The sequence below is a fragment of the Rhinoderma darwinii genome, chromosome 5 (assembly GCF_050947455.1).
Source record: "Rhinoderma darwinii isolate aRhiDar2 chromosome 5, aRhiDar2.hap1, whole genome shotgun sequence".
In the NCBI taxonomy this organism is placed as follows: Eukaryota; Metazoa; Chordata; class Amphibia; order Anura; family Rhinodermatidae; genus Rhinoderma; species Rhinoderma darwinii.
In genome coordinates this window covers 253,412,200-253,556,378 of record NC_134691.1, presented here as the reverse complement: position 1 = coordinate 253,556,378, position 144,179 = coordinate 253,412,200, and the positions used below count along the sequence as shown (strand labels likewise).

Genomic DNA, 144,179 nt, shown 5'->3' with positions numbered 1-144,179 from the left:
ACGAGAGAAGCCTTCTGGATCTTTAGCCTCCAAACAAGGGTCCCAAAAGGCTTAAATTTGAGAAAGGATCTTATGTTCCACTATTAACCACAAAATGGTGACATCCTCGATTTCACTTATAATTGGCAATCCAACTCTAAAAATATAGTGAACTTGTATACCAACTAAATATTTTCAAATATATTCTAGGAATATAGTGACAGAACTATTAAAAAAATTTTTTTTTTTTTTCCAAAGAGACATAACTGATTCAAATCAATGGCAAGTAATTAAACAAGAATACTTCCATAACATTTCCAAACTATACATAAAAAATACCATGGTATCAAATAAATAAACAACGAAAAATACAAAAATAAATAAAACAAATAATAATAAAAAATCTTTTTATGTTATACTCAAATAATATATTACATTAATTCATAAATCGTTATGAATTATAAGTGTATAAAGAAACAATATAGACTGGGAACCACTTCAAGAATTACCCTTACAACATTTAATAAAACATCTATCCGTTTATTTGGGGGGAAAGGGGGAAAAAATTGAAAAAATTAAAAATTATCTATATTTCTCCAAAAACAAAATTGTCAATTGTGTATAAACACACCAGGATACTTGTAATTAATATCCGAATTTATACATAATCAATAAGAAATTCCCTACTTCTATAGGAAATGTTCGAATGTTTCCAGAATTTTGGCTTCAGCAGTAATCTCGAGATATACCCGTCAATTCACACACAAAAACCCATACAAAAAACGCAAAGGTGAGAAATAAAAACTAACAAACCGGAAAAAAGGTAAAAAAGTAAACCAACCTTAAAGAACACCCGATAATAGATAACTAAAAACCAACGCATTTCAAGAAGTCTAATACCAGTGTATTTTTTGTTATTTTAAATGTACGTCTTTTTCACATCTACACATAATCCATTGTTTTTCATTAAAAACAACAATAGGCGTTTCTTCACTTTTCAAGCCAGCTTTTTAAACATATTGGTGTATCTAAGGTCACTAGAATAGGACATTTCTATTATAAACATACATTGTAACCGAATATTTAATATTATGTATACCAAACATAGTTACCAAAGAGGAACAGCGATCTAATGAAAATTGTCGAGCTTCTTTTCATTTCTGTTGAAATTTTAAAAAGAGGAAAATAAGAAATATCAGATATTACCTAGTACACAGATCGTTTTTTCTGACATAGTATTTTTACGCATAGAAAATAACACCTTATCCATACCTTATCCAACGGAACTTGGACACTTTTTCTGGATGTTAGAATGGAAGATTGCGTTCCACGGGGCTCCTCCCTGTTCTTTTGGCCTTGAACCGCAATCAACTAATTACATACAAGACAGACTGGTTATATAAAGTGAAGACTGCATAGTCAGACTTACCATAAGCCATGACTAAGGACCTGGAGAAGGTCAGAAACGCGTAGGCTACCGCCTATACTTCTTTTTCCCTCTGGATTTGGACAATACCCACTTGTCACTTCAACCACTATACGTAGCTTACTTGCTACGATTTTAATCAAGATACAATAAAACTTGGGAACAGACTCCCGTTTTAATAGACATCGTACCTGCAGCGCTGGATCCAACCCCTCTGCTTTTGAAGTATTTCTGACGTGTGCCGACACGGGGATCCGTGTGCTGACTTACTTGTGACAAGGTGAGCTGGAGGATTTTTTTCTACACTTTTTTCTTGTAAAAAAAAACACTTAGTCAAAGGTTTGAGGTTACTCTAAATTCCTGGAAATCTTTCTGTCAACTTTTGGTCCAATGGCACTGAGAAAAACAATGGAAAATTTAGGCACACTGTTAAACATTTTTGCTACCCTTGGACTAGATCATCTTCTAGCCAGTGAAATTTAAAGAGTATGGCTACTATCATCTAGAGAGAAAGGGGTCTTTTGGTAGGGTTGTCATGCTGTTCCCTGGCAACCATGTTTGCATATGCTTTTCCTATGTACTCTGGTTTATTGTCATAATATGTAACATGTTGATAGTTTAAAAGGGTTTTACACCTTTGAAAAACAATTATGCAATACATGTTAACTATGTAATAAAGTATCTTTGCTGTAGATGTCTTCTAAAATGGAGTAGTCACGTGACTCCACCACCATCGGAAAATGTTATCTTCCGCTGACGTCTGGTCTTCTTGATTCTGGATGAGCTCCTCTTCCGGTCTTCTGCACGAACGGTGCATCATCTGTGACGTCTCTGACATGGGCTCTTCTGAACGACAACTTCACTGAACTAGCACCTGCGCGTTCCAACATAATATTAGTATAATCATGCATGCTACTGTGGACAGTAATGTCAGGGGCTTCCCTAGAATCCTGGAGCAGAGCCTGTACTTGCTCTCTGCCCGGGACTGTGGCTCCAGGGTTGCCCCTGACATCTCTATCCATATATAGACAGTGATGTCAGGAGCAAAGCTGGAGTCACAGGAAAAGCACTAATAGTGCTCTGACCAGAACTCCGGCTCTGGGATAGTGATGTCAGGGGCTTCTCCCGAGTCCCAGAGCAGAGCGCTCTGCCTGGGACTCCGGCTCTGGGGAAATATATAGTTTTGGGGTCAAATTAAGTTTTTTTTTTTTTTTACCAATAAAATGGCGACGGAGATTACAAAACGTTTATATCTGGGAGTAGTAGGCATGATGAGTCCCTGCTGCCGGCGCATTGCATGCTGGGACACAAGCGGTGCATGCCAGGGACTGTATGACAGGAAGAGCGATGCAATGAACACACAAAACTTTCAATATAAACACAAGAGCATAATGATAAATGAAAAATTAAAAAATTAGATAACGATATTCAGTGGGCATTAATAGATAAATTGAGAAACGTTGTAGTGATTAAAAAAAATAAAAATAAAAATAAAGTATTGGAAAATTGCCCTTGGCGTGTATGTTTTTATGTTTGTGTTATGGAAATAAAAACTCTAAACTCTGCACAGTCTGTTGGATGTGTCATATGTTGGAGTTATAAAAATAATTGATTATTAAAGTAATAGCATGTAATTCATGTTTAATAGCTTCAAACTGTATTATCAGAGGGGCATGTTATTTTAAGATGTTTGGATCAAACACAACTAATTTGTTCACAGATCACCTGCAAATTCATTCATAGCAGTCATTTTAAGCAATGATATGGTTTTTTGCAAACAGTGATCCTTAAGGATCATCATTCACTATCTGAAGAAGTCTGGTATATAAAGATGATGCCTAGTTATAGCTGTGCCACTAAGATATTTCTATGGAATTATGCTCAACAAATATAGTTCGGAATACGCTCAGTGTCCAATGTTATTATGTCATTTAGGTTTACAGCAAAATGACTACCATTGCATGGGAATATTACATTATAATACCTGGAAAGTTAATATAAAGAAAGTGGCGGAACATTCAGCCTAAAAATTAGTGGTGCAAATAAACAGTGTCATTCAGCTTTCTGGAACAACCGAAACAAACAGTCATGTAGGAATATTGCAGAGAACATTCCTCCTGATCCCATCCATTTTTTATTTATAGGGTGGGCTTGGTTTAGGGGTGGAGCTTAGCATTCCTTGTCTCCTTTTGTAGACAGAGCGGAGGAGAAGGCCTCATTCTGCAGTCAGTTGCCTTTTAGCCAGGCACAGGTTTGTGCGAAGGAGGAGAGGTATGGCTTATCTCTCGGGACGCATATTTTGACAGATTTCATTTCAATATGAGACAAAATAGGATCAAAGGAGGGGATTATATTAAACCCTTCCTGACATTTGACGTATCCATACGTCATAGTCGGGTAGGGGAAGTATGGAAAGGGCTCACGGAGTGAACCCGCTCCATATGATGCAGGTGTTGGCTGTATGTTACAGCCGACACCTCAGAGTAACGAGTGATCCCGCTCGTTTAACTCGTTAAATGCCATGGTCAATAGCGACCACGGCATTTAAATACTTATAAAGTATACTTATACTCATCACGGGGTGGCGATGGTTGCTATGGCTGCTTGGGGGCCTAATGAAGGCCCCCAGGTCCGCCATCTTTTAGCTCCTATTAAGCGCTGCCTCCGGCAGGGTTAATAGAAAGCTGCTAGAATCACGATATACTGCAATACAGTATACAATTAGTATTGCAGTATATAGTGCAAGCAATCTAACGATCGCTGGTTGCAGTCCCCTAGGGGGACTAATAAAAAAAGTAAAAATTAATTTTAAAAGTCTAAATTTGTAAAATAACGTTTTTTTATGTAAAAAATTGTTTTATTTTAAAAGTAAAAAAAAAAAAACCCTTTTCCCATTTTCCCCCTAGAGCATAGTAAAAAATAAAATAAATAAACATAATTGAAATCGCTGCATCCTTAAAAGTCTGAACTATTACAATATATAATTATTTAGCCCGCACGGTGAACGCCTTAAAAAAAAAAAAATGGAAACGCCAGAATCTATATTTTTCGGTCACCTCATCTGCCACAAAAAATTAAATAAAAAGTGATCAAAACATCGGAAGACTGCGGAAAAATCCCAGATGGTGTTTTTTTCTGCGGAACATTACGGACGGCAGAAAAAAACACCCATTTTTGCGGACTGTCCGTAAATTTACGGACGGTTGGCATCCCTGTACGATACAGTAATAATTTCAGTAATGCACTTAACAGTGTTTTTTTCCATAGACAATGCAGGTTTCTTTTTTTTTAGCATTTTTATACACCCATTTTGCTATTGTTTAATTTTTAGGCTTAAAGTTTGAAAACAATAGTAAAAAAATAAGCTTTTTTATATTTTAGCTATTTTTTTTCTGGTAATAACATAGTTTTACCTTAAAATAGACTTTTTTTTGGTGGTCGTCCTTGTCTACCGTAAATTTTAATATACTACATGTCTATATTAGGGTAATTGGGTCAGGGCTACCGTTACGACAGTGTTTGGCAGGGGGAACGTTTTTTTGGGGGTGGGTATTTTATGTGTATTTATTATTACATTTTTTTGCACTTTATTTTACTTTTATTTTTTTATTACTATGGTCTGTCCTTCAAAGGCACAGCAGCCCCAGTTACAGTGGAAATCAGCCCTCTTATAGTGACTATTGTCACTAATAGGGCTGTGGGTCCAGTCACGCTGCTGCTGCCTCTATTCATATACTCATTGAGCACTGTGTAGAAGAGATCAGAGAAGATAGAAGCAGCAAAAGCAGGACCTGCGGGACTGACAGATTCAGGATATTGCGAACAATATAGCTGCTCTGTAAAGAGAATACAGAGCAGCTGTATCTTAAAAAGTAAAACAAATTTTTTATAAAAACTATTTAGAAAGTTGCACTAATCCCACTGATAAACGTTTTTTTTTTTTTTAAAAAAAAGAACAACAATTGGCCTTCAAAGGTTTAGATCTTAGAGTGAACAATCCCAAGACCAGATGAAGATCAACTGTTGAGTAAGACTGGGTTCACACGACCTATTTTCAGACGTAAACGAGGCGTATTATGCCTCGTTTTACGTCTGAAAATAGGGCTACAATACGTCGGCAAACATCTGCCCATTCATTTGAATGAGTTTGCTGACGTACTGTGCAGACGACCTGTAATTTACGCGTCGTCGTTTGACAGCTGTCAAACGACGACGCGTAAATTTACTGCCTCGGCAAAGAAGTTCAGGGCACTTCTTTGCAACGTAATTTGTGCCATTCTTCATTGAAGTCAATGAAGAGCAGCTCAAGATTACAGGCGTCAGAGACGCCTCGCATAATACGAGGAGCAGCATTTACGTCTGAAACGACGCAGCTGTTTTCTCATGAAAACAGTCTGTCTTTTCAGACGTAAAAGCCTCTCATCGTGTGCACATACCCTTAGGGTTGTAGAAAAGATGGAATGTGTTAATTCTTGATACACCTGAGCTTAACCTGGGTAGAACAAGAAATATGTAAGCTTTTGACTGTAAAATAGAAGAAAGTATGGTCCAGCGATCCATTTGGCAGTATAAGGATAAGTATTTCATAAAAAACCCGGCATAGTGAAGTGAGGATACAAGACCGTTTACACAATTTCCAATGCTTTCTGCATTCTTAATCATAGCGCAAGCTTTTTGACTGCGGGGATAATGGGAGGTAACGTCTCTTGAAAACATATTCAAGCAATGAAACGTTAGCCTACACCCTAACCATTCAATAGCAATTATTATGACCAATACAACTTTGGTGTATAACACAATAATATATACTGTGTACCCCACAAAATGGCTTACTTCTCTGTATAGCGTTTCTGACCTGGCTGTGTCCATTTGTAAGTATGGCCTTTTTTCAGTATTTTTGTGTGATATGTCCCCTTGTTTTTATCTGTTTTGTTTGTGTATCAGGAACATTTAGTACCATTTAGGGAGTTAGGGACTCGCAAGACTGGGGATCCTTGTCGTGGATTGCGAGCTTGCGTCCTTTTGGCCAAAATGATTACTAATACCCCAGGTATTTTTCATTCTTACTTATATTTGCTTCTTTTGGACACAGCCGGGTCTTTGATGCTGGGAGAGCATGGTGTGCTGTTGTTTGGCAAAGCAAGCAGGGTAGCCCGCTCTATGGACTATCAAGGCGTCACAAATAGGCTTCTACCTGGATATACACGCTGCGCCTCATGACCTACACACTATCCCTCCATGTTTCACACACTGGCACCCCATTATGCATTTATTTTTATTTATGCACGTTACTCATTACTGCCCCCTATATTTCACCCCTATTATTATCACTTGCACATACACTATTCATTCATTATTTTTTAATACACATCCCATGCACCACACGCCACTCCCCTCAAGACTAGGGGAGTGGCTATTATTATTTAAAGCACCTGCTCACTCTCCTTCATCAGCGTTTCTGACCTGGCTGTGTCCATTTGTAAGTATGGCCTTTTTTCAGTGTTTTTGTGGTATATGTCCCCTTGTTTTTATCTGACAGGCCTACTTTGAAAGGTCATTGAGCTTAAAAAACAACATTAATAGACTGTAGAATAGAATAACCATAATATATAGTTGCTTAGTTACATAGGTTGAAAAAAGACACAGGTCCATCAAGTTGAACCTTTCTCAGTAAACTACCCGTCATTCATTGCTTGATTAACTATAACCCTCAATGCCATTCGTAAATAAATAGGCATCTAGTCTTTTTTTAAATGCTGACATAGTATCTGCAATCACTACCTCTTGGGGAAGGGCATTCCATGGCTTGACCATAATCTTGCAATCTACATTGACAAGATGATAAATTTAACTTTGACATAGTGCCCATACTTTTTGAACTGTATTTTAGGGTACATTGGAAAATGCTCTTTGGCCTAGTTCAGACGGGGTATTTTGCAGACAGAAAATATCTGCCTCAAAATTCCTTCAGAAATTTTGAGGCCGATTTTGACCTGCCTGTGCCTTTTTGCCGCAGCTTTTGCAGCGGTTTTTGTAGAGGCGGAACCGCAGCAAGAAAGGGCATGCCACTTTTTTCCCCGTGAGCAGCTAAATGCTGCCAGGGAAAAAAAATGCATCCGACTCCCATTAAAATCAAGGGTGGTGTTTTTGTCCATCTTTGGGGCACTAATTCCGACACGGTTTTCGCATCAAAATCACTGACAAAAAATTCTGTGTTAACTGGGCCTTTTGGTTCTCTTATAGTTTATTTGAGTAGTCTGTAGATTAAACACAATCAAAGTTTTATAAGTTAAGCGGGGCACATAGCATATTCATGTTAAGGCTCGAAATACAATCTTATATTACAAAACATTTTCTTCAAACTTTCACTATAATGAGAACAGGCTTCATACTGAGAAGCAACGTTTGGTTTTATTAGTATAACAAAGACTTCATAATGGTAGGGTTTTTTTCAAATTTTTCCACTTTGCTTTTTGTATGAACTTTGATAATCCATTTAGCAAAAGCCATATGGTGACCTCAAGTGGTCCATTTCAGCACCTTCATGAGTTGAAAATGAACAGGCAAAATATTGGCCTATAAAGATTTGACCAAGCCAATAAAATATAATGTTAGGCCTCCTTTAATTATCTTTTCAGCTATTTTATCCACACATATAGAACAAATTACAGAATTAAAGCTTCTGGGTAATTTCTGTCAAGAAACCAAACGGACTTCATCTGCATGGAATCTCTATTTAAGTAGAAGATAAATCAATATAGTAAAGCTACTAACATATCGTTTTGTGTTTTCTAAGTGCTTGTGGCATATGGTCTGTAATGCATAAGTGCGTTTGGTAATAATATAAAATAAATCTTTAAAATAATGCAAACCACTCTTTATGTGACAACAGAAAACCCTGATGTGCATGTACTAAATATTCTGTGAACTGAAGGTTAATGCAAACCATGGAAAACAATGTTGCAAAATTGTTATTATTCCAGTTCAATTATGCCACTAATAAACTATATGGACAAAAGTATTGGGACACATACATTACAACAAGGAGCTTTTATGACATGGCATTCTAAATCCATAAGTATTGTCACGATCTAGGGGTATGTGGACCCACTAGGCCGCTCCGCCGTAGCGGAGAGGCAGCTGACCAACTCACAGTCTATGGTAGAAGTGTAGCACACGGGTACCTGGGATAGTCCAGATGGCGGCAAGGGCTCTGGCACAGATGGGACTGGAGGTAGTGGGTTGCACCAGACGTGGCGGATGGTATCAAGAATGACAGGCGACAGCCGATGTGGAGTATTCCAGCAGGCGAGGCAAGGTACTATACAGTTTAAATATAAGGACTTATCAGGTTAGGTAAAGAGTTAGGCGCCATAAGCAAGTGTCCAATGCGCCTCATTATATATAAATAACACAGCAAAACTTCATATAATCATGAAAGACTGAGAGGAGGAGAAGTCATTACGCCACAAATAAAGTAGAAAAATAGCAAAATTTTATTAGGACATACAATACAAAATATTATTACATAAAATTCAAAAACGGATCCGAATAAAAGAAAGGAGAAGCAGTGTGGTGGCTTCAAGAGCATTGAGAATTGGGATATAGCGCCCACCACGGACACACAGTCCCTGGCAAAGAATCACTGTCCAGTATAGATCACAGGTAACATAATCTGACTAATATAATGCCTGCACAAATATGAACTAGTAATGAAAAACAAAATTATTAGGAATTTACCGCAACAAAAAGTCAGCTCAAATAGCCCTATTGCTTATAACATTACTAGAAAGTAACACATTAGTGCCCATAGTTAATTTGCGCTTTGCAGAGGTAGATAAAAAAGACCTGGACCAGAATGTCAAAGTGGGACTACAACTGCCAGAGAAACGGTCAAATGTGTATAACCCATGTTGAGTCACAATGGGTCTCTAACAAATATGGAGAATATGTTGGTGGGCTTACCCATAAAGATGGACGTGGTAAGGCCCCGCACTGCAGCCTGAAAGTGTTGCGCCCCGACGCGCGTTTCGCCAATATGGCTTCCTCAGGGGGTAGTATGTTATGAACTGCGATGTCGAGCTTTATATAGGATTCCATTAATCAAATGGTATGCGATTCCGGTGTCAGTCCTCCCGTTCTGGTCTACGGCGCATGCGCGGGAACCCGACCTGAGCCGCGAGATCCCTGTCCTCTGTTCGTCACGCTCCCAGTGCGCCTGCGTGCCCCCGAGGATGCGTGTTCATGGGAACAGAGCAGGCGCAGTGCGAGCGTACAGACGACAGAGGAACAGGGCGAGGCTCCCAGGTTCAGCTACGGCATTCGCAAACCCCAGGACGTTTGGAGATATTAGAGTAAGTGTAAAGGCATGTACTTCTGCATAGAAATGTAAATGTGACCAACAATAAAAAGGAAAATGAAAAAGTGTTAATAGTGTTTCTCCGAAGGGGTCGAACAGAAGGGTGAGTGGAAAAGGAAACAAGGAAGAAAAAGAAAGAGAAAAGGGGACAAGAAAAAAGAAAGAAAGAATGGAAAGAAAAAGAAGAAAAAAAGGAAAAAAGGGGTCATAGGACATGAAAAGACATGTGAGTCCTAAGATAGCATTAGTAATGTAATGTGACCAATATAATAAAAATAAGACATTGCAACTAATGGTGTATAGAGGTGTAAAGATATATCAAACAATAGGATATAATAATGCTGAAAATTGAATGCTGTTAAAGTAGTGAGATAATAAGAAAACAAAAGGGGGGGGGGGAGAAGGGGGGGAGGTAATACAGGAATAACTGATGCAATACAAGTAAAAAAGGAAGATCATGAATAACATGAATATAAGACGCATATAATTATGTATATTATTGCGAGCAGTGAACCACAAAGTAAATGGCAAAACCAAACAAACAACAAAAAAGGGGGGGGGGGGAGGGGGGCACACACATGATAGAATGTGGAAAAAGTTATATAGTTAGAAAATACAATATATGTATATATACAATAAGAAAATATTAAGGGACATAAAGTCACAAAAAGTAATAAGTTACTATGTGTCACAGGGTAACAGTAGAGTGGAATTACAAAATAAATCTATGACAGATACGTTACTAATAGAACATACAGTGCACTGTAGATCAATAGGATGAACAGAAAATGAATAAATAAACAATTTAAATAAATAAATTCGTCTTGTCCGTAGGAGTTGGTTGGTATATCGTAGATATCAGTGGCGGACACAGACTGCAAAAGGCCCCTGTGCAGATAATGTGCCAGGGCCCCCCCCCCCCCCACCCCGCAAACTTCTCATGGCCGACGGTCCGCTTTCAGCTGCATCGCTGGGTCTCCTAAGTGACCCAACAATGCAGCACTAGCAGCCGGGGCGTCACTAAGGCTGGGTTCACACACACACTATTTACGGACGTAATTTGGGCGTTTTAGCATTGAATTACATCCGAAAATGCGGCTCAAAAGCGTCGGAAAACATCTGCCCATTCATTTGAATGGGTCTTACGATGTTCTGTGCCGATGGTCATTTTTTTTTACGCGCCGCTGTCGAAAGGCGGCGCGTAAAAAACTGCCTGTCACTTCTTCAGATGTAAATGGAGCCGTTTTCCATGGACTCCATGGAAAACCAGCTTCAATTACTTCCGTAGTGGACGCAGCAAAAGACGCCTGCACATGCCATTACGGCTGAAATTACGGTGCTGTTTTCTCCTGAAAACAGCACAGTAATTTCAGCCGTAACAGACGCTGCCGTGTGAACATACCCTCAGGGCTTAAAATGTCCGGGAAATAGCCCCAATACATATGTGTCCGCCCCAAAAAAAAGTGTGTGTATAGGAGACAGCATAGCATATCTATAGCACTACGACCCTATAAACTATGGATAGGATTAGATACAGTGGCTGAGCAGACAGTATCACACATGATAGGATTAGATACAGTGGCTCAGAAGGCAGTATCACACATGATAGGATTAGATACACAGCTCAGCAGACAGTATCACACATGATAGGATTAGATACAGTGGCCCAGCAGACAGTATCACACATGATAGGATTAGATACAGTGGCTCAGCAGACAGTACCACACATGATAGGATTAGATACAGTGGCTCAGCAGACAGTACCACACATGATAGGATTAGATACAGTGGCTCAGCAGACAGTATCACACATGATAGGATTAGATACAGTGGCTCAGCAGACAGTACCACACATTATAGGATTAGATACAGTGGCTCAGCAGACAGTATCACACATGATAGGATTAGATACAGTGGCTCAGCAGACAGTATCACACATGATCGGATTAGATATAGGGCCCAGCACAGTATCATACATGATTGGATTAGATACACAGCTCAGCAGACTGTATCACACATGATAGGATTAGATACAGGGCCCAGCTCGCTGACATTGCGGCTCCAGCGCTGGACCCAGGAAAGGTAAGAATAATAATTTTGCTTCTTTATGTGTTACTGATTATTTTTGTGTGTTTGTGTTTTTTTTACAGGTTCGGTTGTTGGACTTCGGATACGAGGACTTCAATGACGGCGTTTTTTTTATTCTCAATAAAATGGTTAATGAGGGTTGTGTTTTTATTTCAATAAAAAAAATTTCTATGTGCTTGTATCTTTTTAAACTTTATTATCACCGCCTTAGTAATGGCCGCTGGCTGATTGACAACCTCCATTACTAAGGCGAGGCTTAATGTTAGCCGGTGCAGAGTCTACACTAACCCCCATTATTACCCCGGTACCCACCGCCACCAGGGGTACTGGGAAGAGCCGGGTACAAACCAGTACCCGACCAGCTGTAGTGACGGGCAGGCACCGGGGTGGCCGCAGGCTGGTAGTATTAGGCTGGGGAAGGCCAAAAACAGTGGCCCTTCCCACCCTTGTAATGCTGCCTGCTGCTGCTGTGTTGTATCTGGCTGGTTATGAAAATTGGGGGGGACCCGACATCGTTCTTTCCAATTATTTTTTAAATGACGTGGCGTCCCCCCCATTTTCATAACCAGCCAGATACAATAAAGCAGCAGCAGCCTAGCATCACCAGGGTAGGAAGGGCCACTGTATCTGGCCTTTCCCCTCCTGATAATACCAGCCTGCGGCCACCCCAGTGGCCGACCATCACTACAGATGGTCAGGTACTGGATCGTACCCGGCTCTTCCCAGCACCCCTGGTGGCGGTGGGTACCGGGGTAATAAAGGGGGTTAGTGTTAGCCTCTGCACCGGCTAACACTAAGCCCTGCCTTAGCAATGGATGCTGTCAATCAGCCGGCGGCCATTACTAAGGCGGTAGTAATATAGTTTAAAAAAAACCACAAAGACATAGAAAAAATATTTTATTGAAATAAAAAAAAAAAACACAACCCTCATTAACCATTTTATTAATAAAAAAAAAAGCTGTCATCGAAGTAGTCCTGGAATCCGCCGTAGTCCAACGACCGAACCTGTAAGAAAACACACAAAAAATGATTAGTAACACATGTGTTAGGGTATGTGCACACACACTAATTACGTCCGGAATTGACGGACGTATTTCGGCCGCAAGTACCGGACCGAACACACTGCAGGGAGCTGGGCTCCTAGCATCATAGTTATGTACGACGCTAGGAGTCCCTGCCTCTCTGCCGGACAACTGTCCGGTACTGAAAACATGATTACAGTACAGGACAGTTGTCCCACAGCGAGGCAGGGACTCCTAGCGTCGTACATAAGTACGACGCTAGGAGCCCGGCTCCCTGCAGTGTGTTCGGTCCGGTACTTGCGGCCGAAATACATCCGTCACTTACGGACGTAATTAGTGTCTGTGCACATACCCTAAGGCTTAGATACAGGGCCCATGTGTGATACTGTCTGTGGGACCCTGTATCTAAGCCTACCACAAGGTAGGCTTAGATACAGGGTCCAGCAGACAGTAATCTTATACAGTATAAGATTACTGTGTGCTGGGGCCCTGTATCTAAACCTACAGTGTGGTAGGCTTAGATACAGGGCCCAGCAGACAGGATCACGCATGGGCCATGTATCTAAGCCTACCATGTGATTGGCTTAGATACAGGGCCCAGCAGACAGCATCACACAATCTGTGATCCTGTCTCATGGGCCCCCTAAGCCTGCTACATCGTAGGCTTAGGGGTTGTGCAGTCCCTAAACATTGATGGCCTATCCTCAGGATAGGCCATCAATAGCTGATGTGTCGCCCGGGACCCGCAAATCAGCTGTTTTGAAGGGGCCGCAGCACTCGTACGAGAGCTGCTTCCCCTTCATTTCACTACTCGCCCACACTGTGAATCGCCGAAACCGATTCACAGTGTGACCGGAATGAAGTGACAGGAATGAAGGGGAGCAGCTCTCGTACGAGTGCTGCGGCCCCTTCAAAACAGCTGATTGGCGGGTCCCAGGAGTCGGACCCCGCCAGTCAGGGCTATCTTACCTTCCTCTTCGGCCGCGGCGGGAGTTCTGTAGTCTCGATGCTGTGCGCGGCGGCATAGCGCTGTGACGTCATGCGCTGCGCACAGCGCCTGACGTCAGGACCTCCGCTGCGATCCGGAACCAGGAAGGTAAGTAAAGTATGTTACTATAGTAACAGGGGCCCGCGGCCCGAGTTACTATAGTAACTTTTTATTGATGTGGTGCGGGGGGCCGTGGGCCCCCCTGGCTTCGGGGCCCGGTCGCAATTGCGACCGCTGCGACCCCTATAGCTACGCCAGTGGTCCACGGGCCTCTGTCTCAGTCCTCAGCATCGCGCAGCTGAGAACTGAGTCGGCCAGCAGAGGAACGGGCCCCCTTCCCACGCGGGGCCCTTGTGCAGCTGCACCGGCTGCACATGCGGTATGTCCGCCCCTGGTAGATATGGTTCCGTGGTATGTCGGAGGGACAGCGCTTTTGGAATCACTCGATCTAGACATAATACTGCAGAAAGAAACAGGCATTAATAACTATTAAAAACACATAAAAACTGAAAAGGAAAGTTAATGTAAGAGGGATTTGCTGGCTGAGTCATATTGCATACCAAAAGGGCAGCAGATATATTACAAAAAGGCAGAGAAACTTAAATTTTCATTGAGCCCATGTGGAGTCATGGTGCCCAGTGTGATGATCCACCTGCACTCTTTTTGTGCAAGCATTTTTTTGACATCCCCACCTCTGACACCACAATGAATACGGTCGATGCCCCTTACTCGAAAAGTTCTAGGGTCACATCCATGTTTTAATTTAAAATGTCTTGGGATGGTTTTTAAAGTCGTCAAGTCAACTATATCTCTTGCTGCGGATATGTCCCGTACATGCTCCCTCACCCGTAACCTTAGTTGTCTGGAGGTTAGGCCCACATAGACCATAGGGCAGTCGCATGTAGCATAATATATCACGTGAGTAGAACTACACGAGATATATTGCAAAATTTTGAAACGTCTGTCCGTCTTTACAGAGTCAAAATATGTAGTCCGCAAAATATTTGGGCATGCTATGCAGTCACCGCAAGGAAAACAGCCCTGGACGGGGCCTCTAGCCGAGAAGGGATTCTCTCGTTTAGGAACATAATGGCTCTGTATAAGGATATCCCTCAAGTTCCTGCTTCTTCTTGCGGTCATTTGGGGGTGTGGGGGTAGAGCTGCAGTAAGTGTTGTTTCCAACTGTAAAATGGGCCAGTGTTTTTCCAGGATTTCTCTCATTAATTGCCACTGATTATTGTGGGTCGAAATAAATCTAATCACACCAGGTGTCTTTTCCTTCTGTTCTAGGGGTGGTGGATTGAGTAATTGTTTCCGTGCCACCCTCCTTGCCCGATTATAGCCCTGTTTAATACAGCGATGGCTGTACCCCCTCTCTTTAAAGCGTTCTCTTAAATCTTGAGCCTGATTTTCGAAACTAGAGTCCGAGGAGAAGATCCGCCTCATCCTCAGAAACTGACCAACCGGGACAGCTTTGACTGTGGAATAGGTATGTGCCGATGTCGCATTTAGGAGGGAGTTGACCGACGTCTCTTTTCTATAGACGTCGGTCTGTAGTCTCCCATCTGGATCTGATGTGATGGTTATGTCCAGAAAGTTCACCCTTTGTCTGTCATGATCAAATGTCAGTTTAATATTCCAATTATTAATGTTCAATTTCTGCATGAAATTGACAAGTTGTAACTCAGTGCCCTGCCAGATAATGAAGACGTCATCAATGTAACGTAGCCAGCACAGCACATGGTTGTCGGCGTAGGCGCGCACGCCGCCCCCATGGCCGTGCCTTGTTTTTGGACATAAAAAGAATCTTTGAAGACAAATAGATTATGCGTAAGGATAAACTCCAACAAAACGACTATCAGGTCACATAAATGGCTGTCCCGGTTGCTCATTCCGAGGAAGGCACAGCACGGGATACAGGATATAGGAGGCAGGACAAGGGAACATTGGGAGCAGGAAATCACTAAGGGACCATTTGCAATACAGACATGGGAAAATGACAACAACGCTCAGGCAGGGAGTGGAAGGGCGGAGCCCTTCTTATAGTCCAGAATGGGCAGGGGTTGATTAGGGAACTTTAAACATGTGCGCGGGGCAGCGCGCAGGCACCTTACTAGTGAGAGCAGGACCAGCTGGCCGCGAGTGCTGGCATCTCTTAGGAGGGAGATGCCGGCAGGAAGACAACGGACTGTGGTCGCTGGTGTCGCCAGGTGTGGAACTGCGGCGGTCCGCGACCGTGGCCGTGACAAGTATTAATTTTGAGTTGGTCCTCCCTTAGCATCTAAAACAGCTTCCACTCTTCAGGGGAGGCTTTCTACAAGATTTTGGAGTGTGTCTGTGGGAATTTCTCACCATTAATCCAGAATAACATTTCTGAGGTCAGACATTAATGTTAGATGAGAGGCCCTGGCTCGCAATCTCCGTTCTTGCTCATCCCGAAGGCATTAGATAGGGTTGAGGTCATGGTTCTGTGTGGTCCAGTCAAGTTCTTCCACAGCAAACTTCCCCAACCATTTCTTTATGGACCTTTGTTTGTTCACTGGGGCACAGTCAAGCTGGAACAGAAAAGGGCTTTTCCCAAACTGTTCCCACTAGGTTGGAAGCATACAATTTTTCCAAAATGTCTAAGTATGCTGAAGCTTTAAGATTTCCCTTCACTGGAACTAAGTGGCCTAGTCCAGCCCCTGAAATACAAGCCCCATAGCATTATCCCTCCTCCACCAACCTTTACAGTTGACACAATCTAGTCAGGCAGGTAATGTTTTCCTGGCATTTGTGAAATCCAGACTCATCGATCAGATTGCCAGATCGAGAAGCATGATTCGTCACTCCACAGAACAAGTTTTCACTGCTTCCATAGTCCAGTGACGGCGTGCTTTACACTACTCCATCCGACACTTGGCTGTGTGCTTGGTGATGTAAGACATGCATGCAGATGGAAATCCATGCCATGAAGTTCCCGGCACACAGTTTTTGTGCCGATGTTAATGGCAGAAAAGGTTTTGGAACTGAGCAGTAAATATGTCAGCAGAGCGTTATCGGCTTTTATGCCCTATGCGCCTCAGCACGCTGCGACCCTGCTCTGTAACTTTACGTGGTTACCACTTGCTACACACTACCACTTTGCAATAATACCACTCACAGTTGATTGGAGGGAAGAAATTTCAGGAACTGACTCGTTGCAATGGTGGCATCCTATTACAGTACCATGCTCAAATTCATTCCAATTCTTTCACAAATGATTGTACAGATGACTGCATGGCTAGCTGCTTGATTTTTTTTAAAAACCTGTGGCAATAGGACTGAATGAAACACTTGAATTAAATTATTAAGCGGTATGTCCCAATATTTTACTGACATTACAACAATACTGACTGGTATTTCAGAAAATGTATGCCTAAACATTTTGTATTCTTCCCCTATAATCTTACTCCAACTAAAAGTATTCCTAAAAGTAGACATCTATAACCCAAGGGCATCCACTATTCTGCCCCATGAACCACAGTTTAGGGAACTGCATGTTGATTCCGTCTAGTCACTGAATTGGTCAAGTAGAAGATACAGTGTAAAGGAATCCTTGCCTAACTCCTGTATTAAGACCAATAAGACCATTGCACTGGATACACCTAGCCTACTCTATGAGAGATGAGTTCAACAGATCAGAGGCTTCTACAAATGTATAGGCTATAAGAGTACAAAGTTTTGTTGTGTGTCTGTTAAAAAATCGATAGTGTCACTTAGGGTTCGTGGACTCACTGGGCCGTACCGCATTGGTGTTATGGCAGCTGACTAACAGGGCGTAGGTCAGAGTCTATCGTTTATATAGGGTACCTGTGGCAGCTCGGACAGTAGCAAGGCAGGCTTGGCAGGAACTAAGCAGCAGGTAGACGTCAGGCGTGGAGAAGCAGGACAGGCATTGTATACAGCACAGCACGGCTACAGCTAAGTACGGCACTAGATCAGGATACAGGTTACAGGATACAGGAACAGGGAAGACTGGGAGCAGGAAACACTAGGGGACCATTTGCAAGACAGACTTGGAATACAACAACAAAGCTCAGGCATGGGAGGATGGGGCTGGGGCCTTCTTATAGCCAAGGGTGCTCTGGAGCAATTAGCTCAATCACCAACATGAGTGCGCTCTGGCTTCTTAAGTCTGGACTGAGCTCGTGAGCGCACCCTGGTGGTCACTGTGGAGCAAGACAGCCGTATGTGCAGACATCTCTTGTGAGAAGAGCGTCGACTGGATGGAAGGAGTTTGTGGACAGCGACCACGGACGTTACAGTATCCCCCCTCTTACGCCCCTCCTCTTTGACCAGAACGAGAGAGAAACCTGTTAAGAGAGATTTCAATGTATGTTCGTGTTTGTGTGTGTTTACTACTGTATGTAAACCTACTACACTGTGTGTTAGCTCAAAAAATGGCGACACACAGTGTAGGAGGTTACACCGTTCAAACCCCTCGTTTATCCCGGCACTAGCCAGGATAAAGGAGGGGGGGGATGCTGAGAGCTCACTAGAGCGAGAGCTTTTAACCCAATGTTGCAATGCTGCAATTTTGGGAATAGCTCCATCTAGTGACCAAAAATGGGTAGTATTATAAATTAGAATTAATTTATAATATTTCCTGACTATTTCCTGACTCGTGAAAAAAATAAAAAAAATTTGAACAATGTTTAATCACCCACACACTAAATGTTTAATTTTTTAAAAAAAAAACATGTTTTTCTGGCAACACATTCCCTTTAATGAGGGTAGGAGAGTTGAGATTCTCCTCTGGCTCCCAGGACCTTTCTTCTGGACCAAACCCCTTTCAATCTACTAAAGAAAAGGTTTTTGCTCTTACTTTTTTAATGTCTAAGATCTCCTTAACCTAGAAGGTATCTGAAGGGCCGCTGGAGGCAACCGCAGGGCTTGGAGTCTTGGTAAAGCGGTTCAGAACCACTGGCTTCAGGAAAGAAACATGGAAGGAGTTGGGGATCTTGAGGGTAGGAGGCAGCCGAAGTTTGTAGGCGACAGGGTTGATCTGCTGCAGGATCTCGAAGGGAACGAGGAACCTGGGAGCAAATTTGTATGACGGCACCCTAAGTCGAATATTCCTGGAGGACAGCCAGACCTTAGTGCCAGGAAGAAACTGAGGGGGTTCTCTTCTCCTTGTGTTCGCCTTCCGCTTCATGCGGTCGACCACCAGCAGGATGGAGGATCGAATCTGCTGCCAGATCTGCAGAAAGTTCCCAAAAGCCATGTCAGCAGCTGGCACCTCGGACGTAACAGGGACCGGGAGAGGAATTAGTGGGTGCTGGCCACAGACAATAAGGAACGGTGTCTTCTGTGTGGACTGTGTGGACTCGCTGGTTTGATTGTTGTAAGAGAACTCAGCCCACGGAAGCAACTGGACCTAGTCATCATGCAGCTTTGGAGATGAAGTGGCGTAGGTAGTTCTCCAAGATCTGCACATACTGAACAGGAAGAAACAAAGTCATAATGTCCTTGGGCAGTGGAAATGATGAGCAATCAGATCCCGAGTCTTACGGGTCCCCGCGTGACCTGCCAGTCTAGAGGAGTGTCCCCAGCGGAGGATTCTTCCACGATCAGCTAGGCGCACAAAAGTCCTCCCTGGAGGAATGTCCCCAACTTGCAGGGGATTGACAGAGACAATGCAAGACGGATTGATGATGTTCTGTGGAATCTCCATGGTGTCTTCTGTCTCGATAGACCTGGACAAGGCAACGGCCTTCACATTCTTGTCGGCCGGGCGATAATGGAGCTCAAACTGGAACCTGGTAAAGAACAGTGACCAGCTGGCCTGACGAGGGTTCAGCCGTTGGGCAGTCTGAATTTAGTTAAGGGTATGTGCACACACACTAATTACGTCCGTAATTGACGGACGTATTTTGGCCGCAAGTCCCGGACCAAACACAGTGCAGGGAGCCGGGCTCCTAGCATCATACTTATGTACGATGCTAGGAGTCCCTGCCTCGCTGCAAGACAACTGTCTCGTACTGAAAACATGATTACAGTACGGGACAGTTGTCCTGCAGCGAGGCAGGGACTCCTAGCATCGTACATAAGTATGATGCTAGGAGCCCGGCTCCCTGCATTGTGTTCGGTCCGGGACTTGCGGCCGAAATACGTCCGTCAACTACGGACGTAATTAGTGTGTGTGCACATACACTAAGGTTCTTATGGTCTGTAAAAATCAGGATGGGATGAGCTGTGCCCTGTAGTAGATGTCTCCAGTCCTCCAGAGCCAATTTGATGGCCAGTAACTCCCGATCCCCAATCGAGTAGTTGCGTTCTGCGGAAAAGAAGAGCTTAGAAAAATATCCACATATTATTCACTTGCCCTTGGAGCCTCTCTGGAACAGAAGTGCACCAGCACCGACAGAGGATGCGTCCACCTCCAACGAGAACTGTAGAGAGACATCTGGATGATGGAGGATAGAGGCTGATGTGCAGGCACTCTTCAGGCTATTGAATGCAGACTCTGCCTCAGGAGTCCACGCCTTGGCGTTCATGCCCTTCTTAGTGAAGTTAGAGATAGGAGAAGTCAGTGAGGAGACGTTTGGAATAAACGATCTGTAAAAATTGGCGAATCAAAGAAGAAAGCGCTGTATGGCCCTAAAGCCTTGAGGGCGTGGCCATTCCAGGACAGACTTTACCTTGTCAGGATCCATCTAGAGACCTCGATTCGAGACGATATAGCCAAGGAAGGGTAGAGCATCTTTTTCAAACACGCACTTTTCCAACTTAGCGTACAGACGATTCTCCCTTAACCGCAGCAAAACTTGACGGATATGTCTCTGATGCGTCATAGGATCTGGAGAAAAAATTAAAGATATCATCAAGGTAGACTACTACACAAACATAGAGGAGGTCACGGAAAATGTCATTAACAAACTCCTGGAAGACCGCGGGAGCATTACACAGGCCGAAGGGCATTACTAGATATTCATAGTGTCCATCACGGGTGTTAAATGCAGTCTTCCATTCATCACCCTGGCGAATTCGGACTAGGTTGTAAGCCCCACGCAGGTCTAGTTTGGAAAAAATCTTGGCACCACGTATACGATCAAACAGTTCTGAGATCAGTGGCAACGGAGATTTATTCTTCACCGTGATCTGGTTGAGACCTCGGTAGTCAATTAAAGCACGAAGAGAACCATCCTTCTTTTTGACAAAGTAGAACCCGACTCCTGCCGGTGAGGAAAACTTCCGTATGAAGCCCCTCTCCAAGTTCTCTTTCACATAGGCGAACATGGACAGAGTCTCTTGCAAGGAGAGAGGATATACCCTACCACGGGGAAGGGATGCACCAGGAGTCAGCTCGATAGGGCAGTCATACGCCCGGTGTGGAGGCAATGTTTCTGCCTCCCTCTTGCTGAAGACTTCCGAAAATGCAGCATAATGACCCGGCAATCCTGCCAATGACCGAGGCATCGAAAGCTGAGCCGAACTAATCTGCACCAGGCATCGGCTTTGACACTCAGGGCCCCACTGGAGAACCTCTCCAGAATTCCAGTCCAGGACTGGGGCATGTAGTCGGAGCCAAGGCAGGCCCAGCAACACAGGGTTAACGGCTTTGGATAGGACATAGAACAACAGGAGTTCAGAGTGAAGAGCTCCCATTTGGAGCCTCAGCAGCTTGGTCAAAGCTATAACTGGGTCTGGCAGAGGTAGTCCATTCACTGATGCAAACGTCAACGGCTTCTCCAGGGGGGTGGTGGGTAATTGAAGAAGATCCACCAGGTCTCTACGGATGAAATTAGCAGCGGATCCAGAGTCCAGATACGCAGGGACCTGATGCGTTCTCTCGCCGGGCACTATGGTCACTGGTATGGACAATTTAGACAGAAGTCCTTTCTTACCCAAGGTTGCCTCTCCTAGAAACCCTAGGCTTTGGGATTTTTGGGGACACAGGTGCACAAGATGGCCACCGAGGTCGCAATATAGACAGAGTCCCGAAGTGCATCTGCGTTGTCTCTCCTGGGTGGATAATTTACACTGGTCCATCATCACAGACTCCTTAGGAGGATTGACATCTGAGGACAGCAGAGGTTGCTGCAAAATAGGGAGCAGACTAGGAAGGCCTCCCTCCCGACAAACCTCTTAGAGGCGTTCTCGGATCCGCATATCAATCCGTGCGGACAGAAGGATGAGGTCATCCAGGGTAGATGGCAGTACTCGAGCGGCAAGTTCGTCCTTAATTTTAGGAGACAGTCCATGCCAGAATGCAGCCACCAGGGCCTCATTGTTCCATAACAGTTCCCCCTCCAGGGTGCGGCAGTGGATGGCGTACTCGCTCACGGAGGTGTCTCCTTGGCGTAGGTTAATCAAGGAAGCCGCTGCAGATGAGACCCATCCAGACTCCTTAAACACCATGCAAAAAGTCCGGAGGAAGCCCTGGAAGTCACGGGTCTCTGGTCCTTGTCTCTCCCAGATAGTGTTCGCCCATGCAAGAGCCGTGCCAGTGAGGAGAGAGATGATGAAAGCGACCCTTGTGCCGTCAGACGAAAATGTCCTAGTATACAGTCTGAAGTGGATCTGGCACTGTTTCAAAAATCAACGACAGGTACCTGCGTCTCCATCATAGCGGTCAAGAAAAAACGCGGGTCTACACTGCCAAGAAGTGTATTCTGAGGATCAACACTGCCAGGAGGTGTAGTAGGAGGAATGACAGCTCGTGCCTCCTGCTGACGTGCGAGAATGTTCAAAGCCTGGAGGAGATGGTCCTGTAGAGACTGGAGGTCTAGCATATCTGCCCGCATCTCTTGTGATGTCGTCATGGTCTTGGATCGACCAGCGGGGTCCATGGCCTGAGCTTACTGTCAAGTTGGATTCGTGGACCCACTGGGCCATACCGCCTTGGCGGTATGGCAGCTGGCTAACAGGACGTAGGTCAGAGTCTATAGTTTATATAGGGTACCTGTGGCAGCTCGGACAGTAGCAAGGTAGGCTTGGCAGGAACTAGGCAGCAGGTAGACGTCAGGCGTGGAGAAGCAGGACAGGCGTCGTATACAGCACAGCACGGCTACAGATAAGCACAGCACTAGATCAGGATACAGGTTACAGGATACAGGAACAGGGAACACTAGGAGCGAGAAACACTAGGGGACCATTTGCAAGTCAGACTTGGAATACAACAACAAAGCTCAGGCGTGGGAGGATGGGGCTGGGACCTTCTTATAGCCCAGGGTGCTCTGGAGCAATTAGCTCAATCAACAACATGCGTACGCTCTGGCTCCTTAAGTCTGGACTGAGCTTGTGTGCGCACCCTGGTGGTCACTGTGGAACAGCACGGCCGTATGTGCAGACATCTCTTGAGAGAAGGGCGTCGACTGGTTGGAAGGAGTTCGTGGTCAGCGACCACGGACGTTACAGATAGTACAGTGAATGAGGAAGTTGCTACTTGGCACCTGCTTGGCTATTATTAGAAACCAATATAGCTGCCACCCTGTGATGTAACTCCATAAGACATGGGATATTTATACAAATATAAGAGTTTGTACCGTAAATGTTTTTTTTGTGTGCTGGAAATATACTTTATTATGCATAAAAGACGAGAAGGATTTCAAGCTTCATCAGCAGCTTGACATCCCTATATATATGCAATCTCTGTCTCCACCTCTTTACCTCTCATTAATTTATTTGCACTTACTTAACCTGATGATTGTAATTCATGCTCCTTACCCCTTCCCGCTCCTGGACGTACTATTAGGTCATGGTAGCTGTATCGTTCGCGCTCCATGACCTAATAGTACATCTCGGGAGTAACGGCCGTTTCGGCCGTCTTCCCGACACATACAGGAGCTGTGACAGCTGCTGTCTCGTACAGCAGCTGTCACAGCTCCTACAGCGAGGACCGATCGCGGTGTCCCCGCTGATTAACCCCTTAAGAGCCGCGTTCAATAGAGATTGCTGCTTTTTAGGGGTTTAAGCTGCTATCGCCGGCCTACTACACAATAGCGACCGGCGATGGTGACTATGGCAACCGGACACCAAACAATGGCGTCCGGCTATGCCATAGACGGAGGCCTAGTGGGTCCTGACAAAGTCAGGACCCACTATGCTTGCTGTCAGTGAGTAGCTGACAGTTCTAATACACTGCACTACGCATGTAGTGCAGTGTATTAGATTAGCGATCAGGGCCTCCTGCCCTCAAGTCCCCTAGCGGGACAAAGTAAAAAAGTAAATAAAAAGTTAAAAAAAGATGTGAAAAAATAAGAAAATAAATGTTTTAAAAGTATTAAAAGTAAAAATCCCCCTTTTTCCCTCATCAGTCCTTTATTATTAATAAAAATATATAAACAAACAAATAAACTATACATAATTGGTATCGCCGCGTCCGTAACGGCCTGAACTACAAAATTATTTTGTTATTTATCCCGAACGGTGAACGCCGTAAAAGAAAATAATAATAAACCGTACCACAATCACAATTGTTTGGTCACTTCAACTCCCAAAAAATGGAATAAAAAGAGATCAAAAAGTCGCATGTACCTAAAAATGGTACTACAGTTCGTTATGCAAAAAACAAGTCCTCGCACGGCTTTATTGATGTAAAAATAAAAAAGTTCTGGCTCTTAGAATAAGGGAGCACAAAAAGTGAATGATTTTTTACAAAACGTATTTTATTGTGCAAACGCCAAAAGACATAAAAAAAAAAGTATAAACATCTGGTATCGCTGTAATCATATTGCCCTGCAGAATAAAGTGAATATGTCATTTATAGCGCACGGTGAATGCTGTAAAAAAAAATAGAATAAAAAAACAATAGTAGAATTGCTGTTTTTTAGTCACCACGTCACCTAAAAATAGAATAAAAATTGATAAAAAAGCCGCATGCACCCCAAGAAAACTACAATGAATTCCTCAAGGGGTCTAGTTTCCAAAATGGGGTGACTTTTGGGGGGTTTCCACTGTTTTGGCACCACAAGACCTCTTGAAACCGGACATGGTGCCTAATAAAAAGGCGGCCTCATAATCCTCTAGGTGCTCCTCTGCTTCGGAGGCCGGTGCTTCAGTCCATTACTGCACTAGGGCCACATGTGGGATATTTCTCAAAATTGCAGAATCTGGGCAATAAGTATTGAGTTGCGTTTCTCTGATAAAACCTTTTGTGTTATAAAAAAAATAGTATAAAGAGGAAAAAAATCTGAGATTCCTCCCTAAGACTTTGCAGGGCACAATCCAGCAGCAACATATTGTGTGTCAAGTACAAGGACAAGAGAGATGCCACACCAGTACCCATGTACCTGTATGAGGTACCAGTACAGAGACCCCCAAACCAGACTGCATCCTGCACTACAATAGGTACATGGGAGGGGTGGACTTGTAAGTCCTGAAGCCCTACAGCGCCATGTGGTGTGGTATAAGAAGCTGGCTGGGCACCTCATAGAGATGGCATTGTAAAATGTGTACATGCTACATCGATGTGCAGGCCAGAGGGGAACTTTCCTGGAATTTCAAGAGGTGATTATCAAGAACTTAATCTTCAGGGACCAAGAAGGGGGGGCACCCAGTACTCCTGGAAGCGGGGCCACACGCATCGTACCAGGGCAACACTTTCCAGGAGAAGTTCCCCAAACTGGCAAGCAGGGAAAAAGTCAAAAGAGGTGCAAAGTCTGCTATAAGAGGGGGATAAGGGAGGACACAATATATCAATGTGACACGTGTCCCGAAAAACCAGAGCTCTGTATGAAAGAGTGTTTTAAAATTTATCATGCATCCCTTGGTTTATAATTTACCCCAATTTTACTTACCCTGATGTACTCCGCACAGCTTATCCCTCCTCATCCTTCCCCTCTGGGCCCTGCTGTGTGCCCAGGCAGCTGATAACAGCCACATGTAGGGTATTGCCATACCCAGGAGAACCCACATTACAGTTTATGGGGTGTATGTCTCCGGTCAAAATGTTCACTACACCTCTAGATGAATGCCTTAAGGGTGCAGTTTTTAAAACGGGGTCACTTCTTGCGGGTTTCAACTGTACTGGTACCTCAGGGGCTTCTGCATACATGACTTCGAACCAGAAAATCCCCAGTAGGCCAAATGGTGGTCCTTTTCTTCTGAGCCCTCCCATGGGCCCAAATCGCAGTTTATCACCACAAATGGGGTATTGCGGCACTCATAACAAATTGCGCAACAGAATGGGGTATTTTGTTTCTTGTGAAAATAACACATTTTCAGCCAAAACTACATATTATTGGAAAAAATTAATTTTGTTTTAATTCCCAGCCCAATTCAAATAAGGTCTGTGAAGAAACTATTGGGTCTAAATGGTCACATTACCCATAAATGAATTCCTTGAGGGGTGTAGTTTCCAAAATGGGGTCACTTATGGTGGGTTTCCATTGCTTTGATACCTCTGGGGCTCTGCAAATGCGACATGGCACCCGAAAACCAATCCAGCTAATCTGGACTCCAACAAACACATAGCGCTCCTTTCCTTCAGAGCCTTCCCATGTGCCCAAACGGCAGTTTATCACCACAAATGGGGTATTGCCGCACTAAGGACAAATTGGGCAACAAAATTGGGTATTTTGTTCCCTGTGAAAATAAGAAATTTTGATCACAAATGACATTTTATTGGAAAAAAAATTAATTTTTTTAATTTCACAGCCTAATTCAAATACGTGCTGTGTAAAAACTGTGGGGTCAAAATGGTAATAACAACCATAAATGAATTCCTTGAGGGGTGTAGTTTCCAAAATGGGATCACTATTGGGGGATTCCTACTGTTTTAGCACCTCAACACCTTTTCAAACCTGGCATGCTGCCTAAAATATATTCTAATAAAAAAGAGGCCTCAAAATGCACTAGGTGCTTCCTTGCTTCTAGGGCTTGTGTTTTATTCCACGAGCCACTAGAGCCACATGTGGGACATTTATAAAAACTACAGAATCTGGACAATACATATTTAGTAGTGTTTCTCTGGTAAAACCTTCTGTGTTACAGAAAAAAAATTGAATGAAATTGAACTTCAGCAAGAAAAATGAAATTTGCACATTTCACCTCCACTTTGCTTTAATTCCTGTGAAATGCCTGAAGGGTTAAAAAACTTTCTAAATGCTGTTTTGAATACTTTGAGGGGTCTAGTTTTTAAAATGGGGTGTTTTATGGGGGTTTCTAATAAATAGGCCCCTCAAAGCCACTTCAGAACTGAACAGGTACCTTAAAAAAAAGGCTTTTGAAATTTTCTTAAAAATATGAGAAATTGCAGTTTATGTTCTAAGCCTTGTAACATCCAAGAAAAATAAAACAATGTTCAAAAAACTATGCCAATCTAAAGTAGACATATGGGAAATGTGAACTCGTAACTATTTTGGGTGGTATAACCGTCTGTTTTACAAGCAGATGAATTTAAATTCAGAAAAATGCTTTTTTTTCACAATTTTCTCTACATTTTGTAATTTTTCACCAATAAACACTGAATATATCGACCACATTTTACCACGAACATGAAGCCCAATGTGTCACGAGAAAACAATCTCAGAATCGCTTGGATAGGTTCAAGCATTCCGACGTTATTACCACATAAAGTGAAATATGTCAGATTTGAAAAATGGGCTCTGAGCCTTAAAGAGGCTCTGTCACCAGATTTTGCAACCCCTATCTGCTATTGCAGCAGATAGGCGCTGCAATGTAGATTACAGTAACGTTTTTATTTTTAAAAAACGAGCATTTTTGGCCAAGTTATGACCATTTTTGTAGTTATGCAAATGAGGCTTGCAAAAGTCCAAGTGGGTGTGTTTAAAAGTAAAAGTCCAAGTGGGCGTGTATTATGTGCGTACATCGGGGCGTTTTTAATACTTTCACTAGCTGGGCGCTGTGAAGAGAAGTAACATCCTCTTCTCTTCAGAACGCCCAGCTTCTGACAGTGCAGACCTGTGACGTCACTCACAGGTCCTGCATCGTGACGGCCACATCGGCACCAGAGGCTACAGTTGATTCTGCAGCAGCAGCATCAGCGTTTGCAGGTAAGATTGACTTACCTGCAAACGCTGATGCTGCTGCAGAATCAACTGTAGCCTCTGGTGCCGATGTGGCCGTCACGATGCAGGACCTGTGAGTGACGTCACAGGTCTGCACTGTCAGAAGCTGGGCGTTCTGAAGAGAAGAGGATGTTACTTCTCTTCACAGCGCCCAGCTAGTGAAAGTATTAAAAACGCCCCGATGTACGCACATAATACACGCCCACTTGGACTTTTACTTTTAAACACACCCACTTGGACTTTTGCAAGCCTCATTTGCATAACTACAAAAATGGTCATAACTTGGCCAAAAATGCTCGTTTTTTAAAAATAAAAACGTTACTGTAATCTACATTGCAGCGCCTATCTGCTGCAATAGCAGATAGGGGTTGCAAAATCTGGTGACAGAGCCTCTTTAAGGCCAAAATTAGGCTGCGTCCTTAAGGGGTTAAATCCTGCTTTTATCATCCGATTCTTTGTACCAGAGCTTCCAGTGTTCTATTAAAAGCTTTATAGAGTCCAGACTTTAGTCTGGAAATTGCAAGTGAAAAAACAAAACCTCAAGGAACTTGGAGTTATTATTTTTTCTTTTATACAAAATGCTTTAGGACAGTATTTTATGTAGTAGTCAAAAGAAAAAGAAAAGTAGCAGAAGAAAGTACATAACACAAGATTCCCGAAACTGAGTGTATGTATTTTTATAAGGCATATTCTGTTCCAAAACCAACTGTTGACGTAATATGTTAATGCTCTGTAGAAGTTTAATATTAGAGTTTATATGAGTGCTGGTTGCTATGCAGACCTCAAATCTTAATCCTTACACTGCTAGTGAGACCTGCAGAGCGTGTCACTGCTCATAGGATAATGGTTGGCTTGGGTCCATTTTATCAGTGACAATAATTGCTTGAAATTGTAGACTGAATGAATAGGGGAACAGTGAAGGTAGCATGGTCAAGACTACTCAACTTTCTTATGTACAAAGAAAAAATGAAGAAATAAAAATATCAGAAGGGTAAAAATAGACTGTTGGATTAAACTTTTGAGATCCAAATTATTTAAGTATGTCACTATTTATAGTAGCAATAGTAAACAGTTTTAAATGGTTAAAAAATATGTTTGACTAAATAACTTTTTTAGATCTGAATATTACCTCAATATTACTTTTGGAGAGAGCACATGGGGCAGACTTACTATTATGTTTGCACTTAAACCTTGTCGTAAACGGCACCAAAATGTGGCGCATAATGTTGCATCAAGTTTTAACCCTATTTATAAAGCAAATGCACCAAAAAATAAAGATGTTTGCTCCTCACTAGATACTGTCACGATCTGTGGGTATGTGGACCCACTAGGCCGTACTGCCGTAGCGGGATAGCAGCTGGCCAAACAGTGTACCAAGTCAATGTATATATAGTCCAAGCACAATGGTACCTGTAGTAGTTCAGACAGTAGCAACGGCTAGGCTTAGATGGGACCTTGGCAGCAGAAACCATGCGTGGTGTAACACAGCAAGCGTGACCGGTGGCACAACTCGACTCAACTTTTTAAGGCACAGGAACAAGGTAGCACGGGATACAGGATACAGGTAGCAGGTACGTGTACACTGGGAACAGGATAACACTAAGGGACCATTTGCAGGACTAACACGGGTAAACTCAACAATGCTCAGGCAATGAGTGAAAGGGCAGGGCCCCTTTTATAGTCCAGGGTGATCATAGGCTAATTAGAGATACTTTTCATGTGCGCACACTGGCCCTTTAAGGCCGGGCGCACCCGCGCACCCTACGGGAGCCAGTAAAGCAAGGCGGAAGTGGAAGTGAGTGCTGGCGTCTCCTAGGAAGGAGATGCCGGCCAGCCCTCACAGAGTCATGGCCGTGGCCGTCGAGGGGTGAGTAGGAACGACGGTCCGTGTCCGTGCCCGTTACAGTATCCACCCTCTTACGCCCCCACTTCTTAGGACCAGAACGAGAGAGAAACTTACTAATGAGGGTAGGGGCATTAAGGTTCTCTTCTGGCTCCCAGGACCTCTCCTCAGGACCAAACCCTCTCCAGTCCACCAAATAGAAAGTTCTTCCTCATAACCACTTTCAGTCCAGGATCTCCTTCACCTCAAACATGTCAGATGAACCGCTTGGAGCCACCGCGGGACCAGGAGTCTTACTATAGTGGTTCAGGACCACAGGCTTCAGGAGGGACACATGAAAGTAGTTGGGTATTCTGAGGGTAGGAGGCAGCCGAAGCTTATAGGAGACCGGGTTTATTTGTTGTAGTATCTCAAAGGGTCTGGGGAACCTGGGAGCAAACTTGTAGGAAGGCACCTTTAGGCGGATATTCCTTGAGAACAGCCAGACTTTGGTACTCGGCAGATACTGAGGCAGCACTCTTCTCCTAGTATCCACCTTTTGCTTCATTCGATCGACTGCCTGCAGAATAGAGGACCGGGTTTGCTGCCAGACCTCTAGAAAGTCTCCAAATTCAGAGTCAGCTGAGGGTACCTGGGATGTAGCCGGAATAGGAAGAGGGATTTGTGGATGTTGGCCGTACGCAATGTAGAATGGTGTGGAAGTGGTGGACTTACTTGTGTGGTTTTTGTAAGAAAACTCGGCCATGGAAGAAGTTGTACCCAGTCATCATGCTGCATGGAGATGAAGTGGCGAAGATAATTCTGCATGATTTGGTTAATCCTCTCGACTTGGCCATTGAACTGGGGATGGTAGGCTGAAGAAAAGTCCAACTTCACGTCTAGGAGTTTACAGAGGGCTCTCCAGAACTTTGAGGTGAACTGAACCCCCCGATCAGACACAATATGAAGAGGAAAGCCATGCAAGCGGAAGATGTGTTGATGAAGAGGTTAGCCAGTCAAGGAGCAGAAGGTAGACCGGTCAGCGGAATAAAATGAGCCATCTTCGAGAACAGGTCCACCACCATCCAGACCGTATTCCATCCTGCAGAGGAAGGGAGGTCTGTGACAAAGTCCATTGCTATATGCTGCCAGCGAGCATTGGGTGCACACAGAGGTTGGAGCAGGCCGACAGGCATAGAGTGAGCAGCTTTGTTGGAAGCACACACACACACACACACACAGTGGAAGACGAGTCAAAGTCAACAATATCTTTGGGCAGTGTGGGCCACCAGAAGTGATGGGTAATCAGATCTCGGGTTTTACGAGCACCAGCGTGCCCAGCCAGTTTGGAGATGTGTCCATAGCGAAGGATTCTCCTCCTATCTGCCAACCGCTCAAAAGTCCTCCCCGGAGGGATGTCTCTAACTTGCAGAGGAATAACAGAAACAATACAGGACGGGTCAATGATACTTTGCAGGGACTACATGGTGTCCTCTGTCTCAAACGACCTGGACAGGGCATTGGCCCTCAAATTTTTGTCAGGACAGTAACAGAGCACAAATTGGAACCGGGTGAAGAACAGCGACCTCCTGGGTTGATGGGGGTTCAGCCGTTGGGCTGACTGGAGATAGGTGAGGTTCTTGTGGTCGATATATATCAGGATGGGGTGAGCCGCGCCCTCTAGGAGATGTCTCCACTCCTCCAGAGCCAATTTGATGGCTAGTAACTACTGATCTCCAATAGAGTAATTGCGCTCTGCGGGAGAAAAAAGTCTAGAGTAATAGCTGCATACCACTGCCTTCCCTTTGGAACCTCTCTGGAACAGAAATGCACCTACACCAACAGAGGAGGTGTCCACCTCCAAAAGAAAACTGTCGAGACACGTCAGGATGATGGAGGGTTAAGGCTGATGTGAAGGCACTCTTAAGTCTATTAAATGCAGATTCTGCCTCTGGAGTCCAAACCTTGGCATTCATACCTTTTTTGGTGAGGGTAGAGATGGGAGCCGTTAGTGAAGAGAAATTTGGGATGAACTGCCGGTAGAAGTTGGTGAATCCCAAAAAACGCTGTATGCACCTTAGGCCTTGAGGACGTGGCCATTCCAGGACGGACTTTACCTTCTCTGGATCCACCTTGAGGCATTGATCCAAGATGATGTAGCCCAGAAAGGGTAGAGAATTCTTCTCAAAAATGCACTTCTCCAGCTTAGCATTCTCCCTTAATGGTAGCAGAACTCGACGAACATGCCTCCGATGAGTCGTCGGATCTGGAGAAAAAATAAAAATATCATCGAGATAGACCACACCACAGACCTTGGAAAATATCATTGATGAATTCTTGGAAGACCACAGGAGCGCTACATAGACCGAAGGGCATTTCCAGGTATTCATAGTGCCTGTCTCGAGTTTTGAATGCGGTCTTCCATTCGTTACCCTGGCGGATCCGGATCAGATTGTAAGCCCACACAAATCAAGTGTAGAAAAAATCTTGGCTCCTTGTATGCGGTCAAATAGTTTGGAAATTAGTGGCAATGGATATTTGTTTTTGATCGTGATTTGATTGAGACCACGATAGTCAATGCAAGGTCGAAGAAATCCGTCTTTTTTCTTGACAAAAGAAGAACCCGGCCCCGGCTGGGGAGGAGGATTTTTGTATGAAACCCCTCTCCAGACTCTCTTTGAAATAGGGGGACATGGACTGAGTGTCTGGCAAGGAGAGAGGGTATACCCATCCATGGGGAGGGGACGCATTTGGAACCAGTTCAATGGGACAGTCATAAGTCCCTGTGTGGGGGAAGTGTCTCAGCCTCCTCCTTGCTGAAGTCATCCACAAACTGAAAGAAATGAGGGGGTAATCCTGCCAATGACTGAGGCAGAGGAGGCTGGACAGGATGGATCTGTAACAGACAGTAGTTGAGGCATTTGGAGCCCCATTGGAGAACCTCTCCGGAATTTTAGTCCAGGACTGGGGCATGTAGTCGGAGCCAAGGCAGGCCCAGTAGGACAGGATTGACGGCTTTAGGCAAAACAATAAACAAAATCAGTTCAGTATGAAGGACTCCAACTTGGAGCTTCAGCGGCTTGGTTTCAGATACGATCTGGTCGGGCTGAGGCAGACCATTTTCCGTCTCCAGAGGGACTGTGGGCAACTGGAGAAGATCCACTAGGTCTTTTTGGATGAAGTTTGTTGCGGACCCAGAGTCCAGACAGGCAGAGACCTGGTGCGTCTTTTCGCCGGACACTATGGTCACGGGGATCAACAGTTTTGAAGAGAATTTTTAATTTAGCACCGTTCCGCCTAGGGTTGTCTCTCCAACCAATCCTAGGCATTGTAGTTTTGTAGGCCTCTGAGGGCACAAACGCACAACATGGCCGCCGAGGCTGCAATACAAAGTTCCGAAGTGTGTCTGTGGTATTTCTCCTGAGCAGACAGTTTGAGCCGGTCCACCTGCATAGGCTCTTCTGTTGGAACAACTGGTGAGGGCTACAGGGATTGCTGGAAGATAGGAGCGAGCTTAGGGAATCTTCTCTCCTGACGAATCTCTTCGGATTGCTCCCGGATCCTCATGTCAATCCGGGTGGCTAGAAGAATGAGGTCATCCAGGGTAAGTGACAGATCACAAGCGGCAAGCTCGTCCTTAGTTTTAAACGACAGTCCCTGCTAGAATGTAGCCACCAAGGCCTCATTGTTCCAGGACAGCTCTGCCCCCAGGGTGCGGAACTGAATGAAGTACTTGCCCACGGAGGTGTCTCCCTGGCGAAGGATCAGAAGAGAAGAGACTCATCGAGGTTCCTCAAATACCGTGCAAAAAGGCTGTAGGAAACATGGGAAGTTACGTGTGTCTCAGGTCCCTGACGTTCCCAGATAGGATTGGCCCATGCCATGGCCTTGCCAGTAAGAAGTGAAACTATAAATGCGATCCTTGTGCCATCAGAAGAAAATGCTCTGGCATGTAGACTGAAGTGGATCTGGCACTGGTTCTGAAATCCCCTGCAGGTCCTCGCGTCTCCATCATAACGAGGAGGTAGTGGTAGCGAGAATCGGGAGTCAGCACAAGGCACAGGTACTTACAGGAGGTATTGCAGGAGGAATAGCCCGAGCAACAGGAACAGGTGCTGTGATGACTGCAGCTTGCGCATTCAGCCATTGTGTAATGGCATTCACCGCCTGGAGTAGTTGGTCCTGTCATATTTGGAAGACTCCCATATCAGCCTGCATGACTTGTGATGTCATCAAGGTCCTGGGTTGATCAGCGGGGTCCATGGCCTGAGCGTACTGTCACGATCTGTGGGTATGTGGACCCACTAGGCCATACCGCCGTAGTGGGCTAGCAGCTGGCCAAACAGTGTACTAAGTCAATGTATATATAGTCCAAGCACAAGGGTACCTGTAGTAGTTCAGACAGTAGCAACGGCTAGGCATAGATGGGACCTTGGCAGCAGACATCAGGTGTGGTGTAATACAGCAGGCGTGACCGGTGGCACAACATGACTCAAAATTTCTAAGGCACAGGAACAAGGTAGCATGGGATACAGGTAGCAGGTACGGGAACACTGGGAACAGGATAACCCTAAGGGACCATTTGCAAGACTAACACGGGTAAACACAACAATGCTCAGGCAATGATCCCCTTTTATAGTCCAGGGTGATCATGGGCTAATTAGAGATACTTTTCATGTGCGCTCGCTGGCCCTTTAAGGCCGGTCGCGAGAGTGCGCGCATCCTACGGGACTCAGTGAAGCAAGGCAGAAGTGAATGCTGGTGTCTCTTAGGAAGGAGATGCCGGCCAGCAATCACAGAGACATGCCTGCAGCCGTCGAGGGGTGAGTAGGAACGATGGTCCGCGGCCATTGCCGTTACAGATACTTTTCAAAAGTTTCCAGAAAAGGGGGCATCTTGTGACTCCCTGGCATAAGTTTTTGCTGTCTAAATCTTAGACAGACTAGTAAATCTGCCCCATTGTAGGGAAACCGGAAACAGTGTCATAGCATCCTCCCCTTACCAGCTGTTTCCTGCCCCTTGGAAAATGTAGATACTCTTTCCTTTTCCACTAATGCCAATATTATGGTGGGAGGACCAGTGTAGAGAAAGGGATCCAGGCGGCAGGTGCCGTCTCCTCAGGTCTTAGATACTTCATTCCTTGTGAGGGTAATAGACTTTTTGATTCTGGCTGTGATATCCTATAGAAAGCCTTAGACAAGAAAAATGATTTCCCATTAAAAAAAAAATCAACTTTACTGTCAGAGCAAGTTAAAAAAAAGAGCCACACAAGCACCCTAGAAAAAAGAAAGAGTCAAGCACCAGCTGACTAAGGGTAAAAGTAGAGGCTTCCTCCTCAATTCCAATGCTGGAGAAGGCAACTCTCATCAATGGCACCATCTGATTGGTAAGGGTGATTAAAAAAATTTCTTCAGGCTTTGTCTCAGATTTCCCACAGTCCCAAAATTCTAGATGTAATAAAAAAATTGGTACCATTTGGAATTTCTGGCACCCCCTCTAAGCAACTCTGGCGTAGAAAAGTTTTTAACGGCAAAACAAGTTAAAGATTTAGCTTTTTACCGTTTGTGCCTCTCCCCCCACTTTTCTAAAAAGAACAGGTGGAGCTTTGTAAGAGGGGCAGGGCCACCATTTTCCCCGACAAATTAACTTTAAAGAGGCTCTGTCACCAGATTTTCAAACCCCTATCTCGTATTGCAGCAGATTGGCGCTGCAATGTAGATAACAGTAAACAAAAATTTTTTCAAAAACTAGCATTTTTGGTCAAGTTATGACCATTTTTATATTTATGCAAATGAGCCTTTCTTTAAAACAACTGGGCGTGTTTAAAGTTATGTCCAAGTGGGCGTGTATTGTGTGTGTACATCTTGGCGTTTTTACTTGTTTTACTAGCTGGGCGTTGTGAATAGAAGTGTATGATGCTGACAAATCAGCATCATCCACTTCTCTTCGTTAACACCCAGCTTCTGGCAGTGCAAAGACACACACCGTGTTCTCGAGAGATCACGCTGTGACGTCACTTCCTGCCCCAGGTCCTGCATCGTGTCGGACAAGCGAGGACACATCGGCACCAGGCGACAGAGGCTACATCGACTTACCTGCAAACGCCGATGCTGCTGCAGAATCAACTGTAGCCTCTGTCGTCTGGTGTCGATGTGTCCTCGCTCGTCCGACACGATGCAGGACCTGGGGCAGGAAGTGACGTCACAGCGTGATCTCTCGAGAACACGCTGTGTGTCTGTGCACTGCCAGAAGCTGGGTGTTAACGAAGAGAAGTGGATGATGCTGATTCGTCAGCATCATACACTTCTATTCACAACGCCCAGCTAGTAAAACAAGTAAAAACGCATAGGGATGTTACACACACAATACACGCCCACTTGGACATAACTTTAAATACGCCCAGTTGTACTTAAGAAAGGCTCATTTGCATAAATATAAAAATGGTCATAACTTGGCCAAAAATGCTCGTTTTTGAAAAAAACAAAACATTACTGTAATCTACATTGCAGCGCCGATCTGCCGCAATACGAGATAGGGGTTTGAAAATCTGGTGACAGAGCCTCTTTAATTTCGCCATAAACTGGAGCAAATTATAGCGCAAATCTATTTCAGATCATAGCTGAAGTAAATTTGACTTTAGTGGCACACGGACAGCCAGAGATGTGCCTAAGAGGCGTGGGCGTCTTAATAGTTTAGGCACAGGATATGTAATAAATGTCTGATAGATACGAGTCCCAGCTCTGGGATCAGCACCTATATAGAGAACTGGGGTCACACAAGCCCGTATTGTCTGGTGCAATGGCAGCTAGTGAGAGGTTCCAGACGGAGACTAGTGGAGAGAGGGTATGCTCCTGGCTTTCTGCACAGTTTATGCCTATTGAAATGCCTGTCAGTTTCACACTGACAGACATAATGCACTGCAATACAAAAATGCTTTATTATTAAAAAAATAAAAATAAAGAAAGAAAGCTAGATATAATTGATATTGCTGCGTCCGTAAAGACCCAAAAGATAAATCTATTACATTATTCAATCTGCACGATAAACATCGTAAAAAATAAATAAAAAAACAATGTCAGCATTGCTGTTTACAGTTTATCCTGCCTTCCAAAAAATGAAATATAAAGCTATCAAAAAAATCGTATGTACCCCTAAATGGTGCCAATAAAAACTAAAGTCATCCCGCAAACAATAGGCCCAATAGGTGACACAAAAAGAAATGCTTTTTTAAAAAAAAATTGTTTTTATTGTTCAAAAGTATTGTGCAAAAGTCATAAAACATATAAAACTATGTCAATTTGATACCACCGCAATCATAACAACCCGTAAATCCATGTAAACGGCATTCATTTAAGAAGCAAATAAGAATGGCGAAATGTCAGGTTTTTATCCAATACCCTCCAAAAAAAAATTATAAAAATTAATTCAGAATTTATATGTACCTCAAAATGGTGCCATTAAGAAATACCACTTGTCCCGCAAAAAACAAGCCCTCACATGATTATTCTTACGAAGAAATTAAAAAGTTATGGCTTTTGAGATGCGACAAAAATAAAAAACTGAAAAAATAGCTCCGTCATTTTCCCTTCCCGCTCCTTGACGTACTATTCCGTCATGGTAAGCACATCGTTCGTGCTCCATGACGGAATAGTACGTCACGGGAGGAAAGGCCATTTCGGCCGTCCTCCCGACACATACATGAGCTGTGACAACTGCTGTCTCATACAGCAGTTGCCGCAGCTCCTTCCACGGGGACCGATCGCGGTGTCCCCGCTGACTAACCCCTTAGAAGCCGCATTCAATAGCGATCACCGCTTCTTAGGGGTTAAGCCACCATCAACGGCCCGCTACATGATATCGGGCGGCGATGGTTAATATGACAACTGGAGGTCTAACAATGGCCTCCGGCTATGTCATCTACAGAGGCCTAGTTGTCAGGACCCACTATGCTTGCTGTCAGCGAGTAGCTGACAGCTCTAATACGCTGCACAACGCATGTAGTGCAGTGCATTACAATTGTGATCACGGCCTCCTGCCTTCAAGTCCCCTAGTGGGACAAAATAAAAAAGTAAAAAAAAAGTTGTGTAAAGATAAAAAAATAAAAGTTTAATAGTAATAAAAAAAAAAACTCCCTTTTTCCCTTATCAGTCATTTATTATTATAATAAATAAATAAACAAATAAGCTATACATAATTGGTATCAGCGCGTCCGTTACGGCCTGAACTACAAAACTATTCCGTTGTTTATCACATGCGGTGAATGCCATAAAAGAAAATAAACCATACTAGAATCAAAATTTTTTGGTCACTTCAACTCCAAAAAAATGGAATAAAAAGAGATCAAAAATTCGAATGTACCCTAAAATGGTACTGATCGAAACTACAGTTCGTTATGCAAAAAAACAAGTCCTCACACGGCTTTCTTAATGGAAAAATAAAAAAGTTCTGGCTCTTAGAATATGGCAACACAATAAGTAAATGATTTTTTATAAAAGGTATTTTATGTGCAAATGCCATAACACATAAAAAAACTATAAACATATGGTATCGCCGTAATTGTATCGCTCCGCAGAATAAAGTGAATATGTAATTTATAGCGCACGGTGAAAGCTGTAAAATTATTTAATAAAAAACAATAATAGAATTGCTGTTTTTTAGTCACCACGCCACTTAAAAATAGAATAAAAACTCGTCAAAAAGTCGCATGCATTCCTCAAGGGGTCTAGTGTCCAAAATGGGGTCACTTTTAGGGGGTTTCCCCTGTACTGGTACCTCATAAGCTCTGCAAATGAGACATGGCGCCCAGAAACAAATCCTGCAAAATCTACATGCCAAATAGCACTCCTGCCATTCTGAGCTCTGCCATTTGTCCAAACAGCAGTTTATGACCACATATAGGGTATTGCCGTAATCGGAAGAAATTGATTTTCAAATGTTGGGGTGTTTTTTCTCCTTAATTCCTGGTCCAAATTAAAAATGTGTACCTTTTATTGAAAAAATTAGATTTTCTATTGCTCAGCCTAATTCCATAAAATGCAGCAAAAAAAAAAAAACCTGTGGGGTCTAAATGCCCACTATACCCCTCGGTTCCTTGAGGGGTGTAGTTTGCCAAACAGAGTCACTTTTGGGGGGTATCCACTGTTTTGGCACCACAAGACCTCTTCAAAGTGGATATGGTGCCTAATAAAAAGGAGGCCTTAAAATCCTCTAGGTGCTCCTTTGCTTCTGAGGCCGTTTCTTCAGTCCATTACCACACTAGGGCCACATATGGGATATTTCTAACAACTGCAGAATCTGGGCAATAAGTATTGAGTTGCTTTTCTCTGGTAAAACCTTCTGTTTTATAGAAAAGAAAAACAAAATTTGATTTTCTGACAAAAAAACTTTGCTTTAAATTCCTGTGAAACACCTAAAGGGTTAATAAACTTTCTAAATGCTGTTTTGAATACTTTGAGGACTCTACTTTCTCAAAATGTGGTGTTTTATAGGGGTTTCTAATATATAGGCCCCTCTAAGCCACTTCAGAACTGAACTGGTACCTAAAAAAATGAGGCTTTTGAAATTTAATTCAAAATATAAGACATTGCTGCTTATGTTCTAAGCCTTGTAACGTCCTAGAAAAATAAAAGAATGTGTAATGATGGGGTAGGGAAACGGACAAGTGAGCCCTAATCTACCCGCCACTCTGTCCCTGCCTACTTGCAACGACCCGCCCTAGGCGACGGGGTACAACTGGGCGGCGGTCCCTACGCTCAGTAAGTGCACGTGACAAACAGACAAGGGTACACAAAGCTAAAGGAAATGGGGCAGTTGCCCACGGCAACACCGTGAGCAACAAGAGTGGCGAACGAGCCGAGTCAAACCAGGAGTGTACGAGGTACCAAACGCAGAGCAGGAGAGTAGTCAGTAAGCCAGGGTCAGTATGGAGCAGGATCAAATAGTTAGAAGCTGTAGCTGGGCCAGGAAACCACACGAGAAGAATCACAAGCAAAGGAGGAACAGGAAAGGCAGGTATAAATAGACAGAGGGCGGGAGCTAGCTCCGTCTGACCAGGCTGCGATAGGCTCTCCCACTCCTAAGCCTGCCATCCTGAGTGGTGGAAGATGGAGTCAGTCTCAGAGACATAGACTCAGGTGCAGACTGATTACCTATGGGCGTATACACAGAAGTTGTGCCTGGCAGATCCTTTACAGAATGTTCAAAAAATTATGCCAACATATAGTATACATATGGGAAATGTGAACTAGTAACTATTTTGGGTGGTATAACCATCTGGCTTACAAGCAGATACATTTAAATTCAGAAAAAAGCTATTTTTTTCCAAATTTTCTCTAAATTTGCTATTTTTCATAAATAAACACTGAATATATCGACCAAATTTTACCACTAACATAAAGCCCAATGTCTCACGAGAAAACAGTCTCAGAATGGCTTGGATAGGTTTAAGCATTCCGAAGTTATTACCACATAAAGTGAAATATGTCAGATTTAAAAAAATGGGCTCTGAGCCCTAAGGCCCAAACTAGGCTAGATCCTTAATGGGGTTAAGGCCCAAAATAGGCTGGTCCCTAAAGGGTTAAACCTAAACTACAAAAGTTTATACAAACTTTTATTTCAATGACTGATCATTTTACCAGGTAAAGCATTGGGCAGTTTTAGTGACTTGCTTTTAAATCATTTGGCATCTGTCTTTTGCAGTATTTATCGATATTATATAATGTTGTATAATATACATTAAATAGCTTTAATCATTTCACGTCCCTAATCTGTAGATTAATGTCCAGAAGGGGTATTTAACCCCTAAGTGACCAGCCTATTTTAGGCCTTAACCCCTTCCCGACATTTGACGTACATGTATGTCATGGAAAGCACTGACTTCCCGCAAAATGGCGTACATGTACGTCAAATGTTTGGCACCGGCTCAGAAGCTGAGTCGGTGCCATCATCACCGGATCTCAGCTGTATCTTACAGCTGACATCCGACTGTAACGGCAGGGACCGAAATTAGCTTCGATCCCCGCCATTAACCCCTTAAGTGCAGCGCTCAAACGCGATCGCTGCACTTAAGGTGTTTGCAGCTCATCGGAGCCCCAGCAATGAAATTGCCGGGGTTCCGGTGGCTGCAATGGCAACCGGAGGCCTAATACTGGCCTCCCGGTCTGCCTAGCACTGAAGCCGGTCAAGATCCGCCCGGCGGCGGAGCCTGATCGGCTTCCGTAGCTGTCGGCAAGATGGCGCCGGGTCAGGAGCTGATCCGGCGTCATCAGCGGTGGAAGTCAGCTGTACTGTACAGCTGACATCCACCTGTAACTGCAGGAACCGGAGCTAGCTCCGATCCCTGCCATTAACCCCTTCGATGCAGCAATCGAAAGCGATTGCTGCATCGTAGCGGTTACTAGCAGATCGCCAGCCCTGACAGGCAATCGGGACTGGCGACTGCTGTTATGGCAACAGGAGACACAATGGTCTCCTGCTCTGCCATTACGGAAGCCGATTTAGGCCCCGCCGGGAGGCGAAGCCTAATCGGCTTGCTGTCAGTGAATGACTGACAGATCTAATACATTGCACTACATAGGTAGTGCAATGTATTAGAAAAAAAAAAAATCTGACCGTTGGACCTTCAAGTCCCCTAGTGGAACTTGAAGAAAAGTGTAAAAAAAGCATAAAAAAGTGTAAAAAAAAGTGCAAAAAATAAAAGTTTGAAAACAATAAAAGTTTCAAGTAATCAAATAAAACACAATCCCCCTTTTACACTTATCAAGTCCTTTATCATTGAAAAATAATAATAAACCATATGTATTTGGTATCGCCACGACCGTAACGACCTGAGGTATCAAAATATTGTATTATTTATTGCACGCGGTGAACAGCGTAAAAAACCCGTAAAAAGCGTTACCAGAGTTTCTGTTTTTTAGTCACTTTGCCCTACAAATATTAGAATAAAAAGTGATCAAAAAGTCGCACGTATCCAAAAATGGTACCTATAGAAACTATAGCTCGTCCCGCAAAAAACAAGCCCTCATACACTTCCGTCGACAAAAAAATTAAAACGTTATGGTTCTCACAACTTGGCGACAGAAAAAAAAATACATTCTTTTTACAAAAGTAATTTTATTGTGAAAAAAGTTGTAAAACATAAAAAAATGCTATAAATTAGGTATCGCCAGAATCGTACTGACCCGCAGAATTATGTTAACATGTAGTTTATAATGCATGGTGAACGCTGTATAAAAAAACCGAAAAAAGCTGTGCCAGAATTGCATTTTTTTGTTTACCTGGCATCCCAAAAAATAGGATAAAAGGTGATCAAAAAGTCACATGTACCCCAAAATGGTACCAATAATAACTACAGCTCATCCCGCAACAAACCAGCCCTCATACCGCTACGTCTATGAAAAATAAAATTAGTTATGGCTCCAATAAGTCAGGAAATAAAAAAATATGCAGTTGTGCCCGAGGGGAACATTTCTTCAGTTTGAAGAGGCGATTTATCAAGGACCTAAAATTAGGGAACCAGGAAAGGGAGAGCCCAAACATATCTGCTGGAAGCGACGGTGCCCGTATTATACCAGGACAACACTTCACAGCAAAATTCCTCAAACTACAAAGGTGCGGAGTGTGGATCAAAAGGGGGATAAGAAAGGACGCCATATATCAGTGCGACACCGGCCTGTGCAGAAAGGATTGCTTCACAGCGTAACAGCGTATTTTTTTTTCATACCACCTGACTATGCCCCTTATATACTCCGCCCCGCTTACATGTACCCCCACATTATAAAACACCAGCAATAGTCAAACAAATTTAGTACCAAGCAAAATCCGCTCTCCAAAAGCCAAATGGTGCTCCCTCGGCTCTGAACCCTACAGCGTGCCCAAACAGCAGTTTCCTTCAACATATATGGCATCGTCATACCCGGGAGAACCCTTTTAACAATTTTTGGGGTGTGTGTCTCCAGTGTCATAAGCTTGGCATGACATATTTGCCACTGAATGGCATATCTAGGGAAAAATATAAATTTTTAATTTGCACCATCCGCAGTGCATTCATTTATGGAAAAGACTTGTGGGGTGAAAATGCTCACTACACCTCTTAATAAATGCCTTGAGGGGTGCAGTTTCCATAATGGGGTCACTTCTCAGGGGTTTCTTTTTATTATTTCACATCTGAGCCTCTGCAGTTGTGAACCAATACTTTGTAAATCGCCAAATTAGGCCTCCACTCCGCATGGTACTCTTCACTCCTGAGCCCTGTCATATGTCCAGGCAAAAGATTAGGGCCACATGTAGGGTGTTTCTAAAACCGGGAAACACCGCATAATAATTAGAGGGCTGTCTTGTTATGGTGGCACAAGCCGGGCACCACATATTGGCATATCTATGGAAGAAAATCCCATTTTCACTCTGCAACATCGAGTGAACACTAATTTCTACAAAACACCTGCAGGGTTAAAATGCTTACTACACCCCTTGGTAAATGCATTGAGGGGTGTCGTTTCCAAAATGGGGTCACTTCTGGGGGGTTTCCACTGTTTTGGGCCCACAGGCGCCCAGAAACCAATCCAGCAACATCTGCACTCCAAATGGCGGTCCTTTCCTTCTGAGCCCTGCCGTGTGCCCAAACAGCAGTTTATGACCACATATGGGGTATTGCCGTACTCGGGAGAAATTGCTTTACAAATTTTGGATTCTTTTTTTCCTTTATTTGTTGAGAAAATGAAAAAATTTGCGCTAAAGCTACGTCTTATTGAAGAAAAAGGACTGTTTTTATTTTCACTGCCTAATTCTAATAAATTCTATGAAACATCTGTGGGGTCAAAATGCTTACTACACCCCTAGATGAATTCCTCAAGAGGTGTAGTTTCCTAAATGGAGTCCCTTTTTGGGCGTTTTCACTGTTTTGTCCCCTCAGGGGCTTTGTAAATGCGACATGGCCTCCGCAAACCATTCCTGCTAAATGTGATCTCAAAAAGCCAAATAGTGCTCTTTCCCTTCTAAGCCCTGCCGTGTGTCCAAACAGCCGTTTATTACCACATGTGGGGTATTGTTTTACTCGGGAGAAATTGCTTTACAAATTTTGTGGTGCTTTTTCTCCTTCAGTCCTTCTGGAAATGAGAAAAAATTAGCTAAACCTAGATTTTTTTTTGAAAAAATGTAGATTATTATTTTCAGGGCCTACTTCCAATATTTTCTGCAAAAAAACTGTGGGGTCAAATCGCTCACTATACCCCTAGATAATTTCCTCAATGGGTGTAGTCTCCAAAATGGGGTCACTTGTGGGGGGTTTCCACTGTTTTGTCCCCTCAGGGGCTTCGTAAATGTGACATGGCCTCGGCAAACCATTCCTGCTAAATGTGGACTCCAAAAGCCAAACGGCGCTCTTTCCCTTCTAAGCCCTGCCGTGTGTCCAAATATCCGTTTATTACCACATGTGGGGTATTGTTTTACTCGGGAGAAATTGCTTTACAAATTTTGCGGTGCTTTTTCTCCTTTAGTCCTTGTGGAAATGAGAAAAAAAATCGCTAAACCTACATTTTCTTTGAAGAAATGTTGATTTTAATTTTCACGGCCTACTTCCAATAATTTCTGTAAAAAACCTGTGCGGTCAAAATGCTCACTACACCCCTAGATAATTTCCTTGAGGTGTCTAGTTTCCCAGATGGGGTCACTTTTGGGGGATTTTCACTGTTTTGGCACCGCAAGAGCCCTTCAAACCTGACATGGTGCCTAAAATATATTCTAACAAAAATAAGGCCCCAAAATCTACTAGGTGCTCCTTTGCTTCTGAGGCCGGTGCTTCATTCCAGTAGCACGCTACGGCTACATGTGGGATATTTCCTAAAACTGCAGAAACTGGGCAACAAATATTGAGTTGCATTTCTCTGGTAAAACCTTCTGTGTTATAAAAAAAATTGTATTAAAAATGTATTTCTGCAAAAAAATATGAAATTTGTAAATTTCACCTCTACTTTGCTTTAATTCCTGTGAAATATGTAAAGGGTTAAGACATTTTCTAAATGCTGTTTTGAATACTTTGAGGGGTGAAGTTTTTAAAATGGGGTGACATTTTGGGGGTTTCTAATATATAAGGCCCTCAAAACCACTTCACAACTGAACTGGCCCCTGTAAAAATAGCCTTTTGAAATTTTCTTGAAAATTTGAGAAATTGCTGCTAAAGTTCTAAGCCTTGTGAGGTCATAGAAAAATAAAAGGATGTTCAAAAAACGATGCCAATCTAAAGTAGACATATGGGGGATGTTAGTTAGCAACAATTTTGTGTGTTATAACTGCCAGTCTTACAAGCAGATACATTTAAATTGAGAAAAATGCTAATTTTTGCAATTTTTCACTATATTTTCGTGTTTTTCACAATTAAATACTGAATGTATCGACCAAATTTTATCACTATCTTAAAGTCCAATGTGTCACGAGAAAACAATCTCAGAATCGCCCGAATAGGTGAAAGCGTTCCGGAGTTATTACCACATAAAGTGAAACATGTCAGATTTGAAAAATGAGGCTCTGTCAGGAAGGTCAAAAGTGGCTAAAGAGGGAAGGGGTTAATGACCAAGCTATTTTTTATGTTTTTCCATTGTCTCATTAAAAGAGCTATAACTTTTTTATTTTTGCGTTGACATAGGTGTTTAAAGGAACAGTGTTACCACAATTTTTTTTTTAATATGTTAAAGATGTTAGTGCTTTATTAAAAACGTTTGGATTAATTTGTGTGTTTGTGTGTTACTTTTTCTTATTTTTACACTTTTTCTTCCCTAAGGGGGCTGCCATTTTTTTTTCCATTTCTGTATGTGTCGATTAACGACACATACAGACATGGAATACGGCAGCTCCAGTCTCATAGGGACTGCGAACGGGGCCCGTTCCATCCACTAACATGTACGCCGCCGTGTGGGAACGGCGCATGCCACACAGTTCAATTTGAAATGCGCGCCATTTTCCTGTGGACCGGAAGTCGCGGCCGGACAGTAAGATTACTACTTCCGGTCGCGGCTTCCGGACTTGTGCACATGGAGCAGCGGCAGCAGACGGAGCGGATGGACCGGAGGGAGCGGCGGCGACTGGAGCAGGTAAGGGATTTCTATGTATGTTTGTGTTCAGTGTGTGTTTACTACTGTATGTAAACCTTCTACACTGTGTGTTAGCTCAAAAAATGGCGACACACAGTGTAGGAGGTTAGACCGTTCAAACCCCTCGTTTCTCCCGGCACTAGCCAGGATAAAGGAGGGGGGATGCTGAGAGCTCACTAGAGCGAGGGCTTTTTACCCAATTTTGCAGCATAAAGCAATGTGGTTGCTTTACCACATGCAATGAAGCAATTTTGGGAATGGCTCCATCTAGTGACCAGCAATGGGAAATATTATAAATTAGAATCCAATTGAATCCAATTTATAATATTTCCTGACTCGTGAAAAAAAAAAAAAATTAGAACAATGTTTAATCACCTATACACTAATTGTTTAACTAAAAAAAAAAAAAATCATGTTTTGCTGGCAACACATTCCCTTTAAGGTCTTGTTTTTTTTTCAGGATAAGCTGTATTTTTTAATAGCACCATTTTGGGGTACATCTATTACATATTTTCCAAAGTTTGTTTGAAGCCCGATTTTTCATTGGTTTAAAATGGATCACGTCATCTGTAAGCCATAATAACCAATCAGATCGCTGCATGGATTTTTAATACCTGCTTTGGAAATTATAAAAGCTTACCTGATTGGCTGCTGGTAGGGATGTAACAACCAGAGTGATGTCACACTGCTGCTGCTGACATCATAATCTGCCTCCCGGTACATTATTCAGAGACCAGACACACATCTAATACACCGCCTGCTGCCACCAGACTCCACATCCAGGAGAGGACGCACAATATTCCTCACAAGACCGTACTCCATCTCCTGCTACAAACAGAAGCCATCTCTGCTGTGTTTTCCTAGGACATGATCAGAACAACTTCCTACATGTAACATGAGAGACATCACAGTCCTTCTTCTATACTAGATAAAGGTTAGTATCGTGTTAGGTACGTGTGACCAGTGCGTTCGCACAGGGCGCCGCCCGCCGCACTGTAAGGGGGGCGCCACCAGGAGTACATGCCCCGTGCCATGGCCACTACTCGGGACGCCAGCGGGTCAGGTGCCACTCACTTACTGCAACGACCTCATACTGGCTGCCCCGCGCCCCGGCCACCGCTCGTCCGGTCACCCTGTCCTGCATCCTGAATGACGAGACAGGCGTGATGACATCATTCGGGACGCAAGACAGGGAGGAGACACCACGCTTCCTGTGCGCTTCCAGGGCTGGTGGAGACACCGAGGGAACGTTTTCTCCAGGGCGGCTCCAGCTCAAGCAGGAAGCGTTTTCCGGAAGCCCAGCAGGTAAATCACTGACTGAATGTGGGAACTGATGGGGTTCTAAAAAGGGCAATAATGGCAAATGGACAGAGGATTCAGTGCCACCTTGCTGCCCATTCGCCACTTATTGCCCCTTTAGTGTCCTTCTATTCAGTGCCCCCTTGATGCCCATTTGCCATTTTGTTGTCCCGTTATTGTTCTTCTGTGACAAAAGATGCTAAAGGCTACAGGGGCAGTAAATGGCCATTAAGGGACCCCCAAACAGAAGTACGCTAAAGGAGCTGTCTCCAGATTTATTATGGACACAATCCATTATAACGGTCATTTTTATATCCATGTTAGACATTTCTTTTGGTTATTGATATAAATTAGACTTTCAATGTTAGTGTTTACTGAAAATTACAATGTTATATATGTCTCATAATGAGAGCCACTGTAGTTTATATGAGAAGAATGTGTTGTGCTGGTTACTATGGTGATAGCAGCCATCTTGGGGCTTATGTCAGAAGAATGCATTGTGCTGGTTGCTATGGTGATACCAGCCATCTTGTTCCTTATATGAGAACAATGTGTTGTGTTAGTTGCAATGGCAGACATCTTGGGAGTTATGGGAGAAGATTGAACCTCATTTAACACTACTGTCTAATAGAAAAACTGGATTTGTTGACCATAGCAACCAATCACAGTGCAGCTTTCATATTTCCAGCGCAGTGGGGAAAAAAATGAAAGCTGAGCTTTGATTGGTTGCTATGGGCCACAGGATATGTTTTTCTATTAAACAGTTTTGATAAATGCTGCTCAATGTGCTGTGCTGGTTACTATGGTGATGGCAGCCATCTTGTTACAGTCAAAGGCAGTTGGTGTGAGCAGCCTGATACTGGATAGAACTATATAAAGTTTGTTTTTTTGAAGCCCGATCAGGGAATAGCTATTTTTGATTGGACATTGAACAAAGTTTGCCTCCTTTTGCGATATTTGATTGGATTAAAAATCGCTTTTACTGAAAGTCACTTTTACTGAAATTTACTTTTCACTGCCATCCACTTTTCAATTTGCATCGAAGTACACACTTGCCTGATCGTGATTTTTGATTGGTTGAAAAGCTAACCAATAACAATTTTTGATTGGTTGAAAAACAAACAAACACGATTTTTGATTGGTTGTAAAATAAACCAGTAGCGATTTTTGATTGGATTGGACATTTCACAAAGCTTTTCAGATTTTGATTGGTTTAAAAGTCACTTTGATTGGTTGAAAAAGAAACCAATAGCGATTTGTGATTGCATTGGACATCGAACAAAATTTGCCTCCTTTTGCCACTTTTGATTGATTTAAAAGTCACTTTTACTGAAATTTACTTTTCACTGACCATGGCTCCCAAAAGAAAAACTCCTGAACAAAGAGAAGGTCGACACTTGGCTCAAAGAATACGGCGAGCAGCAGAAACGCCAGAAATGACCAATGCTCAGCTTGAAGATCAAAGATTGCGACAAGCGACCGCAAGAGCTGAAGGAACACCTCAAGCAACTGATCGTCGGGTTCGAGCACAAGGCGCAAGAAATATTGTTTCTCGACGAACGTCTTGGGATTGCATGAAAAAGCTGCTATGAAATACGACCCAACAATTGAATATGATCTGCACGACTTGGTCATTATTGGAAACATGGACACGACCTGTGAACATTGTGAAGCCCACAAGTGGAAGTCAGAGCCACCTGGCATGTGCTGCTCTGCTGGCAAGGTTCAACTACTCCCTCTTACTGCACCACCAGAACCACTCAAGTCACAGATGACTGCGAACGCTCCCCAAACCAAGCACTTTCTGGGAAATTTGAGGAGCTACAACTCTTGCTTCCAGATGACTTTGTTTGGCGTGAACGAAATTCGAGAGAGAGGCTTCATGCCCACCTTCAAAATTCAGGGACAAGTTTGCCATAGACTTGGATCGCTCCTGCCATTGCCCAATGAACCACCAAAATTTCGTCAGATTTATTTCATGGGCGATGAAAATCTTCAATTTCAGCAACGACAGAGCAACGTCCCTGGAACTCGGCCGACATTTTGCTGGAACTGCAGCAGATGCTTCACGAACATCACTGTTATGTCGAGATATTCAAGACCTATTTGGAAATGATGACTTCGGATAACTACAAAGTGGTAATCAAGGCTGACCGAAGGCCAACAGGAGAGCATGAGCGGTGATACAACGCACCAACTGTCAATGAAGTTGCTGTCGTCGACGTTGGGGAATTTGAAAATCGGGATATTGTGCTGCAGAAACGTGATAATCAACTGCAGAGAGTTTCTGAAACCCATCGATCATATGACGCACTTCAGTACCCACTGATCTTTTGGCAAGGCGAAGACGGATACAATATTCAAATCTTCCAAACAAATCCAAGTACTGGAAATGTTACCGCCGGGAAAAGAGTTTCGTGCATGACCTATGCCTATCGAATTATGATGCGGGCGAGCCATTCAAATCATCTCTTGATGGGCCGAAATCTTTTCCATCAGATTTTGCTTGATATGTATGCCAAAATCTAAACGGAGCGACTTCGCTTTGTCCGTTTCAATCAGAAGGCACTTCGCGCTGAAAGCAATATCCACCTTCGAGATGCTTTCGTCAATGATAGAAACACGAGCAATGTTGGTCAGATGGTTATCTTGTCTTCCAGCTTCACAGTGAGCCCTGGACATATGCACAAACACACTCAAGACTCCATGACATATGTGCGAAAATATGGAAGGCCTGACCTGTTTATTACTTTTACGTGCAACCCAACATGGAAAGAAATTCGCCAAGAGCTTTTGCCAGAACAATCAGCGACTGATAGAGACGATCTGGTAGCCCGAGTCTTTCGACAAAAGGTTATCAAGTTCATGAATGTCCTCACGAAGGGCAAGGTATTTGGAGAAACTCAATGCTTCATGTGCAAATCGAATGGCAAAAACGAGGTTTGCCTCACGCACATATACTGATCTGGCTGAAGGAGAAGATCTGACCAAATCAGATCGATTCTGTCATTATTGCAGAGATCCCAAATGCACAAGATCAAAAGCTATTCGACATCATCATGAAGAACATGGTCCATGGACCATGTGGATGACTGAATCCAAGCTCCCCATGCATGAAAGATGGCTTCTGTACAAAGAGATTCCCAAGGCAGCTGATCTATGAAACTCAGTCTGGAGATGATGGTTATCCACTTTATCAAGGAAGAAAAGTGGGAGAAGGCGGGTTCACGGCATTGATGAAGATGAAGATTGGCAATAGTTACCAGGACATCGAGGTCGACAACAGATGGATTTTACCCTACTCGCCATTTCTTTCCAAGATCTTTCAATCTCACGTCAATGTTGAAAATTGCAACTCAGTTAAGGCGATCAAGTACATCTGCAAATATGTCAACAAAGGATTGGATCAAGCAGCATTTGGCTTGGAAAGACAAGGAAGAACAACTGATGAAATCAATCGCCAAGAAAGACAAGAGAGAACAATTGATGAAATCGATCGCTTCCAAACTGGACGTCACATCAGTAGCAATGAGGCTGTATGGCGAATTTTGGACTTTCCAATTCCCGACTGCTATCTGATGGTAGGTCATCTCAACGTCCACTTGGAAAATGGACAGAGAGTCTACTTCACCAAGGAAACTGCTGCACAACAAGTTTTGCAGCCCAAAGACACCACGCTGACAGCATTCTTCAAGCTTTGCCAACAAGATGACTTTGCAACGACACTCCTATACTGCGATGTTCCAAAGTATTATACGTGGAGTATATCTACAAGAGTTTTCAAGCGAAGAGTCCAAGGAACACCAGTTGAAGGTCATGTTGGAATCAAGTCAAGTGATGCTCTTGGCAGAGTCTACACAGTGCACCCAAACAACCACGAGTGCTTCTTCCTCCAGTTGCTTCTTCACACAGTAGCAGGCCTGACATTGTTTGTTAGCCTCAAGACTGTTGACGACCATGTTTGTACAACCTATAATTAAGCATGTCAAGAAAGGGGACTAATTGAGAGTGATTTTCATTGGGACAAGACTTTAGAGGAAGCAGCAACCTGCCAATTACCAGCAAGGTTACGAAACCTATTTGCTGTCATACTCACGTCGTGTGGGCCATCCAAGCCACTTGAACTGTGGGAAAAGTACAAAGAGTACCTCTCGGAGGATGTTCTTCTGCAAGCACGGCAGCAAAACCTGGGACTCCAATTGGACAGCTGTACTCTGCAAATGCTCAACATGTCATTGATCCTACTTGAAGAAAAGACCCTCATGATGGTTGGAAAGAGACTTGAGCAACTGGGACTTCCCACGACGGAAAGTAAAAACGATGAAAGACTTGGACGGGAATTGCTTCGAGAAACATGCTATGACATGAGCGCTCTGGAGACTTATCTTGCAACCACTTTTGGTTGCTGACCAAACGACGGCGTACAATCAGATCTTGGACATGATTGTGAAAAACTTTGGTGGTATTGTCTTCTTGGATGCTCCTGGCGGAACAGGAAAGACGTTTGTCATAAACCTGTTGTTGGCAAAGATCTGACAACAATCCAGGATTGCTCTGGCTGTTGCTTCCTCAGGCATTGCGGCAACATTGCTTGATGGCGGCAGAACTGCCCATTCAGCGTTCAAATTACCACTCAACTTGACTCGAGATGCGTCTACTGTTTGTAACATCAGCAAAGGTACTGGTGTGGCAAATGTTTGATGATTGTCTGGGATGAATGCACGATGGCACACAAGTTGGTGCTTGAAGCTCTGGATCAAACTCTGCAGGACTTGCGTGGAAACAATACAGTCATGAGAGGTGTCGTCTTGGTGTTGGCCGGTGATTTCCGTCAGACGTTGCCTATTTTTCCAAAGGGAGCACCCGCAGATGAATTGAAAGCTTGCTTAAAGCAGTCGGTGTTGTGGCATGGCATGTGAAGAAGATGAGTTCGACTACTAATATGCGAGTTCATCTGCATGGAGATGCCACAGCTGGTGAGTTTGCCAGCAGATTACTCAATCTGGGGAATAGAGATGTTCAAGTTGACAATGGGACGGATCTGATCAGCTTCCATGATGATTTCGCAAATTTTCCCAAGTCTGTGGAAGAGCTTACAAACAGTGTCTTTCCCAACATCGCCTTCAACTACAGAGATCATGAATGATTATGTCAACGGGCAATACTGGCTCCAAAGAATGATTCTGTCAATGCCATCAATCAGCAAATTCAAATGACTCTGACAGGTCAAGAAAAGCTGTACAAGTCCACCGACACAGTCATTGACCCCGATCAGGTGGTGTACTATCCGACAGAATTTCTGAACTCTCTCGAGCCGCCTGGCTTACCTGCCCATCGATTGATGTTGGAGGGTGGCTCACCTATCATGCTGTTGAGAAACATTGACGCTCCGAAACTTTGCAACGGGACGAGGCTGTGTGTCAAGAAGTTGATGGATCACGTCATCGAGGCCAACATACTAACAGGATGTGCCAAGGGGGTAGTTGTCTTTATTCCTCACATTCCCCTCGCTCCAAATGATGTTCCTTTTGAGTTCAAGCGGTAACAGTTCTCAGTATGCCTAGCCTTCGCAATGACAATTAACAAGGCTCAAGGTCAATCCCTGAAAGCAGCAGGAATACACCTTCAAAGTCCCTGTTTTTCCCATGGGCAACTATATGTTGCTTGCTCCAGAGTTGGCAATGGAAAGAATCTCTACATCTTGGCACCGGATCAAAAGACAAAAAACATTGTTTACAAGAAAGCATTGGATTAGAAACATGCAGTCCTAAATCAACACTATATAAATCTGTAAGGAATATATTGCTTCATTTAATTTATTTTATGCTTCCAATAACATTATTTACACTGGGTATAAAAGCTAGTATAATTTATTAATTAACTTTTATTAACTTTTTTTAAGGGGAATAGAAAAAAACCAGCAAGTTTGCAACACTTTTTTGCATCCTAAATTTACGCCATTGGTGTAAATAACACAATAACTTTATTCAGCGGGTTGTTATGATTGCAATGATACCAAATGCATATAGTTTTTTCTAAGTTTTACTACTTTACACAGTAATAATACTTTTTTTTTCAAATTATTTGTTTTTGTGTCTCTATAATTGAAGAGCCATAATTGTTTTCTTTTTCTGTCGATGCAGCTGTATGAGGGTTATTTTTTGCGGGACTACTTGCAGTTTATATTGGTACCATTTTGGAGTACATGCGACTTTTCGATCACTTTTTATCACATTTTTTTTAAGGCATGATGCACAGAAAACAGCAGTTCTTGCATCGCTTTTTATTTGATTTTTACGGCGTTCGCCGAGCGGGTTAAATAATGTAATAGCTTTATAGTTAGTTGAGTTGTTACAGTCGCAGTGATACCAAATGTGTGTAACTTTTTTACTTTTTATTTGTTTTTTAATAATAAAGCATTTTTTAAGGGGAAAAAGTGGGTTTTTCATTTTTTTTTCACTTTGAATTTTTATTTATTTATTATTAACTTTCTGAAACTTTTTTATTAGTCCCACTAGTGGACTTTACTGTGCGATCACCCGATTACATGGCCTAAAGGCAGACCTGGGGGCATTTATTAGGCCTCTGGCTGCCATAGAAGACACCGGCACCCTGCGATCTTATCAATAGCTCAGATGTGGCGCTCGCTATTGAGCTCCGCATCTGAGAGGTTAAACTGGCGAGATCGATACTTATTTAGATTTCGCCTGTTCGAGCAGGTCCGCACTCAGCCCTCGGAGATTTGCATTCTCCCCTCTGTGTTTCTTTTTTTCGATGCAGCGCCGTAAAAAAGGCAATTGCATTGAAATAAAGCTCGTTAGTGGCCACCGTAAAAGCACCTATGGGCAGTGACTAATGCATTAACCCGTTGGAGAGCCAGCAAAGATTTGGCCTTGTAAACACAGCCTATTTTTTTTTAAATCTGACATGGGTCACTTTATGTGGTAATAACTTGGGAATGCTTTTACTTATCCAAGCGATTCTGAGAATGTTTTCTTGTGATATATTGTAGTTTATGTTAGTGAAAAAATTTGAGCAATAAATTCAATATTTCTTTGTGAAAAACACAAAAATTTTAATGTATCTGCTTGTAAGACAGATAGTAATATTACACAAAATAGTCACTAGTTGACATTTGTCATATGTCTACTTTATGTTTGCATCATTTTTTGAACGTCCTTTTATTTTTCTAGGATGTTACAAGGCTTAGAACTTAAGCAGCAATTTCTCACATCTTCAAGAAAAACTGCACCCTCAAAGTATTCAAAACAGCATTAAGAAAGCGGCTTAACCCTTTAGGCATTTCACAGGAATTAAAGCAATGTGGAGGTGAAATTTACAAATTTCATTTTGTTTTCCGAAATTCATTTGTAATAAATTTTTACCTATAACACAGAAGGTTTTACCAGAGAAACGCAACTCAATATTTATTGCCCAGATTCTGAAACTACACCCCTTATGGAATTTATCCAGTGGTATAATGAGCATTTTGACCCCACAGATTCTTTGCAGAATTAATTGGAAATAGGCTGTGAAAATGAAAATCTAAGTTTTTTCCATAAAATTTAGTTTTAGCTTAGATTTTTTTCATATTCACAAGGGCTAAAGGAGAAAAAGCACACCAATATTTGTAAAGCAATTTCTCCTGAGCACGGCAATACCCCATGTGTGGACATAATTTGCGGTTCGTACCCACGGCATGGCTTAGAAAGGAAGGAGCATTATTTGGCTTTTAGAGCTCAAATTTAGCTGGAATGGTTTGAGGCGCCATGTCACATTTGCAAAGCCCCTGCGGGACTAAATCAATGGAAACCCCCCAAAAGTGACCCCATTTGGGAAACTACACCCTGAAGGAATTTATTGAGGGGTATAGTTAGCATTTTGACCCCACTGTTTTTTTGCAGAATTTAGTGTAATTATGCTGTGAAATTCAAAGTTATTTTTTTTCGGATAAAAGGTGGAAATTTTAAATTTTTACAAGGAATAAAGGAGAAAATGCACCCCAAAATTTGAAAAGCTATTTCTCCCGATTACGGCAATATCCCATATGTGGTAATAAACTGCTTTTTGGACCCACAGCAGGGCTTAGAAGGGAAGGAGCGCCATTTCGCTTTTGAAGCTCAAGTTTTGCTGGAATAGTTTTTGGGTGTCCTGTCGCATTTGCAAAGCCCTTGAGGGACCAAAACAGTGGAAACCCCTCAAAAGTGACCCCATTTTGGAATCTAAAGTCCTCAAGGAATTTATCGAGGGGTATAGTGAGCAATTAGACCCCAGAGGTTTTTTTTGCTGTACTTAGTGTAATTAGGCTGTGAAAATAAATATCAAAATTTTTTACACTACAATGTTGCATTTTTTAATTTTCACAAGGGATAAAGGAGAAAAAGCACCCCAACATTTGTGAAGCAATTTCTCCCGAGTCCGGCAATGGGTTCTGTACTGCTGTTTGGACACACTGCAGGGCTCAGAAAGGCAGGAGATCTATTTGGCATGCAGATTTTGCTGATTTGATTTTTGGGCGCCATGTCGCATTTGCAAAATCCTGAGGTACCAGAGTACAGTGGAAGCCCCCAAGAAGTGACCTCATTTTCAAAACTACACTCCTCAAGGCATTTATCATTTGCCTGGACAAATGACGGCTCAGAAGTGAAGAACACCAGGCGCATTTGAGGCCTATTTTGATGATTTTCACAGCATTGGCCCACAATGCAGGGCTCTGAGGTCAAATAGTAAAACAAACCCCCAATTAATGACCCCTATCTTGGAAACTACTAAAGTAGGGCATATTAAGGGGTGTAGTGAGCATTTTGACCCAACGTATTTTTTCATTAGAAATGAATGCATAGCGGATATGATATGCCATTTTAGTGCACAATATGTTGTGCCCAGTTTGTGCCACTGAAGACAATTACCTCATAAAATGTTAAGCGGGTTCTGCCGAGTATGACAATGCCATATATGTGGACGTAAACTGCTGTTTTGGCACACTGTAGAGCTAAGAAGGGAGGCAGCGCCATTTGGCTTTTGAAGCACAGATTTTGCTTTGTAGTTTTTCTGTTTGGGGTAATGCTTGTATTTCGGTTTATAATATGGGGCATATGTAGGCTGTGCGGAGTACATCAGGGCAAAATAACAGGGCCGGCCTAAGGATAGATGGCGCCTCATGCAAAATGATCTTTTGGCGCCCCATCCCATCATAAAAAAAACTGCCCCATAAAAAAAGAATAATGCCCCCCACAGTATAATGCCCTATATAGTGCCCAACACAGTATAATGTCCATAGAAAAGAAAAAAAAAAAGCAAATCCTGGTATAGAGAGGCACTCGGCTCAGTATGTTTAAAAAGTTTTTTACAAAGTTTATTAATTAATTATTATAAAGACTAAAAATTGCAATCTTGCAAAAAGTAACAAACAAACAGACATCATATATATATATATATATATATATATATATATATATATATATAATATATATATATATATATATATATATATATATATATATATATATATATATCAAACAAGAAGGCAGCAGCACTCACATAAGAATGATCGACCAGGGGCCCAGCAAAAACGTCCCGATCCTCGGACGTGTAATAATATATAGAAGAAGAAAATTTGCAGCACTCCAACATGAAAAAAGTGGTGGTTTATTCAATCCAAAACAACAGCAACGTTTCAATCCTACAATAGGATCTTTATCAAGCCTGATAAAGATCCTATTGTAGGATTGAAACGTTGCTGTTGTTTTGGATTGAATAAACCACCACTTTTTTCATGTTGGAGTGCTGCAAATTTTCTTCTTCTATATATATATATATATATATATATACACATATATATATATATATATATATATATATATATATATATATATATATATATATACATATGTACTACCATGGGCTGGAGATGGAGTGCTGGCTTTAAATAGTGAGTGGTCACAAAGCAAATACTGTACATGGACATAGGGACTTGTACATGTACATAACAGTTAGTCAAACGAAGTTATAAACGGCATAGTATAGCATACAGGTAATCAGCCCATAATACACATGTATAAAAAAGTATACTTATCTATAGGTTGTGTGCATAGTAGTTGACAAGTAGTTGTAAATGGAGGCAGCTATATCATTCCTGCAACGAATAGGAGCCACATATCAGAGCGCTTCCTCCTCCTCTTTGTTGTCAACTAAAGTCTCCCAGACGAAAGGATAGTGTCCTACAGCGACTATATAATAATATAGCATACATAGTATAGCAACTTTCCAATTCGGATGACTTTTAGTCACCGTAGGTACTCGATGCGTACAGCTGTCAAAATCTTTATTATTATTTTTATTTTTTACTTTTATATTTATTTTTATTTCCCCCTCTGTTTTAGTTTTTGGTCATTCCTTTTCCTCTCTATATTCCCTTCATGGGGATAGCCAACGGGAAATCTTTAAGAAATGTATTCTACTATTTGAATTGTATATTGTTACAATTACATACCTTAGTTTGATCTGGGACAACTAGGGTTAAAAAGCAGCTTGTAAGTCGATCGACACTATTGGCTGGCATTTCCTTGATATAGAGGCTCCATGCCGATGCCGTAATATATGCTCTGAGGAAGTCACGTCAGTGACGAAACGCGTCAACCGGAAATCCATGGTCTGGTCTGGAGGTAACTGAAATACATGCTTGGCACGAAAATTTGGACATAGCTGGAATAATGGGCGATACACCGGAGGTGGTGTGTACTTCAACTTGGAGTCAACCCTGCAGCCATGCGAGACAAACAAGGACGACACCACACTAATGGTGTAGGAACTATACATTTTGACAGCTGTACGCATCAAGTACCTATGGTGACTAAAAATCATCCGAATTGGAAAGTCTGTTACCGCATCGCGGCAGGATACCACTTGTGCCTGGGAGACTTCAACAGACAAACACAGAGGAGGTGTGTCTGCCCTGCCGTTACTTTATTCTCGGCTTTGGGAAGGAATTGCCCTGCTCTGTGGATCTCACTCGCTGGAGTAATGATATAGTCACTGTAGGACACTATCCTTTCATCTGGGAGACTTTAGCTCACAACAAAGAGGAGGTGTGTCTGACCTGTTGTTACCTCACTCCCAGCGTCAGGAAGGAATCGCTCTATGTGTCTCCTATTCGTTGGAGGAATGATATAGCTGCCTCCATTGACAGAGACCCCTTGTCGACTACTATGCACACAGCCTATTGATAAGTATACTTTTTTATACATGTGTCTTATGGGCTGATTAACTGTATGCTATACTATGCAGTTTATAACTACATTTGACTGGGGGGGCGTGGCCAGCAGTCAAGATGGTCGGACGTGTTTGAGCTGCACTCCAGGGGACATATCCTGAACTTAGCCTGAGTTGACAGCATACCTATGTGCATATAAGTGACTGCAATTGGACCATAATACCCTTGGCACTCTACATACCTGATTTGAGACTCCTCGCTGGATCAGGTGATGGACGATTCCCGAGTGAAGTGCGGACCACGTGTTGCTGTGGCCTGGAGATCTCGGAGGCGCCTTGCTGTTTCGGCTGTATTCCTTGTGCCGGCAGGGACATCTTGCAGCACTTGGTTCCTGTCCTTCCCTGAATGCGGAGGCGGTAGTTGTCCTGGACCTGGAAACATCAGCGGGAGCTGTCGTCGCGACAGGTACGACTTACTCACCCTGCAAAGGCCGCGCTTCTTGCTCGGACCACGTGGCATATTATTATACACCAGGATCCTTGGGCCTGTGTCGTGGTGTGGAGGTGTAGGAGGCCCGCACCGGAATTTGAAGGGTACTCTATACTTCACCCCGATATTGCCTTCCTCAGTTTAATTTCCCTGCTTGGCAGTCTCCCTACTTGTTGTTGCTGAGAGCGGCGTATAGAAGCAGGACACCATTGTTGCCTTGGGCATATTTGCTCCCACGAACTGTACACTGAGCTTGCCCTGCATTTCTCCTCCGCTAAGTATTCTTGCTACACGTTGGTGATTCACCCTGATATCCTAACAGACAAAATTGAATATTTATTACATTAACTTGCCAGTTGCTTATTTTCATTTAAACAACATGCACAGATCTAAACTTCAACCCACTATGGATAAGTTAAAAGAGTTTGCTCATACAGATCAAGATGATACTGTATCCACTCCCCGTGCTACGCGTTCCACACAAGGCAAAGTGAGGGATGGTGACTCCCACTCACGAGATAACACTGATTCTGAAATGGATCCTGACCCTACATTGCGCCAAGTCTCTGCACAATTGTTGGCGGCCATTAACACCTGTAAGATTTCCTTGACAGGCAAAATCGAAGAAATTAAAATAGATGTCACCTTACTACGTCAAGATATGCAAAATCTGCATGGTCGTATTGGAGTGATAGAGGATAGAGTATCCCGAACGGGAGATAAGATTCATCCATTGATGACAATACTCTCCTCTACTTCTCCTAAAATGGAGGCTTATCAATCCCAAATGGACGAACTGGAGAATAGGATGGGTCGCAATAACTTGCTCATTATTGGACTCCCTGAGAAGACTGAAGGTCAAGCCCCGGAGTCATTTGTTGAAACTTGGCTTAAAAATACATTAGGGGACACTTCTTTTTCATCCTGCTTTGTAGTGGAAAGAGTTCCAGCCAAACCTCCTCAACCAGGTGCCAATCCTTGACCATTTTTGGCTAAAATGTTGAATCATAGAGACCGTGGTACCGTTCTCCGTCTTGCCCGGTTAAAAGGGCCACTAAAGCACAACAACTCCGTCATATCCATATTTCCTGACTTCTCCGCAGATTTGCAGAAACAACGTGCCACATTTATTGAAGTAAAGAAGTTTAGGGATCGTGGCATTTCTTATTCTATGTCTTATCCAGCTCGTCTTCGAATTGTGGCTGACGGCAAGGTGATTTTCTTGCATAACCCAGGAGAGGCTACTGAATGGCTCCAGATGCATCCACTTCAAACTTAATTTGGACGCTAGGTGAGGTTTTGCCTTTACATGTGTAATACTGGATTGTTTTTGTAATGGCAGGAAGGAGGTGAAGGGAAAGTGAGCCCTAATCTACCCACCGCCCTGTCCCTGCCTACTTGCAACGACCCGCCCTAGGCGACGAGGTACAACTGGGCGGCGGTCCCTACGCTGTCTAAGTGCACAGGAAAACAAACGGGGAACACGCAAGGGAAGGGGCAGTAGCCACGGAACGCCACGAGGAAACTGAGCGGCGAACGAACAGTCAGGACCAGGACGAAGTGAGTACACCCGAGCGGGCACGGAGACAGAAGCAAGCCAGGGGCAAAGCAAAGCAGGTCAAGCAGAACTGCAGCAAGGCAGAAGCACGGCAGAAGCAGGCTGGAGCAAGCAGCAGTGGGGCCAGGAATCCAAAAGAATTACAAGCACTGAGGGAGAGAACAGGGCAGGTAATAAAGGACAGGGGGCGGAGCTAACTCCGACAGACCAGGCCGCGATAGGCTCTCCCACTCCTGAGCCTGCCACCCTGGTTGGTGGGAGATGGTGTCAGTCGAACAGGTCTGGCCTCAGGTGTGGATTGATTAATCCCAGGAGTATACCTAGATGAAGTACCTGGCAGATCCCTAACAGTACTCCCCCTTTTATGAGGGGCCACCGGACCCTTACTAAGGGGACCCGGTTTAGTGGGGAAGAGAAGGTGGAACCTCCTGATCAATACCCCAGCGTGAACATCACGGGCAGGTACCCAAGTCCTCTCCTCCGGCCCGTATCCTCTCCAATGGACCAGGTACTGGAGGGAGCCCTGGACCATCCTACTGTCCATAATCTTGGCCACCTCGAATTCCACCCCCTCAGGGGTGAGAACGGGAACAGGAGGTATCCTCGAGGGGGACCAGGACGGGGGAGCAGCGTTTAAGGAGGGAGGCATGGAAGACGTCATGTATGCGAAAGGATGGGGGGAGCTCCAGACGGAAGGATACAGGGTTGAGGACTTCAATGATCTTATAAGGTCCAATAAATCGGGGAGCAAACTTCCTGGACGGGACCTTAAGGCGCAAGTTCCTGGACGACAACCAGACCAAATCCCCGACGACAAACCGGGGGTTAGCAGAACGTCTACTATCCGCCTGAATCTTTTGTGCGCTCTGGGACGCCTCTAGGTTCTTCTGAACCTGGGCCCAGACAGTGCACAGTTCCCGATGAACATCCTCTACCTCAGGATTATTGGAACAACCAGGGGAGACGGAGGAGAACCTTGGGTTAAACCCGAAATTACAGAAAAACGGGGAGACCCCTGACGAGTTACTGACCCGGTTATTCAGGGAAAATTCAGCAAGGGGAAGGAATGAGACCCAATCGAATTGACAGTCAGAGATGAAACACCTTAAATATTGTTCCAGGGATTGGTTGGTCCTTTCCGTTTGGCCATTAGTTTCGGGATGGAAGGCGGAGGAGAAGGACAGATCAATCTCCAACTTTTTACAAAAAGCTCTCCAAAATAAGGAAACAAATTGTACCCCTCTGTCAGAAACGATATTGACTGGGGCCCCATGGAGACGCAGGATGTGTTTCACAAACAAAGAAGCTAACGTCTTGGCGTTAGGTAGCTTCTTAAGGGGCACAAAGTGGCACATCTTGCTGAAGCGGTCGACTACCACCCACACCACCGACTTGCCCTGAGATGGAGGCAAATCGGTGATAAAATCCATGGAGATATGGGTCCAAGGTCTCTGGGGAATGGGCAAGGAACGTAGTAGGCCCGCAGGTCGGGACCTAGGGGTTTTGGACCTAGCGCAAACCTCACAAGCGGCGACGTAAGCCCTAACATCTTTAGGCAACCCAGGCCACCAATAGTTTCTGGTAATGAGGTGTTTGGTGCCCAAGATGCCAGGATGACCAGATAGAGCGGAGTCATGGTTTTCCCTGAGTACCCTCAGCCGGTATTGCAGGGGAACAAACAGTTTGTCCCCAGGGACGTTCCCGGGAGCTGCCCCCTGATCAGCCGCGATATCAGAAGCTAAATCAGAATCCGTGGCAGAGACGATTATACCAGGGGGTAAAATACAAGCAGGATCCTTCTCGGAAGGAGGATTGGCCATGAAACTACGTGACAGAGCATCAGCCTTAATATTCTTGGACCCAGCCCTATAGGTAACCAAGAAATTAAATCTGGTAAAGAATAGTGCCCACCGAGCTTGTCTAGGATTAAGCCTCCGGGCCGATTCTAGGAAAACCAGATTCTTGTGATCCGTAAGGACCGTTACCTGGTGTCTGGCCCCCTCCAGGAAGTGCCGCCACTCCTCAAAAGCCCATTTAATGGCTAGAAGTTCGCGGTTGCCAATATCATAGTTACTCTCCGTGGGCGAAAACTTCCTAGAGAAGTAAGCACAGGGGCGGAGATGGGTGAGGGATCTGGTACCCTGGGACAAGACGGCCCCCACTCCCACCTCGGAAGCGTCAACCTCCACAATAAATGGCTCCTCTTGGTTGGGCTGAATCAGCACGGGGGCCGAGATAAAGCACTTCTTGAGAGTCTCAAAGGCCTGGACGGCCTCAGGGGGCCAATGGAGGACATCAGCACCCTTGCGGGTAAGGTCCGTAAGAGGCTTAGCGACGACCGAGAAGTTGGCAATAAATCTCCTGTAATAGTTGGCGAACCCTAAAAAACACTGTAACGCCTTAAGGGAGGCAGGTTGGACCCATTCCGCCACAGCTTGAACCTTGGCAGGGTCCATGCGGAATTCATGAGGAGTGAGGATTTGCCCTAAAAATGGTATCTCCTGTACCCCAAAGACACATTTTTCAGTCTTAGCAAACAGATTATTCTCCCGAAGGACCTGGAGCACCTTCCTGACATGCTCCACGTGGGAGGACCAGTCCTTGGAAAACACCAGTATGTCATCAAGGTACACAACAAGAAAATTACCCAGGTACTCTCTCAGGATTTCATTAATAAAATTCTGGAAGACAGCAGGGGCATTACACAACCCAAAGGGCATGACCAGGTATTCGAAATGACCCTCGGGTGTGTTGAACGCAGTTTTCCACTCATCCCCCTCTTTGATGCGGATAAGGTTATATGCCCCCCGTAGATCGAACTTAGAAAACCATTGGGCTCCCTGAACCTGATTAAAAAGATCCGGAATCAAAGGAAGTGGGTACTGGTTCCTTACGGTGACCTTATTCAGGTTACGATAATCAATGCACGGCCTAAGACCACCATCCTTCTTCCCCACGAAGAAGAAGCCAGCACCTACAGGAGAAGTCGAGGGGCGAATGAAACCCTTGGCCAGGCATTCTTGGATATACACCCTCATAGCTTCACGTTCAGGACATGAAAGATTAAATATCCTACCCTTAGGAAGCTTGGCACCAGGCACCAAATCGATAGCGCAATCGTAATCTCTATGGGGGGGCAACACCTCGGAGGCCTCCTTAGAAAACACATCGGCGAAGTCCTGAACAAACTCAGGAAGCGTGTTTACCTCCTCCCGGGGAGAAATAGAGTTAACAGAAAGACATGACATAAGACATTCATTACCCCATTTGGTGAGATCCCCAGTATTCCAATCAAACGTGGGATTATGCAACTGCAACCAGGGAAGGCCTAAAACCAGATCAGACGATAATCCCTGCATCACCAGTACAGAGCACTGCTCCAAATGCATGGAGCCAACCAGGAGTTCAAAAACAGGAGTATGCTGAGTAAAATAACCATTAGCAAGGGGAGTTGAGTCGATTCCTACTACAGGGATAGGATAAGGTAAATCAATACAAGGCATCTTTAGAGACATAGCAAATTCCACAGACATGATATTAGCAGATGAGCCAGAATCCACGAAAGCACTGCCCGTGGCAGACCGGCCAGCAAACGAGACCTGAAAGGGAAGCAAAATTTTATTGCGTTTCACATTAACGGGAAATACCTGTGCGCCCAAGTGACCTCCCCGATGATCACTTAGGCGCGGAAGTTTTCCGGCTTCTTATTCTTGCGCCTGGGACAGGTGTTCAGTAGATGCTTTTCGTCCCCACAGTAGAAGCAGAGACCATTCATTCTGCGAAACTCCCTATGTTGTCGAGGGGACATGGAGGCCCCGAGTTGCATAGGTACCTCCGAGTCCTCCGTGGGGGGGCGAGGAGACGGGACCTCGGGGGGGCTCGCAGAAAAGTCTGAGGGGAGCACACTGAAGCGTTCTAGCTGACGTTCCCTGAGACGTCGGTCAAGTCGTACTGCTAGGGCCATAACCTGGTCAAGGGAGTCAGACGAGGGGTAGCTAACCAGCAGATCCTTCAGGGCGTCAGATAATCCTAACCTAAACTGGCACCTTAGGGCCGGATCGTTCCACTGAGAAGCTACGCACCACTTCCTAAAATCAGAACAGTATTCCTCAACCGGTCTCCTACCCTGACGTAAGGTCACCAGCTGACTCTCGGCTAAAGCAGTCCTGTCAGTCTCGTCGTAAATGAGTCCGAGGGCAGAGAAAAAACGATCAACAGAGGAAAGTTCAGGGGCGTCAGGAGCCAAGGAGAAGGCCCACTCTTGGGGCCCTTCCTGGAGTCGGGATATGATGATACCCACCTGCTGGTTCTCGGAACCTGAGGAGTGGGGCTTTAGGCGGAAATACAGTCTGCAACTCTCCCGGAAGGAGAGAAACGTCTTACGGTCCCCTGAAAACCGGTCAGGTAACTTGAGGTCGGGTTCTAGAGGTGAGGGGTACTACTAAAGCAGCGTCACCCTGATTGACCCTTTGGGCCAGGGCCTGGACCTGTAGGGAGAGGCCCTGCATCTGCTGGGTCAGGGTCTCAAGGGGGTCCATGATAGCGTCAGCGTAGGAGAAATGGTAGACTAGGTAACGGCTTGTAATTATGTAATGGCAGGAAGGAGGTGAAGGGAAAGTGAGCCCTAATCTACCCACCGCCCTGTCCCTGCCTACTTGCAACGACCCGCCCTAGGCGACGAGGTACAACTGGGCGGCGGTCCCTACGCTGTCTAAGTGCACAGGAAAACAAACGGGGAACACGCAAGGGAAGGGGCAGTAGCCACGGAACGCCACGAGGAAACTGAGCGGCGAACGAACAGTCAGGACCAGGACGAAGTGAGTACACCCGAGCGGGCACGGAGACAGAAGCAAGCCAGGGGCAAAGCAAAGCAGGTCAAGCAGAACTGCAGCAAGGCAGAAGCACGGCAGAAGCAGGCTGGAGCAAGCAGCAGTGGGGCCAGGAATCCAAAAGAATTACAAGCACTGAGGGAGAGAACAGGGCAGGTAATAAAGGACAGGGGGCGGAGCTAACTCCGACAGACCAGGCCGCGATAGGCTCTCCCACTCCTGAGCCTGCCACCCTGGTTGGTGGGAGATGGTGTCAGTCGAACAGGTCTGGCCTCAGGTGTGGATTGATTAATCCCAGGAGTATACCTAGATGAAGTACCTGGCAGATCCCTAACAGTTTTACCACTAACCCATTCTATGCTGGTTTTCTTTTCTTCTGAACTTAATTGATTTAAGGGTAAGACTATAGGTGGAATGTTAATTTACATATAGGTGTGTGTCTCCTACTAAAGCTTATGTGTTATGCATATCTTGCCTTCCTATAAAATTTCTATATAACATAATACTTGTGTAGATTTTGGACCTATGCTTAACCCTTCTGTAGTCTAGTAGTTACCTTCACTAGGTATGCTTCGTCACATGCCTGACAACAAATTAGTCAGGCATTCCCCTTTTATATTATACTTAGCTCTGTTGCTACACATTTTCAGGGTTATTTTGTTTTTATTCTTAATTATTGCCATGACATGGTATATTGTGCTTATGTTCTCAGCCTATGTCGCAAATCTTCTTGCTACCTATTGTAGTCCTTCTCATGCCTTCTATATATGCACTTACCGTATTTGTGTCTCCTTATGGCTCTGACCTTAAAATGTGTGTCGTGGAATGTACGTGGTTTGGGTACCCCCATAAACGGGCGTCGATGTTCTCTCACTTGAGGCGATCCATTCCCCATATCATTGATTTACAAGAGACCCACCTCACTTCTGACAAGTCAGATTATTTACGGAAACCTTGGATTCAATTGTCATGCCATTCCTACCATACCACTTACTCCAGGGGGTGTCTATTCTTATACATAGATCTATACGTTGGAACCCTATTCAAACCCGTAGAGACCCTGAAGGAAGATTTGTATTTGTTTTCTGCAGAAATTGATACTAAGCCCAATGTACTTTTATGCCTTTATAATCCCCCACAAGCTAATCTATATGTCGTTCAGGCAGGTATCACCTTTGCTCATCAATTTCCAACCTCCTTTATAGTGTGTATGGGTGATTTTAATCAAGTTATGCATTCATTTCTTGATAGATTTGGTGCTTCCTCGTCCCTGCCTACTTCCAATCCTACTCCTTTGTGTCAGTTGATGACTAGTGTGGGCTGGATCGACCACCAAGGAGGAGTGGAATACACTTGTCATTCGACAGGGCGACATACTTTATCTAGGATTGATTATTGTTTTGGCTCCCCTAATGTATCCATATATGTATCTTTGGTGACACATGATCGCAGGGGAATGTCTGATCATAGCCCGCTACTGCTCCACTTGACCTTCCCTGGTAGATGTTTGTTGGACAACTGGAAATTACATCCCTTCTGCTTGACGTTAATCGGTCCGTCTGATCGCATACCGGATCAGATTGATCAATTTCTACAGATAAATGACTCGTCACTGTCGCATACTTTGCGCTGGGACTCGTTCAAGGCATTTCTCCGAGGTTGTTTGAGGTCAACTATATCTTATATTAAGAGAACCTCTGCTAGGCTGTAGAGGAAGTTGGAAGAGCAGGTATTGGCTGCAGAGACACAATATGTTACTGATCCCACAGATGGTCATAAAACTGCCTGGTTAAACCTAACTCAATTATATAAGAGACCTCTTCATCTTAACCCCTTCCTGACATTTGACGTATCCATACGCCAAAGTCGGGTAGGGGAAGTATGGAGCGGGCTCACGGAGTGAACCCGCTTCATATGATGCAGGTGTCGGCTGTTTGTTACATCCGACACCTCAGAGTAACTAGCGGCATCGCGCTCGAGCACGATCCCGCTAGTTTAACTCGTTAAATGCCGCGGTCAACCGAGACCGCAGCATTTAAATCGTTAGAAAGAGGGGGGTGACCCCCTCTAACAGCTCATCGCGCCCCCGCAACGCAATCGCGGGGGGGCGATGGTTGCTATGGCTGCCTGGGGGCCTAATGAAGACCCCCAGGTCCGCAATCTTTGTACACCTATTAAGCCGTGCCTCCGGCATTGCTTAATAGTTGCCTGTCAGAATCACGATATACTGCAATACATTAGTATTGCAGTATATCGTGCAAGCGATCTAACGATCGCTGGTTGAAGTCCCCTAGGGGGACTAATAAAAAAAGTAAAAATTAGTTAAATAAAGTTTTTTGTGTAAAAAAAAATAAAATATTAAAAGTTCAAAAAAAAAAACCTTTTCCCATTTTCCCCCTAGAGCATAGTAAAAAAAACAAAAACATAATTGGTATCGCCGCGTCCGTAAAAATCTCAACTATTACAATATATCTTTACTTAACCCGCACAGTGAACGCAGTAAAAAAAAAAAAAATATGTAAACGCCAGAATCTCTATTTTTTGGTCACCTAATCTCCCACATAAAATGAAATAAAAAGTGATCAAACTGTCGCATTTACATCAAAATGGTATTATAAAAAACTACAGCTTATCCTGCAAAAAATAAGCCCTCATACCACTTAATCGACAGAAAAATAAAAAAGTTATGGCTCTCGGAATTTGGCGACACAAAATACATTTTCTTTTTTACACGTAAAATATAGAAAAAACTATATATATTTGGTATCGCCGTAGTCGTATTGACCCAGAGAATAAAGTTAACATGTTGTTTTAATTGCACAGTGAATTCCATAAAAACGGCGCGCTAAAAACCATGGAGGAATCGCTGTTTTTTTTCATTTTCTACCCCACAAATAATTTTTTTCCCGTTTCCTAGTACATTATATGGCAAAATAAATGGTGCTACGAAAAACTACAACTCGTCCTGCAAAAATCAAGCCCCCCATAGTACTATATCGACGGAAAAATAAAGACGTTATGGCTTTTGGAAGGTGGGGAGGAAAAAATGAAAATGAAAATCTGAAAAAGGCTGCGACGGGAAGGGGTTAAATCTAAACGCAAATTATTTTTTACACGTCAATATTATTTTGAAATAATCAATCAATCTAGTCAGTTGCTGGCCCACCTCATTAAACAAGCAAATGGTAGCAACTCGGTGTTGGGGATTCGAGATTCTGATGGGTCTGTTATTACAGTGGCTGTGCATATTACATCTCGATTTAAAGATTATTATACTGGATTGTATAGTTCCTCTAACTCTTAGGGTATGTTCACACGGCCAAATTTCAGACGTATACGAGGCGTATTATGCCTCGTTTTACGTCTGAAAATAGGGCTGCAATACGTCGGCAAACATCTGCCCATTCATTTGAATGGGTTTGCCGACGTACTGTGCAGACGACCTGTTATTTACGCGTCGTCGTTTGACAGCTGTCAAACGACGACTCGTAAAAATACAGCCTCGTCAAAAGAAGTGCAGGACACTTCTTTCAGACGTTTTTGGAGCTGTTTTCTCATAGACTCCAATGAAAACAGCTCCAAAAACGAGTTGGTAAAAAAATGAGTTGGTAAAAATGCGAGTTGGTAAAAAACGTCTGAAAAGCAGGGTCTGTTTTCCCTTGAAAACAGCTCTGTATTTTCAGACGTTTTGGTTGACTACGTGTGAACATACCCTTACTCTCTGGCTGATGCTTTAACTTATTTACGGGATCTCACATTTTCGACTCTTTCACCTGAACGAATATCCATGTTAGATGCCCCATTTACACTTGAAGAAGTACGAGACGCCATCCGAGATATGGCTTTAAATAAATCCCATGGTTCAGATGGCCTTCCGATAGAAATTTATAACAGATATATGGCTAACATAGCCCCATTTCTATTAGATACCCTTGGTCAAGCTTCCCAATTACACTCTCTTCCCTCCACATTTTATGATGCTACCATTATAGTACTGTTAAAACCTGGCAAAGATCCCCTTGATTGTGTATCATATAGACCTATATTGCTGGTCAATGTAGATTATAAAATATTGACAAAAATGTTAGCCAAGCTATTGAATGGGGTTATCCTATCAATAATTCATTCAGATCAAACTGGATTTATGCCAGGAAAATCTACTACTATCAATATTAGAAAGGTTCAGGCCATTACACAATTAGGCAGGGCAAATGATATGCAGTGGGCGATTGCTTCTTTAGACACCATGAAGGCTTTTGACTCTATGGAGTGGCCGTTTTTATGGGCCTGTTTAGAACGCTTTGGTCCTCAGTTTCGCCAATGGATCAGATTGATATATGAATCCCCTAAGGCCAATGTAGGGGTTAACAATGTTCCTTCTCTACCTTTTTCTCTTTTTAGAGGTACTCGACAGGGCTGTCCCTTATCACCCGCTCTATTTGCTATTGCCATAGAAGCACTGGCGATCAGACTTCGAGCCTCCCCGGAACTTACTGGCATACGATGGAGGAGTAAAACATCTGTAGTAGGCCTATACGCAGATGATATGGTGCTTTTTTTTAGACAACCCAGCTTCCTAATTTCATGTGGCTGCAGGGTTGCTTGATACTTTCTTGCAATATTCCGGATTGAAAGTTAACTGGCAGAAGTCAGCCATTCTATATACGGCCAGGCGTCCAACTTCTGATCCGTTAATGTTGCAATATGGTCTTGAAACCATCTCCAGTTTTAAATATCTTGACAATAATATTGTTCTAGATCATGAACAGGCTCGTGCAACTTCTATAAACACAGATTTGGGAAAAATTTAGGTCATGGTCTAAACTCCCATTATCTGTGGCGGGTCGTATTAATTTGGTCAAAATGGTGATTCAGCCTCAGTGTACCTATGTTTTACAACATATGCCTGTTACGGTTCCCATGTCGTTCTTTAGATCCCTTAATTCCTTAATAATATGATTTATATGGGGCTCTTCTAGGTCTAAACTTTACAACGCCCTAAACTTGATGGGGGGATAGCGTTATCAGATTTTCATTTGTATTACCTAGCGGGTCAGCTCCATAATATCCGGGACTGGATACGGGATGCTCCTCTCTCTGACACAGACTGTTATATGGCTTCACTGGTTGCAGGACGTAGTTTGCTTAGTTTCCTAGAATACCCCAGATTCACTACCCGTACTGATTTACTTCCTATGCATGTCCTAGCACTGGCGGTTTGGCGCACATCCAAAAAATTGCTTGCATATACAGATACGGTTCCGGAGCTTCCTTTATGGCACAACCCTACATTACCATACATTCAATCATTGACGGATACACAGATGTGACAGGATTTAGGTATCACCCGACTAGGAGATATGTATGACAATGGCTTGATTCTTACTTTCTTACAGATTAAGGAGACACATCAAGTTCCGGGATTACAGTGGTTTAAATACCTACAATTACGCCATGCCCTACAGACGCAATTCCCACCTCACTCCTCACACATATCTGCATACTCTCTTATTGGCATACTAAAGTCTCAAGGCCCTAAGGGTCTTATTTCAGCTCTATATACCCATTTGATTTCAGCCAAAATCAATTCTGCTCCGCTTCCGGTCTTGACTAAGTGGAAGTCGCAGATACCAGACCTTTCTCCTGAAGATCTGGTTGACATTTTCTGCTCACACTTGGCAGTATCCCCAGCTATAAATAATTAAGCTTATTCAATTATATATTATACACCAAACTTATCTTACCCCTGTGCGACTGCATCGTATGGGCAGATTGCCCACATCAGCCTTCCATAGATGTTATCAACCAGAGGCAGACTTTTGGCATCTCATTTGGGAATGTTCGTTTATATCGATATTTTGGAAAAAGGTATATGATGACATTACTCCATTATTGCCAAGTCCTTTGTTATTTTCCCCGAAAATAGCCTTATTGGGACTTAAAGATGAGGAGCAATGGACATACCACACTGGTATTTTTTTTAAAGAATCTTTATTTCTGGATAAAAAAACTATAGCCATGCACTGGATGGCAGATACAGCTCCATCGATAGCATCATGGAAATCGCTTGTTAATATGGTTATAACTTATGAACAGCTGGTATATTATCACAGAGGATGCCCTGATAAATTTCAAAAGGTGTGGGGTCAGTGGTTGGCTACCATGGATGTTCCTGATGATGCCCCCCCCCCCCCCCCGTGATTCCATTCTGATTCTTTGTTCTCTTAATAAGGTAGGATGTAACATCATTCATGGCTTTGAAATGCGACATAGGTGACTTGTTTTGTTTACTTGTTTATTTTCAACATTTGTGAAATGTTTTGGAATATCCCTGTACTTCATTGTATGATTTGGCGACTGGATAATCTGTACTTGTTAAATCTTTTACTGTGTATTCTTGCTATATTGGATATTTCTCTTTATTTACACACTGTCATTGTTGCTATTGTAATGTATTATCCAGTTACCGTAATACTTTGTATGCAATATTTTGAATACAATAGGCCCAAACGGTTTAGCATATGGTCTTTTTGAGTAGGATTGTTTCTCAAATCTAGTAAATCATGTTATCTATTACCCGGCCGGGCTTGTGATGTCTGTTTGTTTGTTTGTTACTTTGTGCAAGATTGCAATTTGTAGTCTTTATAATAATTAATTAATAAACTTTGTAAAAAAAAACTTTTTAAACATACTGAGCTGAATGCCTCTCTATACCAGGATTTGATTTTAGTTTTTTCTTTTCTATGGTTAATATTATTCTTGGTTGGCACCGTACAACTGTACTGAGCTCTGTAACTGTTGAGATTCCTCACCTCCCGTTTTATATACAGTATAATGCCCCTTTAGTGCCCCCATGCAGTATAATAATAATATTTAATAATATATTATAACCCCTTCAAGGACACAGTATTTTGTCCTCTAATTGTGCCCACATAGTATTATGCGGCCTAAGTGCCTCACACAGTATATTGCCCCCTGTAGTACCCCTACACAGTATAATGTCCACTTAGTGGCTCCCACACAGTATAATGCCCCTCTCCCCTTGCTGCCACACACAGCCCCCCCCCCGTGTAGATAGTGCCCCCCTGTAGATTGTGCCATACAGCCTCCCTGTAGACAGTGCCATAATCCCCCACCTCCTCCTTGTAGATTGTGCCATACAGCCCACACCTCCCCCTTGTAGACAGTACCCCCAAAAAAAAAAATTTTTACTCATCTAGGCTCCGTTCCCACGACGAACTGAGCTGCTCCACGACGGGATCCTTGCATAGGCCGGCGTGATCCTGTAGCCTAGTACAGAATTTCCCAACCTTTTCGAACTCCTGGCACCACAGGAAAAATAAAATTTCCTCAGGGCATCCCTACCAAAATTTTTTCGAGAAAGACAGAAAATGGGCAAAAACAAGCAGTTACGCTCATTGGGTATGTCCAAACAGCATTTTTTGTAAAGCAAAAAAAATCTGCCTCAAAATTCCCTCAGGAATTTTGAAGCAGATTTTGAATTGACAGCGTTGTTTGATCTTTTTTTTGTGTGTTTTTTTAAAGAGGCTCTGTCACCACATTATAAGTGCCCTATCTCCTATATAAGGAGATGGGCGCTATAATGTAGGTGACAGTAATGCTTTTTATTTATTAAAACGATCTGTTTTCACCACTTTATTAGCGATTTTAGATTTATGCTAATGAGTTGCTTGATGCCCAACTGGGCGTATTTTTACTTCAGACCAAGTGGGCATTGTACAGAGGAGTGTATAACGCTGACCAATCCGCGTCCTGCACTCCTCTCCATTCATTTACTCAGCGCATAGGGATCCTGCTAGATCCTTATGTGCTGTCTTATACTTACACTTTAACAATACTGAAGTGTTTAGACAGTGAATAGACATTCCACGGAATGTCTATTCACAATCTCTGCACTTCGTTACTCTGTCTGTGGTAGTCACAGCAGAGGAAGCGTGATCTCGTTGTAACCTGTCATTTACAGCGAGATCTCGCAAGATCACGCTTCCTCTGCTGTAACTACCACAGACAGAGTAACGAAGTGCAGAGATTGTGAATAGACATTCCGTGGAATGTCTATTCACTGTCTAAACACTTCAGTATTGTTAATGTGTAAGTATAAGACAGCACATAAGGATCTAGCAGGATCCCTATGCGCTGAGTAAATGAATGGAGAGGAGTGCAGGATGCTGATTGGTCAGCGTCATACACTCCTCTGTACAACACCCACTTGGTCTAAAGTAAAAATACGCCCAGTTGGGCATTAAGCAACTCATTAGCATAAATCTAAAATCGCTAATTAAGTGGTGAAAACAGATTGTTTTATTAAATAAAAAGCATTACTGTCGCCAACATTATGACCTTATATAGGAGATAGGCCACTTATAATGTGGTGACAGAGCCTCTTTAAGCCGTTGAAAAGCTAATGCAAAAGACGCAGGCCAAAATGCACTCCAAACGGGCACCGCAGGTATTTCTGCCTCTTATTAATGTCAATTGGAGCTCAGAGGTGGAAACCACTTGAAGACTATTAGCCCGCCACTCACAGTAAAATGACCATCAGCCCGCCACTCACAATAAAATGATCATCAGCCTGCCACTCACAGTAAAATGACCATCAGCCCGCCACTCACATTAAAATGACCATCAGCCCGCCACTCACAGATTCCCCCTGTAGATAGTGCCACACAGCCCCTTGTAGGTAGTGCCACACAGTCCCTTGTAGGTAGTGCCACACAACCCCCTGTAGGTAGTGCCACACAGCCCACTTGTAAGTAGTGCCACACAGCCCCCTTGTAGATAGTGCCACACAGCCCCCTGTAGGTAGTGCCACACAACCCCCTGTAGGCAGTGCCACACAGCCCCCATGTAGGTAGTGCCACACAGCACCCTGTAGATAGTGCCACACAGGCCCCTTGTAGGTAGTGCCACACAGCCCCCTTGTAGGTAGTGCCACACAGCCCTCTTGTAGGAAGTGCCACACAGCCCCCTTGTATGTAGTAGCACACAGCCCACAGCACCCTTGTAGACAGCACCCCCGCTTCCTGTAGATAGCTCCACTGTAGCTCCCTGAAGGAGTGGAATCCCCCTGTGGCAGGGGGAGCGCACTGCTTGATGTCTCTCCTGGAGCGCACTGCTTGATGTCTCTGTCCATATATGGACAGTGACATCAGGGGCAACTCCTGAAGCGGAATCCCCGTCCACAGCGTTGCCGACGCTGTGACTGGGGATTCCACTCCAGGAGTAGCCCCTGTCGTCTGTGTCCATTTATGCAGAGTGACATCACTGGCTTTTCCTGGAGTGGAATCACTGGTCACAGCGTTGGCAATGCTGTGGATGGGGATTCCGCTTCAGGGGTTGCTACTGATGTCTCTGTCCATATATGGACAGAGACATCAATCGCTCCGTCCAGGAGCAAAATCCCCGGCCACACAAGGATTCCGCTCTTTCAGGAAGCTACACTGGCGCTAGTAGATAGCAGAACAGAAGCAGGAAAAAAGGTCAAAATGGCTGAATCACAGTTTTTTTGCCACTTCAACCCCAAAAAACATGGAATAAAAAGTGATCGAAATGCCAGACATTCCCCAAAACGGTATTAATAAAAACAACATCTTTCCACGTACAAAAAGACGCCTTACACAGCTCTGTACACAGAAATATAGAAAAGTTTCGGGGGTCACAATATGGCGATACTTTCAAACTTTTTTTAAAGGTACTAAAACATAACAAAAACCATGGTATATAAATTTTTTATCACTGTGATCATACTGACCCGCAGAATAAAGGTAAGCTGCCATTTTCACAGTACAGTGAACACCGTAAAAACAAAACCCTTAAGGAAATGGCGGAACTGCTGTTTTTTTCCAATTCCACCCCATTCTGAATTTTTTTCCAGCTTCCCAGTACATCACACATAATATGAAATAGTACAATAGAAAGTACAATTTGTCCCGTAAAAATTAAGCCCTCATATGGCTGTGTCAACGAAATAAATAAAATTGACCTTTTTGAAGGCGGGGAGGAAAAAGCAAACGCATAAAAATGACTGTCTAGTCCTGAAAGGGTTAAATAAAATCTGTATTTTATATATGTTTCTCAGTGCATGAGATCATTAAATAAGTTTGAAATACTATATGCTGTGTCTAGGCCGAATTTCCTCCTTGTTCTGTAAACTTTATGGTTATTTCTCCAATGGGACTACAAATAGTCCATATAATAGAAAATATTCAGACTTTTAACTATGTATATCTGTATATGAGAGTTTTACACAGAATGTGCCTTGTGTGTCTATGTAAACAATAATCATTATGCCCAAAACAGCCGAAATTATTGTAAAATAAAATTAATCTCAGGGCATCAAGTAAGCAGCACAAACAGGGTCCTAACAATGTAACTGGAGATTAACTTGAAGGCTACGTACACATTTGAATGTTTTTTTTTATTAAATCAATGTTTTTTTTTTTATTTTAAGCACTTTTGAATTGACTTTCATTAAAAATATTTTGTACTTTTATTTGTATACATAGAAGCTCTATTGCTCTCAGCCGATTCTGTCAGTTAAGCTGAACTGACAGCTCGGCTGAGAGCTGTTCCTGTGTGTCTCTTAGGCGGGATTCACACGACCGGGTCCCGCCCGAGCCCGAGTGTTGGCCGGTAAAATCGGCCATTTTGCCCGGCCGGTTTGCATAAAGTTTTGCATCCGTGCCGGGCCGATCTGGACAGTGACATCAGCGGCAACTCCTGAAGGGGAATCCCCATGTGTTCGGGGATTCCGCTTCAGGAGTTTCCCCTGATGTCACTGCCCAGATATGGACAGAGACATCAAGCGCTCTGTCCAGGAGCGGAATCCCCGAAAACACGGGGATTTCGCTCCTTCAAGGAGCTAAAGTGCGGCTAGCACATAGCAGAGCGGGGAGATACCTCCCTGCTCTGCTATAGTGGCGTCGCTACAGTAGTAGCAGCCGCAGCTGCTAGTGGCGCTATCGAAGGTGTCGCCGGGCCAGGGCGCTTTTAAAACAAGCAGGGGAAGGGAGCCAGCGCAGCGCTCCCTTCCACCTGCTGTACACCCCGGCCCTGCCACACAGTGTACAGCCATTCGTCCGAATGGCATCAACTCCTCCTCCTCACATGCACTCTGCGCTCTGAGGAGGAGGAGATAGAGCGCAAGCGCCGGAAAACCCGGCCATCACTCGGGACACATTCCGGTGATGGCCGTGTATTACCCGGCCCCATAGACTTCTATGGGAGCCGGGCGGCCGGGTACCCGGCCGAAAATAGAGCATGTCCTATTTTTTGACGGCCGGTTTTCCCGGCCGTCAAAAAATCGGTCGTGTGAATAGCCCCATTAGGGGTCTATTATTCCGAATGCAGCCGGGCGCCGGCCGATTTATGAACGGCCGGCACCCGGCCGGGAAAACCTGTGGTGTGAATGAGGCCTAACACAAAGAATCCACCTAGTATTGATCACATCTAAGTCATCAGTTCTGATGAATGGACAGAATCGGCTGAATAAGAACGATACAGATTCTATATATACAGGATACATAAAAGCTGTATTGTGAAAAGTAAAAAAAAAAACATTTAAAAAAAGTCAAAACAAAAACTGGTTAAAATCACAAAACACATTCGTTTAATAAAAAAAAAAAAATCATTCAAAGGTTTCCATAGCCTTTAAGTCTTTATGCACGTTACGGCTCCGTACAAGTTGCCATAATACGCCTTTCATAAACCATGGTTTTCTATAGACACATACAGAGGTCTCTTCTGTCCGATTCTGTTTGAATCAGACAGAAAAAAAACATAGTATGCCTCAGATGCTTCTAGGAGGTACCTTAACCCCTTAGTGACCAACAATACGCCTTTTCACGTTCGTCACTAAGGGGCTACTTAGGCTAGGCTGACGCCTTTTCACTTGAGCCTAGCCTAAGTCCTGCACGGGTCTCCCGTGCAGGCTGGAGCCGGGGCTCAGCTGTCAGCTGAGCTCCTGCTCCAACGCCCGCGATCGAAGTTTACTTAGATCGCGGCCGTTTAACCCGTTAAATGCCGCCGTCAATAGCGACCGCGGCATTTAACTTGTTTACAGAGGGAGTGAGCTCCCTCTGTCACCCATCGGCGGCCCGCAAATACAATCACGGGTCTCCGATGGGTTGTCATGTCAGCCGGGGGCTTGATAAAAGCCCCCAGGTCTGCCCTGGACATATATGCCTGTTAGGACGCGCCGGATGCACGTCCTAACAGATTGCCTGTCAGATTTACACTGACAGGCAATAATGCTCTGGTATACGAAGTGTACCAAAGCATTATAGCAGTGATCTGAAGATCGCACAGTAAAGTCCCCTAGTGGGACTAATGAAATAAATAATAAATGTGAAATAAAGATTATTAATAAAAATTACAGTATAAAAAGAAATAAAACAATTTTTTTTCCATAAAAAGTGGTTTTATTTAGTAAAAGTGTAAAAATAAATAAAAGTACACATATATGGTATCGCCACGACCGTAATGACTCCATTAATAAAGTTAATATGTAATTTAAACCGCAAGGTGAACACCGTAAAAAAAAAAAGCAAAAAACCATGGCGAAATAGCAATTTTTTTTCCATTGCCCCCCAAAAAAGTCATAATAAAAAAGAATCAATAAGTCCCATACACCCCAAAACAGTACCAATCAAAACTACGTCTCGTCCCGCAGAAAATAAGCCCAAAAAATCACTACATTGATGGAAAAATAAAAAAGTTACGGCTCTTGGAAAGCGACGATGCAAAAACAAATAATTTTAGTTCAAAAGTGTTTTTATTGTACAAAAGTCGTAAAACATAATAAACCTCTACATATGTGGTATCGCCGTAATCGTACCGACCCATAGAATAAAGGTAACATGTTATTTACGCCGCACAGTGAACGGCGTCATTTTAAAAACGCATAGAACAATGGTGGAATTTCAGTTTTTTTTTATAATCCCCCCAAAAAAAGTTAATAAAAGTTAATAAAAAAATTATATGTACCCAAAAATGGTGCTATTAAAAAGTACAACTAATCCCGCAAAAAACAAGTCCTCATACAGCTATGTCGACGGAAAAATAAACAAGTTATAGCTCTTTGGATGCGACTATAGAAAAACTAATAAAATAGCTTGGTCATTAGGGCCTAAAATGGGCTGGTCACTAAGGGGTTAAAACAGCACATGGAATGCTGACTTTTCCATAGTACAGAGCCACAGGGACTCCTTGTGCCTCTGTACAGGCTCCTTGCAAACAGCTCTGCTGTGTGCATGAGGCCTTAAAGTTATATACTGAGCTCACAGTAATGAAACAGTTAAAGAGGTGTTCCCAAATGTGTGCTAGGTGCGGGCAGTGCCAGCGTTAGTGGGGGGCAAACTGAGCAATTGCCCAGGGCTTCATCCTCTTAGGGCCCCCTGCCCTGTCTGCTATGGGGCCCGAGGCGTGAGGGGGCCTGCGTCGCCCGACCCATAACTTTGGTGCTAGCGACAGCCACATTCCCTTTTATCTGTGTTCTCAGGACGCAGATAGAAATGAATACTATAGACTGCAGGCCACATTAGGCCTGCAGCCTATAAGGCGCTGAGAAGACTCCCTGCGCAAGGCTGGTCTGCGCAAGCGTGCCACCTGGAGGCTGTGCAGCGCTCCGTCCGTCGCGGGAACGGGGCAAGGTAAGTCCAAAATGTTTCTTTTTCGGGTGCTGTGTGGCATTATACAGGGGGGGCATTGCTATGTAGCACTATATACAAGGGGGGGCTGTGTGGCACTATATGCAAGGGAGGGGCGCTGTGTGGCACTATATAAAAGGGGGGTCTTTGTGCCACTATATACAAGGGGGGCGCTATGCGGCACTATATACAAGAGAGGGGTGGCTGTGTGCACTATATACAAGGGAGGGGTGCTGAGGGGCACTATATACAAGGGAGGGGTGCTGAGGGGCACTATATACAAGGGGGGCTGTGTGGCACTATAAACCAGGGGGTGCTATGTGTCGCTATATACAAGGGGGGCTGTGCAGCACTATATACAAGGGAGGGGGACTGTGAGGCACTATATACAAGGGGAGGGCATTGTGGCATTATATACAAGGCGGGCTGTGTGACACTATATACAAGGGAGGGGGGCTGTGTGGCACTATATACAAGAGTGGCTGTGTGGCACTATCTACTAAGGGTGTCTGTGTGGCGCTGTCTACTAGGGGGCTGTGTGTGGCCCTATATACAAGGAGGACTGTGTGGCACTATCTACTAAGGGAGGGGCTGTGTGGCACTTTATACTAGGGGCTGTGTGGCACTATATACAGGGGGACAACTGTGGTGCTATCTACAGTTGGGATGTGTGTGGCGCTATCTACAGGGGGCTGAGTGTGGTTCTATCTATAGAGGGCTGTGTGTGGCGCTATCTACAGGGGGCACAAAGGGGGCATTACTGCACTGGGAGCACAAAGGAGGCACGGTTACTGATGGGGTACTTTTATTGTGTCGAGTACTGAGGAATCATTATTACCATCTGGGGCCCTGTGGATTACGAGTTTGTTTAGAGGATGGGGTATAGGTGTGGAGGATGCTGGAAAAGCGAGAAACTAACATGTCTGCGTGTCCTATTCTGCAGGGACGAGTCGCGGCTGGAATATGTCATCACAGTGTTCTGGGCCGGTGTAATGACGGGGGTAGGGAAACGGACAAGTGAGCCCTAATCTACCCGCCACTCTGTCCCTGCCTACTTGCAACGACCCGCCCTAGGCGACGGGGTACAACTGGGCGGCGGTCCCTACCCTCAGTAAGTGCAAGAGACAAACAGACAAGGGAACACAAAGCAAAGGGAAATGGGGCAGTTGCCCACGGCAACACCGTGAGCAACAAGAGTGGTGAACAAGCCGAGTCAAACCAGGAGTGCACGAGGTACCAAACGCAGAGCAGGAGAGTAGTCAGAAAGCCAGGGTCAGTATGGAGCAGGATCAAATAGTCAGAAGCTGTAGCTGGGCCAGGAAACCACACGAGAAGAATCACAAGCAAAGGAGGAACAGGAAAGGCAGGTATAAATAGACAGAGGGTGGGAGCTAGCTCCGTCTGGCCAGGCTGAGATAGGCTCTCCCACTCCTAAGCCTGTCATCCTGAGTGGTGGAAGCTGGAGTCAGTCTCAGAGACATAGACTCAGGTGCAGACTGATTACCTATGGGCGTATACACAGAAGTTGTGCCTGGCAGATCCTTTACAGCCGGATGGAGAAAAAAGGGAAAGTGAATGACTCTAATCAGAAAACACATCCCCTGTGAGTCATTATATATAAATGTGCTGTAATCACTTATATTGTCTGCAGAGCTCCTGTGTATAACTGGAATCTTCCACTATATGGTCACTATATGCCGGTAATATTGGTCTTTGTATAGTGGTTTTTATTCAGTAACAGTTTGGGGGATATTATTCATTCACTATGTAGTTATGGTGTGGCTATATTATTCAGTAACAGTATGGGGGTATTGAACAAAAGTATTCGGCACACAATGTTGTAGATTGAAGAAATCTTATTTTATTTGAAATATGCCAATGACTTTGCGATGTTTCGGTCATTATGTCCTTCATCAGGCGTGTAGAGACAATATGGATGATAGTAAGAAAATTATATTGTCTACATATAGATATATACATGTCAAAACATAGTATAGTAGAAACATCAACAGTACCCTAGCATGTGCACAGACATGTCTAGGCAGTGGCAACCATTGCCATCGGATCCAAATAAGGAAAAAGCAAACAAGGCGTGAATTAAGATACATTTACAGTTGGCAGAACCAAACAATATGAAAATTGCATAATCAGTCAAGTAGATAACTAAAGGGACTTCATTATCAGAAAAAGTCTGAGCATATCGTGGTATATTGCATCATATCCAGTACATGGGAATAGCTGAAGAGCCATATCAGATTAAGGTAACATAAAGGTCGATATTAGGTATAAACAGGGCATCAGTACTTGACAGTATATAGAAAATCGTGGGCATAAACAGCTACTAAATATATGTTGTGTGGTCATCCACAGTTGGTATAACGGCTAGTATATGGGATACAAGGCCAGGTGACCTAATTGCAGTGACATCCGTAAATTATCTGTTTGCATGGTTTAGGAAAATACAAAGATAACTGATGAAATGAAGATCAAAAATAAATATATGCACCAAATAATCATAAACATTTTACATGTTTTATAGTGCATGCAATATAAATATGGTCATAGTCATAGAGCTAATGTAATACATTAAGTAGAGCCGTGGTAAACATTAAAATTAGATAGGAAGCACGTCAAGGTAAAACATAGATAGGAAATGCAACAATAATCCCTGTAGCAAAACACTAACTGTGTTTATATCCGTGTATAAATATTAGATACATTCAATACAATAAATATTAGAAACATTCAATACAAGCCCAACGTAGTGTTTAGCTTCTGGTCAAGCATAAGTATCTATCTGTCTAGCATATATAACGTATTCTCACCTGAGGCGTTCGGGCAGTGGGTTTATCCTGAAGTTGGCGCTTGTGTTTCTAATTGCGGCTAGCCGCTAGTAATGGCGCTGGTGTGAGAACGCCGACTGCGTCCTTATATGTCCTGGATGGGCGGTGTCATGGGCGTCTCCTCTGTCATGTGGGCGGTTGTGACGTGGCTGGTCAAGTGTAGGCTGGGAAATAGAAGGGCGTTGCTGCCGTAGTGACGTAGTTGTCTACTTCAGTGTCAGTGCTGAAGCTTCTGTCAGGGGCGTGACTATGGGTGAGTTCATCGCTATTTCCTGTTGCCATGGTGACGTTACCTAGTGTGGGGATATTATTCAGTCACTATGTGGTTATGTGTGGCTGTATTATTTGGACCTTATAATGTATTATTATTGATAAAATTGGTCTTGTAATATTGAGTTGTGTTCAGTAACAGTATGCAGGTAATATTAAATCTGGAATAGTGGTATGACTTAATAACTTTATGTGTATATAGATAATTTTTTTGGTGTGAGAGGGGGGACATATGCTTTGGGTCTTGCAACACTCCAGGATGCACTAAATATCAGTGATTCAATTCTCTGCACACCGCCTTCTGAATTGACTGCATTATTGATACAATAAGGGCCTGTTCACATCAGCATTTGGTTTCCGCTGATGGGTTCCGACGGACCTTTCTGTCTGAGGAATTCATCAACGTTTCTGTTGCAAATGGTTACCGTTTGTCTCAGTTCTGTAAGGATTCCATTTTTCTGACGGACGGAATCAATAGCGCAGTTGACTGCGCTATTGTTTCGGTTCCCGTTTGGTTTTTCGTTCATGGGTTCCCCTGACGGAAAGGTATGATGGAAGCCATCAATGGAACCACGACGTAGATTTGAACAGGCCCTAATTAAGCATTTGCCCCATATTTAACTTTGCCCAGGGCTACTCTCTGTCTAAAACCATCCCTGGGTGTGGGCACCACCTCTGGGCCCTGCACCTATGTGAAGAACAGGTGTCCCTCAACCCCCGGCCACTGCATTCAGACGGAGAATAAATGGAAAGGTGGCCGTACATGTGTGTTGCTATCTCCATTCAGTTCTATGGAAGTTATAGAAAAAGCCATAACAACTTATCACACATTTATGGCATATAGTGGGAATATACCATAAATGTGTGGTTTGGGAATACTAAATATTTGGTGAATTTCTCTAAATCATTGTGTTGTAATGGATTGTTACTACTAATAATATAAAATTAAATGTTATATAGTTACCCCTATACAAATAGCACTTTAATGTATCAACTTTACAATGTTTGTTTTCTATTGTTTCTGAAGATTAAATAAATCTGTCAATTTCGCCTTGTCATGCCAATGTTTTACAACCTCACTCTCTATTTTACTAAAGTTTTTTCCCTGCTCAGCAAATTCAGTAGATATATTATTTTCCCATACCTAGAAATTATTTGCAACAGATACATTAAATAGGTTCCTTCTTTCAATCTTTTCCCTTTGATCACAGAGGGTGTTATTTACTACATGCTGTCAAAACAAGTGTCATATGCAGTAAATTAAAGGTAGCAGAAAACTAGACTTTTGTTGCTGACTTTGGACAATTAGAGTCACGTCGCCTAGCTGGACATGGCATTTGTAAATACTTTCTTTTCTTAAAGGTATACTATATTAATATGCAATCATTTTCAGGCTTGCAGGCTATACTATTTATCCCATAGGTTTCTAACAATAATGTAAAGCCTTAACTATGAAGCCACTTTGAATAATTCACAAAAAAACAAGAGGCTTGCTTTAAAACGTAGTTACCGCCAACATAGCAACCACTACGGTCTCAAGCATCAAAAGTCATTACCATTTTCGTCTTTTGGAAGAAAGGAGATGTTGATCGGAAAATTATCTAGGGCCTGGAAGATGAAGATATGACATTATAAGATGGACTGGTGTGATTATTGGACCTCCTAGTACAATCTATGATAATATATACCCTTAAAATAGAATGTGGGACTAAATAGCTCCTTTCTTTAACCCCTTAAGGACGCAGCCCTGTTTGGGCCTTAAGGCTCAGAGCCCATTTTTCAAAACGGACATATTTCACTTTATGTGGTAAAAACGTCGGAATGCTTAAACCTATCCAAGTGATTCTGAGATTGTTTTCTCGTGAGACATTGGGCTTCATGTTAGTGGTAAAATTTGGTCGATATATTCAGTGTATATTTGTGAAAAATTGCAAAATGTAGAGAAAATTTTGAAAAAATAGAATTTTTCTGAATTTAAATGCATCTGCTTGTAAAACAGATGGTTATAACCCCCAAAATAGATACTAGTTCACATTTACCATATGTCTACTTTAGATTGGCATCGTTTTGAACATTTTTTATTTTTCTTGGACGTTACAAGACTTAGAACATAAACAGCAATTTCTCATATTTTTAAGAAAACTTCAAAAGCCTTTTTTTTAAGGTACCTGTTCAGTTCTGAAGTAGTAGCTTTGAGGGGCCTATGTATTATAAATCCCAATAAAATACCCCTCAAAGTATTCAAAACAGCATTTAAAACGTTTTTTAACCCTTTAGGAATTTCACAGGAATTAAAGCAAAGTGGAGGTGAAATTTGCAAATTTAATTTTTCTTGCTGAATTTCAATTTTATTCCATTTTTTTTCTGTAACACAGAAGGTTTTACCAGAGAAACACTACTAAATATGTATTGTCCAGATTCTGCAGTTTTTAGAAATGTCCCACATGTGCCTCTACTGCGCTCGTGGACTAAAACGCAAGCCCTAGAAGCAAAGAAGCACCTAGTACATTTTGGGGCCTCTTTTATATTATAATATATTTTAGGCAGCATGCCAGGTTTGAAGAGGTGTTGATGTTCCAAAACAGTAGGAATCCCCCAAAAGTGACCCCATTTTGGAAACTACACCTCTCAAGGAATTCAAGTATGGTTGTTGTTACCATTTTGACCACACAGTTTTTTTCACAGCACGTATTTGAATTGGGCTGTGAAATTTAAAAAATTAAATGTTTTCCAATAAGATGTCATTTTTGATAAAATTTCTTATTTTCACAAGAAATAAAATACCCCATTTTGTTCCCCAATTTGTCCTGAGTGCGGCAATACCCCATTTGTGGTGAAAAAACTCCTTTTGAGCCCTTCCATGGGCCCAAACGGCAAAGTAGCGCTATGTGTTTGTTGGAGTCCAGATTTTGCTGGATTGGTTTTCGGGTGCCATGTCGCATTTGCAGACCCCCAGAGGTATCAAAGCAATGGAAACCCACCAGAAGTGACCCCATTTTGGAAACTACACCCCTCAAGGAATTTATGGTTAGGGTTACCATTTTGACTGCACAGTTTTTTCACAGCACGTATTTGGATTGGGCTGTGAAATTAAAAAAACGTAATTTTTTCCAGTAAGATGTCATTTTTGATCAAAATTTCTTATTTTCACAGGGAACAAAATACCCCATTTTATTGCCCAATTTCTCCGGAGTGCAGCAATACCCCTTTTATGGTGATAAACTGCCGTTTGGGCCCATGGGAGGGCTCAGAAGGAAAACACCACCATTTGGCCTACTGGAGCTTTTCTGCTGCTAAGTCATGTATGCAGAAGCCCCTGAGGTACCAGTACAGTTGAAACCCCTGAGAAGTGACCCCATTTTAAAAACTACACCCCTTAAGACATTCATCTAGAGGTGTAGTAAGCATTTTGACCCTACAGGTATTGTGTAAAAGATAATGCGCAGCAGATGGGGCAGTGTGAGATTTGCCATTTTCTATATATCTATGCCATTTCAGTGTCCGATATAGTGTGCCCAGCATGTGCCACCGGAGATATACACCCCATAAACTGTAATGTGGGTTCTCCCAGGTACGGCAATACCCTACATGTGGCTGTTATTAGCTGCCTGGGCACACAGCAGGGCTCAGCAGGGAAAGATGAGGGGGATAAGCTGTGCGGAGTGCATCAGGGTGGATGAAAAATCTAAGGGATCTATGATAAATTTTAAAACACTCTTTCATACAGAGCCCTATTTTTTCAGGAGATGTGTCACATTGATATATTGTGTCCTCCCTTATCCTCCTCTTATAGCAGACTTTGCACCTCTTTTGACTTTTTCCCTTCTTGGCAGTTTGGGGAACTTCTTCTGGAAATTGTTGCCCTGGTACGATGCGTGTGGCCTCGCTTCCAGAAGTACTGGGTGCCCCATTCTTGGTCCCTAAAGATTAGGTTCTTGATAAAGGTTCTTATACCACACCGCATGGCGCTGTAGGGCTTCAGGACTTGATCTGACAAGTCCACCCCTCCCATGTACCTATTGTAGTCCAGGATGCAGTCTGGTTTGGGGGGTCTCTGTACTGGTACCTCGTACAGGTACATGGGTACTGGTGTGGGCATGTATTGTTGTCAATACAAGGACATCTCTATTGTCTTGTACTTGACACACAATATGTTGCTGCTAGATTGTGCCCTGCTCTCACCCCTTCTTGTTTGCCCAAGCAGTGTCTTAGGGAGGCCTCTCAGATTTCTTCTAGCCGTGCCGCATGCCGCAGGACTGGAAGCGAGGCAGTTGAAGAATGGGACGATGGTATAAAAATTATCCAGGTAGAGGTGGTAACCCTGGTCCAGCAGTGGGTGCACCAAATCCCACACAATTTTTGCATTAACTCCCAGTAAGGGGGGGGGGCATTCTGGGGGCTGAATACTGCTGTCCTTCCCTTCAAATATCCTAAATTTGTAGGTATACCTCTCACACAGCTTATACAAATTCACGCCATACCTTGCCCTCTTACTCGGCAGGTAGTGGCGGAATTGAAGCCTCCCTTTAAAATCTACTAAGGACTCATCAATAGAAATACACTTCTTGGGGTGTATGCTTGGGTAAACCGGGCACTGAAACGGTCTGATAGGGGTCTCCGTTTATACAAACGGTCAAAACTGGGGTCATCTCGGGGGTGGGCACAGCTCATTATCAGTATAATGTAAGAAGCGAAGTATTGCCTCATTTATTTATTTTTTTAGGTTCCAGTTCAGTTATGAAGTTGCTTTGAGGGGCCTATATATTAGACACCGCTATGAAACACCCCATTTTAGAAACTAGACCCCACAAAGTTTTTGCAACAGCATTTAGAAAGTTTATGAACCCTTTAGGTGTTTCACAGGAACTTAGAGCAAAGTAGAGGTGCAATGTAATTTTTTTTTTTTGTCAGAAAATCCTTTTTATACCATTTTTTTCTATAACACAAAAGGTTTTACCAGAGAAACGCAAGTCAATACTTATTGCCCAGATTCTGTAGTTTTGAGAAATATCCCACATGTGGCCCTAGTGCGGTAATGCACTGAAGCACCGGCCTCCGAAGCAAAGGAGCACCTAGCGGATTATGAGACCTCCTTTTTATTAGGCACCATGTCCGGTCTGAAGAGGTCTTGTGGTGCCAAAACAGTGGAAACCCCCCAACAGTGACCCCATTTTGGAAACTAGACCCCTTGAGGAATTCATTGTACTTTTCATGGGGTGCATGCAACTTTTTGATCCGCTTTTATTCTATTTTTAAGTGGCGTGGTGACTAAAAAACAGCAATTCTACTATTGTTTTTTTATTCTATTTTTTTTTATAGCGTTCACCGTGCGCTATAAATGACACATTCACTTTATTCTGCGGGGCGATACGATTACGGCGATACCGGATGTTTATATATTTTTTTATCTTATGGTGTTTGCACAATAAAATACATTTTGTAAAAAATCATTTACTTTTTGTGTTACCTTATTCTAAGCGCCAGAACTTTTTTATTTTTCCATCAATAAAGCCGTGCGAGGACTTATTTTTTGCGTAACAAACTGTAGTTTCAATCATTACCATTTTTAGGTACATGCGACTTTTTGATCTCTTTTTATTCCATTTTTTGGGAGGTGAAGTGACCAAACAATTGTGGTACGGTTTATTATTATTTTCTTTTACGGCGTTCACTGTGCGGGATAAATAACGAAATAATTTTGTAGTTCAGGCCGTTACGGACTTGGCGATACCAATTATGTATAGTTTATTTGTTTGTTTATATATTTTTAATAATAATAAAGGACTGATAAGGGAAAAAGGGGGATTTTTTCTTTGATCACTTTTAAAACTTTTATTTTATTATTTTTACACATCTTTTTTTAACTTTTTTTTAACTTTATTACTTTGTCCCACTAGGGGACTTGAGGGCATGAGGCCCTGATCGCTATTCTAATACACTGCACTACATGCGTAGTGCAGTGTATTAGAACTGTCAGCTATTCACTGACAGCAAGCATAGTGGGTCCTGACTTTGTCAGGACCCACTAGGCTTCCGTCGATGGCATAGCCGGATGCCATTGTTTGGTGTCCGGTTGCCATAGTCACCATCGCCGGCCGCTATCGTGTAGCAGGCCGGCTGGCAGCTTAACCCCTAAAAAGGCGCGATCTCTATTGAACGCGGCTTTTAAGGGGTTAATCAGCGGGGAGACAGCGATTGGTCCCCGCTGTAGGAGCTTTGACAGCTGCTGTACGAGACAGCAGCTGTCACAGCTCCTGTATGTGTCGGGAGGACGGCCGAAATGGGCGTTACTCCCGTGACGTACTATTCCGTCATGGAGCGCGAACGGGGCGGTTTCCATGACGGAATAGTACGTCGCTGAGCGTTAAGGGGTTAAATCTATAACAAAAATTTTTAAGAATGGTGTGAATAATTTTAATTCTGTGGCGGTTCCCAAAGCCATATCTGTTCTAGTAAAATGGCAGAATTGCTATAGCCTAAGGGTATGTTCACACGATGAGAGGCATTTACGTGTGAAAAGACAGACTGTTAACAGCTGCCTCGTTTCACACGTAAATGCTACTCCTCTCATTTTGCGAGGCGTCTGAGACGCTCGTAAACCTTGAGCTGTGCTTCATTGAGTTCAATGAAGAACAGCTCAAATTACGTGGCAAAGAAGTGTCCTGCACTTCTTTGCCGAGGCAGTCCATTTACGCGTCGTCGTTTGACAGCTGTCAAACGACGACGTGTAAATGACAGGTCGTCTGCACAGTACGTCGGCAAACCCATTCAAATGAATGGGCAGATGTTTGCCGACGTATTGTAGCCCTATTTTCAGACGTAAAACGAGGCATAATACGCCTCGTTTACGTCTGAAAATAGGTTGTGTGAACCCAGTCTGAGCATGAACCCCACATGCCTAATTTTTCTTGCAGTTTTTGTGGCAGTTGTTTGAGCTAAGCATAGAACTGGATCCAAAAAAGGAAAGTATAAAGAAAAATACTGAAATGCCTCCTCTCTTTTGTATCCACTCCTGTGTTTGGTTAAAAAAAAAAACTGCCCCAAAACCTGCATGTGTGATTCTAGCCTTAAAATTCATTCTGCAAGATCTCTGGCTAATGATGTCTAAAGAAAAATATGAAACTTCTGCAGCCACCTGTAGAACAATGTTACACAATTAATAAACAAAAAAGCAACAATAAAACAAAAAGAAAGAAAGAAAACAGAAAATTGTTCATGCCCAGTTTAATAGGAATTTGAGCTCTCGTCATTTTCTATAGTATTACATTTTCTAGATGCATTTTGTAGATCTAAAAAACAATGTGAAAGGTGGCACTGTGACAAGACCGAAGTTATACTCCCGACCGGGTGCTCAGCTTCCAACAGTCGACTACAATCTCATACAGCTATAGAAACAGAAAAAGATGAAGCGGCACTGCAGAAAAATCCAATAAATGGTGAAGGCTTTATTCATCCATGGTACATGAAATAATAACTCTATTGTGGGGTTGAAATTTTCCATGTTTAATGGGTTAATAAAGCCTACTCCATTTATTGGATTTTTCTGGAGTGCCGTTGCATCTTTTTTTTTGTAGATCTAAGGCATACTGAAAAGGATGTTTTCTTAAGATAAAACCGATTTATCTCGAGACACATAAATATTTAGGTTTGTGCTGTAACGATAATGTTGTCTGCATTGTCGATGTTACGATATCAAGAAAATAAATATATATTTAAATTTCTTCATGTTTCTCATTAGCGGGGCGCATTGTCTGACTGCTAAGAAGAATGCATGTTAACTTGGGTCACCCCGCACCAAAAAATGTATCAAAATGTGATCATCTTAGGCTATGTTCACACCTGCGTTGGTGTGTTCCGTTGCTCTGCTCTGTCAGAGGAGCAGAACAAGGGAATAATGAAAGCAATGGTTCTGTTGCACAACGGAAAGTGCCAGCGGTCAACTGAACCCATTGACCTTAATAGGTTCCATTGGCTTTCCGTCGTGGTGATTTTACCAGAGACCATAGCGCCTCCAATGCAGATGCGACGAGGCCTTAAAGAAGAAGCTCTAGGAAATGTTTTATAAAATCCTATTAGCTACAGAACATCTGGCCATCATGTGTGAATAAAAAATATACAAGAAAAATTGGTCTGCTCGCTACACATTCGAAGTAAAGACGTCACATTCCATGATTATTCGGTGCACAGGCAAGAGAGCTACGTCGGGAGTAGGTAGAAATCCAAGGAAAAAAGTTAGAGGTCCAGCAAACGATATGATGTGAAAAAATACAAAACTGTTTATTTAAGTAAAAATGAAAACAAGAAATTAAAAAATCCCGGGAGATACCGCCTACGTGTTTAGAACTTTTCAGTTCTTAATCATATTCAGCGAACCTGAAATTCTATTTCCTTCACATGCGCGGTGGAATCTGCTCTTCCTCAGCTTTAAAGGAGTAATAAGGAACCTAACACCCCCACCAATCAGACATATCTTATGGATATGCCATAAGGTCAATAGTTGTAATACCCCTTTAAAAAATTCACAAAAACTGTTCTATAATGTTTCAGATATAAATGTTAATTAATGCATCATCATATCAAATCATATATGATACCGAATCCCAGTATTGCCCCAATCTTACTAGATTCCCAAATACCACAAAATAAACTATGAAATGGTTCTGACCCGAAGGAGCAGCTGATATTTCGCTGTCTATAAACACAGACTTCTTGTACACAATTTAAAAACTCAACCTTTGCAAATTGTTCTATTTTAACATCTAAATGACTCATTGGCCAAAGAGAGCTTACAGGAATACTTGCTCAATTGGTTGCTTTGGTTAACAAATCTTTGGACTCCTATTTTTAGCTTTACTTTTGCTTGCAGATGCCCACATAACAGTACAATTTGCCTGATTCATGCAACTGAAAGCGAGATCTTAGCTCTGATGAATTTATTCAGACTTCTAGTATCAAGGGGTGACTGAAAACTGATGTACATTGAGCAGTGGAACAAAGATGTGTGACTCATATCCTCCCAAATGTAAATTAATCACATTTTGGCAATGATTTTGGCTACAGAATAGGCTGTTACAGAAAACCATTAACATAAGCAGATTTTGACACCTTTGGTAGAATTATTGAAGAAAAAATAAATCCAAACTAAAATTTATGTCCATGCGTATTAACTAATAAAAGTAACAAAACGTTGCATATGAGTAGTACAGTATGTGTAAAACATGAACATTGGCAATAGTAAATTGGTATTTCATTCAAAATAAAATGCATATACAGACATTGTTAAAGAGTAAATAATCAGATTGTAAGCTCTTATGGGCAGGGCACTCTTCCCTTTTGTCGCATTGTTGATACTCACTTGTTCCCATTACTCATCAATTTACTTGTATTCTATTTTTAAGAATTGCAAAGTGCTGCAGAGTATTTTAGTGCTATACTGTGTATATATATATATTGTAGCAGTGGAGCTACTAAGGGGCAGGATTTGGGCCCAGAATTAGATATTTAAAATGTCTGGGTTGCAAGAGTGGAAGAGAATAGTAAGGGCTTGGCCAGACGTGGCGGAATTGCTCTGGAATTCCGCTGCGGACACTCCGCAGCGGAAATCCGCAGCGGACCCGTTTCTCCATTGCCTTCCACAGCTTTTTAGAAGGGTTCGTTTGCACGTTGCGGACAATTCCGCTGCGGAGCATAGGCTGCGGTGCAGAATTTGGTGTCCGCAGCATACAATGGTTGGTGGCGGACTGGTTGCGGACTCATTGCGGAATTTCTCCATTGACTTCAATGGAGATTCAAAATTCCGCAATGAAGTCCGCAGATGTTATGTAGATGTTATGTGTGCTGCGGAGCGTATTGGTTTTTTAACATGACATTTCTTCATTCTGGCTGGACCTATGTGTATTTCTAGGTCTACAGCCAGACTGAGGAAGTCAATGGGGCTCACGTAATTACGGGTGACTACGTATGTGCACCCATAATTACGGGAGCGTTGCTAGGCGACGTCAGTAAATAGTCACTGTCCAGGGTGCTGAAAGAGTTAAGCGATCGGCCGTAACTGTTTCTGCACCCTGGACAGTGACTACCGATCACAATATACAGCAACCTGTAAAAAAATAGAAGTTCATACTTACCGAGAACTCCCTGCTTCTTCCTCCAGTCCGGCTTCCCAGGATGACGTTTCAGTCTAAGTGACGGCTACAGCCAGGGGCGTAGCTAAAGGCTCATGGGCCCTGGTGCAAAAGTTCTTCTTGGGCCCCCCCAAATTTCTTCTCATGGTCGACGGTCTGCAGCTTTCAGCTGCATCAATGGGTCTCCTAAGTGACTCAATGATGCAACACTAGCAGCCAGGGGCGTCACTAAGGTCTTAAAATATCAGGGGCAATATATATATATATACATATATATGAGACAGCATATCTATAGCACTACGACCCTATAGATATTGATAGGATTAGATACATTGGCTCAGCAGACAGTATCACACATGATAGGCTTAGATACAGGGCCTATTTGCTCACATTGCGGCTCCAGCGCTGGACCCCGGAAACGTAAGTATAAGAATTGTTTTGCTTTTTTATGTGTTACAAATTCTTTTTGGGTTTGTGTTTTTTTACAGGTTCGGATGTTGGACTACTTCAGATGTTGGACTACTTTGATGGTGCCGTTTTTTTATTCTCAATAAAATGGTTAATGAGGGTTCTGTGTTTTTTTTTTTTTATTTCAATAAAATATTTTTTCTGTATATTTGTATTTTTTTTAAACTTTATTACTACCGCCTTCGTAATTGACGCCCCCACACAACACTCATTAACCATTTTATTCAAAATAAAAAAAAGCTGTCATCGAAGTAGTCCTCGAATCTAAAGTAGTCCAATGACCGAACCTGCAAAAAAACACAAGCAAACAGAAAAAACATTAGTAACACACATTGTAGGCTTAGATACAGGGCCCACGTCTGTTGGACTCTGTGTTTAAGCCTAACAAGAGCTAGGCTTAGATACAGGGTTCAGCAGACAGGATCACACATTGGCCATGTATCTAAGCCTACCATGTGTTTGGCTTAGATAGAGTGCCTAGCAGACACCCGCCGGAACCCCGGCTAATCAGCTATTTTGAAGGGGGAGCAGTGCTCGTACGAGCATTGCTTCCCCTTCATTCCGGTCACTTGTTCACTCTGTGAAACGCCGACACACCGCGATTGGATAAGAGATAGATAGATATGAGAGATAGATAGATAGATATGAGAGATAGATAGATAGATATGAGATAGATAGATAGATATGAGATAGATAGATAGATAGATAGATAGATAGATAGATATGAGATAGATAGATAGATAGATAGATAGATAGATAGATAGATAGATAGATAGATAGATAGATAGATAGATAGATAGATAGATATGAGATAGATAGATAGATAGATAGATAGATAGATAGATAGATAGATAAATAGATAGATATACTTTGTCTGTTATACTAAACAGTCAGCCCTGAAGTGTGACTGCTCAGCATGACAGACTTACACACAATGAAGGTGTTACCTACATACATCTGGTGTGGGGTCAGAGAGCAGCAGCACACGATCTTCTTGCTGTAGCTATTCCTTTCCCTCTGCACAGGCCACGAGGAAGAGGGAAACAGCTAGAAGCGAGCTGATTGGGTGGACAGCACAGTGGGCGGGCAAGAGTCTTCCCCCTCCGTGCAATGACTATTTCACCGCCGAGCTGCCACCAATGCTTTAAAATACATTACTGGGTCTCTTTTGTACCCCAGCAGGGACCCAGCAAAGCAGAGGAATAATTGTAGCACTACTGGTGTAGCTGGGGGCCCGGTCGCAGTTGCGACCGCTGCGACCCCTATAGCTACGCCACTGGCTGCAGCCAATCACAGGATGCAGCGGTCACATGGACTGCCGCGTCATCCAGGGAGGTCGGGCTGGATGCCGAAAGAGGGACGCGTCACCAAGACAACGGCCGGTAAGTATGAAATTCTTTTACTTTCACTAGGGAAAGTGCTGTTCCTTCTCTCTATCCTGCACTGATAGAGAGAACGGAAGTACTTTCACCTCAATACGCAACGGCTAGTCCGCATCAATTTAATGCCCATTTTGGGCAGATCTGCAACAGAATCTGCAACGCAGATTCTGTGCGGCATTGATGCGGACAGTTGCGGAAGAATTCTGCCACGTCTGGGCATGCCCTAAAAGTTCCCCTCATTCTTCAGGACAGTCCAGAGTTTGGGCTGCCTTATGAGTCTCATTAGCTGCCAGCTGTTAAGGCTCCTTTAACCCCTTCCCAACATATGACATACAGTTAGGTCATAGCTGGGTAGGGGAAGTATGGAGTGTGCTCACGGAGTGAATCCGCTCCATACAATGCGGGCAGTGGCGTAACTACCGCTATAGCAGCCGTAGCGGCTGCTATGGGGCCCGCGGCACGGGCCCCCCCCCCATGGCCGGAGGCTCCGCTAGCAGCTACTATGGCTGCTACAGCGCGACTCCACTGAAGGGGTTGTTCCTACAAAACGCATGCATCCCCCGAAGTTCTCCATGACAAACCTCGGACTTCCGGGGTCTGTCTGCAGCTCCATAGAAATGAATTGTGCACATGCGTGACCAGCGCACCTTTCATTTTTATTGAACTGCGCAGACGCCGAAAGTCCGAGGTTTGTCATGGAGAACTTCGTGGGACTTTCGGTCCCCCGTTCTCCTTATTGCTTCCAGCGATCACACATGTATCCCCTATCCTGTGGATAGGAGATGCATGTCTTTTGTAGGACAAACTATAGGCCGTTTTTATTTGGGGGGGCTATATGGCGTTATCTACAGGGGGGTCTGTATGGCGTTATCTACAGGGGGGAGTCTGTATGGTGTTATCTACAGGGGGTTCAGTATGGCGTTATCTACAGCGGGGGGTTCTGTATGGCGTTATGTACAGGGGGGTCTGTATGACGTTATCTACAGGGGGGACTCTGTATGGCGTTATCTACAGGTGGGTCTGTATGGCGTTATCTACAGGGGGTCTCTATGGCGTTATCTACAGGGGGGTCTGTATGGCGTTATCTACAGGGGGCTGTATGGCGTTATCTACAGGGGGCTGTATGGCGTTATCTACAGGGGGGCTGTATGGCGTTATCTACAGGGCGGATTTGGGGCTGTAAGACATTATCTACAGGGGGCCTGTAAGGCGTTATCTACAGGGGGCTGTGTATGGCGCTATCTACAGGGGGCTGTGTATGGTGCTATCTGCAGGGGGCTGTGTATGGTGCTATCTGCAGGGGGCTGTGTATGGTGCTATCTATAGGGGGGCGCTGTGTGGTGGAATCTATAGGGAGGCACTATCTACAAGGGGGGTTGTGTGTTACCCAGCGGAGGGGGGGCCCCAGTCAAAAGTTTGCTATGGGGCCCAGTCTTTCCTAGTTACGCCCCTGGATGCGGGTGTCGGCTATTTGTTACAGCCGACACTTGAGAGTAACGAGCAGCATCGCGCTCGAGCGCGATCCCGCTCGAGCGCGATCCCGCTCGTTTAACTCGTTAAATGCTGTGGTCAATAGCGACCGCAGCATTTAAATCGTTAGAAAGATGGGGGCGGCCCCCTCTAACAGCTCATCGCACCGCCCCGAAACGCAATCGCGGGGGGGGGCAATTGTTGCTATGGCTGCCTGGGGGCCTATTGAAGGCCCCCAGGTCCGCCATCTTTGTGCACCTATTAAGCCTTGCCTCCGGCAGGGCTTAATAGATGCCTGTCAGAATCACGATACACTGCAATACATTAGTATTGCAGTATATCGTGCAAGCGATCTAACGATCGCTGGTTGAAGTCCCCTTGGGGGTCTAATAAAAAAAGTCAAAATTTGTTAAATAAAGTTTTTTTTTGGTGTAAATAAAAAAAAAAAGATATTAAAAGTTTAAAAAAAAAACCTTTTCCCATTTTCCCCCTAGAGCATAGTATTTTTTTTTAAATAAACATAATTGGTATCGCTGCATCCGTAAAAGTACTATTACAATATATCATTATTTAACCCGCACGGTGAACGCCTAAAAAAAAAATTGTAAGCGCCAGAATCTCTATTTTTTGGTCACCTAATCTCCCACAAAAAAATGAAATAAAAAGTGATCAAACCGTCGCATGTACACCAAAATGGTATTATTAAAAACTACAGCTTATCTCACAAAAAATAAGCCCTCATACCACTTAATCGACGGAAAAATAAAAAAGTTATGGCTTTCGGAATTTGGCAACACAGAATACATTTTCTTTTTTACACTTAGGTTTTTACTTGTAAAAGTAGTAAAATATAGAAAAAACTATATATATTTGGTATCACCGATATTGTATTGACCGACACAATATAGTTAACATGTTGTTTTAATTTCACAGTGAATTCCGTAAAAATGGCGCGCAAAAAAACATGGAGGAATCTGTTTTTTTCATTTTTTACCCCACAAATATGTTTTTTTCCTGTTTCCTAGTACAGTATATGGAAAAATAAATGGTTCTACGAAAAACGACAACTCGTCCCGCAAAAATCAAGCCCTGATAGTACTATATCGACAGAAAAATAAAGACGTTATGGCTTTTGGAAGGTGGGGAGGAAAAAACGAAAAGGAAAATATGAAAGGGCTGCGGCGGGAAGGGGTTAAAGAGGCTCTGTCACCACATTATAAGTGCCCTATCTCCTACATTTACCACGTTATTAGCGATTTTAGCTTTATGCTAATTACTTTCTTAATGGACAACTGGGCGTGTTTTTACTATTGACCAAGTGGGCATTGTACAGAGGAGTGTATGACGCTGACCAATCAGTGACCAATCAGCGTCATACACTTCTCTCCATTCATTTACTCCGCGCATAGTGACACTGCGTTGTTGAGTATGTCTTATACTGACACATTAACGTTACTGAAGTGTCTTGACAGTGAATAGACATTCCTTCCAGCCAGGATGGGATGTCTATTCACGATCCCGACACTTCGCTAACGTTTGTGTGGGACTTACAGCACAGCAAAGCGTAATCTCACTGTAACCTGTCATTTACAGCGTGATCTCGCGAGATTACGCTTGCTCTAGCAGCTGTATCTCAAAAAGTAAAAATAATTTTTCATAAAAAGTCATTTGAAAGTTGCACCAAACACACAGATTTTTATTTCAAAAATTTTTTTTTTCAAAGGTGTACATAACCTTTAAGTCATACTGAGGTATGCACTACCAACTGCTTGTGTACTATAATTACACAGGCTAATGTACTAGCATATAGATATAGTCCAGTACATTATAGTTAAAAAAACAAAATAATTTTTTTTCCTATGAAATAAAAAAAAAAATGAAATAAAAAAGTTATGTTAAAATAAATCCGTAAAAAAAAAACCCACACAAATGCACATTTTGTTTTACAATAAATAACCTTTATTAAATATAATTTCTCCCTTATAAAAAAAAAGTTGTGGCCTGCAAGCCTAACATTGCCCGGAACCTCAAGGGTTTACGTAAACTAAGTGGTTAAATCGCAAATTTTGGTGCAAATCTACAGCTTCTCATAGCAGGGTCAGATGTGATTTTCTGCATGTCAAAACGTTCAAAATGTGCCAAATCTATTGATAAATTGATGCTCCTTTTAATAAATTTGATGCAAATAACTCAAACTACCTCCTTTACTTAGACTGGCATAAGATACACTAGTCTTAGTAAATGTGGGCCAATATCTTGTTATTAGACTGCCAGTTTGTGGTATACTTTAGTTTATTATCCTTTATTATAGTTGTAATTTACTCTTAAAAAGCATGCTAGGAACGATATAAAAATTTCCAGATAAATCTTTGTAACCATCTTATTTTTATGCTATTGCCTTGCATGATATATGCTTAAGAGATTGTGCCCCCAAGCAAGAAAGACTTTCACAGCTCCTGTAGTAATAAGCATATGCATTTATGATCAGAGGAATTGCTTGAGGCTATTGGTGGGCCCCAATGCCATTTATAGTACTGCTGTTCCTTTACGTGTTAGAAGGGCCTTTGAGCCCCTCAGGCAACAGAACTTAGTTAAACCTCTACATCATCTATAGCTATTCCGCTGCTTATAATGCTGCCCAAGTTTATAATAGCCCACCCTGCCAAAATTATCAATTATTGTTACTGAGAGAAATAAAATATGATATTATTATAAAGACATATATTGCATTTACAGAAATATGATATGTCCAATTTAACTTTCATCAATTATAAAGATTATATCATATAGGAGAAATAATCTCAACCCAAAACATTGTGCTGGATGCATTTGCTTGCCAAATAAGATTATTCTACACAACGGTCCAGAAGGTTTGGCAGCATTTGGATATACCTGGTCAAGAGGTGATTGGCACTTGATCAGTTGACATCTACTGCTTAGGCTCTTGTTTCAAGTAGAGCAAAGCAGACAAAGCCATCATTTTAAAGGATAGGTATAGTATTTATGACCTGTAAAATAACCCACATATGTTGAGTGTTGTTAATCATGTAAGTATTTTCTGATATGTTATCCATAAGTACATTGTGATTAAGGAAGGCTAAATACAAAAATTGTTGCATTGTTGAGCTTCATTTACCCCCCAAAAAATGTATTCAGTCCATGTCTATAGAAAAAGATGAATTATAAATATATTTAATTTATGCATGTCCTTACTCTCAGATTGAGACATTCATGTTTGATTTATGATGCCAATAGGAGCAAAGTGTAGTAAATGTCGGGATAACACATTAGTGCAGTAGCTGCAACAAAAGGTGTGTTTACTGGCAGAAGAAATTCTCAGAGCACTAAGCCATCCCTTGGAAGCCCTAAATGCAGGCTTGGTTATGTTTATGTAAGACAGATGTAGCTGGGCAGTGTGACAAGACATTTGAGGCATGGTATTTTCTGGCTGCTAAGGAAGTTGTGCACATAAAGCACAAGTGTGTTCGTTCCTATTAATACTGTCCCTTTGGCTGCCAGATCATGTCACACTTTGAGGCCTCGTGGTCCATCAGCCAACACAAATAAGAGAAAGGACAAGTGTTTTCATTCTCTATAATAAACTATTCATTAGAACAGATACAAGTGACATAGAACAGAACTATGCCACAAATTATCCTTCTTAAAAAGTACTTCTCATTCTCAGCACTATGTTAGTGCTGAGTTTCTAGAGACAAAATATTAGCGAGAATATTAATAATTGTATTTTATTAAAGATTGTTGCATTCTACATTATGTTATTTTTGAAAACAGTGTCTTCTATAGTGTATTGATAACATTTTGGAAATATGGCGTTTGGCACGTCTTTGGATACCACTTTTCTTGCCATTAACAAGTTTTTCATTTGTGGCTAGAAAATGGGGATGGCCAACATTTTCCACCACTTTCCTACGGAGATAAGTTGCAGTAAACTTAGTGCACTGCACTGTATTCCTCAACAGGGGTTCACCATGTTAAGAAACAAAGTGCAGGGTAGAGCAGTTCTTTAGACAGTATGCCAGTCTTTATAATTGTGCGCCACCATGCCTAACAGTTACAGCCTTTTAGATGGAGCTTTTAGCTTTCTTTTATCTGTCTTATTGCCATAATATTCAGATTTTTAGACAAATAAAACTAACTGAAAACCTCTTCAATTTATGGGCTTTAAACAACTATTCAAATAGATATTGCAATAAACATACTTATAACATTATATGCAAACAAAATACTTGGATTTGGTCAGCCAAAAAGAAAATAATCATGATATGATACTGTTTTTACAATCCTTATAATGAAAATTTATAACACAATATTGGCTATAATTCATGTGATACAGTAATTGCTTTGTCTATTGTTGATATTGGTTTTATGTAAAATGAGAAGAGGTGCTACCAAAACAAGTAGGGTAGAATATCACTATTATTCATTACCAATATAGCACTAGCATAATCTGTAGGATTTACAGAAATGTACACACATCAGTCTGTACACACACACTAGGGTCTAATCGTATAGCACCAGTTAGCCGAAGCATGCTTGGCAGGGATCAAAGCCAATTCTGCAAGGAAGGTCCCACTGAACCATATATCCACAAACTAGAGAGATATTCTTACTGTATCAACATCTACCATTTGGCTTACCTTTGATATTACCATTTTCGATGTTAACTAGGCATTCATGAAATAAACCTGCTTCACATTGTACCTTTTCCTCCTAATGAATAAAAGACACTCTCTGTTTATGAACTATAGAAATGACTGGGAATTTGTCACTGGTCGGCCTATGTTTTAGGGATTAGTAATGTCCTATATCTTAAATTAAGTACCTTTTCAGCACTAAGATGTATTTTATATAGAAAACCACAAATCAAGGTCAAACTATATAGAAGAATGACAGAACACATAGCATCTTACTTGATCTTTGCAGTTTTTTTGAACTCTAAAGCTCCACAATATCCACAAACATGGGGTTTTATGGAATAAGTACAAGTTTACTTTCCCTTGTCTCCTATGTTATCCCAGGCTTCTATACCATACCTGCGTCAGGGGACTTGCAGTACAGTTGCTGTGTTCAGACTTTATTTAATGAACTCATAGCTAGTAGTGGTTGACCTTGAGGTCAGCACCATCATGTTAGAATCCCTGCAAGTAGAAACAACCAAAGCAATTTCACAACAAAGGCCTAATGGTGTGAAACTGTGTGGAGGAGGAATAGCAATAACCTGTCGAGTTGCTACCTTTGGATTGTGGGTGATGAAAGCTCTGTTATCCATTGATTTCTGCATCAACCTTTATCTCACCACTTGATTCCCTTCACGCAGTGGTGATGGGAGTGGAAACCAAGCAGATCATACAGAATTTAGTAGAGGAGGGTTCTACTTATTTATATCTCAAACTACTATAAGAAAAGATTATACAGTAAGCAATTTATATAGAATATAGTAGAATAATTGCTGAATAGAAATGAGAATTAATAAAATGAAATTTCTCAAGCTGTATTGTAGTGAGAGGTGACAATTTTCAATTTCACCATTAGTTTTTGTTTTTTTTTCAAAATATGCTTAATTAATGTCATGGGGCCTGTGGATAATGGGACTGTCACAGGGCCTACAAATGATGCTGTGAACCCACTTGTGACTACGCTGATGGGGAACCCCAGGTCGCTACATGCAGAGTAGTCTCCCATGGTAACGGATGCCGTAAACAGGCATAGTAAAGAGTCAGCAGACAGAATATAAGGTAAGGTATAGCATAGGTCAAGGCAGACTTACAATTGGTAGAGCCAAAGGTCAGGGCAAGCGGCAGGGGTTCATTACGGGTAACAAGCAAGCATTCAGGGCAGGCGGCAGGCAAGGATAGTCAAAGGTACGGGAAGATTTAAACACAGGAATTTCAAACAAATGATCATCAGGGTTTTTTCTAGCAAGGTTTCCCTTACAAGCTAGGAGGAATACAATTGCTCAGTCAATGATCGACAGGGGGAGGTTCCTTTTATACCCAAGGAAAGCTGTGTAGTAGGCTGTTCCTTTAAGACCTAGGGTAACTTGAACTCCTGGGCCCCAATGCAAAATCCATAACAGGGCGGCCTCCTACCATATATCATTTATAATACTGTTGTCTTGTTATGCAGCTGAGTGGCTTTTGGGCCCCCTCAGGCTCTAGGGCCTGGGTGCGACTGCTACCTCTGCACATTCTATTTATAAAATTATTATCTACAATTGAGAAGGTATGTAGCTGAGATGCGCTCTAAACATTTATGCTTCTGAACGCATTCTCAAAGCCATGACTACGGGACTAGACTGCATCTCAACTACATACCTTCTCAATTGTAGATCATCATTTTATGAATAGAGGGTCCAGGTTAGATATACAGAGAGCATCTGCCCTCGTGCAAAAGTATTTACCTTTTAGCTCCATAGGAGACTCGCTCTTGGAGAATACTCCGAATAGGTGTATCTTATGACTAAGGAAAATATCCACTCTCCCTTGAACTTGGACCTATAGTCCATAACCCTATAGTCCCTTGATAAATTAGATCGGGAGTATTTAAGTACTATAGGAAACACTTAATTTTTTTTATGCCTGATGAAGACCTAGCTCCTAGGTGGAAACACGTCGCATGCTTGCATTGTTTGTATTTATTCGTTTGGGATTTAAACAATATGGATATACTATATTTTTTCATAATAAATATCTTTTAAACTTTATAATACAGAAGGACTGTGGAGTGTTCCTTACCAAATATAAGGAAAGCTATAAGCCACCCATTCGAACAACAGGAGCACAACAAGGAGTAAACTCGTTTTTTTTAATTCATTGAATAAATTTCCTACAAGGGACTTAAATTAATTCTCCAAGCAATCCATGTACTAAATCAAATCAATCAATCAATCAATCAATCAATCAATCAATCAATCAATCAATCAATCAATCAATCAATCAATCCACTATTCAGTATGTAAAGTCCAAAGCAGGGTCACCCCCTGTGGGACATCATATAATTTGCTTTGGTCATTTTGGCCAGTTAACATATAATGTTTATGTAATAAAATAATATTTACTGGAAAATAAATCCTATTGGGGAAAAAAACTTTGTGGCGCATGGTCGAAGGTCTGTTTCAAACTACAACATCAAAGAAGACTCAAGATAAGTAAAATCATGCTGGCAATAGGGAGTCCTGTATCAGTAGTCATAGAATGACCAAAAGATTGAAGTTAACAAAGGACATCAGTTCATAGTAGAAAAGGAAAGTCCCTAGTAAATGTAAGGACTGAGACTCCAAGGTAAGGCCAGTGTCATGGTCCAAAGCAGTTGGGGACTGAGGTTTAGGCATTGCTACGATAGGAGGACTAGGGTCAGCAATCAAGCCACAATGCTAAGAGACTTGTGACTACAGGTTACAGGTCAGCCAAGCCAACTCCAGGTAAGGGCAGGTGGGGATGGCAAAGCACAGGCTGGTGTGACAAAATGTTGACAGACAAAGAAGTAGCAAACTCCTGTCTTCTTGCTAGAGCCTTTCTTTGAGCAGAGTAACCAGTGAACAAGCCTTTTGGGGTGAACCACAGGATAGAAGACAAATCCAAGTATTAAGAATTAATTGTTTAGATAAGACTTGTAATTCAATGGATTTTTTTCTGTACTAAGACCCCTTCAAACCTCATTGATATTGTAATACTTATTACATTATATAACGTTTTACATTGCTATTTACACAGCTACTCTGGCTTTTCACAAATTAACGTGCAAGCGTACCATAAGTTTTATATGGTGTATTTGGACTTTAGATTTAAACGATAGTTGTTTAGATTGAGTTCGGTTTTTACAATAATTTGTTACATGAACCTGATCTTCCTACTCGCGCAACCAATTAGTGTGGAAATCTTTTATTTTCTTATATTTCTATTTAAGCTTGAGATCCCATGTAAATGAGTCTGGCAATTCTTAGTTATAAACTTGTCTGTTTTTTTACATGTTCTGTAAATCAACTTTTTAAAACAACAATAATCTGAACATAGGAAAGCAGGACATGCAACCTTCATTATTCCCCTGGACCTATCAATCCCTAAGGCTATGATGGCAGGATTACCCAATTTACTGTATCGTAAACTGTATAGCGGTAATCAGGCCTTGGCTCCTCAGTATTTGGCTATGTTAGAGGATAGTGGGGTAGAGAAACAGTCCAAGGGGAAAAGACTCACTGAAATGAAAGTACTTGCTCAATGATGTTATGTTAGCAAAATAAATGTGGTGATCTTTACACCCATTTAATTCAAACCACTTGTGCCAAATAAAGTCTTGTTTGTTTGTGTTGTGGGTGTAGAATTATTTTTATGCATGTTATAAAGTTTAGAAGTGTAATATATGGAGGTCAAATTGCTTGACTACCAATTATAGCTACCTGTAGTAATAGGAGTATTGAAAAAACAGATTGGAGGAGATTTTCAGGAAACACCAGATATTCCCAGTAAGATCATCACCTTCCTATTAATTGACAAAGCAGCTTTTCTGAAATCTGATTAATGGTAAAGATCCAGACTGAGAAGACAATTCCATCCTAGACTGGAGGCAACAACTTTATGACTGCCTTGTGTCAAAGATATTGAAATTTATTCTGTATTCCAAAAGTTATATAGTTTAAACAGAATGATAGATTTTAAGATAAAAAACCCTGGTAAAGAATACAATTTGTTTACAGCCTGGAATATCGACTCTCTTTGGGGAAACCAGGAAGCTAGAGAGGAGACGTCATGCAATAACAACTGGGAAAACATGCACACAACTCTCCTCCAAAAGGATTTTAAAATCTACTTCCAGGTCATTTTGAAAAAAAAAAACAACAAGTTTTTGATTGTAGTTGGGAATAAAAACAGCACTATTAATGATCATGTACTAATAATATTCTGAAGGATCTCTTCACAAGGAACCTTAAAAATCAAACAAGAGAAAATGGATTCAGTGGAATTATCATTTGATTATTCTCTTAAACCGATTTCCTAAACAGCATTATCCTGTGAAATCCAATTAAACTAGTCCAAAGGGGGTGGGGGACCAGAGTGATAGAGCTTGTGCCAATGCAGAGATGTTGTTTCTTCCTCTGCATGTGTGGATGTTTGTACCACTAATAAGCCATAATAACAGGCCATGAAGGCACTGCATGACATGTGACTAAGACATTCAGTAGATGAAGGGCCTTTGCTTGTTTATTTTATTGTTAGTTTAAATGATTAGCATATTTTTTTTTTTTTGCCTAAATAGTGCATCATAGGCTATTATTAAAGAAAAAATGTAGAGGCTCTTGTGTATGCTTTGTGTATACCTGTCTTAGTTGATGTGTCATTTATGGGCTGTCTGCCATCTTGGTTGCTTCTTACTTTTCGGTATGGTTCCCCTAATGCAGCCTATATTTCACTTGATGCTTCTGGCTCTGCAGAGGCAGAAGAGTTTAATCTCACTGCACTTGCTCTGCTGTCCTATCTAAGTGCACCCAGTGATAGATCAGTGACATAGAACTTCTGTCCTCACACTGCAGTCTTGGCATATTCCTATGTAGTGCAACTTCAGACTGTTTCCTCTGCATTCTGTTTGTTTTAGATTTCTCCATATTAGTATTTAAACAGTAGACAGTGAGGAACTGCAGCTCATAGACATACACTGGACTCTCTGCACACAGCACTTACGGATATTACAGAGAGTAACATTGTATTATTATGTAAACACAGCTTAAACCCTTAAAGGTTATGTACACCTTTGCACAGTTTTTTTCTTCTTATTGCATTGTATTTATTTATTTTTGCAAAGTAAAACACATTTCTGATTGGTCTACCGTTTATCTTCTGTACCTGCAGTGTAGTTCAGTCATTGGCCATATCTGCTGTATTCAGTTCTCTCTGTGATCGGTCAGTCTGCTCCCTGACGGCAAACTCAGCAGCTACTCCTTTGTAGGCTCATGAACGATATATTGTGATATCTGCGCATTTGCCAGGTCCCACTCACTGGTGTGTGCTGTGCAGATGAGAGCAGTTACCCTTCAGTCAGCACCCACTTTCTCCTCTTCACTGAGGACTACAGTGCATGCCCAGAAATCTCTGCCAACCACAGATAGCTGGGCATGCACAGTGCCACATATCCCCTGTGTTAGCAGAGAGCTTCAGTGTAGGAGGAAGATCGTGAACAGAAGTTCAGAGGGGGTGGGGGGAGGATGGTAAATACATAGACACGCTGTGTATCTGTGCAGGCGTAGTTATGCACAACAGCCCCAGAAACTGCAGAAGGGAGGGGAGAGAGCTGAGGGGAGAGAGTGATTGTGCATGATAAATCCACACAGCCAGAGTAGAGAACATATGGCCAATGCTGGGGAATGCCCCTACAGAAGAAGTTTGAATGGAGAAAAGGTTGCAAACTGCTTATGACAGCTGATGAAGCCATAAAATAGGAAAACTCAATGCATAAAACAGATAAATGCAACTTTTTTTTTATCTGCATGGACTTAGTAACATGCACGTTTTTTGATTTTTCATGCACAACAGTTTACATAGCCTTTAAGGGTGCAGCCTAGTTTAGACCTTAAGGGCTCGTCCACAGGCTCCGGAATTGGCGCCTTTTTTCCCGGCTGGAATTTCGGCCGGAAAAAAACGCAGCAGAATACAGTAGCAGCATAGTGGATGAGATTTAACAAATCTCATCCACATGCTGCGTAACATTTCCGAGCCGAAATTGACCTGAGGTGTGTATTTTTCGGACCGCAGCATATCAATTCCTGCTACGGAAAGTGTGCAGAATTGCTGCGTTTTTCAGAGGAGATGTCTCCATTTCCTAACATTAGGAAAAACGCAGCAATTTACGCACCATTTTCTGCTGCAAAAACCGCAGGAAATGGTGCATTTTTGCTGCAGCGGAAAGCATTTGACTTTTAATGGAATTGCTAAAGAAATTTTCTGCAGCAATTCTGTTGTGTGGACAAGCCCTAAGGAGGAACCGATTATTTTTTTTCGTTTTTTTTATCTTTGCATTCTGCAAGCCATAACTTTTTTATTTTTCTGTTGATGTAGCCATATGAGGGCTTGTTTTTTTTCAAAATGAGTTGTATTTTTTAATAGCACCAATTTGGGGTATCTACAATGTTTTAAAAAGCTTTTTTAAATTATTTTTTGGGAGAAAGGAATAAAACGGCAATTTCACCATGTTACATTTTTTTTCTGCGTGTCATTACAATTACAGCATTATCAAATCGGAATTTTTTCTTTCTGATTACTATTTATTCCTGTTTTTAGGAGACAGTATGAACGAAAAACAGCTTTTCTAACATTTTATTTAGTTTTGTTTTTCACTGAATACATTGTGCAGGAAAATTACATGATCATTTTATAGCATGGGTTGTTACAGATCTAGCGTTACAAATCAGAAGTGTGTTTTTTTTAATTCTTTCTATTTTTTTTATAATAAAACAAGGGAAAAAAGTTTTTTGTGTATTTTTTGACTAAGAATTTGTTTTTATTTCTCGAAACACTTTATTTGACCTTTATTTTACGTTTTTTTTTAAATATAAATTGCAGGGTATTATGCAGGTCAGTACTGGCATAATTATACTGCCTTAAAGGGGTTTTCCACTCTTTGACAACTGATGACCTATCCGCCGGAGATCGGTGCATGTCCAACAACCGGACCCCGCACCGATTCGCTACTCCGGCTGCCTCCGTGCACCGGATGTTTGGAACGGTATGCAGTAGTTGGAGCCGGAAGCAGATGGCTCCGACCACTGCATAGCGGCCATTCGGCAGAACTGCAGCTCTGCTCTTTATCACTTGAATAGGAGCAGAGCTGCAGTACTGCAGCTCGGCCACTATTCTTTGACAGGAGCCATCTGCTTCCAGCGATATCGTCCCGTGCCCGGGTTTCGGACTCGCACCGATCATATACTGATGACCTATCTGTTGGATAGCTCATCAGTTGTCAGAATGTGGAAAACCCCTTTAAGCAGGGTCTATAAGACTCTTGTACATGGCAGACATGGGGCTATTGTTAGGCTCCCAGCTGGTATGGCAACCCATCGGCTCTCCTGCGATCACCAGGGACGCTGATGGGCTTACAGAGTGAGCCAACTCCCTCTGTAAAATCACTTAGATGACCGGTCCGCATTGACCACAGCATCTGAGGGGTTAAACAGCCGGGATCCCTATCCCGACCATTGCAGCAGGGTCCCAGCTGTATATTGCACTCTTCCTGAGCCTGCATCATCCCTTATTGAAATTAATGTATTGTACACGTATTTAACAGTTCGTAAAACCATGGGCGTGGTGTATCTGTCATTTATATACTTCATTGGAAAAAAACGAAAGTATGTTTTACGTCAGGTTTTAGTTTTTTTACTGAAAAAATAGCGCAGACTGCTGCTGTAGAACTGGTCTGGGGTCTGAATGTAGGTGGCCTGGGGTCTTTATATAGAGCCTTTATGGTCTCCTTTGTTTTGGGCCTGTTAACTGATTTTATGGGGTTTGATCTAATGTCAGTTTAGGTGGTCTGGGGGTCTGAATTTTTAAGACCTTTTTGTTGTATAATATTTTGAACCTCGGATCTGGTGTGGTGCCTGATTTGATGTGGCCTTCTGAATGCGTGAGTGTTGTGCATATTGTGTTGGCTTGCTCGAGGTAGTAATAATTTAGAGGACGCACCCTATGTTCTTCCTGCAAAGGCTATTCTATCTACCATTGCCCACTGGGCATCATTCAGGCATTCTTTTGAAAGAGGAAGTCCGACAGACCAACAGCAAGCCCGTCATACAGCTTGCAAGATCACCAGGCAGCACCAAGCCATATATTTTTAAAGGTAAATGTAGTGATGTTTTCTATGGTCTGATTTGTTGTGTCTGTTTAAAATCAAAATAGCTTTTTGAACACAGGAATTACAATCTTCCACGAAGACGTCACCCCAGCCTAGCCTCAATCTTACCGCTCATAATTTTTTACAATCATTGGAGGCTTTTTTTTTCTTGGGTCTAGTTTGTTCTGGCCATAAAATATACATATTTTTCTTTACATTGTAAATATTTTGTCTTCCACAGGAAAGGACAGTGATGCCCAAACAAGGTTAAGACCAATAGTTGTAATTAATACATTTTTCTGTGCTTGGGAATTAATCATCAAAGATGTTTAGAATTTCAATTACATTTTTATATCTAGGAGTAAACATCTTCTAGAGATATAGAGGTTAGCAACCGTGGGACAGAGTTTGGAATAGACAAAGTAAGTATTTTAATCTATTTTCTTTTTCTTCTTGGAAATTTGTGATTGAAATTATTTTGTTTTTATACTTTTGGTTAGACTGTTGAACAAGAACCGATGGTTTATAAACCAATTGAGGGGAGCACCACAACTAGCCAGATTGAGTGAGAGGTGAGTATATATGAATGAAAAAATAAATTTAAAGGGCTTGTCCAATCCATAACATCTTAAATATAAAATATAATATAAAAGTACTCTTTTTATTTTATTTAAAGGAAGAAACACAACAAAGGATGAGATTTGCATCTTCCACCAGGAAATTAGGTCATCGACGTGGAGCACGTAGTGGATGCAAACGGCTAATTATTAATTTATAATTTTAATAAAAGTAGACTGAATGTTATTTTCCAAAATTATTTCGTTTGTTACCCCACATTACCACTACTTTGCTTAAGGAAAATGTAACACAAGTCAAACTCTATGAGCTAAAGATCGTGCAGGTCGTTCATTGAATGCTCTGCTAGATAGTACTATGCGGCTGAAGAGGTACAGATCCTGTACATCCACTCCTTGCAATGTGTAAAATTTTCTCCCTAAAACAAGGGGCTGAATACAGCAAGACCAACACTAAAGCCACAAACTGTATTAACCCCTTAACCCCTTTCCTCTTTAGCCACTTTTGACCTTCCTGACCGAGCCTCATTTTTCAAATCTGACATGTCACTTTATGTGGTAATAACTCCGGAATGCTTTCACCTATCCAAGCGATTCTGAGATTGTTTTCTCGTGACACATTGGACTTTAAGTTACTGGCAAAATTTGCTCGATATGTTCAGTATTTAATTGTGAAAAACACCAAAATTTAGCGAAAAATTGCAAAAATTAGCATTTTTCTCAATTTAAATGTATCTGCTTGTAAGACAGGCAGTTATACCACACAAAATTGTTGCTAATTAACATCCCCCATATGTCTACTTTAGATTGGCATCGTTTTTTGAACATCCTTTTATTTTTCTATGACGTTACAAGGCTTAGAACTTTAGCAGCAATTTCTCACATTTTCAAGAAAATTTCAAAAGGCCATTTTTACAGGGGCCAGTTCAGTTGTGAAGTGGTTTTGAGGGCCTTATATATTAGAAACCCCCAAAAAGTAACCCCATTTTAAAAACTTCACCCCTCAAAGTATTCAAAACAGCATTTAGAAAATGTCTTAACCCTTTACACATGTCACAGGAATTAAAGCAAAGTAGAGGTGAAATTTACAAATTTCATATTTTTTTGCAGAAATACATTTTTAGTACAATTTTTTTTATAACACAGAAGGTTTTACCAGAGAAATGCAACTCAATATTTGTTGCCCAGTTTCTGCAGTTTTAGGAAATATCCCACATGTGGCCGTAGTGTGCTACTGGACTGAAGCACCGGCCTCAGAAGCAAAGGAACACCTAGTGGATTTTGGGGCCTTATTTTTGTTAGAATAGATTTTAGGCACCATGTCAGGTTTGAAGGGCTCTTGCAGTACCAAAACAGTCAAAATCCCCCAAAACTGACCCCATCTGGGAAACTACACACCTCATGGAAATTATCTAGGGGTACAGTGAGCATTTTGACCGCACAGTTTTTTTACAGAAATTATTGGAAGTAGGCCGTGAAAATTAAAATCAACATTTCTTCAAAGAAAATGTAGGTTTAGCGATTTTTTTTCTCATTTCCACAAGGACTAAAGGAGAAAAAGCACTGTAAAATTTGTAAAGCAATTTCTCCCGAGTAAAACAATACCTCACATGTGGTAATAAACGGTTGTTTGGAGACACGGCAGGGCTGAGAAGGGAAAGAGCGCTATTTGGCTTTTGGAGCTCAAGTTTAGCAGGAATGGTTTGCGGAGGTAATATCGCATTTGCAAAGCCCCTGAGGGGACAAAACAGTGGAAACCCCCCACAAGTGACCCCATTTTGGAAACTACACCCATTGAGGAAATTATCTAGGGGTATAGTGAGCGTTTTGACCCAACAGGTTTTTTGCATAAATTATTGGAAATAGGCCCTGAAAATGACAATCTAAATTTTTTCAAAGAAAATGTAGGTTTAGCTAATTTTTTCTCATTTCCACAAGGACTGAAGGAGAAAAAGCACCGTAAAATTTGTAAACCAATCTCTTCCGAGTAAAACAATACCCCACATGTGGTAATAAACGGTTGTTTGGAGACACGGCAGGGCTGAGAAGGGAAAGAGCGCTATTTGGCTTTTGGAGCTCAAGTTTAGCAGGAATGGTTTGCGGAGGCCATGTCACATTTACGAAGTCCCTGAGGAGACAAAACAGTGGAAACCCCCCACAAGTGACCCCATTTTGGAGACTACACCCATTGAGGAAATTATCTAGGGGTATAGTGAGCGATTTGACCCCACAGGTTTTTTGCAGAAATTATTGGAAGTAGGCCCTGAAAATAAAAATCAACATTTTTTCAAAGAAAATGTAGGTTTAGCTTATTTTTACTCATTTCCACAAGGACTGAAGGAGAAAAAGCACCACAAAATTTGTAAAGCAATTTCTCCCGAGTAAAACAATGCCCCACAGGTAATAAACGGCTGTTTGGAGACACGGCGTGGCTTAGAAGGGAAAGAGCGCTATTTGGCTTTTGGAGATCACATTGAGCAGGAATGGTTTGCGGAGGCCATGTCACATTTGCAAAGCCCCTGAGGGGAAAAAACAATGAAAACGCCCAAAAAGTGACACCATTTGGGAAACTACACCTCTTGAGGAATTCATCTAGGGGCGTAGTGAGCATTTTGAACCCACAGATGTTTCATAGAATTTATTAGAATTGGGCAGTGAAAATAAAAACAATCCTTTTTCTTCAATAAGACTTAGCTTTAGCGCAAATTTTTTCATTTTCGCAACAAATAAAGGAAAAAAAAGAACCCAACATTTGTAAAGCAATTTCTACCGAGTACGGCAATACCCCATATGTGGTCATAAACTGCTGTTTGGGCACACGGCAGGGCTCAGAAGGGAAGGACCGCCATTTGGAGTGCAGATGTTGCTGGATTGGTTTTTGGGCGCCTGTGGGCCCAAAACAGTGGAAACCCCCCAGAAGTGACCCAATTTTGGAAACTACACCCCTCAATGCATTTACCTAGGGGTGTAGTGAGCATTTTAACCCTGCAGGTGTTTTGTAGAAATTAGTGTGAACTCGATGTTGCAGAGTGAAAATGGGATTTTTTCCACAGATATGTGGACAATATGTGGTGCCCGGCTTGTGCCACCATAACAAGACAGCCCTCTAATTATTATGCTGGGTTTCCTGGTTTTAGAAACACCCTACATGTGGCCCTAATCTCTTGCCTGGACAGTCGACCAGGCTCAGGAGTGAAAGCGTACCATGTAAAATTGAGGCCTAATTTGGCGATTAACAAAGTATTGGTTCACAACTGCAGAGGCTCAGATGTGAAATAATAAAAATAAACCCCTGAGAAGTGACCCCATTATGGAAACTGCACCCCTCAAGGCATTTATTAAGGGGTGTAGTGAGCATTTTCACCCCACAGGTCTTTTCCATAAATGAATGCGCTGTGGATGGTGCAAATTAAAAATTTATATTTTTCCCTAGATATGCCATTCAGTGGCAAATATGTCGTGCCCAGCTTATGCCACTGGAGACACACACCCCAAAAATTGCTAAAAGGGTTCTCCCGGGTATGACTGTGCCATATATGTGGAAGGAAACTGCTGTTTGGGCACGCTGTAGGGTTCAGATGGGAGGAAATGCCATTTGGCTTTTGGAGCGTGGATTTTGCTTGGTAGTAGTTTTGTTTGGAGTCTTACTGGTGTTTCCGTTTATAATGTAGGGCATATGTAAGCCGGGCGGAGTATATAAGGGGCATAGTCAGGTGGTATAATAATGGGGTAAAAAAAAACAATAAAATAATCCATAGATGTGTGTTACGCTGTGACACAATCCTTTCTGCACAGGCCGGTGTCGCACTGATATATGGCGTCCTTTTATTATCCCCGCGCCATTATTACATTCCGCGCCTTTGTAGTTTGGGGAATTTTGCTAGGAAGTGTTGTCCTGGTATAATACGGGCACCGTCGCTTCCAGCAGATATGTTTGGGCCCTCCCTTTCCTGGTTCCCTAATTTTAGGTCCTTGATAAATCGCCTCTTCAAACAGAAGAAATGTTCCCCTCGGGCACAACTGCATATTTTTTTATTTCCTGACTTATTGGTGCCATAACTAATTTTATTTTTCATAGACGTAGCGGTATGAGGGCTGGTTTGTTGCGGGACGAGCTGTAGTTATTATTGGTACCATTTTGGGGTACATGCAACTTTTTGATCACCTTTATCCTATTTTTTGGGATGCCAGGTAAACAAAAAAACGCAATTCTGGCACAGCTTTTTTTGGTTTTTTTTTATACAGCGTTCACCACGCATTATAAACTACATGTTAACTTTATTCTGTGGGTCAGTACGATTCCGGTGATACCTAATTTATAGCACTTTTTTATGTTTTACAACTTTTTGCACAATAAAATTACTTTTGTAAAAAGAATGTATTTTTTCTGTCGCCAATTTGTGAGAACCATAACGTTTTAATTTTTTTGTCGACGGAGGTGTATGAGGGCTTGTTTTTTGCGGGACGAGCTATAGTTTTTATAGGTACCATTTTTGGATACGTGCGACTTTTTGATCACTTTTTATTCTAACATTTGTAGGGCAAAGTGACTAAAAAACAGAAACTCTGGTAACGTTTTTTACGGGTTTTTTTACGCTGTTCACCGCGTGCAATAAATAATATAATATTTTGATACCTCAGGTCGTTACGGTCGCGCCGATACCAAATACATATGGTTTATTATTATTTTTCAATAATAAAGGACTTGATAAGAGTAAAAGGGGGATTGTGTTTTATTTGATTACTTGAAACTTTTATTGTTTTCAAACTTTCATTATTTGCACTTTTTTTTACACTTTTTTATACTTTTTTTACACTTTTTCTCAAGTCCCACTAGGGTACTTGAAGGTCCAACGGTCAGATTTTTTTTTTTCTAATACATTGCACTACCTATGTTGTGCAATGTATTAGATCTGTCAGTCATTCACTGAAAGCAAGCCGATTAGGCTTCGCCTCCCGGCGGGGCCTAAATCGGCTTCCGTAATGGCAGAGCAGGAGACCATTGTGTCTCCTGTTGCCATAACAGCAGTCGCCAGTCCTGATTGCCTGTCAGGGCTGGCGATCTGCTAGTAACCGCTACGATGCAGCAATCGCTTTCGATTGCTGCATCGAAGGGGTTAATGGCAGGGATCGGAGCTAGCTCCGGTTCCTGCCGTTACAGGTGGATGTCAGCTGTACAGTACAGCTGACTTCCACCGCTGATGACGCCGGATCAGCTCCTGACCCGGCGCCATCTTGCCGGCAGCTACGGAAGCCGATCAGGCTCCGCCGCCGGGCGGATCTTGACCGGCTTCGATGCTAGGCAGACCAGGAGGCCAGTATTAGGCCTCCGGTTGCCATTGCAGCCACCGGAACCCAGGCAATTTCATTACTGGGGTTCCGATGAGCTGCAAACACCTTAAGTGCAGCGATCGCGTTTGAGCGCTGCACTTAAGGGGTTAATGGCGGGGATCGAAGCTAATTTCGGTCCCCGCCGTTACAGCCGGATGTCAGCTGTAAGATACAGCTGAGATCCGGTGATGATGGCACCGGCTCAGATTCTGAGCCGGTCCCAAACATTCGGCGTACATGTACGGCAAGATGCGGGAAGTCAATGCTTTCCATGACGTACATGTACGGCAAATGTCGGGAAGGGGTTAAAGACTAGGCCAATTTGAGTTTTTTTCATTTTTGTTTTTTCCTCCCCGCTTTCCAAAAGCCATAACTTATTTATTTCTTCGTCACCATAGCCATGAGGTCTTGTTTTTTGCAGGACAAGTTGTAGTTTTTCATGGCACCATTTATTGTACCGCATAATGTACTGGGAACCTGCAAAAAATTATTTGTCGGGTAAAATGGGCAAAGAACAGCGATTACACCATTTTTTGGGGGGGTTTTATTTTTACGGCGTCCATTCACACACATTCACTTTATTCTACAGGTTGATACGAGTACGACGAAATGTATACATTTTGTTTCATGTTTTACCACTTTTAAAAAAATTCTAACTTTTTGCTAATAAAAAAAATGTTTTGTGTCGCCACATTCCAAGAGCCATAACTTCATTATATTTCCATCAATTTAGTGTTGTGAGGGCTTAAATTTTGTGGGGCGATCACTGATACCATTTTAGGGTACTTTCGACTTTTTGATCCCTATTTATTCAATTTTTTTGGATAGCTAAAATGACCAAAAAGCAGCAATTTGCATCTTTTATACATATACTTTTTTACAGTGTACACAGAGCAAGTTAAGCAAAGCTATGTTGTGATAGTTCGGACTTTTATGTACGCGGCGATACCAGTTATGTTAACTTTTATTTTTTTTAACATTACTTTAGGGAAAAATGTGAATTTTTTTTTTTACTTTTAATTTATTTTTTGGGGAACATTATAAAACACTTTATTCAACTGTTTCTTACTTTTTTTATTAGTCCCCCTAAGGGACTTGAACCGGCGATCATTGGATCACTTGCATGACATTATGCAATACTAATGTATTACAGTATATCGGTGATCTTGACAGTCTCCTTTCAAGCCCTGCGGAGGCAGGGCTTGAAAGGAGTACAAGGATGGCAGACCTGGGGTCATTCGTTAGGCCCCCAGGCTGCCATGACAACCATGATCACCGGATGATCCCATCGCAGGGGGTGCGCGATGGCATGTTTGAGGGGTCTCCCCCTGATTCTAAGAATTTAAATGCCGCGGTCGCTAAAGACATTTAATGTGTTAAACGGGCGGAATCAAAGTGATCTTTGATTCCGCCCGTTGCAGTGAGGTGTCGGCGCTATAACACAGCCGTCACCCGCTGAGTGTGGATCGAGATCAGCCCGTGAGCCTGCTCCATACTTACCCTTAACGGCTGGGTATGATTCATTTCTCCAGATCAGCAGGAAGAATAGTCCTTTACTATTCCACCTTTTTTATATTGTCCTTAACTAGTTTACTGCCTTGTACCTCAATGCATACTGTAGGTCCGGGTTCAAAATTGCTATAATGTAAAAAAAAAAAATTGTACAATTGTTAACATATTTTTGCTAACTGTTTCTCTCTCCTTTTGTTTTAGGGTACAACACGTTCTGCCAGGGAAGATGAGAAAGATTGTGCCCGCACATAAACAACAAAGAGCACCATGGTGGGATCAGTCTGATCCACTGCATAGTGATTATATCGCTACCCATCGGCGCTGGAAGGAGGTCAGCGGAAACATTGTGGACAACTTGGAAGACCTGACGCTATGGGGAAGAAATGTGGTATGTATAGCTCAATGTTTGATGCAACTATTTGCATAAATACAACTTGAATTTATTACAAATTGTTAATCAACCTACTATTGTAATAGCCGTTGTATCGTCAAGGCAAGTAAATGTGTATGTATATATATATATATATATATATATATATATATACATACATACAAACACTGTATATATATATATATATATATATATATATATATATATATATATATATAAAACAAAGTAGAAGCAGCACCGTTTAAAGTATCGGGTGCACAAGTTCTTGTTCAGACACACGACCAGTGTCCCAAAAAATGTCAGCAAAAAATCCAAAAGACAAGACAGCACTCCAAATTCAGTGATAGATAGGATCACTTTAATCACCCCTTGCGACGTTTCAACACTACTCAATGGGGCCTTTCTCAAGCAATACATCTCAGTGAACAGTGCACATATAAATACATGGTTTACAAAATTGTATAATAAAGCAATAACAATTCAATATTGCATAATTCTCTGGATTCAAATGCAAACAATGCAGTGAAAAGACATCAACGTGTTGAGCACACTTTTCTTGTGTACTTTGTGTACAAACGATTATAAGGGCATATTCCCGTACTGTATAAAAATTTAAATACAATATAATTGGCTAACTGCCAATCAATAGAAGTGCAGGTGCAAAACATTTTAAATATTAAAAACTATTTGATCATTTCTTAATTTCTTAATTCGGCTCACCGTTCAGTGGATCCCCTCACTTCTTCCATGCTGATCATAGTTCTCGGCTTCTTCCGGGAGTGAGTGTGCATGCGTTAAACAAGACGTCACGTAGAGGGCTGTTCCTGCTCTTGGCTTGAGAACGATTCCCAAGGTTTCCAGAATCCCTTGGCAACGTCTTCACGTGCACAGGATGTCCCGTCAACCTCACCCATGTAACGGACCAAAAATGTCACATCAGCGACATCGTATCGCAATGAAGAATATATACTTAATACTATAATATCTCAACATCACTTAAAACCAAGAATAGGAGACTAGAAAAAACTCCGTTAAATAATATACATATTTTATTAATATAATTAGGACCAAAAGAACATAACATAGCCATGCCAAGTATCAATTTCACAATAACTTTATTATTGAAAATAGTGGAAGAGATTCCGAAGTTCTGTTGGAAATGGTATTCAGATCTGAAAGAATACAAAAAATGTATAAACATTAGTATTCATCAAACATTGACAAATAAATCCTTATTAAAAGAATGTAAACATTAATGTGTCATCAATCATTATAAAGAAGAGAACATCAGAGAACCTAAAAGAAGGAACAGAGACATGAAAGCATCATATGGCTATCCTATCTACAGCAAATTCTACTTTGAGGCCAAAGGGTTTCAATGTGTTTAATAGGAATATCCACCTCAATTCTTTTTTATGTAGAACCATATGTCGGTAACCGCCAAATTGTAATGGTGGGATATGATCCAAGATCATGAATGTTAGGTCCCTTTCATTATGACCGTATTCCGAGAAATGCTTAGCTACAGGCAAGTCAAGTTTCTTTTTACGTATCGAGAAGCGATGATTATTTAAACGAGTTTTGAAGGCAAAGGGAGTCTCCCCCACATATAAGAGGCCGCAGGGACACCATAGAACATAAATGACCCAGTCCGAGTCACAGGTGAAATTGTGTCTAATTTTGAACTGTTGACCAGTAACTGGATGTCTAAAGGTATCACCTCTACACATCAAAGAGCAATTAACGCATCTATAGCACGGAATATTACCAGGTTTTAGAGGCTTAAGAATGGATTGTGACCCTTTTTTTTGTTCGGGCATTCTAGTTCTCACCAGTCTGTCACGAAGATTTTGTGAACGTCTATAGGACATAAGCGGATTGTTGTTCAATTCAGCAATGTGACCAAAGCTATTACTGATTATTGGCCAATGTCTATTCACAATTTTGGAAAGATCTCCACTTATATCATTGTAAGTCGAGATAAAAGGAATACGTTTTTGCTTTCTATGTGTGGAAGATTTTACAGGCTGTAGCAAACTGTCCCTTGCTGTATTAAAAATATTCTTCTTATGTGTCAGCAATAGTGATTTAGGGTAACCTCTCTGCAGAAAATTCCCAGTCATGATGTCTAATGATATGTCCAAATCTTCCTGTCTGTCAGTATTACGTTTGGCCCTAATCATTTAACTATATGGCAAAAATTTGACCATATTCTTCGGATGACAACCGTCAAATCTTAATAAGGTGTTCCGGTCGGTCTCTTTAGTATACATTTTCGTTATAAGTGTATTGTTGTCAATCAAAACTGTAACATCCAAAAATTGGATGTTGTCCATAGAATGTGTCATAGTAAACTGGATGTCCTCATCCAAGGAGTTAAGGAATTGGTGAAAGTCGATTAGTGTAGTAACAGTATCGGTCCAAATGAGGAAGATGTCATCTATGTATCGCCACCACCTCAAAACATGTGAGAAGTGGTGTAACACATAGACCGACATCTCCTCCATGATGTCCATAAAAATATTGGCATAGGTTGGAGCCATGTTGGACCCCATGGCTGTTCCTTTTAGTTGAATATAATAACTATCATTAAATAAAAAATAGTTAGAAGTCAAAATGAGTTCCAACAAAGACATAATAAACTCGCATGAAGTGATGTCATAATTTGAAGTCATTAATTTACGTCTTTCAGCCTCTAGTCCTTTGTTATGACTAATGGATGTATAAAGGGAAGTGACATCAAAGGAGACCAAGATAGATCCCTCTGGTAAATCTACCGATCTTAGTTTTTGCAAAAAATCAGTGGTGTCTCTAATATAAGATTTAGAATTAATATCAAAATTTCTTAACACTTTGTCTACAAAGATGGAGATGTTACTCATTAATGAACCCCAACCAGACAAAATGGGGCGACGTGGGGGGTTTGTTAAATTTTTGTGGATTTTTGGCAATAAGTACAAACAAGGAGTGACAGGAAATTCTACAATGAGAAATTGATATAGCATTTGATCAATAATATCTTCGTCCAATGCTGACTTAATAAGTGAAGTGATTTTATTTGTAATATCTTGTCTAGGATCACATTTTAATATTCTATATACATTGGTGTCTGATAGTTGTCTATAGCATTCTCTCATGTACATGTCTGAATCCATAACCACGATTGCTCCGCCTGTAATGACGGGGGGTGGGGAGACAGACAAGTGAGCCCTAATCTACCCGCCACTCAGTCCCTGCCTACTTGCAACGACCCGCCCTAGGCGACGGGGTACAACTGGGCGACGGTCCCTACGCTCAATAAGTGCACGACAGACAAACAGACAAGGGTACACAGAGCTAGGCGGAGAAAGGGGCAGTTGCCCACGGCAACACGGTGAGCAACAAGAGAAGTAAACAAGCCGAGTCAAACCAGGAGTGTACGAGGTACCAAACGCAGAGCAGGAGAGTAGTCAGCAAGCCGGGGTCAATATGAAGCAAGGACAATAGTACAAGAAGCTGCAGCAGGGCCAGGAAACCAAACAAAAAGAATCACAAGCAAAGGAGGAACAGGAAAGGCAGGTATAAATAGACAGAGGGCGGGAGCTAGCTTCGTCTGGCCAGGCTGTGATAGGTTCTACCACTCCTAAGCCTGCCACCCTGAGTGGTGGAAGATGGAGTCAGTCTCACAGACATAGAAGCAGGTGCAGACTGATTATCTATGGGCGTTAACCCCGAAGCTGTGCCTGGCAGATCCTTTACAGTACCCCCTTTTATGAGGGGCCACCGGACCCTTTCTAAGTGGACCTGGTTTACTGGGGAAAATAAGGTGAAACCTCCTGACCAATATCCCAGCGTGAACATCCCGAGCGGGTACCCAAGTCCTCTCCTCAGGCCCGTATCCTCTCCAATGGACCAGGTACTGGAGGGAGCCTTGGACCATCCTGCTGTCCACAATCTTGGCCACCTCGAATTCTGCCCCCTCAGGGGTGAGAACAGGGACCGGAGGTTTCCTCGAGGGAGCCAAGGACATGGAGCAGCGTTTAAGGAGGGAGGCATGGAACACGTCGTGTACTCGAAAAGATGGGGGCAACTCCAGTCGGAAGGAGACAGGATTGAGGACTTCAATGACCTTGTACGGCCCTATAAACCGGGGAGCAAACTTCTTGAACGGGACCTTCAGGCGCAAATTTTTAGACGATAGCCACACCAGATCCCCGACCATAAACAAGGGGTTAGCAGAACGTTTTCTATCTGCCTGAGTTTTTTGTATGCTCTGGGACGCCTCTAGGTTCTTCTGAACCTGAGCCCAGACTGTGCACAGTTCTCGATGAACGACCTCTACCTCGGGATTGTTGGAACTACCAGGTGAAACGGAAGAGAACCGTGGATTAAACCCAAAATTACAGAAAAAGGGGGAGACCCCTGACGAGTTACTGACCCGGTTATTAAGTAAAAATTCGGCGAGGGGAATGAATGAGACCCAATCATATTGACAGTCAGAGATAAAACACCTTAAATATTGTTCTAGAGACTGATTAGTCCTCTCAGTTTGGCCATTAGTTTCAGGATGGAAGGCAGAGGAGAAGGACAGATCAATCTCCAACTTTTTACAGAAGGCTCTCCAAAACAATGAAACAAATTGTACCCCTCTATCAGAAACAATATTGACAGGGACCCCATGGAGACGCAGGATGTGTTTGACAAACAAGGTAGCTAACGTCTTAGCATTGGGTAGTTTTTTGAGGGGCACAAAGTGGCACATCTTACTGAAGCGGTCTACTACAACCCACACCACCGACTTGCCTTGAGATGGAGGCAAATCGGTGATAAAATCCATGGAGATATGGGTCCAAGGTCTCTGGGGAATGGGCAAAGAACATAGTAAGCCCGCTGGTCGGGACCTGGGAGTCTTGGACCTAGCACAAACTTCACAAGCGGCGACGTAGGCCTTAACGTCTTTAGGCAACCCAGGCCACCAATAGTTTCTGGCAATGAGGTGCTTGGTACCCCGGATGCCTGGATGGCCAGATAGTGCAGAGTCATGATTTTCCCTAAGTACCCTTAGCCGGAATTGCAGGGGAACAAACAGCTTGTTCTCAGGAAGGCTCCCAGGAGCTGAACCTTGATCAGCCGCAATTTCAGAGACTAAATCAGAATCAATAGCGGAAATGATTAAACCTGGAGGCAAAATACAAGCAGGATCTTCCCCCGAAGGAGGGCTGGCCATGAAGCTACGTGACAGTGCATCAGCCTTAACATTTTTAGACCCAGCCCTATAGGTAACCACAAAGTTGAATCTGGTAAAAAATAACGCCCAACGAGCTTGTCTCGGGTTTAGCCTCCGGGCAGATTCTAGGAAAACCAGATTCTTGTGGTCGGTAAGGACCGTTACCTGGTGCCTAGCCCCCTCCAGGAAGTGGCGCCACTCTTCAAATGCCCATTTAATGGCTAAGAGTTCGCGGTTGCCAATATCATAGTTACTCTCAGTGGGTGAAAACTTCCTGGAGAAGTAGGCACAGGGACGGAGATAATAATAATAATAATAATAATAATAATCTTTATTTATATAGCGCCAACATATTACGCAGCACTTTACAATTTAGAGGGAACATGAAACAAACAATATCAGACATTACATAGTGACAAAGTTCATTTACAATTCAAACCTGGGGAGTGAGGACCCTGCTCGCAAGAGCTTACAATCTATGAGGACATAAGGGAGACACAAAGTGTAACAGTGTTTGTTCTGTACAATAGTCCGGCCATTTTTATACACATGCGGTGGTAACATAAAGCTGCATGAGCCGTTCACCAGCCGGTATCCGTGTATGACGGACATGAAGAGAAGGAGTGTGAGGGAATCTTATTCTGATGACTAATCTAAATGGAGGGCCATGGAAAGGAGTCAGATTAGGGAATGTTATAGGCCTGTCTAAATAGATGTGTTTTCAGGGCACGTTTAAAACTGTGGATATTGGGAATTAATCTGATTGTCTGGGGTAGCGCATTCCAGAGGACGGGTGCAGCACGAGAGAAATCCTGGAGACGGTAGTGGGAGGTTCGGATTATGGAGGATTTTAATCTAAGGTCGTTGGCAGAACGTAGAGCCCGAGTAGGGTGGTAGACAGAGATGAGGGAGGAGATGTAAGGAGGTGCAGCACTGTGGAGAGCTTTGTGGGTGAGAGTAATAAGTTTGAATTTTATTCGGAAGGGGATGGGCAACCAGTGCAGTGACTGGCAGAGGGTAGAGGCGTTGGTGTAGCGGTTGGTCATAAAGATGAGCCTGGTTGCTGCATTGAGGATAGATTGGAGAGGGGAGAGTTTAGTGAGGGGAAGACCGACTAGTAATGAGTTACAGTAGTCAAGACGAGAGTGAATCAGAGCAACAATGAGAGTTTTGGCAGTTTCCTCCGTAAGAAAAGAGCGGATTCTGGAGATGTTTTTGAGGTGAAAATGACAGGAGCGTGAAAGTGATTGTATGTGAGGAGTAAAGGAAAGATCTGAGTCAAAAATAACCCCGAGACAGCGGGCGTGCTGCTTAGGAGTTATGATAGTGCCACACACAGAGATGGAGACATCAGGTTTAGGGAGGTTAGTAGATGGTGGGAACACAAGGAGCTCAGTTTTAGAAAGATTCAGTTTCAGATAGAGAGAGGACATGATGTTAGAGACAGCGGACAGACAATCACTGGTGTTCTGTATTAGAGCAGGGGTGATGTCACGGGAAGAGGTATATAATTGGGTGTCATAAGCGTAGAGATGGTACTGGAAGCCAAATCTGCTGATGGTTTGTCCAATAGGAGCTGTGTAGAGAGAAAAGAGGAGCGGACCTAGGACTGATCCCTGAGGAACCCCGATATCAAGGGGAAGAGGAGAAGAGGTGGAACCAGCAAATGACACACTGAATGAGCGGTCAGAGAGATAGGAGGAAAACCAAGAGAGAGCCGCGTCCTTGAGCCCAATAGAGTGGAGCATGTTAAGTAGGAGTTTGTGGTCTACAGTGTCAAAGGCTGCAGAGAGATCCAAAAGAATCAGGAGAGAGGATTTACCGTCCGATTTAGCCGCCAAGAGATCATTTGAGACTTTAGTAAGGGCAGTTTCTGTGGAGTGTAGAGTGCGGAAACCAGATTGTAAGGGGTCAAGAATGGAGTTAGCAGAGAGATAGCGGATAAGGCGAGAGTAGACCAAGCGTTCCAGGAGTTTGGAGATGAAGGGAAGATTAGAGACTGGTCGGTAGTTGGCAGCGCTGGATGGGTCAAGTGTTGGTTTTTTCAATAATGGGTTTATAATGGCATGTTTAAAAGCGGAGGGAAAGATACCAGAGGAAAGAGAGAGGTTAAATATTTTAGTGAGGTGACTAGTGACAGCTGGGGAGAGGGACTGGAGGAGGTGTGAGGGGACAGGATCACTAGGGCAGGTAGTAGGACGAGAAGAAGAGAGGAGCCTCGAGACTTCTTCTTCAGTTATTGGGTCAAATGCTGAGAGTGAAGAAGAGGGAGTGCGGGGGGGAAGGGGATCGATGTTACTAGGGGACTGGGAGATAATATCATGCCGGATGTTGTCAATTTTAACTTTAAAATAATTGGCCAGGTCTTCAGCACTGAGATCTGTGATTGGCGTCTGCACTTTAGGACTAAGGAGGGAGTGAAAAGTATCAAAGAGGCGTTTTGGATTATTAGATAGTGTGGAGATGAGAGAAGTGAAGTAGACTTGTTTGGCGCGGTGAAGGGCAGAGTTGTAAGTTTTGAGCATAAATTTGTAATGGAGGAAATCTGCATCCAAATGCGATTTTCTCCACAGTCGTTCGGCACATCTCAAGCACCGGTGAAGAAAGCGGGATTGAGGCGTGTGCCAGGGTTGTCGTCGTCTTTGTCGGGTGGTTCGGAGTGTAGTGGGGGCTGCTTCATCCAATGCATTTTTGAGAGTGTTATTGTAAAGCTTGGCAGCCAGATTGGGACAGGAGAGGGAAGAGATAGGGGACAATGAGGACTGTAGACTGTCTATGAGTTTCACAGTGTTAATGGCATGTAGATTTCTTTATGTCTGATACGTAGGGATGACCTGAGGAGGCAGAGAATATTTGATAGTAAAGCAGAGAAGATTGTGGTCAGAAAGCGGGAGAGGAGAGTTAATAAAGTCAGAAACTGAGCAGAGCCGGAAGAAGACCAGGTCAAGTGAATGCCCGTCTTCATGTGTAGGAGAGTTAGTAAGTTGTGACAGACCGAGGGACGAGGTTAAAGATAGAAACGGAGGCAGATGAGGAGATTGGGTTATCAATGGGGATGTTGAAGTCACCCATGATGAGAGTGGGTGTTTCAGAGGATAGAAATTGTGGAAGCCAGGCAGCAAAATGATCCAGGAATTGGCGGGGTGAGCCCGGTGGGCGGTAGACAACTGCCACTCGGAGGGGAAAAGGGTGAAAGAGTCTGAGGGTGTGGACTTCAAAAGAGGGAAATGTGAGTGAGGGGACCGGGGGAATGACCTGGAAAGTGCAGTGTGGGGAAAGAAGTATACCTACTCCTCCACCCTGCCTGTTCTCAGTTCTGGGGGCATGAGAGAACTGGAGACCACCATAAGATAGAGCAGCAGGGGAAGCAGTGTCAGACAGGTGTAGCCATGTTTCTGTAAGAGCCAGGAGGTTGAGAGAGTTAGAAAGGAATAAGTCATGAATAAAGGTGAGTTTGTTGCACACGGACCGAGAGTTCCAGAGAGCACAGTTAAAAGAGACAGGAGAAGACATACAAGGAATGGCAAGAAGATTTGCAGGGTTTCTATGTGTGGCAGGTAAGTGGTTGAGCTTGGCAGAAGAAAAGGGAGGCCCAGGGTTGGGAGAGATGTCCCCTGCAGCTAGTAGCAGGAGAATGGAGAGAGACAGCAGATGGTTCTGTGATTTATGAGAGCGTTTTTTATGTTGGGCAGTGGGATGAGATGGGTTAAGTTGACTGAGGAAAGTGAATAGTGAATGGGAGCTGTACATGGGCGAGGCAAGGAGAGAGGGACTGATGTAGACTGTTTTTGGGCAAGTCTTAAATGGGCGATAGGATTGAAAACCAAGAGCAGCTATTATGATGAGAGCGGTGGCAAACATGTTTGTTTACAGATAGTTAGAAATCTAATATTGAGAGCGTGGGATACTTTGTCTGGTTTGGTAATGCAGCTTACCTGTCACTGACCCTGTGCAACTGCCATGTATAACTGCCAGGACACTTTGACAGTATGACACTTAGACAGAGATGACTTCTGCCGTCATGCCCCCCTGCACGAGTGCCTTCCCCATATGCTACATCTAAATTTATAGGGGAGTAGATGCTCAGATCTAGGCCTAATTAAGCTCGTTCAGCTATTAATCAAATCAACTAGACACATGAGGTGAAAAGCTATGCAGAGATAAACAAACAAACTAGCAGGTCTGGATGATCATAAAACTTAACGACGATCAAACACTTTGACAAAACTTTGAGATAACATTAGACTATATAGCAAGACAGGAAAGCAGAGTTATATACCATAAAATAAAAGTTTCAGCTTTTTGAAATGCAGCTACAGCAGGGATGAGGTTCATGCAGGAATTAAATGGATTATATACCATAAAATAAAAGTTTCAGCTTTTTGAAATGCAGCTACAGCAGGGATGAGGTTCATGCAGGAATGAAATGGATTATATACCATAAAATAAAAGTTTCAGCTTTTTGAAATGCAGCTACAGCAGGGATGAGGTTCATGCAGGAATGAAATGGATTATATACCATAAAATAAAAGTTTCAGCTTTTTGAAATGCAGCTACAGCAGGGATGAGGTTCATGCAGGAATGAAATGGATTATATACCATAAAATAAAAGTCAGCCCCCACTCCCACCTCGGACGCGTCAACCTCCACGATAAATGGCTCCATTTGGTTGGGCTGAACCAGCACCGGGGCCGAGATAAAGCACTTCTTAAGGACCTCAAAAGCCTGGACAGCCTCAGGAGGCCAGTGGAGGAGATCAGCATCTTTGCGAGAGGGATCCGTAAGAGGCTTAGCGATGACCGAGAAGTTAGCAATAAACCTCCTGTAATAATTAGCGAACCCCAGGAAGCACTGTAAAGCCTTCAGGGAGGCAGGTTGGACCCATTCCGCCACAGCCTGGACCTTGGCGGGGTCCATGCGGAATTCATGAGGAGTGAGGATTTGGCCCAAAAATGGTATCTCCTGCACCCCAAACACACATTTTTCGGTCTTAGCAAACAGTTTGTTTTCTCGAAGGACCTGGAGCACCTTCCTGACATGCTCAATGTGGGAGGACCAGTCCTTGGAAAAAACAAGTATGTCATCAAGGTACACTACAAGAAATAACCCCAGGTAGTCTCTTAAAATCTCATTTATGAAATTCTGGAAGACCGCGGGAGCATTACACAACCCAAAGGGGCATGACGAGGTATTCGAAATGACCTTCGGGCGTGTAAAACGCAGTCTTCCACTCATCCCCCTCTTTGATGCGGATAAGGTTATACGCCCCCCGTAGATCAAACTTAGAGAACCATTGGGCCCCCTGAACCTGATTAAAGAGATCAGGAATCAGAGGAAGGGGATACTGGTTCCTTACAGTGACCTTATTCAAGCTTCGGTAGTCAATGCATGGCCTAAGACCACCATCCTTCTTCCCTACGAAGAAGAAGCCAGCACCTACAGGAGAAGTAGAGGGGCGAATGTAACCCTTGGCCAGGCATTCCTGGATATACTCCCTCATGGCTTCACGTTCGGGACAAGAGAGATTAAATATCCTACCCTTAGGGAGCTTAGCTCCTGGTACCAGATTGATTGCGCAATCATATTCTCTATGAGGAGGTAACACTTCGGAGGCCTCCTTAGAGAAAACATCGGCGAAGTCCTGAACAAACTCAGGTAGCGTGTTCACCACCTCAGGGGGAGAAATAGAATTAACAGAAAAACATGACGTCAAGCATTTATTACCTCACTTGGTAAGGTCCCCAGAATTCCAGTCAAACGTGGGATTATGCAACTGCAACCAGGGAAGGCCTAAAATCAAATCGGATGATAATCCCCGCATTAACAGTACAGAGCACTGCTCCAAATGCATGGAGCCAACAAGGAGTTCAAAAACAGGGGTATGCTGTGTAAAATAACCATTAGCAAGAGGAGTGGAGTCGATACCCACTACCGGGACAGGTTTAGGCAAATCAATCAAAGGCATAGCTAGAGACATAGCAAATTCCACAGACATGATATTAGCAGAAGACCCTGAATCCACGAAGGCACTGCCGGTAGCAGACCTACCACCAAAAGAGACCTGAAAGGGAAGCAAGATTTTATTACATTTCATATTTACGGGAAATACCTGTGCGCCCAAGTGACCTCCCCGATGATCACTTAGGCGCGGAAGTTCTCCGGCTGCATTCTTACGCTTAGGACAGTTGTTCACTTGATGCTTGTCATCCCCACAGTAGAAGCAGAGACCATTCTTCCTGCGGAAATCTCTACGTTGTTGGGGGGACACGGAGGCCCCGAGTTGCATAGGTACCTCCGAGTCTTCCGGGGAGGAACGAAGCAACGGAACCTCGGGAGGCATCATGGGGGAGTCAGAGGAGAAAACACAAACGTTCACGTTGTCGTTCCCTGAGACGTCGGTTAAGTCGTACCGCTAAAGCCATAACCTGGTCTAGGGAGTCAGAAGAGGGATAGCTAACTAGCAGGTCTTTCAGGGCGTTCGACAGACCCAACCTAAACTGGCACCTTAAGGCAGGGTCATTCCACCGAGAAGCTACGCACCAATTTCTTAAAGTCAGAGCAATACTCCTCAACAGGTCTCTTACCCTGACGTAAGGTCACCAGTTGACTCTCGGCAAAAGCAGTCTTGTCAGTCTCGTCATAGATGAGTCCGAGAGCAGAAAAGAAAAGATCAACGGAGGAAAGTTCAGGGGCGTCAGGAGCCAAGGAGAAGGCCCATTCTTGGGGCCCTTCCTGGAACCGGGACATAATTATACCCACCCGCTGACTCTCAGAACCTGAGGAGTGGGGCTTTAAACGAAAATAGAGCCTACAACTCTCCCGAAAGGAGAAAAAAGTCTTCCGGTCCCCTGAGAACCGGTCGGGCAACTTGAGGTGGGGTTCAAGAGGTGAGGGGGACTACCAAGGTAGCATCAGGCTGGTTGACCCTCTGAGCCAGGGCCTGGACCTGTAGGGAGAGACCCTGCATTTGCTGTGCCAGGGTTTCAAGGGGGTCCATAGTGGTGTCAGGGACCAGGGTAGACTAGGTATGGGCTTGTGATTATGTAATGACTGGTGGTGGGGATACAGACAAGTGAGCCCTAATCTACCCGCCACTCAGTCCCTGCCTACTTTCAACGACCCGCCCTAGGCGACGGGGTACAACTAGGCGACGGTCCCTACGCTCAATAAGTGCACGACAGACAAACAGACAAGGGTACACAGAGCTAGGGGGAGAAAGGGGCAGTTGCCCACGGCAACACCGTGAGCAACAAGAGAAGTAAACAAGCTCAGTCAAACCAGGAGTGTACGAGGTACCAAACGCAGAGCAGGAAAGTAGTCAGCAAGCCGGGGTCAATATGAAGCAAGGACAATAGTACAAGAAGCTGCAGCAGGGCCAGGAAACCAAACAAAAAGAATCGCAAGCAAAGGAGGAACAGGAAAGGCAGGTATAAATAGACAGAGGGCGGGAGCTAGCTCCGTCTGGCCAGGCTGTGATAAGTTCTCCCACTCCTAAGCATGCCACCCTGAGTGGTGGAAGATGGAGTCAGTCTCACAGACATAGAAGCAGGTGCAGACTGATTATCTATGGGCGTTAACCGCGAAGCTGTGCCTGGCAGATCCATTACACCGCCCTTATCAGCAGTTTTTATTATGAGTTCATGGTTCTGGATCAACTCCTCTAATGCCACAATATCAAGAGTAGTCATGTTTGGCTGTTTGAACCTATGATCACATGTTTGGGTCCTAAGTGTGGTAATATCTTTCTGCACAAGTTCTCTAAAAGTTTCTATCGCATGTGATGTTACAGGAGGTTGAAATAAGCTTTTATTGAATAATCCCAGTTTGTTAAGTGACAACATTGGGAGAGTATCATGAACTACTGCATTAATAGGTTGTGTCTCAAACCATACCTTTAATTTAATAGATCTAATAAATCTATGTACATCCAACTCTAACTGAAACCCCTTAGACAATAATTGTAATTGCATATTAGACAACTGATGACTGGAAATATTTACCACTGTTTGGGCAGAGTCCTCTTGTTGCTGTCTTGGCTAGTGCCGGGATAAACGAGGGGTTTGAACGGTGTAACCTCCTACACTGTGTGTCGCCATTTTTTGAGCTAACACACAGTGTAGTAGGTTTACATACAGTAGTAAACACACACAAACACGAACATACATTGAAATCTCTTACCTGCTCCTGCCGCCGCGGCTCCCTCCGGCCCGTCCGCTCCGTTTGCTGCCGCTGGTCCAAGTGCACAAATCCGGAAGCCGCGACCGGAAGTAGTAATATTACTGTCCGGCCGCGACTTCCGGTCCACAGGAAAATGGCGCCGGACGGCGCCAATTTCGAATTGGACTGTGTGGGAGCGGCGCATGCGCAGTTCCCACACAGACGCCGTACACTGAAGTCAATGGGACGGGAGCCGTTCGCAGTCCCTATGGGACTGTGGCTGCCGTATTCCATGTCTGTATGTGTCGTTAATCGACACAGACAGAAATGGAACAAAAAATGGCAGCCCCCATAGGGAAGAAAAAGTCTAAAAATAAGAAAAAGTAAAACACAAACACACAAATAAATATAAACGTTTTTAATAAAGCACTAACATCTTGAACATATGAAAATTTTTTTGGGTGATGACACTGTTCCTTTAATGTCGGTTGTAGAAGGAATGCTCAAGAATGACACATTACCCTCCGCTCCACTTAAAATTCTCGTAATGTCCTCTTCAGTAAAAACAGTAGTATTGGATGAAGTCAGGGCCGCCATCAGGAATTTCAGGGCCCCCTACAGCTAAATTTTCTGGGCCCCCCTACCGTGGCACCACCTGTTAACGGTACTCCGTCCAGCACTATATCATGGTACCCAGGGCCGCCATCAGGGGGGGTATTATGGGTACTGATGTGAGAGGCCCGGCCAAACCTAATTGAAAGGGGGGCCCGGAAAACTGCCGCGACTTGCCTTTGGTAGAAAAAAAACAGGCCCCTACAATGGGGCCCGTTTTTTTCACCAAAAGAATGTCGTGAGCTGCGGGCCCCCCTTTCAATTAGGTTTGGCCGGGCCTCTCACATCAGTACCCCGAATACCCCCCCTGATGGCGGCCCTGGGTAGCATGGGGGTCGTCATGGGGGCCGTCAAACACTGCCGCCCGTGCGACCGATCGTGCGCACCCGCAAACTCATGCGCACCCGCGACCGCCTGGAACCGCGCACCGAATTTTGAGGCAGATTTTGACCTGCCCACACTATCATGCCGCGTTTTTTGCCCGCGGCGATTGAGGACAGCAGACAAAAAACGCAGGGAAAAATGCATTTTCTGCCTCCCATTGATTTCGATGGGAGGTCAGAGGCAGAACCACGGCAAGAAAGGACGTGCTGCTTTTTCTTTTTTCCGCGACTGGCTCCCATTGATTTCAGATTAAATCAATGGGAGGCGGTTTTGGAAGTTCTTTGGTGCTGATTCTGACGCAGTGTCCGAGTCAATATCAAGGCCCAAAAACTCTGTGAACTGGGCCTTATTGTTAGGGCTTATTCAGACGAACGTGTAATACATCCGTGCAACGCGCGTGATTTTCACGCGCCTCGCACGGACCTATGTTACTCTATGGGAACGTTCAGACTGTCAGTGATTTTCATGCAGCGTGTGTCCGTGTGTACGCTGCGTAAAACTCACGACATGTCCGATATTTGTGCATTGTTCGCGCATCACGCACCCATTGAAGTCAGCACTTCCGCAGCAGTATAAACTATGAATGAAAACAGAAAAGCACCACGTGCTACAAACATACAAACAGAGTGTCATAATGATGGCGGCTGCGCGAAAATCACGCAGCCGCGCATCATACGCTGCTGACACACGGAGCTGTTATGGACCTTTTGCATGCGCAAAACGCCACGTTTTTGCGCACACAAAAAGCACACGCTTGTGTGAATCCGGCCTTAGGGTAGGAACACACTAGGCATGAACACTGCGGATTTTATGCAACACATTTTATTGTGGAAAATCCGCAGCGTATTACAGTCGCAGCAGAGTGGATGAGATTAGAACAAATCTCATCCACACGCTGCAAAAAAAATGGACCTGCAGTGTGGCTTTTTAAGCCGCAGCATGTCAATGTATTCTATGGAATCGCTGCTCCTCTGTTGCGGAAATGCTGCGGTTCTGCCGCAAAAAGCACACATAAGAAAAAAAAAAAAGGCACTTTTTTAAATTTATAAAAAAGTTTAGACTTGCCCCGGCCGTAGTCCTGGCGACGCGATCCTCTATTCTTAGCGCAGCCCGGCCTCCTGTCATGACGTTTCATCCCATGTGACTGCTGCAGGTCACATGGTCTACAGCGTCATCCCAGGAGGCGGGGCTACGTTCAGAAGAGAGAGATGCGTCACCTAAACTACGGCCGGGGCAAGTCTAAACTTTTTTTTCCCTGCAGGATTCCCGCAGCGGACATGCCTCACCAAACCTGCGCCACTATTTGGTGCGGTTTTGCTGGCGGAATTCCCTGCGGCTACCGGGGCGGATAAACTGTGTAGTTTTAGACTTGCCCCGGCCGTAGTTTAGATGACGCATCTCTCTCTTCTGAACGTAGCCCCGCCTCCTGGGATGACGCTGTAGACCAGGTGACCGCTGCAGCAGTCACATGGGATGAAACGTCATGACAGGAGGCCGGGCTAAGAATAGAGGATCGCGTCACCAGGACTACGGCCGGGGCAAGTCTAAACTTTTTTATAAAGGTAAAAAAGTACCTTTTTTTTTTCTCATGTGTGATTTTTGCGGCAGAACCGCAGCATTTCCGCAACAGAGGAGCAGCGATTCTGCAGCATAAATTTACATGCTGCGGCTTAAAAAGCAACACTGCAGGTCCATTTTTTTTGCAGCGTGTGGATGAGATTTGTTCAAATCTCATCCATTCTGCTGCGACTGTAATACGCTGCAGATTTTCCACAATAAAATGTGTTGCATAAAACCTGCAGTGTTCATGCCTAGTGTGTTCCTACCCTAAGGCCGGATTGACACAAGCGTGTGCTTTTTGTGTGTGCAAAAACGTGGCGTTTAGCGCATGCAAAAGGTCATAACCGCTCCGTGTGTCAGCAGCATATGATGCGTGGCTGCGTGATTTTCGCGCAGCCGCCATCATTATGACACTCTGTTTGTATGTTTGTAGCACGTGATGCTTTTCTGTTTTCATTCATAGTTTATACGGCTGCGGAAGTGCTGGGCGTGATTTTCACGCACCCATTGACTTCAATGGGTGCGTGATGCGCGAACAATGCACAAATATCGGACATGTCGTGAGTTTTACGCAGCGGACACACGCTGCGTGAAAATCACTGACAGTCTGCACGGCCCCATAGAGTAACATAGGTCCGTGCGAGGCGCGTGAAAATCACGCACGTTGCACGGATGTATTACACGTTCGTCTGAATAAGCCCTAACAATAAGGCCCAGTTCACAGAGTTTTTGGGCCTTGATATTGACTCGGACACTGCGTCAGAATCAGCACCAAAGAACTTCCAAAACCGCCTCCCATTGATTTAATCTGAAATCAATGGGAGCCAGTCGCGGAAAAAAGAAAAAGCAGCACGTCCTTTCTTGCCGCGGTTCCGCCTCTGACCTCCCATCTAAATCAATGGGAGGCAGAAAATGCATTTTTCGCTGCGTTTTTTGTCTGCTGTCCTCAATCGCAGCGGGCAAAAAATGCAGCAAAAAACGCGGCAAGATAGCGTGGGCAGGTCAAAATCTGCCTCAAAATTCTTTAAGGAATTTTGAGGCAGATTTTTTCGGCCTGCAAAATACTCTGTGTGAACAGGGCCATACATAAACAGCACTTTGAGACACTTTACTCACCGTGTCAGAAGAGCTGCTCCCACTCCAGTCCTCTTCAGGCGATGTCTTCGGTCCAGATGTCGTCCTTCACCTCCAGGCTCCAGAAAATGGCGGGGATCGTAGAACTGCCGCCGCGCAACAACTAGACTCCTCCCCCTCTACTTACGCAGCCACGCTCTGGAGAAGGAGGAGGAGGCGGAGTCGGACGAGGAGGCGGAGTCGGACGAGGAGGACGAGGAGGCGGAGTCGGAGGCGGACGAGGAGGACGAGGAGGACAAGTCGGAGGCGGGCCAGCAGGTAAGTAGACTGCGCCGCTGTCCAGTGTGGCTGTCGTTCCCCCTAGATCTTGTGTTGCGGGCGCACCGCATCCCTCTCGGCGGCGCGCCTGGTCGTTCGCGCGTTGGCGCGCGCGCTTGCGCTCGTACGCGCGCAAGCGGGTGGTGTTTCGCGGCGGTGATAAGAGGGAGGTCCGCAGCTCACGGCGGTGTTTCACGAGAGGGGGGCCCGCAGCTCACGACATTGTTTTGGTGAAAAAAACAGGCCCCATTGCAGGGGCCTGTTTTTTTCTACCAAAGGCAAGTCGCGGCAGTTGCCGGGCCCCCCTTTCAATTAAGTTTGGCCGGGCCCCCTACACTACTACCCCTAATACCCCCCTGATGGTGGCCCTGGATGAAGTACTACCAACAGGTATATTGACCTGCTCCATATCAAAAAAATTATGGAGTTGAAGAACGTGGTGCAAGCTAATAGGATCCAAATATAGCCAAAGAGAAGGCAGCAGCACTCACACAGAAATCAATGACCAGGTGTCCAGCAAAACGTCCCGATCCTCGGACGGAATGTAAGGTATAGCAAAAGAAAATTTGCAGCACTCCAATATGAAAAAAATAGTGGTTTATTCACGTTGATGTCTTTTCACTGCATTGTTTGCATTTGAATCCAGAGAATTATGCAATATTGAATTTTTATTGCTTTATTATACAATTTTGTAAACCATGTATTTATATGTGCACTGTTCACTGAGATGTATTGCTTGAGAAAGACCCCATTGAGTTGGGTTGAAACGTCGCAAGGGGTGATTAAAGTAATCCTATCTATCACTGAATTTGGAGTGCTGTCTTGCCTTTTTTGTATTTTTTGCTGGCTATATATATATATATATATATATACATATATATAGCAAAAGAGAAGGCAGCAGCACTCACACAGAAATCAATGACCAGGTGCCCAGCAAAACGTCCCGATCCTCGGACGGAATGTAAGGTATAGCAAAAGAAAATTTGCAGCACTCCAATATGAAAAAAATAGTGGTTTATTCACTCCAGATACAATGTAAAGGATCTGCCAGGCACAGCTTCGGGGTTAACGCCCATAGATAATCAGTCTGCACCTGCTTCTATGTCTGTGAGACTGACTCCATCTTCCACCACTCAGGGTGGCAGGCTTAGGAGTGGGAGAACCTATCACAGCCTGGCCAGATGGAGCTAGCTCCCGCCCTCTGTCTATTTATACCTGCCTTTCCTGTTCCTCCTTTGCTTGTGATTCTTCTCGTTTGTTTTCCTGGCCCTGCTGCAACTTCTTGTACCATTGTCCTTGCTTCATATTGACCCCGACTTGCTGACTACTCTCCTGCTCTGCATTTGGTACCTCGTACACTCCTGGTTTGACTCGGCTTGTTTACTACTCTTCTGCTCTGCGTTTGGCACCTCGTACTCTCCTGGTTTGACTCGGCTTGTTTTCTTCTCTTGTTGCTCACGGATTTGCCGTGGGCAACTGCCCCTTTCTCCCCCTAGCTCTGTGTACCCTTGTCTGTTTGTCTGTCATGCACTTATTGAGCGTAGGGACCGTCGCCCAGTTGTACCCCGTCGCCTAGGGCGGGTCGTTGCAAGTAGGCAGGGACTGAGTGGTGGGTAAATTAGGGCTCACTTGTCTGTCTCCCCACCCCCGTCATTACATACAACAGCAACGTTTCAATCCTACAATAGGATCTTTATCAAGCCTAGTGACACATCTAATACTGCAAACATATACAGGGTTGAGACCACTTTGCATAATTGGTCTCATTACAATATAATAAAGTGTTAAGTGCTTAAAAACTTGGTTAATACATGGTTTAAGGTATCATTGTACATAATAAATATGATACAGAAAGTGCACATGTGCATATACAATAGCGTGAACAACAGTACATAATACAACTGATTAAAACATAATCATTTATGCCTCAGTGGTGTTGATATATATACAGTGAAGGAAATAAGTATTTGATCCCTTGCTGATTTTGTAAGTTTGCCCACTGTCAAAGACATGAACAGTCTAGAATTTTTAGGCTAGGTTAATTTTACCAGTGAGAGATAGATTATATATATAAAAAAAAAAAGAAAATCACTGTAAAGGATCTGGATCTGCCAGGCACTACGTCTGTGGATACTCCCAGGATTAATCAATCGACACCTGAGGCCAGACCTCTTAGACTGACACCGGCTCCCACCAATCAGGGTGGCAGGCTCAGGAGTGGGAGAGCCTATCGCAACCTGGTCAGTCGGAGTTAGCTCCGCCCCCTGTCCATTTATACCTGCCGTTTTCTCTTCCTCATTCTTCTTGGTTTCCTGGCCCCACTGCTGCCTTGCTCCAGCCTGCTTCTGCCGTGCTTCAGCCTTGCTTCAGTTCCCGCTTATCCTGCTTCGCTCTGCCCCCGGCTTGCTTCCTGCTCCGTGCTCTGCGTTTGTATACTTCATTACATCCTGATCCTGACTGCTCGTTCACCACTCCTTTCCCTCACGGTGTTCCGTGGGCTACTGCCCCTTCCCTTGCTTGTTCCCTGTTTGTATCCCCTTGCACTTAGTCAGCGTAGGGACCGCCGCCAAGTTGTACCCCGTCGCCTAGGGCGGGTCGTTGCAAGTAGGCAGGGACAGGGCGGTGGGTAGATTAGGGCTCACTTGTTCCCTTCACCTCCTTCCGCCATTACAATCACATGGTCAAAATTATATATATTTATTTGCATTGTGCACAGAGAAATAAGTATTTGATCCCCTACCAACCATTAAGAGTTCAGCCTCCTCCAGACCAGTTACACGCTCCAAATCAACTTGGTGCCTGCATTAAAGACAGCTGTCTTAAATGGTCACCTGTATAAAAGACTCCTGTCCACAGACTCAATTAATCAGTCTGACTAACCTCTACAACATGGGCAAGACCAAAGAGCTTTCTAAGGATGTCAGGGACAAGATCATAGACCTGCACAAGGCTGGAATGGGCTACAAAACCATAAGTAAGACGCTGGGTGAGAAGGAGACAACTGTTGGTGCAATAGTAAGAAAATGGAAGACATACAAAATGACTGTCAATCGACATCGATCTGGGGCTCCAGGCAAAATCTCACCACGTGGGGTATCCTTGATCCTGAGGAAGGTGAGAGCTCAGCCGAAAACTACACAGCGGGGACTTGTTAATGATCTCAAGGCAGCTGGGACCACAGTCACCAATAAAACCATTGGTAACGCATTACGCCGTAATGGATTAAAATCCTGCAGTGCCCGCAAGGTCCCCCTGCTCAAGAAGGCACATGTACAGGCCCGTCTGAAGTTTGCAATTGAACATCTGGATGATTCTGAGAGTGATTGGGAGAAGGTGCTGTGGTCAGATGAGACTAAAATTGAGCTCTTTGGCATTAACTGAATTCGCCGTGTTTGGAGGAAGAGAAATGCAAAGAACACCGTCCCCACTGTCAAACATGGAGGTGGAAACATTATGTTTTGGGGGTGTTTCTCTGCTAAGGGCACAGGACTACTTCACCGCATCAATGGGAGAATGGATGGAGCCATGTACCGTCAAATCCTGAGTGACAACCTCCTTCCCTCCACCAGGACATTAAAAATGTCTCGTGGCTTGGTCTTCCAGCACGACAATGACCCGAAACATACAGCCAAGGCAACAAAGGAGTGGCTCAAAAAGAAGCACATTAAGGTCATGGAGTGGCCTAGCCAGTCTCCAGCCCTAAATCCCATCGAAAACTTATGGAGGGAGCTGAAGATCCGAGTTTCCAAGCGACAGCCTCGAAATCTTAATGATTTACAGATGATCTGCAAAGAGGAGTGGGCCAAAATTCCATCTAACATGTGTGCAAACCTCATCATCAACTACAAAAAAAGTCTGACTGCTGTGCTTGCCAACAAGGGTTTTGCCACCAAGTATTAAGTCTTGTTTGCCAAAGGGATCAAATACTTATTTCTCTGTGCACAATGCAAATACATATATATAATTTTGACAATGTGATTTTCTGTCTTTTTTTTAATATAATCTATCTCTCACTGGTAAAAGTAACCTAGCCTAAAAATTCTAGACTGTTCATGTCTTTGACAGTGGGCAAACTTCCAAAATCAGCAAGGGATCAAATACTTATTTCCTTCACTGTATATATATATATTAAGCAACTCAATCTCTCTATTTTTAAAAAAATGTAAGATGTACAATTGAAATTTGTTTATTAAAAATATATTTTTGTCTCTTAGCAAAGCAAATTTTGACGCGGCGGCGTTTAGTCCATCACCGCTTCATGAGGGACCTTACAGAAGAAAGACGGGCCCCTAGTGGTACTTCCCCATCCAGAAAGCAGCCATATCGCTACAACCAAATACTTCAGTTCCTACGATGGTTGGCCGAACTAAGATAGTACTTTTTTTTTCGATTCACACGTTCTCTAATTCTAATGTGATTTGCATGTGCTTAAATTTTCTGCACAGGTACAGCGATAGACCATAACTATTAGGCTGGGTTCACACTGAGTTTTTTGCAGGAGGAAAATCTGCCTCAAAATTCCATTTGCTCTGCCGGCATGCCGATTTTCGCTGTGTTTTTCGCCAGCGACCATTGAGCACCGCGGGCAAAAAACACAGCGAAAACCGCTTTCTCTGCCTCCCATTGATGTCAATGGGAGGTCAGAGGTGTAAACGCCCAAAGATAGGGCATGCGGGGAAAAAAACGCCTCCGCCTCCCGTTGAAATCAATGAAAGGCATTTTCGGCCGTTTTTTGGCTTGTTTTCCGTCGCAGTTTCTGCGTAAAAAAACTCTGTGTGAACTCTCCCTTATAGTGCTTCACAATTTTTTTTATACCATTTTTAATCACTGTTCTTTATTTGAACAATTTAAAAAAAAAGAAAAATGGACTACTTACTTTCTAAAAATAAACTTTAAGATTTGAAGGGGCTGTCCAAGAATAAATTTTATTTATATTTTAACTTAATTGGACATATATAAGTAACTTTCTAATATTGTGTCAATATACCTCTGGCTTCGTTACTCTGTTCTGATTTGCGGTCACGTGACCGTACCGAGAGTACATTTTTAAATTCCTGTGACATTCTGTGTCTTTGCACAGACAGCACTTCCGGCTGAGCAGGGCACGGCGCGTCATCAACTACATTTACAAGCAGTGGGCCAGGCGGATGTTTCATGAACTTTTCAGAGCTCCGCCTCCTCTGGTCCCGCCGCCTGTAAACATAGTTTATGACGCGCCGTTTCTCTACACAGCAGGAAGTGCTGGCTGAGCAGAGACACGGAACGTTGTCTCTGCTCGCCCATGCCCCCCACCGTAGGGGTTATATAAATACAGGGATGTTTGAGGTTATATAAATACAGGGATGATGGGGGTTATAAACAGGAATGATGGGGCCATCATTCCTGTATATAACTCTCATCTTCCCTGTGTATAACTCGCATCATCCCTGTGTATTACCCCCATCATCGCTGTGTATAACCACCTTCATCCCTGTATAGGATGTTGGAGGTAATACACAGGAATAATGAGGTATAATACACAGGATGATGGGTGTTATATACAGGGATGATGAGGTAATATACATATAATGGGGTAATACGCAGGGATGATGGAGGTTATATACAGGGATGATTAGGTAATACACAGGGATGATGGGGGTTATATACAGAGATATAAGGTAATACACACGGATGATGGGGGTTATATACAGGAATGGCAAGGTAATACACAGGGATGATGGGGGTTATATACAGGGATGGTGAGGTAATACACAGGGATGATGGGGTTATACACAGGGATGATGAGGTAATACACAGGGATGTTGAGGTAATGCACAGGGATGATGAGGTAATACACAGGGATAATGGGGGTTACATATAGGTTGTATACAGGTATGATGGAGTTATATCATCCCTGTCTAAAACCCCATCATCCGTGTGTATAACCCCAACATCCCTGTATATAACCTCCATCATCCCTGTATATAACCCCCATCATCCATGTATATAGCTCCCATTATCCCTGTATATAACCCCCTGTGTGATTATAATCACTGTAATTAGAGCAGAGAATGACCCTGTGAACATAGAGGGGCAGGGCAGTATGCAAATAGCTCAGATGCTGTGGAGGGAGGAAGGGGGATGTAAGCTGTCTCCTCAGGTGCAGCAAGGGATCATGGGTATGGTGGGTTACAAGACAGGAAACAGGAACAGAAGCAAGGGATGTAAACAAACAGAAAGAGCAGAAGTGATGATTGAGATCAAAGAGAAACTGGTTGGAAGGTACGTAGGGGGTTTAATGGAAGGCTAACCATGGCAGGGGGACACTTTTTAGATAATATTTTTTTCCTGCCCAACCCTTTGAACTATAACACTGCCCCTATGTACTAGACTATAACTAGTATAATACTGACCCGAATGTACAAGAATATATCTACCTACTATAATACTGTCTCCCATGTACAAGAATCTAACTACTATAATACTGCCTCCTATGTACAAGACTATAACTAGTATAATACTGCTCCTATGTACTGTACAAGAATAGTACTACTATAATACTGCCCCCTATGTACAAAACTATGACTAGTATAATACTGACCCGAATGTACAAGAATATATCTGCCTACTATAATACTGTCTCCCATGTACAAGAATCTAACTACTATAATACTGCCTCCTATGTACAAGACTATAACTAGTATAATACTGCTCCTATGTACTGTACAAGAATAGTACTACTATAATACTGCCCCCTATGTACAAAACTATGACTAGTATAATACTGACCCGAATGTACAAGAATATATCTGCCTACTATAATACTGTCTCCCATGTACAAGAATCTAACTACTATAATACTGCCTCCTATGTACAAGACTATAACTAGTATAATACTGCTCCTATGTACAAGAATATAACTACTACAATACTGTCCCCATGTACAAAAATGTTAACTACTATAATGTCTGCCCCTACACAGTATAATGCTCCCCATAGCTGCCCCCACAGTATGATGCCCCCATGGAGGCCCCCACAGTATAATGTCCCCCATAGCTGGCACACACAGTATAATGCCCCATGGCTGCCCCAACACAGTAAAATGCCCCCATAGCTGCCCCCACAGTATAATGTTCCCCCATAGCTGCCCTACAGTATAATGCTCCCCATAGCTGCCCCTCAGTATAATGCTCCCCATAGCTGCCCCCACAGTTTAATGGGCCCCAAAGCTGCCCTATACAATATAATGCCCCCATAAGTGCCCCCCACACAGTATAATGCCCCCATAGCTTCCCCCACAGTATAATACCCCCATAAGTGCCCCACACAGTGTAATGCCCCTCATGGCTGCCCACACACAGCTGCCCACACATTGTATAATGCCCCCATAGCTGCTCCCACACAGTATATAGCCCCCCATGGCATCCCGCCAGAGTATAGTGCCTCCCATAGCTGCTCCACACAGTATAATTCCCCCCATAGCTGCCCCCACACAGTATAATGCCCCCCATGGCTGCCCACACACAGTATAATGTACCCATGGAGGCCCACACAGTATAATACCCCCACAGTATCATGTCTTCATAGCTGCCCACACATTGTATAATGCCCCCATAGCTGCTCCCACAGTATAATGCCCCCCATAGCAGTCCTCACTGTATAATGCTCGCCTTAGCTTCCCCCACAGTATAATGCCCCCATGTATGCCCCACAGTATAGCGTCTCCATGGAGGCCCCCACAGTATAATGTTCCCCATAGCTGCCACACACAGTATAATGCCCCATAGCTGCCCCCACACAGTATAATGCCCCCCATAGCTGTCCCCACAGTATAATGCTCTCCATAGCTGCCCCCACAGTATAATGCTCCCCATAGCTGCCCCCACAGTATAATGCTCCCCATAGCTGTCCCCACAGTATAATGTTCCCCATAGCTGCCCCCCCCACAGTTTAATGCTCCCCATAGCTGCCCCCCCACACAGTTTAATGCTCCCCATAGCTGCCCCATACAGTATGATTCCCCCATAAGTGCCCCCACACAGTATAATGCCCCCATAGCTGCTGCACAGTATAATACTCCATAAGTGCCCCCACACAGTATATTGCCCCCATAGCTGCCCGCCATAGTATAATGCCTCCCATAGCTGCCCCACACATTATATTTCCCCCCATAGCTGCCCCCACACAGTATAATGCCCCCGATGGCTGCCCACACAGTATAATGTCCCATGGAGGCCCGCACAGTATAATACCCCCCATAGCTGTCCCCACAGTATAATGCCCCCATAGCTGCCCCACACAGTATAATGCCCCCATAGCTGCCCCACAGTTTAATGCTCCCCATAGCTGCCCCCACACAGTATAATGACCCACACAGCTACATCTACACAGTATAATGCTCACCATAGCTGCCCCCACAGTATAATGCCCCCCATAGCTGACCCCACACAGTGTATAGCCCCCCATGGCTGCCCCCAACAGTATAGTGCCCCATAGCTGCCCCAGACAGTATAATGCCTCCCATAGCTGCCCTCACACAGTATATAGCCCCCATAGTATAATGCCCCTATTGCTGCCCCCACCGTATAATTCCCCCCATAGCAGCCCCCGCACAGTATAATACCGCTCATGGCTGCCCACACACAGTATAATGCCCCCCCATGGAGGCCCCCACAGTATAATGCCCCCATAGCTCTCCCCAGAATATAATGACCCCCACAGCTGTCCCCACACTATATATTGCCCCCATAGCTGCCACCACAGTATAATGCCCCCCATAGCTGTCCCCACAGTATAATGCTCCCCATAGCTGCCCCCAAACAGTATAATGCCCCCACAGTATAATGCCCCAGAGTATAATGCCCCACACGGTATAATGCCCCCCATAGCTGCCCCTACACAGTATTATGCTCCCCATAGCTGCCCCCACATTATAATACCCCATGAATGCCCCCAGAGTATAATGTCCCCATAGCTTTCCCCACAGTATAATGCTCCCCATTTCTGCCCCCACACAGTTTAATGCTCCCCGTAGCTGCCCCATATAGTATAATGCCCCCATAAGTGCCCCCACACAGTATAATACCCCCATTGCTGCCCCACAGTATAATGCCCCCATAGCTGCCACCACAGTATAATACCCCCCATAGCTGCCCCCACACAGTATAATGCCCTTTATAACTGAACCAACACAGTATAATGCCCCTTTGGAGGCCCCCACAGTATAATGCCCCCCATAGCTGTCCCCACAGTATAATACCCCCATAACTGCCCCAAAGTATAATGCCCCCCCATAGCTGCCCCTATGTGCCTAATAGAAAAATAATACAATTACTTACCAATCTCTGTTCCCACGATGGGTAAAAGAGACCCTTCATCTCCTTGGGCCTGCGCTATGAGTGACTTGGCACAGACAGTCGTGATGACGTCACTACATCGCGCCTCTCTGCACCGAGCCGCTCATGGCTCACGGCACAGTGAATGCTGGAGCAAGTAGCCACCAGTTTCTTGCTCCAGCATTGAATTCAACTGTATCTGCATCCTGAGGACGCCTCCAGGAGGAGGACGGAGGTGACGCGCGACCCGGAAGTGGTCAGAAGGGCGCAAAGGCAGGGAAAGAGGGGTGTGGAGAGTGGAGCAGCGGTGGAGAGAAGCGGCGGGAGAGTGGCGCGGAGGAAGAGAGAAGTGGCAGAAGAGAGAAGCGGCGGAGAGCCCAGTGTGAGAAGGGAACCAAGGCAGGCAGCCTCAGAGAGGTGGTAAAGAGAAGAACAGGACAGCAAAGAGAGTTGCCAGATGAGTGGTGTAAGGAAGAGGCCGCAGTGAGTACCCAAACTCCCCCCCAACCCAGCAGCAATCACCACTAGCCGGCCAGCACCACTAGACGGCCAGCACCACTAGCTGCCCAGCAGCCAGCACCGCTAGCTGCCCAGCAGCCAGCACCGCTAGCTGCCCAGCAGCACTAGCCGCCCAGCAGCTAGCAGCACTAGCCGCCCAGCAGCCAGCCGTGCAGAGGTCCAGCCGTGCAGAGGTCCAGCCGCGCGATGGTCCAACCGCGCAGAGGTCCAGCCGCGCAGTGGTCCAGCCGCGCAGTGATCCAGCTGCGCAGAGGTCCAGCCGTCCAGTGGTGCTGCAGCCAGACCTTGGACGCAACCCCAAAGATGAGGGAGACGACGCGGAGGAGCACAGGTACTGGACTTGTTTTTCCCTAAGCGAGGACAAGGAAGCGTAACTCCCGTAGTCGCGACAGTGCACCAGGGACTTTCCCATACGGAGGAGACGGAACAGACATTGAGCCGCGCACTTCAACGCCCCAACCTTTTGCCTGTGGTTACCTCCTGGCCGTGTCCCGGCGCTCAGTTCTGAGGACAATTGTTATCTGAAGTTAAATGTTTTAACCAAGGAAGAGGAGATCCGATTATGATTTTCCACAGTAAACAGCAGTTAACCCAACCGCAGTGTCGTATCTATTGCCCACCACAACAGCACCCACCTGCAAGCGTCTAGTGATGTTATTTAAAAAATTATACAGAGTATGTCCTTGGTCTGTGCAGGGCTAAGCCTGGACTTTGTAGTCTGCCGCGTGTGTTTATTTTATACACAGCGTAGAGACTAGAGGGGCCAGGCACAGCATAGCAGAGGCGCAGAGTGCTAAAGAATGCTCAAAATGATCCACCATTTAGGTCTATGTCCCTGTTGCACTGAGCCAGTCTCCTTGGTATGTTTATTTTCATAACACCTGGAAGCCTACAGAGGCCAGGCTCAGTACAGCAGAGATGCAGTGTGCCGAAGAAGGCTTACATTTATCCAACATGAAGGTCTGCCGCTCTAGTTTCCCCGGTGTCATGAAAATAAGCATACCTAGGAGACTAGAGTAAC

At 43.4% G+C, this 144,179-nt stretch overlaps 2 long non-coding RNA genes across 5 annotated transcripts in view; one reads left to right on the top strand and one right to left on the bottom strand.

Annotated features, from left to right (window-relative positions):
* The window catches only part of LOC142652886 (uncharacterized), a 1,810-nt gene extending 461 nt beyond the window's left edge, over positions 1-1,349 (bottom strand). Inside the window, exons 1-2 of the long non-coding RNA XR_012847970.1 lie at positions 1,252-1,349; positions 1,092-1,139 (exon numbers count right to left, since the gene is read on the bottom strand). This is a non-coding gene — a long non-coding RNA (uncharacterized LOC142652886). The remainder of the gene's footprint in view (positions 1-1,091; positions 1,140-1,251) is intronic.
* Positions 1,350-46,458: 45,109 nt separating this feature from the next.
* On the top strand, positions 46,459-138,210 carry LOC142652885 (uncharacterized). Of its 4 annotated transcripts, none has more exons than XR_012847967.1 (7): positions 107,935-108,211; positions 108,447-108,471; positions 108,565-108,627; positions 108,706-108,777; positions 108,882-108,930; positions 115,825-116,011; positions 137,540-138,210. It is a non-coding gene; the product is annotated as an uncharacterized LOC142652885 (long non-coding RNA). The 4 variants fall into 4 exon arrangements; XR_012847966.1 differs by having other exon boundaries at positions 108,882-108,994; XR_012847968.1 differs by lacking the exons at positions 107,935-108,211; positions 108,447-108,471 and adding an exon at positions 46,459-46,694 and having other exon boundaries at positions 108,882-108,994.
* Positions 138,211-144,179: the final 5,969 nt, after the last annotated feature.